Genomic DNA, 121,896 nt, shown 5'->3' on the forward strand with positions numbered 1-121,896 from the left:
AATGTGTGGGAGACTACCCAGAAGGTTTTAGAAACCAAACCAGGAAATGGCACATGTACCTCACCCTAGGTTCCATTGCCCAGACTCAATTACATGGCCTTAACCAGCTGCAAGGAGGCTGGAAAATGCAGCTTAGTTGTGTGTCCAGGAGGAAAAGAAAACGGGTTCAGTTTCACTCTGCTACATGATGCAAAAGTAAAAGCACCAGAGAGAGAGAACTAGGGAGAAAAGTTGGGGCCTTCATATGTGCATCTTACACAGTCACATTAAGGAAATGTCACACAATCACAGTGTGACACAGGCCAAAAGACTTTGTGAATATGAAAGCAATAGAAATAGATGTCTAACTACATTATTTAAAGTTAAAAGGATTGCCAACAAGAGAACCATAAATAATCCTATAACTTAAGAGATCTATCAACAAAGGGCCTTGTTATGGGTTGACTTGCATACTCCAAGAAAGACATGTTCAAACCCTGACATCCAGTACCTGTGAATGGGACCTTATTAGAAATAGGGTTTTTGCAGATATAATAAAGTTAAGGTGAGATTTTTAGAGTAGACGCCTTTCCTCCACAGAAGAAAAGACAGAGACACACCTGGAGAAGATGGCCATGTGATGAAAAAAGAAGAGATCGGAGTGATGTATCTATTAACCAGAGAATGACAAGGATTGCCAGCAAACACTAGAATCCAGAAAAGGCTGAAAGAATTCTCCCATACAGGTTTCAGCAAGAGCATGACCTTACCAACAACTTTCAGACTAATGGCCTCCAGAACTGTGAGACAACACATTTGTGTTGTTTTACATCACCCAGTTCGTGATACTCTCTCACAGCAACCCCAGGGCATGGACCCAGGCCCATTCTCACCTATACAGAGCTGAAGGTAAGTTGCCAGGAATAAATGCCAGGAAAGGCTGGGTGTGGCAGTTCATGCCTGTAATCCCAAGACTTTGGGAGGCCGAGACAGGTGGATCGCTTGAGCTCCACCTGCACCAGCCTGGGCAACATGGTGAAATGCCATCTCTACAAAAAATACAAAAATTAGCTGGGTATGGTGGCATGCTCCTGTCCCAACTACTCAGGAAGCTAAGGAGAAAGAATCACTTGGGCCTGGGAAGTTGAGGCTGCAGTGAGCCATGATCACACCACTGCACTCCAGCCTGGGTGACAGAGTGAGACCCTGTCTCAAAACAAAACAAAACAAAACAAAAACACGAAAGCCAGGAAAGCCCCTGGCCTGGATGGAGCAGGAGGTGATGTTGGTTAGAGTCTTGCAAAGGAGACATTCAATAAGGAAGAGGTGAAGTCATGGAGGGTTTGATGGTTAATTTTATGTGTCAGCTTGACTGGGCTAAGGGATACCCAGAGGCTGGTAACACTGGGTGTGTTTCTGGGCGTGTCTGTGAGGGTGTTTCCAGAAGAAAGAAGCATTTGAATCAGTGGACTGAGTCAAGAAGATCTGCCCTCACCAGTGTGGGTGGTTATCATCCAATTCACTGAGGGCTTGAATGGAACAAAAAGGCAGAGGAAAGAAGAATTTGCCCTCTCTGTTTGAGCTGGATTATCCATCTTCTCTTGTCCTTGGACATTGGCACTCCTGGTTCTTGGGCCTTTAGACACAGATGGGGATTTACACCACTGGCTCTTCCAGCTTTCAGGCCTTCAGATTTGGACTGGAACTACATGAGCTGCTTTTCTGGGTCTCCAACTTACATACAGTACATTGTGGGACTCCTCAGCCTCCATAATCACATGGACCAATTCCTTATAAGAAATCCCTCCCTACATATGTATCTATATCCTATTCATTGTGTTTCTTTGGATAACCCTGACTAACACAGAGGGATCTAAACTTGATCTCACCGGCAGTGTGGAACCACTGGGAGGCTCTTCCCCGCATGGACCTGGTATCTGCCATAGCTCACTCCCTTTCTCCCTGTTTCCATGTGACCAGGTCTTTAAGCCTTGACATTAAAGACTTAAAGAGACAAGAGTTGACTCCTTCTCCTCTGGCATTCAACAGCCAGCATTGCAAACTTTTAGAAAATAGAGGAGCCCCAGGGAAATCTAATAACAGCCCTACTTAAGAGCACTCGACAATTATTACCTCCAACTGTGAGAGAGGCTGAGTAATTAAAAAGGGTTCTTTATTTTGATTAAAAAGATTCCTTTTAGTGTTTCTGAATCTTTAGTGAAAGCCCAGAACTCTATTTTTAGCCACAAAACAAGATATGTGGCCAGGGGCAGAGGTGTAATTTAAAACATGGGATGAGCATTTGTAACCTGAAAAATGAGCACGCGCCCCCAGTGGCCCCCAGACTGAGCCCAATCCCACCCAATGGCTTTCAGGAGGCACAGCAGCATGGCAGCATCAACCCTGCCACATGGATTAATAGGAGGCCCAAATTAATTGGTTTTAATCACTATAAATTTCCTTCCCAATAAAATTTCAAGAATTTCCAATCATGCTGATTTATATGTGTAATTAGAAATCCATTCACAGATGTCACACTGCTAGGTGGTGGGGAGTATCAGCCCCGGCTTAACTCCAGCTTGAGGCCTGAGCAATGAAAAATGATGAAGAGAAACTTGGTAGGAAGCTGGGACAGGGAGCATGCCATGCCCCCTGGAAAGTGTCTGCCCCTAAGGTCACATGGGGGCTGCTTCCCGCCAAGCACAGATTTTGCCCTTATCTAGCCCCCAATCCCTCCCCTGCCCTTAGTCTAGATACGAGTAGATCAAAGGAGTTTTGCATGTACCAAACAGACAGGCTTGACTAAGATAAGAATGGTGAGTGACACTACACCACTTTACCCAGCCTCCCATCTGTCCAGAGTAGCAATGGACAGAACTATGGGATTCTAGAGCCACAGGAAGAGGGACACCACCCTGCCAACTTCCCACTTCCAACAGGCAGATTTGTTGCTTTCAAATTACCCACATCCCAGGTTATCTAATCCGGGGTGTCTGTAGACAAGATGACAGGACTTTCAACTCCTGCTTGCTTGCTTGCTTCGTCGGCTGCTATCCTCCCTCCGCAAATGACTCAGTGTTGCAGCAGGAAAAGAAAGGGCAGAAAAGTTTGCATTTCAGGCGTGAAAAGGATTTCAAATCAGCAAGCAAAGAAGTCCTCCTCTCCCTACAGTGATGAAGAGGAACAGGAAAGTCTATAGATGAACAAAGATACACCAAGAGTTTTATGTCAGGACTTTCACAGTATAAAGACTCTACAGGTGGAAAGGAGGAGAAGGAGACTGCGGAACTCTGGATGGAGGAGTCAGAGGAACAGCAGTTGTCATAGGTCATGTGGACTCAGGGCTCTAGAACTTGCAGGGAGAATCAGGCACAGAGTGAGGTCCCAGTGGAAAAGATTAATTCTAACCAATCAGGCAGCAAGGGCGAGAGAGCACTCAGTCTAGGGGACTGAGTGTCAGAAAGCAGGGAGAAACTGAAGTCAGGTGCACCACACAGGAAGTCTGGGCCCCAGCCAGGAGCGGGCAAAGCTCGGTCCTGAGCCAAGCACGTCTGAGCTGGGCTTCCCAGATGTCCTGTCTTGAACCTCACAGTTAGTGTCAGAAGGGAAGCAAAGGTGAGATTGCAGAATGCAGTCAGGACACCTGGGGTTGAGCCCAAGCTCAGTATCGTTGGCCCTGTGGCCTTGAATGAAGTCCCTGGCCTCATCTGTCTGCTGTAGCTCAGACTTCTCAGACGATGATAGCCCTCCCATCATCTCAAAACCATCACCAGTACAATGAACACTGCTTCATCTCAACATTACCGACTACAGAGATGGTCACTGAGACTCAGAGTGGCTATGTCACTTCTCAAGGTCACCTAGTTAGTAAAGAGAGGAGAAAGGAAGGATATAGACATTTATTGAATAGCTACTATGTGCCAGGTGCTTTTTGTGGATTATCTTCACTATAACCCTAAAAGAATCAAAAAAAAAATGAGGCTTGGATAAATTAAACATTAAATTGCTTGCTCAAAGCCACATGAGCATCAGAGGTGGAGCCAATACAGAGCTAAATGTGGAGTCACTTTGTCAGCTTAGCTCTGATTTTAGTGTCCAGGGAAAGGGGCTTGATGACGGGTTGGGTTTTTGAAAGTATAAGAAGAGTTGTATCATGATGCAGTCAGTACTCAAGGGAAGATGTGAGAGGCTGTTCAGTAGGCAGCTGGAGGTTGTTAGGCCCTAGGAAGGTATTGCAAGGTCAGAAAGTCAATAAGAAATACCCCACTTGTCCCGTCAATTTCTGAATTGACTGAGAAATAAGACGCAAGAGTCAGACAGAGGGAATCCAAAGTAACAGCTGTATTGATAAGGCTGTCTTGGGAAATATGGTTTGAGCTTCCCGATACTTGACTCCTGAGTTAGACACATAGCCTCCCCTCAACAGCAGCAGAGCCTGCCTCTAGAAATTCACCACATGGAGGAACAGGTTAGACTGCCCCATCAAGGAAGTAGCAGAGCCACAAGCTAGAGCAGCCCCACACACTGAGATCCTTTCCCCAATACTTCCCAAATGGTGAGTGTTGCTATTTTACGGCCCAGGTAGGAACTGTAGAACGGCTCCCCCTACAAAGTGGACAGCTCACTAACCAAAGGGAAGAGGGCCTAGGTAGCACTGAGGTCAAACGTGCTTAGACTAAACCCTGTCTGCTTTCCATGAAGATCTCCCAGCTTCTTCATGGGCTGCAGAAGCAACCACCCGGGCCTGGGCACAATAGCTCTGTAATACACCCCGCCCCCAACCCCACCTCAAACACATACAGACATACTTAGAATTATTTTCAATAGTGTTCTTATCCTCAAAAGTGATTGGTTGGTTTGCCCCCTCAGCCCGCCTCCCCTCGAAGAGAGAAGAAGATCATCTTTGCTCTAGCCTGATCCTTTAATGCGCCTAAAAGCTGTTGCTTCTGTCTAAAGCAGACCCAGGCCCTGAGCAGGGAATAGGTGGAGAGGTCTTAATGGGGATTAGAGTCTGCCCAGGCAATGACAGAACGGGGTCCTAAGAGGAGATTTTAGAGGTTGGGCAATTTTTAAGGGCTTAAATGTTTCATAATGCAGGCTCAGTTGCGTTTATGCATGTTAGGGCCTCAACAGCAATGCACCATCCAGGGCATAATGGATGTTGCAAGATTTGATTTTAGTAGTTTAAAAATATCCAAGTAGTCTGCAGGCTAATGGCCATTGGACAGACTCATTAGGATATCAATAATCATTCGGCATTCTGAAATCCTTTTAATGCTCTGGGACAGCAAGGAATGAAGTAAGGGAAGGGAAGAAGGTCACGGGGAACTTGTGGGGTCACTTAAACAAGTGAAAGCAGTGAATGAAACAGAGGCTTCCAAAGCCTGGGTGAGTTCTCTGCCACCACCCACAGCCTGGTTTAAACAGTAAGTCTGGTGGGGCCTCATTGTAACTGATCAGGGAAGAGATGTTGAGAGAGAAGCTTAAACAAAGCCTCCCACAGCCCCTTACAGACCAGCAGTTGAAATGAGTGCTGCCTAAATCTCACAACCCATTCTCCACAGTGTGGCTTATACATTCTCATCTCCTGGTCTTGGCTCACTACCTTACCTGGTACAGTAATTGCCTCCAAATAGATGACTTCTGCCTATCCTTCAGATTCCTACCTCTGCCTTCCCCAGATCCCCCGGCCACAGATCTTTCCTGTTGGTGGCCTTCTCCAGCCCACAACGTTATACCATTAACCGTGTCTTAGAGGCATCACCTCCTCTGAACTGTGAGCTTCTGGTGGGCAGCAGTACCTGCCACATACAGGTGCTCCGTTAGGCTTAAAATGACAGTTCTTATACTCTCTGTTGTTGCTTTGGCCACAGAAACTCTTTGCTTGTTGGGCAAGGCTTTCGCACATGTGCACAAATGACCATAGACACAAAGTATCACATGGACTCAGAGGGTTTACAGGCCTGCTAAAACTCACCATGGTTCCTAGATCCCTAGGGATGAAGCTCTGGATGGAGGAAGAAGACTTTTCAGCCTGGGTAGTTCATTGCAAAGCTCTTCCATTCAAACAGGAGACATAGAGATTTCTTATGTTCATCAGCCACAGACCCAAGGGGCAGGAAAATGTCATCAGTTTCTGATTTTGTATCTTTGGGGCCCAAAGAACCTTAGGAAGGAAGGAGCTCTGAATATCCTCAAAGATGGGATACTGAAACGTCAAAAATGCTTTTAAAGTCCTTTTGGAAAATGTCCCCTCTCCATGTAGCACTAAGGGGCAGGGGCCACCAAGGTCTAGTCTTGGTCAGAATGGAGCTGTCTCCACCCCTCTGCATCCTGTTCACTGCCACCCAGATGACAGCCTGGCTGGGGTCACAGCTCTCAGATGACCTGGACGGGCCATGGAGGAGCACAGGAGGGGGCGGGAGGTATTTTGGACATATTCTCTGGTCCAATAACCTTGCTGAGGACAGGACTGCTATGCTACTGAGCTTTGTCAGTTTGGCCCGCCATGGTGCCCAGTGCTTGCTGGGACATCACTGTGCTGGAAGAATGGCATCTAAGACACTAGCCTGACATCTTGTCACCACTTCAGACTGCCAGCCATTCTCCCTATTTCAACTCTACAACAACCTCACTAAGCTTGGACTAGATCTCAGAGTTTCCACTCTGCAGGTCAGGAAAATTGAGGCACTGAACAAGACAAAAGGCAGCCATGAATGAAACTTGAAATCTCCATTATTGCTGTAAGGGAAAATGTGAGAGACCTAGACTGCCTGATTTTCCCACTCTTATAAGCTTTGCTCCATTCCTCCCTTAGAACCAACCAACATTTCCTCCTTTAGAAGATAGTCCCTAGTGAGCTGTACCCAGCCCATCACCATTCATTCATTCACTCACTCTATATTTATTGAGCACCTTTCATGTCCTGCTCAACCCCTGTCTTCACAATGTCTGTGTGAGAGCTACAGTGTCTGTTTCCCATGTAAGCTTTGTTTCCATGGTTTCTAAAGGTAGCCTCCCCATCTTAGATTATGTATTTCCTGGTAAGTAGTCTCATCCCTAGGCACTTATTACTTCTATTTCTCATGAGACAAACTTTGAGCACCTACTGTGTTACCAAGATAAATAAGACAAAAGGCCTTCCCTTAAAGAACTCAGTCTGGGCCAGGCGCAGTGGCTCACACCTGTAATCCCAGCATTTTGGGAGGCCGAGGCGGGCGGATCACCTGAGGTCAGGAGTTCGAGACCAGCCTGGCCAACATGGTGAAACCCCATCTCTACTAAAAATACAAAAATTAGCCAGGTATAGTGGCAGGAACCTGTAATCCCAGCTATGCGGGAGGCTGAGACAGGAGAATCACTTGAACCAGGGAGGTGAAGGTTGCAGTAAGCCAAGATCTCGCCATTGCACACTAGCCTAGGTGACAAGGGTGAAACTCCATCTCAAAAAAAAAAAAAAAAAGAATTCAGTCTGAGGCCAGGTGCCATGGCTAATGCCTGTAATCCCAGCACTTACAGAGACTGAGACAGGAGGATTGCTTAAGGCCAGAAGTTTGAAACCAGTCTGGGCAATAAACAGAGACCCATGTCTCTACATAAAAATTTAAAAATTAGCCAACTGTGGTGGTGTGTGCCTGTAGTCCCAGCTATTCAGGAGGCTGAGCTGGGAGGATCACTTGAGCCCAGGAGTTAGAGGCTATAATGAGCCACAACGACATCACTGCCCTCCAGCCTGGGCAACAGAGCAAGATCCTGTTTCAAAAAAAAAAAAAAAAAAAAAAAAAAAAACCTCTCACAGTCTGGAGCAGTGTTGGAGACATGAGAGAGCCATGACGGGAAAGAGAATACCCCAGACAGGGGGTCTCAGGAAGGCTTCCCAGAGGAGGAGACACCTGGGCTGTATTGAAAGATAGACAATAATTTCCCAGTCATAAGGGAGGGGTTTCCCAGGCAGAGGGAGCAGTACAGGAGCAAGCCAGGAAGAAGAGAAGCACCATGACATTGGGGGACTACTGGCTGGAGCTTGGGTTTCTAGGCAGGGAGTGGTGAGAGCTGAGCTTGAGGCAGAAGGCAGGGGTCAAATACTTGATTTCAGGGATGGATACAGCAGTGCCCAAAACAGATAGTGCCTGCCCTCCCGGAACCTTCATCCTAGTAGGTAGAGAAAGTACATTAAAACACATACACTAATAAATACAAAATACATAATATGTTAGGTGGCAATGCATTTTGGCATTGTCAGTGGAGGAGACTTGCAGATGAGCATTTTTAATAGATTGCTATGGTGGCTGCACAGCAGTGGCCTTGAGGAAGACCCAGTGGAAACAGGGAACTCTATAGAGACTGTAGTCCAAGCAAGTGACAGTGTGGGTCAGAATGAAAAGAGTGGGATGAAGAGATTATTGGAGAGGTGAGAGGGTGGCAAATAACCATACACACTCTGAAACCAGAGCACCTGGTTCATGTCCCACTTCTGCCATTTCCTACCCATGTGGCTCTAGGCCTCAGCTTTCTTGTCTGAAAAACGGGGATTCTACTAATGGTCCCCACTTTGTAAGGGTGTTGTCCAGATTATAGGAGTCAAAGTCTTCAGGGAGCTTAGAGAAGTACCTGATGTACACCAAGCGCCCAATATATGTCAGCTATCACCATTACTTAGCTATGGAGTAAGCAAAACTTGATGAAAGCTTGATGGGAGCAGTGGAGCTGAGGGAGGAGCCCCCAGCCTCTGGCTAGTTGGAGAGACCTCAAGAGGAAGAGCAGGACATCTGGTGAAGATTTCAGGCAGGAAGTTGGACAACTGAGTCTGAGGAGAGGTCTGAGCTGGAGACAGTCATGTGGGGTATCATCAGTACACTATGCGGATTGACACATGGGAGTGGCTGAGATCCCTGGGAGAGTCATAGCATGAGAAGAGCAGGTGGTCAAATACGGAGAATTCCCCAACAGTTAAGGACCAGACAGAAGGAGAGAGATGCACCAAGGAACATGGCAATAGCAGTCCCAAACATTTAGGAAAAGCCTAGAGCATGTGAGACCAAGGATTCCAGGGTGGGGTCACCAGTCAGGCATCTGCAGGAGACAAACCATGAGGTCACAGGTCACTAAAATATCACTGACATGAAAGAGATGAGAACAGGTGTTTAGGAGAGGCATGCTTAGAGAGGGCTGGGAGCCACAGGAGGACAACCTAGGGAAGCAACAGTGGATCTCAAAGCTGCCTGTAGGCTGGTGGGGCTGGTTACTGCTGGGACTCTGCGCCTGACTGGGGTCTGAAAACCTGGGGCCAGAGCAGAACATCCACACAGAACCACACCAGGATCTTCCTCCATCCCCCATTTCCCCCACAAGCCACTCAGGCCCCTTCTCTTAATGAATGTCATCCAAATGTCTAAAGAATATCTGTTTGAAGAGGCACCAAACCAGATCTTTAAGGCAAAGGAAGGTTTCCAGGCAGAGATGGAGTCAATGGCATCCAGTGAAGAAAGGCCCCATATATTTGAACTGAAGAAGCTCATTGGCTTGACAGTGAGAGGAGGAGGTCACTGCAGAACTGAACCACGGCTGTGGGCAGGCAGAGCTGAGGAGAGTGCATGGTTCAGAAGTGGACAGAAGGTGGGGAGAGGAAGTAGGAAGTGTCGGATGGGAGGGAAGGGAAGAGATCAGGCAGGAACTGCAGAGTACTGGAGCTAAGGGAGAGACTTTTTGCTTTTGGGTGGGGGAGACTTGCACATGAGGTAGCACAGAATAGAAAACTGATGACAAGGAGGGAGTTGGGAGAACAGGTGAAGGAGAAAAGATGAGGCGAGGCCATAGTAGGGGGCTGGAATTGAGCAAGTCCAGGGACTCCTGGGAAGACCATGGGTCTCCATTATATAGAGGAAGAAACTCAGGCCTGGGAGAGTAAGTAACAGATCTGAATATTGGAAGGGTCCAGATCTTTGAAAGGCCAGTTCCTACTCCTGATCAGACTGTAGGGTTCAGCTCACACTTGACCATTCAATCATTCGATCATTCACTTATTTGTTCACTCAACAAACATTTTCTAGCCCTTCCAGTGTAACTTATATGAACCAGGCCCTCTTCTACGCACTTTGAATGTATTACTTCCCTTACTGTTCACAGTAACCCAGGAGGTAGGTATTATTATTACTTGACATTTTCAGATGAGGAAACTGCAGCACAGAAAAGTTGAGTAACTCACCTGAAGTTGCACAGCTCTTGAGTGGCAGAGCAGACCTTCAAAGCCAGTCTGTATGGCTCCAGAGCCTCTAGACTTAGCCAATATGTTGTTTTGCCTTTCCAGAAAAAAAAAAAAAAAGCCCTAGGAGCGAGGAAACCTGAGTTCTAGTCTTGCCTTTGCCATCTCCTCATTGGGGGTTCCTGGGCAAAATGCTTGGTTTGACCCCCTGTCTCAGTCTGTAAGAAGGGGGTGTATTGGATGATTTCTGTCATTCTTCCATTCAGAGAAAGAGCCCAGAGAACTCAGGGCCTGAAGGGTCTGGACACCTGTCCTCACTGAGCAGCTGAGATGGGAAGATGAAGACAGAACCAGCCGTCTCTAACCCCACACTCAGAAGGTGTTCCTTGAGTCTGGGAGGGTGGAGAGTGGGGATCTCTGCCTCCTTTTTTCCCAGTTGACACCCACACCTCTCTCTGAGCAGCTCCCACTGCAGGAAAACTAATAAGGCTGGCATTTTATGATCCCCCACCTTCGATGACAACAGGCAATTTGAAGAGTCAATAAAAGATGTGCTGTACCAAGGGTGTTTTATGGCTCATCACACCATAAAACCCCACAGCCATTTGACCAAGGTGCTGGAAAGGGGTTATAGAAGTGAATTCACCAGCCCTTTGTCCAATAGGGGCTTCCAAATTAAGGCATATGATTGATCAACTGCAGGGGGAAGGGGTAGGTGTGTGAAGGAGTCTTTCTGAGCATGTTGGATGTTGGACATAGGCTTGGAGAGCTCCCCAAAAGATGGCACTCTCTATGTATGATTACAAGGGCCCCTGAGAAACCCCAGAGATCCCCCCAACATCCTGTCCAAGGATGTTTAAAATCCCTTTCCCATGGGCCCAGCTTTCTGATCCTGAGACCTGTGGCCTAGGGCAGTAGCTGCCTTTTGGTCTGAAACTCGCTCCTAATGCCCTCCAACTGTGTGACCTTGAACAAATCTCCCATCTCACTGCACCTCAGCTTCCTTATCCTGTAAAACAGAGATAATGATGCCCACATGTTTGGCTTGTTGGGAGGGCCTGGTCCCAGGAAACTGCTCAAGACATTGGATGTGTCAGGAGAGTGGAGGTACAACTTCCCCTGAAAGAGAACTGAAGCCCTGACATCCATACCCAAGTGTCACCAATAGCTCTCAGGACATTTTTCTGAGAGCATCCATCTATCCATCATCCATCCAGTGATATACATGAGCACCTGCTCTGTGCCAGGCACTGTGCCAGGCCATGGTGATGAGCAAATACTAAGCCCCTGCCTACTGGAGTTTGCAGGCTAGTGAGCAAAAGGAGGTGATCCATGCAAAAGGTTGAGGGTGTATGGCTATAAAGAAAGATAAAGTGGAGTCAGGAGTAGCATGATGAGAACATGCTGCTTTCAAGGGACTTGCATGCTAATGACAAGGAAATGGACAATGAACCACAAGCAGATAAATTGTGTGTGTGTGTGTGTGTGTGTGTGTGTGTGTGTGTGTAAATAGGGTGCTAAGGCAGGGAATGATGGGAATGTTACTTAGAAATGACATTTAGGCAAGGACTGAAGATTGAGAAGGAGCCAGATGTGCAAATAGTCAAACAAGAGGTGTTCCAGGCAACAGCAAGTCCCTGAGGTGAGCGAGAGTTCTGCAGGTCCATGAAACTGCAGAGGAGCCCAAGTGGCTGGAGACGAAGAGGAAGGGCCTGAGCCAATGGCATAGAATTGGGAGGGAGTAGGTCCGCCTGCTGCGCAACAGAACATTGTGTTGCTCTCACCTGATCTTTGTGATTGTAGTAGTGTCCTGCTGCTGCTGCAACAAATCAACACAAACCTAGTGGCTTAAAACATCAAGAATGTATTTTCTCCCAGTTTAGATGTCAGAAGTCCCCTGTGAGTATTAAGGAGCTAATACCAAAGTGCTGGCTGGGCTGGTTCCTTCTAGGGGCACGGGGGAGAATCTCTTACAGCTTAGAGAGGCTGCCAGCATTCCTTGGCTCCTGCCAAACCACTCCAATTCCTGCTTCTATCATGGCATTGCCTTCTCAGACCTGAATTCTCTGCCCCCCTCTTAGAACCCTGTGATTGCATCAGGTCCATTCAGATAATCCAGAAAAACATCTTATCTCAAGACTCTTAACTTTATCATAGCTGCAAAATCTCTTTTGCCATAGAAGGCAATGTATTCACAGATACTGGAGATTTGGGCATGGACATCTCTGGGGGACCACTATTCCATCTGCTGCAGAGATGTCTTGTGGCCCACATGTGCCTGGCGGCCTGAGAAGAGCCTGCATGTTCCAGGGTCGCCTGCAGTAAAGTCACAGCTTTGTACTCCAACCCAGACCCACCTCTCTGACCAGGAAGTGTTACTTCCACCCTGATGTCAGGTCTTCTTCACTGGGGAGCAGGGAGTTCTCCTGCCTGGACCTGCTATTCCCCTTCGCCACCCACCTCCTACACCATACCAGCCTCAGCCATCTCCTTCCTCACGGCCTGCAGGAGAGGTTCACCCCTCCTTGGTACCTCACTGAGCCACACTGCCCCCCTACCACTCCTTGCCCACATCTTGCTTCCTCTGCTCAGCCTTCCTCACCAGGTACTCATTAGGCAATGAGGATGTGCAGTGGTAGGACCTGGGGACACAGGACTTCTGTCACAGTGGGAGGAGCAGTGAGTAACTGGAAAGTTTTTAGGGAAGGATGGGGGGATGCCGTGGAAGTTCAGAGGAGGGCCACATGACTGGGCCACTGGCTGGGGCATTTCAGGGGAAGGAGGCTGTTGAAGTGGTCTGGCAGGTGCCCGACTCCAGCCCTCAACCACCTCCCCCTGCTGGCCACACAGCCTGCACCCAATGAGATACCACCCTGTGCTCACTCTCAACCCAGGTCCATGTAGGTGTGCATTTTGAAGGAGGGCTCCCAAGCACCACTTTTCCACACAGGGCACAGTGCAGACCAGGTGCCCATACAACCTCAGCACTTGCCAGCTCAAAGTCAGAAAGGTCGGATGTAGAGAGGTGGTGGGCAAGGGGCCAGCCTGGTCCCTCCCTTGGCTTCCCTGGCTAATCTGACCCACCTCCTACCCCCTCATGTCCACATTGATTTTGTAATCACCAATACCCCCTTCTCATCCTACCTACGTAAGCCAGGGCCAGGAGGCCTAGGCAGCTGCTCCATCAGGCATTAGGCACAGGCATTAGCCATCCTTGTGGCTCCATGGGGAATGCTAATGCACCTGTTCTTTCTGGAAGCCAGTACCCCGGGCCCTCCCTACCACCTTTCCAGCTCCATTTCCACACCAGGCTCCTGCTGCCCACTCCCAAAGAGTGAATTTCCTGAACTGACGGGTCACTCCAACTCTCCTGCTCCCCACCTTGCAAAGGCTGGAACATGCATCCAGGCGGGCTACCCCAAATTCACCTGTGCATGGATCAGGACCAGTGGTGTGTAAATATTTAACAACCAGCTCCTAGGGGGAGAAGCCCTGAATTGGAGTGTTTGCCAATTTCCATGGTGTAAATACCCTCACTGTGGCCAATTTTAAGTTACCGATGGATTAAAGGGTTCCACGGAGCCAGCTCCAGCACACCCCCACAAAAACAGTGCTGAAGAGACCCACCTGCCCCAACATGGCTTCTCCACAGCCTGGCACTGTTCCTTCCATTACAGTGTCACTGAAGGCAGGGCTCTCTTCCAAGCCAGGGGGAGTGTTAAGGTATGGCCTTTTGAGTCAATCTGATCTGGGGTGAAATCCCAGCTGTGTCATTGAAATAAGGTGGATGGGTTTGGGGAAGTTGCTGAACATTGTCAGACCTCAGTTTCCTTACGGTTAAAATGAGGTCGATATCGTTTATGTCAGAAACATGAGGATTACATGAGATCCTGTATGTGAGGCACTTAGCACAGCACCAGTCAGAATCAGCACTCAATACACATAGCCAGCAGTGGGGACTGAGACCCAGACAGCATGCTTCTAAGATTTGAGGACCTTCAAGAAAATGCTGAAAGGGACCCTGCACCTGGCACAGTCCCTGGCCCCATCCACACTTCTTAAGAATTGGACTGGGATCGGTTCTTTGCCTTAAGGTTGGAAAAGTACTGCTATGTCTAATTTGCAAACACAAAAATATCAGCCCCATATGTAGACTGAGTCTTCTACATTTTATGATTTTTAGAGGCACAAAGAAGACCTCCTATCTCAAATAATACCTTTCACACCTGCTCAAAGACACCTAAAATTCCAGCATGGCAGCTTCATCCCAACACTGGGCTGTCATCATGCACTCCTTCCTTGGAGTGGGTGAGCATCAAGACGAAAGCATCGGATGAAAGAGACTAATGTCACCTGACGCGTGCCGGCCAAAGGAGGGCACTGAATATGAGGGACGGAGAAAGCTGAGCCCAGGAAGGAGGGGGCCTCTGGACCAACTTAATGGTGTCCTGGTTTCACTCAGTCAAACCCCGGTCTGGATGGAAGGGGATAGCAGCAGTTCCCCGTGCCTCTATTATTTGAGGAGCATTCAGTCTGGGGCAGTTGACAGCAAAGGCTCTGGAGGCAGTGACCTCCACAGCTGGAAGCCAGACCCAGAGCAGCAGGGCCTGTACAGAGGCCTTGGTTTGGGTCATCCCCAAGGCCCAGTGCTGCTGAAAGCTGAGAATAGAAAAGGTTTGTTTGAATTCCTAGACTCATATCATCACTTCAAAGATAACTTTTAGTAACATCGGTGGGGGAGGGGAGAGGCAGAAGAGCGGGTAGTAACTACTGAGAATAAAAGCACCACTTAGTAGTTTGGTTTGAAATAAATACCTTACCCAGACAATGCACGGGCCAGGCTAGGCCCAGGAAGTGATAAGGAGATGGGCCCCAGGTTAGAGAAAATACAAGACAAAAGGAGAGTGATGAGGGAGAATAGGAGGAGAGGGAGATGAAGAGGGAGAAAGAAGAGATGAAAATAAAAGAAAAACAGGGAGAGAGTAAAAAGGGTAGAAGAGACAGAAAAGGAAAAGGGAAGCAAGGAGGAAGAGAGGAGGACAGGGAGGAAGACAGTGAGGATGGAGGGGAGGAAAGAAGGAAGGAAGGGAAGAGGAGAGAAGAAGGAAGGGAGGGAGCAAGAGAGACAGGGAGGAAGGGAGAGAGGGAAGGAAGGAGAGAGGGAAGGAGGGAAAAATGAGAAAAGGAGAAAGGCAAGGAAGAGATAGAATAAAAGGAAGGAAAGAGGACAAAAAGAAGAGGTAGGAGAGGAGGAAGTGGAGAGTGTGGTGCCTCACAGATGAGGACAGAGAGCTTGGGGAGGGGCGAGGGGAAGGGCAGCAGAAGGGAGCAGTAGGAAGGGAGGAGAGAGGAGACAGAAGACCTTGAGAGTCTTACATCTTGATCAAGGCATGACTGATAACATTCCAGTGGACCATCTTTCAGGCCCCTTGTTTGATGACAAAGCTCATCCCCCCTCCACCATCCATTATCGGCTCTCCCTCCCTGAGGCAAGAGCATCAATAATGCTCCCTCTTCGAGATGCACGTCCCCCACGCTGAACGAGCGATGCAGGGCTGGCCATTGCTGGTGGGCATTCCCGGCCGCACATCATTACCACCCTCCAATCCTTCACCCCACCTGCCGGGCCGCTGACCACCCTCCTCTGATGTCCCCCTCCTGCAGCAAGCTTCTCTTCTGAGGGCGGGACCCCAACCCCCAGGCAGGCAGCCAGAGTCTCTGCCATTGCTGGTGAATGATCTCTGACAACTTGGTATCAGGGTTTCATTTTTAAAAATGATTGTTTAGTTTTGTTTTGCTTTAATTAAGAAGGAGATCGAACTTCCCCATTCTGGTTGGCTCTTCCAAGAGACCTAACAGTTTGAATTTGAATGCAAACATCTTCAAACATCTGTTGCTGTAATTTGGTTGGATTAACTGTCTAGTTTGCTGGGCCATCTGCTGTTCCCCCAAACCTCATCACTGCCTCTTCCCCAGGCCAGGCAGGATATCTCATCTCTGCAGGTAGAGAAAAGGTTTCAGAGATAATCCCAGTCAAAGCCACAAGTTTTCTTTCCATAAAACTTGGAAACAGACTGGCCATGACCCATGGGACGCTAAAGAAGGAGGGTTGTGTCTGAACAACTGGTAAGTTTACCCCTCAGGTCTGTGTGCTCTTAAAGGGACATTTCTTCTTAGACCAACTGAGCCTTCTTCTCCCAGGCCAGGGCTGTCATGCAAGGATGCTGGGATTACATCCTGCACAGCCCCACGGGCTCTATTCTATATGAAAGGTATTGCTGGGGTTGTGCAGTAAACCACCTGTGCAGCTGTATAGGGCAACCCTGTTCTCAGTCTCTGCCAGATCTTCCCTCCCTTTGCTTGGCATTCAAGCACCTTTCATGGTGCTTCTTCTAAAAGACAAAGTCACTGGCAGGAAAGTCAAGGAAAACCCAGATTTTCCTCTAGTCTCACCGTCCAGCTAGCGTGACAAGTGCCTCCACCCAAGAGAGGATCTCCCAGTTCCTACCTGGGCACACCAAATAACACACCCACTCTGCTACAGAGAAGCTCCTCCTAGGCTGAGCTGACATTCGGCAACCAGGCCCTGCCCTAGCTCTTCAAGGGTGGACAGAGGATTCTAGAGCTCCAGCCACCTGCAGACTCCTCAAGAGACTTCCAAATGCACCAGTGCAGAGGATCCTGGGATATGCTTCAGAGGCTTAGCTTGGGGACTGTGCACTCCCATGTGTGACCCCAAGGCTGGTTTCAGTGAAGCCAGGCAGAAACCATTGTCAGGTCATGCAGAATAGGGTGTGGCAGTAACACGAGCAGAAGACAGCAGGTATTAGGATCTCTGGATTTGTTCTTCCTCCACTGCCTCCCATGGAAACTGCCTTCTCTCACCCTCCCTCATTTGTCCCTTCAGCCAGATCAGCCTCCTCACGGTCCACCCTAGACTGGGTCCGCCCTCTGGCTCATGCCATTTTCTGACCCACCCGCCTCACTCCATCTCACTCAGCCCCGACATCCAGCTCCATCCTCCTTCTCCATGGCACCCCCAGAAACAATCCTCCAGTTTCAAACTCCCATGGCAGTTATCAATTCCACAAATGTGACAATTATTATCTACTTCCTCCTATTATTGAATTACTTGATGTCATCTGCACACACATGGTCATGCGGTATTTATGAACATGCATGGCTGAATGAATGAATCAATCAATCAATCTGATATCAATATTATAACTAAGGTCGCAGTGCCTTTGCAAAAACCATGTGCATATTCAACATATAGATATAAGACCTACAACCCTGAACACCTGTAACTGATTCCAAGGTGTGCAAGTGTTGGCAGATGCCACTGGGAGAGCAGTCCATTTCACTGGTAGCTGCGAACAAAGTCAGCCAGTTAGTAGAAACCTGTTTCTAATTGCTTGACATATAATAGATATACCTCCAAGCAGCTGAGACCACCGAATCCCATTCAAAGCCCTGCTTCCCGGCTTACACCTAAGCCTTTCATGTTTTATTAGAGCCCTGCACATTTCATTTCCTTTTATGTGGGGAAGAAAATGGACCCTTGGTTCTAGGAGGGGCATTCGCAGATGCACTTTTACTTATTGAAGGGCAGCTTTGTAGAAAGCAAACCGCCTGTCTCAGGTTTGTGGATTCAGGTTTAAGGAAGGTGGAGAAGACAGGGGTCACTTTCTCTCCCCCAGTATCATCCAGAAAGATGGAGATCTCAATCACACCCAGCCCAGGGTGAGACCCTGTGTGAACAGAGCCATGCAGCCCCTGCTCCCCAAGCTTGTACACTTAGCTGCTGCCCCAAGAGCAGATCAGCCCCCACAACACATCCCCAGTGTGGCCAGTGTCTCAGCAGAGTGGACAAACCAGCAAAAGCAGTCATAAATCAGGGCTCCCAGCACTCCCACACTCCATTTTCCCCTGCCTCTCCCAGCCTGGACATGGAGCCCACCCACAGCTCTGCTGGCAGAGGACCGGCAGCCTTGACCCCACCAGCCGGCAGTGACCTGGAATCCATCATCCTGCTCAAGCTCAGGCGTGTGCTGGGGCTATAAAGCACGCTTCGCCCCCCAGGAGCCCAAGAGTGTCAGGATTTCCAGCCTGCTCCTGTCCTTCTGCTCCAGTCAGAGGAGCAGGAGGGGCTTGTGCACCGCACTTGCCTGCTGTGTCCTCCCACCCCTGTTGGACTACAGCCTAGGCTCAGAAGAGACACCAGGCCCAGCTTTTGTCCTGCTCTCTAGACCACACCCCCAGCCACAACCACCAGCCAGGTTCCTGTCATGGCTGGACAGCTCCCCCTAAAACTGTGTGGAGAATTGCCTCTGCCAGGAAGCTTCTTCCATGCTCAAGCCTTTATGAGGCTTCAATTCTCACAGCAGAACAGCTGGGGCACCATAGCTCCTGCTGGGTGATTTTCAGGGGCCAGTTTCTGTAGCTGGGCCAGTCCCTGCAGCCTCCCACTCCTGCACCATGACAAGCGATGCCCTTGGTAAGCCTCATCACACTGGCAGCAGTGAAGCCGTTCAACCTTTATGAAACCATAGGTGTATGCAAGGTCTGCCTTTTTGCATATCATGGATGATCACTTTCAAGAGCTTCTGAAGCTCATACTTGGGTCTTCTGTATGGCACGTCACCTGCCCCAGTGACACAACTACTAAGTGGCCGAGGGGAAATATAAACCTCAGTGTCCAAAGCCCAAACTCCTTTCACATCACCACATTGCCTCCAATACCGGGGGACCTGAAAGGACCATGTATCAGCCCCAATCACCCTGACCAATCAGCTGGCTGGCTACTCCAGTACCACACTGGTACCTCCAGAAGCTACGAGCCTAGACTAAGTAAATGACTTTCTCAGTAGAGTAGGGTCATGTTTCCAGCAAGGGTAAATGAAGAACTGGGCTTGTCTACAAGAGCCTCCAAAAATAAAAACTGCAGCTGAAGCATCTTAGAGAAAGGGGACAAGGATAATGTGGAATTGGACCCAGATCAAGAACAGTGGCCCCACTTGTTCTGTGTCCAGACTGGGAGAAGCAGAAGAAAGCAGTGAGCTTTCCCTTCGCTGCAGCCAAAGCAGGCTTGCAGAAGACAAAGTCAACCCCTCATCTTTCTGCTGAAGGCCTTTCAGTGGATCCCCTGGCTCTCAGGATCAAGACCAACATCCTTGTACAGTCCATAAGGTCCTGAATAGCAAGGCCCTGCCCCCTCCAGCTTCCTCATATACATGGACCCTCACCCAGGGGACCCTAGCCCCACCCAGGGTCCTTTGGTTCCTCCCACATCATGCTCTGTCCTGTGTCTGGTTCCCACCTGCCCTCTGGCTCCTGGGTGACACCCTAACTTTTGCCTTCAGGTCACAGCTCTGTTACATGCCCCAGAGGGAAGCCTTCTCTGAGCCCCAGACAAAGGCTGGTTCTTCCTTCTGCACACTCTCATAGTGCTTCCTGCCTCTCCCTTGTAATGATCACCACCACTGTCATCTGACTTAATTGTTTGATGAGTTGGTTACAATCTACCTTCCTATAGACTGTAAGCTCCATGAGGGCAAGCACCATGACTGTTCCACTCATGGTATCCTCAGCAGTAGCATAGCTCCTGGAACGTGATAGGTGCTCGGAATCTGACTGTTGCATGAGCAAAGGAATCCAAGAATGCTTTATCAAAAAGTGAAGGTTTGGAAACTGATGCAATAATAGGGTGGGACAGACACTTCCTGGGAAACTGGAGGGTGGAGGAGGCATGCCATTGCTTTGGAAACATGAATCCTATGCTCAGAATGTCTGGTCCATCCCAACCCTGCCCTGACTCCAGGACCTGGTCCCACTCTGACTTGGAGGCTCAACCTTTGCTAGACTATGCACATTTCTACAGTTTGCAACCCTCTCATCTGCTGCAGCATTCTCATGTACCACACACCTCCATCCCATTCCCATGGAGGTAGGCATTATCAAATAGCCCTGTTTTTCAGATGAGAAAAAAAACAGGAAGGCCAACTGGCTAGCGTAGTGTAACATGTTATTAAAAGGCAAAGTCAAATATAAGCCTAGGACTTCTCCCCACACATCTGGCACAGATTTTCCACTAGCCCTCAACATGTGTATGACTTGGATAAAAGTGAGGTGAGGAGGAAGCAGAATCCCCGTTACTCAGCTGAGTGCTTTACCCCTCCCTCTGCTGACCCAGAGTGAAGCATGGAGCCTCCTTTGTCCAGAAAACAAAATACCTCTACAAAAGGGAGGTCGTGGGGAAAGAGAGTGATGTCTGTTTGCACCAGGAGGGGAGGAGCCTGGAGATTCCAACTAGTTTTAAGCAAATGTTCAACCAGTGCACCAGATGCAGCCTCGTGCCTCGTTCTCATCCTTTGGGATAACTTGGGGCCTCCATGCCAGGGGCCTCAGAGGTCCTGCAGGACAAACTGCTCACTTCTCCTGAGCCTTCCCCTCTGCAGATCCTTAGTGTAATATCTGCCACTCCACTATCTCAAATGCATGCCTCAATCCCTGCTCCATCTCCCAAAACATTGTTAAAATCCTCCATGCCCTGCTGTCTCCTCCCGTTTTCTTCATACTTGTGACTTAACACCTTCTTAATTTCTCTGCTATCCTCATAGTGCATATTTTGAGATAGAAGAAATATGTTTTATTGAAAAATGTTTGGTGGAATAAAGTATAAAACTTTGATTGTGCTGAAACTTAGATTGTGCTGAAATTGTCACCTCTAACGTCTATGCTGATAATTGTCAAGTTGTTATCTTCGTCAGTTCTATCCCATTATAACTCCAGATTCTGGATAAATACCCCTACCTGTCACATGGCAAAAAGCAGAGGACCCTGTAAAAGTTCCATTCTTTGTCTGTGGCCCCATCGTTCTTCAAGATACTTGGGCTTTAAAAATGCAAAGACCTCAAATCCACCTCCGTTACTTATTGGTGACTATCCTGAATTGAATCGTGTTCCCAAAGGTTTAGGTCCATGCAGAACCTCAGAATCTGACCTTATTTGGAAATAGGGTCTTTACAGATGTAATTTCTTTAAGATGAGGTCATACTGGATTTGGGTGTGTCCTAATCCACTGACTGGTGTCCTTATTAGAAATGGATAAATTTAGACATAGACACACAGAGAGAGAACACCATGTGACAGTGGAGACAGATTGGAATGACACATCTACAAGCCAAGGAATGCCAAGAATTGCCAGCAACTACCAGAAGCTGGAGGAGGCAAGGAAGGATCCTCCCTAGAGCTTTCAGAGGGAACGTGGCCCCATCAACACCTTGGTTTCAGATGCCTAGCCTCCCGAACTGCAAGAAAGCACATTTCTGTTGTTTTAAGGCACGGAGTTTATGACACTTTGTTCAGTAGCTGTAGGAAATGAACATAATGTCTATATCCTTTTTTTTTTTTTAAAGATTTCTTGGATTTTATCCATTATTTCCTCAATCATCATTGAGCCTCTACTATGGGCAAAGTAGAGGGCTAGGCCCGGGAGAGGCAAAGATGACTGAAGTCAGTAACTACAAATCAACATCCTCAAGAAGTTTAGCATTTAGTCATGACTAGAAGGTATGTATGGAAATGGATCAAGTACAAAGAAGTGTGTAATTAGGTCGTAAGGGAGATAAAGTACTTGGTAGGAGAGTTCAGAGGGTAGAGGGTGATGTCCTGGGAAGGAGGGAGATTTGGGGTGGATCTTTAAGGATGTAATTGATTTCGCTGAGTAAAGCTGAGAAGCACCTTCCATGTAACCACAGAAGCCTGGGAGCATGGGTCACATCTCAGGAGTGGCCAAACTGGCTGGGGTGGGAGGGAGTGGCAGATAAAGCCTGACAAATGGGCTGAACCTGCGTCATGAAACATTCGCATGCCAAGTTTAGGATTAGGGCTCGACCCTATAGGCTGAGCGTGGACAGGACACTGAAAGATTCTTGTTGTGAGGTGGCATGACGCAAACTGTGCTTACAGGGTAGTGACCAAGCAGCCATTTCTATTGATGCTTTGAAACCTCCTGTTGAAAGAACCCCTAGAAATGGCTATAGTCATTCATTAGAGACATTCCTCAGAGTGGCCAGGCACCAGTACACTGAACTGTTTATTTCCAGAAAATTCTTGCCCTGACTCCAAGGAAGTGAACAGGAACAAGTTGAGACAAAGACAGAACACTGTAAGTCCTAATGGTCTGGGATCCTACTGGAGATCAACCAGAAAGAAAAGAAAACAGTTCTGTGTCACTGTGGAAATAGGATTCCAGTGACAAAAAACCACAATTTGTACCTCACTTTTATCTAGCACATGGCTCCAGGGGAGCCTAGACCAGAGGCTTTGGAGAACTCTGTCCTTCCGAACACCAGGACAAATCCTGGGCAGCCCAGGGACCATCTCATTTGGCCCTGCACAAGTTCAGCACTGGTGTTTAACTTTTTTCCATTTTTTTTCTTCCTCCCTGTTATTTAAATGGTTTTAAACATGAAACTAGGCCAGGAAAAGGGGGTAGCATTGTTTTAATAATTAGCAATTATGATCGCTGCAATATTAATTGCATATTTCCATAGCAAACACTTCCCCAGAGGGCCAAGGGTGGTTAGAGACTGCCAGAGCCTAAAACTGGAATTCCTGAGAACAGAAAAAGGAGAAAAAGCAACTTCTTCCATTTAAGCAAATTACCATGGGGACTGCAAGGCCCCTCTAATTAGCCCAGCTCGCTGAAGCTCCTGCGCAGGCTGGTGTGGTCTCACTCAGTGCTACCAGGCCTGCCTGTGAAGGCCTTTGCTCCTTTCTTTCTCTTATTTTAGTCACTTGGGCAAGGGAGCAGCTTGTTTCCAGGGGGCAGCCAGGCTGGGCTGAGAGCCTGCACTCCAGAGCTCAGTGGCCCTGGCCCCCATGCTGGGGCCCAGGTTCATTTGTGCAAATCCTGGCCACAGGAGAAGGGCAAAATGGGACAGGACCGCAGGCAATTCTGTATGGTGGCACTCAGGGAGGGGGCTATGGCTGTAAAGGCCACCGGATCTGCCTCCCCAACTCTGTGACACAGATTGTGGGGTTCAGGGTGGAATTGGGGGGACAAAAAGCAGGAGAGGGAGGAAGGGAAGGGTAGGGGGACAAAGGGAAGGTAGCAGCAAAAAAGAAAGAAGAAGAGATGGAGGAAAGAGAGAGATGGGGCCCCTGAATTAGGGGGCAGGAGACAAGAAATGAGGGAGATGAGAGTGAGGACCCAGAAGAAAAAGCATTAGAGCCATTGGTGAAAAGTGAAGTCCTTTGCAGTCACCCCAGGAAGGACTTTGACAAGTGTAAGGCATTCCTACCACACTCCCCAGCTTCAGGGATGATAGCAGAGGCTCCTGCAAAAGTCCACCAACAATTAGGCTAAAGGGCGAGACCATGGCAGAGTCAACCAGCCTTTCCCACTCTCTGTCAGGGATTGTCGAGGTGGAAAGACAGTGTGCTCAGAGCCTGGACAGCACCTTGTGTTTGCAGATCCCATGTATGTCACATGCGACATTTCACTTCATCATCAGAACAACAATTAAGCAAGTATTACTATCTCCATTTAACAGGTGGGAAGACTAAGGAAGGCTGCCATAATCACATACTTAGAAATGTGCAGAGGCTGAGGCTTTTTCTGATACATTGCACCATTTCCCCCAGCTTCATCCTTCATCAGCCTCTGAGTCCCTCAAAGCAAACTTCCCAGCAGGAGCAAGCCCTGCCTGGCTGCCTCTGTATCTGGCACATCTCACAGGATTCGGAAGTCTTCTCCACACTGTTCCTAGTCTGTCGTGCCCAGGATATGCAGTCTCCATTTTAAAGTAACTTGCTAAGCAAAACTCCAAATTCACAAATACAGACATGTATTTGCCATACAGGCATGGCAATCATTCTCATTGTAAAAGGGTTCCCCCCAAGGTGCCTTTAAACGAGGGAGCTCCCCTGTGCATCGAAGCATTTGTTTACAGATCATTGACTCCTCGATGGAGAAGCTGGGAGGCTTGACAAAGAAACCTACAAACACAATGTCTCCAGCTGCTTTCAGTGGAAAAAGATAAACAATGAAAATAAAGCAGGAGTGCTTCAAGAGAAGGGAATCCAGCTGAGCAATGATCACCGTGACAATAATACTTTATGCACACGAGCACCTGTCATCCCTCAGCCCTCATCATGCCTCCTAACCTGTGGCTCAGTCCCCTTGTCAGGGCAGCAGTGATTCCATCACTTTTACATTGCAAAGCACTCCACAGCTGACTCTGCCCTGGCATCTTTAGTTTCACAGACTACTCCTGGTGATCTCTTTAGGAAGGGCAGAAATTATTATCCCAATGGACAGGTGAGGAAAATGAGGCTCTGAAGGTCTGAGTGCCTGGTCTGAGGTCACACAGCCTGTGCAAGTAGACTCTCAGCCTCTACCCCTCCCTTGGTGTCTCCGAGGCTGTTTTCATCACCTCCTATTCACCCTGTTGGAGAGGGTGGGATTCCCCTCTGGGGTTATGGGGGTGACCAAACACTTGATACCTGACACTGGAAGGATGAGATCAACAGCAGTGTATGAGTCAGATAGACTCACATTCCAGGGAAGAGCATCCAGCACACCACACAGGGCCATACGGGGTTGTTAAAGGAACAGAGTGAACAACCAGGGACACGGCAGGCAGCTTTGCAGTACCGAGAGGGTGAGGTGATCACTGATTCCCACAAGTAAATGCAGCTGGCTTGTCTGAACATTTCTGTGGCTAGCAGCAAACTGAAACCCAATGCTCAAGGATAAGAAAGAACTGGGCCTGGCCCCCTTGATGTGAAGACCTCTTTGGCTAGGTAGCCTTGTCCATGAGAGCAGAATTGGGAAGGGAACATGCCTCTAGGCCATTCAGGCCTTCCTGGTTTCCGCAGGTGTCAAGGCAGCTCATGACATCAGATCTCAATTTTAAGCCTTACCCCCTCAGCAGCTGATGAGAGTCAGCCTCCAGCAGTACCCCCAGAGAACTCACTTTTCAGCAACATGACCATAGACTTCCAAGAAACGGTACCACCCAATACCAAATCAGGTCCTGAAGGAGCCCAGGGCCAACTCCATTCCAGAGCAGCTTCTCCTCACTCCATGCCCGGGTGGGATGGGCTCTGCAAGCCCCCAGCCTACAACAAGCACTCCCCTCCCCACCTTCCCCGTTAACAAGTCTGGGAGGCTTTGCTCACTCTGTGTGTGTACAAACATTACCCGGTGTATTTTTTATCTTATTTATCCCTGGAAATCTATCTCAAAGCCGCCTTTGGAAACTCCTAAGTAGGATGTAATGCGTGGATTTCAGCCTCTGCTTGGTAGTTTGTGATGTAGTTATTCCCCAAGCCTTAGCATGCAGGAAGAAACAACCGAAGCAAAACCGTGTTTAAGCAAACAACAGCTTGTACGGGAGAGACAGGGAAGGAATGGGGAAGACAGGGAGGTCTGGAGAGGGGAAACCAAGTGCAGCCACTGTACCTGTCTCTTCCAAGAGTTTACTGAATGATTTCACACATCTCCAGTAGACATTCCACTCCCCAGCCCCTATCAGTTTTACTGACCATGGCCATGGAAGAGGAAGAAGACGACAGGATCCCTGGCATTACTGAGGAAGGGGAATGAGGTGGCCTCCATGACACAATATGGAAAAAATACTCTTAATGACATGTTTAAAGGATATTTCAATGTTTAAAATGAACATAAACCTTGACTCCACGATGATTATAATTACAAAAGGCAAGCATGAATAGGACAAAAATTAAATGACAAGCTAGAAAAATGAAAGCACGTAGTAAGTGGGACCATTTGATGTTTTTCCCTTTGATAAGTCCTTTATTATAATAATAATTGGAAAATTATAATACTCTCATGTAATTATTATTAGTTTTGGGGTGACTGGTAAAAGTCTGGAAAGAAGAAAGGATGTGGCATCATCTTCTGAGAACTAACCATCTAGATGAAAATACAATCAGAGGCATTTGAAAGGGACTTGAAGCCATCACACAAATATCTCCCAATGAAAAGGTGAAGGGAATGCTGGCTGGGCTTGAAATGAAGGAGAGGTCTGTAGACAGCAGTGGCTGCCTGAAGGAGGCAGTCCTGGACTCACTTGGAAATAGAAAGAAATTACCACACAGATTCTTGGTTAACTCCCCTTCTAACCAGGCTAAGTCTCCAGAGGTGTGTTGCTACCTAGTAGCTTTTCACCTTTTGTGGAAGACCAGAGCTCCCCCAAATCACTAAAGAGCCAGATCTTGCATCACAGGTTCAAAATTACCCCAGGACAGAAACTTGCAGGAGGACATGTGAAGGTAAGGAGGTCCAATCAGCCTCAACCGAAGACCTCCCAGAGGCTCTGGGAAGCTCCATGGAAAGGAATGTGACTCACATGCTCTCAACTGACCCCTGCCACTCAGTGCATTTCTCCAAAACATATCCACACCTTGTTCCCATGCATGGAGACTTCCAGAAAACCCAGTGCTGAGAATCTGGCAGAGATGTTGCCCATAGGAAACCCCCATGCCTTCTTCATCACTGCTTTCATGCCTCAAGTGGATGTCCAATTGGAGATAATAAATGTTTACTGGACTGAACTGGGAGGAAACAAGGACACAAGAGGATGAGACTAGGGTATGGAGTGTTTAGGGGTTGGGCAACTTAGCACAGATGTTGGACAGGTTGCACTGAACCTATGGCTCCAGCCCTTGAGGGTTTATTCAGGTTCTCCTAACCCTCAGTCCCAGCTGCCATGACATGACTCCCAACCAGCACTCCTGCCCAGTTACCTTCCCACCCCATGGTTACTATGTGTCAGCGCATGCTAGGGTTCCACATTGTATCTGCATGCCTGTCCACAATATCATTATTGCCACAGAGTGGGTCATTGTCATAATAAAGGTAGATATCTGACTGTGCATGGGCCAGAGAGTTCAACCAACCAGGGATCTCCATTTCCCATGTGTCCAGCCAACTAATCTCTCACCCAGGCAGGCAAGGAGAGAGATTGCAGCACAGGCTGGGATGCTGGGAAGCAGGGCCTGGTTCTTTGCTGTGGGAATAGAAGACACTGTGCTCAAGTCCACATCTTTGATGACAGCAACTTTGGGAAATGAGGGGCAGTTGGGGTGCCAGTTAATTTTACGCATCAGCTTGGCTGGGCCAGAGGATGTTCAGGTATCTCGTTAAACGTTTCTGGGTGTTTAGCTGGGCATGGTGGTTCATGCCTATAGTCCCAGCTACTTGGGAGGGTGAGGTGGGAGGATCGCTTGAGCCCAGGAGGTGGAGGTTGCAGTGAGCTGAGATCATGCCGCTGTACTCCATCCTGGATGACAAAGTGAGACCCTGTCTCCAAAAAAAAAAAAATCTGGGTGTGTCTGTGAAAGTGTTTTTGGACAAATTTATCATTTGAATCAGTGGACTACACTGAGCATACACTGAGCAGACTGCCCTCCCTGGCATGGGTGGGCACAAGCCCTTCCGACTCTCAGATCTTCAGATTCCCAGTGGAACTATATCACCAGCTTTCCTGGGATGTATGGCAGCTCATGGGATTTCTCAGCCTCCATAATCGATGTGAGCCAATTCTTCATATATATGTGTGTGTGTGTGTATATAACACACACACACGTGTTATATTACATATGTTTTATATATCAAGATTTATACATACATCATTTATACATACATCATGTTTTATATATCAAGTTTCATACACACACACGCACACACACATCATAATAGTTGGTTAGCCACAGGTAGACAGGCAGACCCTAACCCAAGTTGACACTTTAGCTACAGTAGTCAAAAGAGACAAAGGGAAGGCTTGGGAAGTGGAGGCTGGGGCCACTCCCTGAGCCCGTGCAACAAAGACTTTCATAGAGAGTCCCAACCATACTGGAAGTGAAGAGAGTTCTGGGAGGGTCCTGGGCAGGACTGGGTGCCACCTCTCCTCTTTACTAAGTCTGCTGCCAAGGCACATATCGGCATCATGGCCAAATCATCCATCCCATAGTATTTTCTGACAGGTTTGAAGAAACTGAATTCTTGGACTTGGAGTCTGAAGAAGTTTGAGTGGGGAATGGGAATATTTTATAGCAACCACCATATCAACCCCTTGCAATTTCCTTGCCTTGGTATAGCAAGATGCATTTACACAGCTCTCACAAGTTGGACCACTCAGTTCTCACCCACCTTGGTTGGATCTCTGTCCACTTCCCTTCCTGTCCTGTCATGATCTTCCTGACCCCCATACCAGTCACCAGATACCACCTATTTTTGTATTAAACCTGTTCCCACTTACAGAGCCAGGCTTACATGTCCTCATATTGATTCTTGCCAGTAATAGAATTCAGACAGCGCTTTTGAAGCTGAGCTGGCATGAGCTCATTTTCTGGTCTTATGGCAACTGCTGGGACTGCCTGCCTGGTTTTTGAGCCCATGCCCTGACCTCGGGAGTCTGTGTGCTCCCTGTTTTTTTTTGTTTTTTGGTTTTTTTTTATGGGTCTTGTCTCACACTGCCCCCAAACCTCTGTTCTATTTATCCCCCCTTTATGTCCACCTCCCCCAGTGCCCACCACCATCCCTGCTACTGAATCCCACCATTACCACATCACCCCCACAAAACCCTGCTATCTCTCATTGCTATGCGTTCCCCAGCCCCATCAGCCCTCCTGGGCTTCAGAGCACCCTGGCTGCGTCTTGCCTGCTGACTCCCAGGTCCTTGTCCCTCTGGCCCTCTCCAGTGGCCACTCCACCTGGCTCCCAGCCTTTTCTTGACACCCTCAGCTCCGACTCCCCATCCAGCCTGCGCACTCCACATAACCCTCCATCCAACATGGCACCCCTCTGCCAGCCCACTCCCCACTTCGCCTGTGACCTAGCAACTAGCACACCAGTCCCCACAGGGAGGGACCGGAGGGGTGAAAAAGAACCAGCAGAACAATGGGCTATTGACTACGAATTCCATTTCTCTTCCCACCTCTGGTTATTTAAACAGTTAGAAGACAGGCTTTGCTCACTATATGTATGCACACATATTGGCTACACGATCGCCTATCCTACTTATCCTCGGGAATTTGTTTCAAAGCCGCCTTTTGGAAACTCCTAAGTAGGATGTAATTCAGTGGATTTTATGTTCTGCTCACTGTCTGGCAAAGCAGTTTATTCCACAAACCCCTGACATACGGGGGAAAGAGCACGCATGAAAAATGGGGCCGCTCTTTGCCCAAACACCCTGACATTGTCTCCACCTAGGTTTGAGAAGAGACCTCCTTGCCTAGACAGGGTCTCTGTAAAGTTTCTTAATGTCTAAATTTTTACATTCTCAACTTCAATAACTTGGGTTGTTAGTATGAAAGAAGCAGTCTGCAAATGGCATTTAAAAGCAAATTGGATTTTCTTCCCCCAGCTGATACAGCCCTCGGTTCTGCTTGCCAGAGAACGCAGTTTACTTCTGTCTGAAGCAGCCATTTGTCATGTGTCAGAGGATCTGAAATAAAATTCCTTTGTGTACGACTGTCTAATAAAGAGGGTCTTAATGTTAATAATTCACCTCTAAATGCCGTTTACACACAGTTTCTCTCGCACCTTCAATCTAAGGTATTGAAGCTGAAAGGTGAATGAGGATTTTCTGAAGATCCTAAATATGTGTTCCGGAATAACATTTATATCAAACAGCGCCTTCTTTATATTCCAGGCCAGGGACTCTGCTTGTAGGTGTTAATGTGTATCAGGAAAGCCATCCGCTTTTGGGGGGGTCAGGGGGAAGAAGCTTAAATCCTTGGGACCCAGGAAGGGGGAGGGCAGGAGGATGGGTTTGCAACAGAGGAAGGAAGAGAACAGAAATGGAACAAAGCTGGGACATTCAACATTCAACAAACATGCCCAGAGGGACTTAACGTGCCACCTTTCTCTTTGGCAGTAGGGTCACAGGCACAGACCCAAAGGCTTTCTTGCCTTCAAGACCTTTCTGGAATGAGGGATGGCCCAAACTTACACATTAATTGACAAAGAGAGACATATTCACCTCCATAAACAAGCTTTATGAGCCACCTGCCCCAGCCCTCCCATCCCTAGCAGGTGAGGGATCCCCTTCTCTGACTCCTGCAGCCTCTCAGGCACATTTCTTTTAGGCTCTCATCACTGCCACGTGCGTGGGTCCCCATTGGACTGGGAGGTTCAAGGTCATGGACCAATCTCTTTATGTCTCTATCCTCAAGGTTCAGCACAGTGCTCATCACTTAGAGATCACCAAATGAGTAGGTGTTGAATAAATGAAAGGCCCAGTCCCTGCTACCAAGTTGCTCACAGTCTAGGGCAGGAGACAGAAGCAAATAGAGGGTCACAGTGCAGGCTGAGGATGCTGCAGAGAGAGGTGACCCCAAACCTCAGGCTTCCAGCAGCAAAGGCTCACTTCTTACTCACCTTCATGACCATCACAGGTTGGTCATCACCCTCTGCTCCATGACCTCTTCACTTCAGGACCAAGGTGGAAGCAGCATCCAGGAGCATGCCAAGTCCTGGGCGTGCAGGTCTTATGGCGTGGGGAAAAGAGAAACAGTAGAGCAACATGGAAGGGTCTCGAAGTGCCTGCTTCAAAGTGGCACATGTCTGGCCAAGCTCAGTGGCTCATGCCTGTAATCCCAGCACTTTGGGAACCCAAGGCAGGAAGATCCCTTCGGACCAGAAGTTCAAGACCAGCCTGGGCAACAGAGAGAGACCCTGTCTCTACAAAAAAAAAAAAAAAAAGTAATTAGCCAGGTGCAGTGGTGCATGCCTGTAGTCCCAGCTACTGGGGTAGCTGAGGTGCGAGGATCACTTGCACTTAGGAGGCCAAGGCTGCAGGGAACCATGATCACGACACTGCACTCTATCCTGGATGACACGGTGAGACCCTGTCTCTAAAAAAATTATAAATAAATAAATTAATTACAATTTTCAAAAAACAAAGTCGCACATGTCTCTTTCACCCACATTTCATTGTCTGAAACACGGCACATGGCCCAGCCTGCCATCAGGCAGCCAGGAAATCTCCATCAGGCTCAGGATGGCCTGGTCGGGAAAGGTAGCCAACACTGAGCCATGGTACAGACAACCACAAACACTGTGATAGCAGAACACCCCTGGGCTCTGTGATCAAGCCAGGAGTGCTGGAGCTGCTTCCAGCGATGCAGCACTTGAACTAAGCCAAGTATGAGTGGGATTCAGCCATTCCTGCTAGAGGTGGAAAAGACCAAAAGTGAGGCTTTGGGTGATGGCTGCCTGAGCTGGCTCCCACCCACAGGGAAGTGGCCCCAGAGGCCTTGTGGAAGCCTGTGCATTTCCCACATTTCCAGGGATGGAAGAAGAAGCAGCTGTAGTTGGAGATACCAGGAACTCTGCCCAAAGGCCAGTTCGATGCTGGGATGTCACCGGCTTCATCCCAACTAAGGATGTGCAGTCTCCAAGAGCACAGGCAAGGCCTTTGGATGCCCTCCTTGCCCCCTGACATAGTCCCCAGATTCTGAGAGGTTCAGAGCCCTCTCCCTGCAGATACGGGGGTTGGGAGAGGACAGCCATAAAGGAAGGCAGCAGAGACACAGACCCTCTGAGGGACCTGCCTGGGAGACTGTGCTCATTTTCCCAGGCAACCGCATCAGCCTGTGCTGGAGATGTCAGTAACGGAGGACACCTTCACAGCCCAGCCAAAGGGAAATGGCCAAAGCCATGCAGCTGCTGCCCACACTGTGTATGCATTGCCAGGAGACCCTGGAATCCACCTGACTGGACCAGAGGTGGGCACCCAACCAAGGGGCAGCCACACCTTGGGAGGGACAGTGACCTGTTAAGGCCTGGTGTTGGAGAGGGAAGCCGAGCCCTCTCATGATTTTCAATTAGAGACGAGTGACAGATGGGGCCAGTGAGGCAGAAGGTGGAGTCAACTCAGAACCACACTACCTTGGCGTGATAGGGAACACACATTATGAAGAAGGCTGTCGGGAGAAGGAGAGGGCTGGGCTGGAGGGCATCTGCAGAGAGAGAGAGAGAGAGAGAGATCCCTGACAGATTTCAATTCCAATCCAATCCAAAAGTGATTTGACAAACACCTTTTATTCCAAAATAAATCTCTACCCTCCACAACCAAAAAAGTCTAGCTCGAATATATCCACTATCTTCACCCACTGGGGATGCTGTAAGAGAATAGGGAGATTTATAAACAACAGAAATTTACTTCTTACAGTTCTGAAGGCTGGGAAGTCCAAGGTCAAGGTGCCGGCAGATTTAGAGTCTTGGGAGGGCTCATTCCTGGTTCCTACAGGGGCATTTTCTCCTGTGTCTTCCCATGGTGGAAAGGGCAAGGCAGCTCTCTGGGTTCTCTTTGTTAAGGGCACTAACCCCATTCATGAGGGCTCCACCCTTATGATCTCACCACCTCCCAAAGTCCCCACCTCCTAGTCCCATCACTTTGGAAGTTAGGATTCAACATATGAACACTTGGGGGGGCACAAATACTCACTCTGGCAACCACCAAATGAGCATCCTCTATGTGGGTGCCCCAGGAAGTGACACAGCATTGTAGACAAAGCCAAACCTAAGACGAAGTGCAAGCTGACTTGTGACACATCCAGAATGGTTGAAACCATGAGGGGAGAAACCTTTAAAAGAACAATAACTTTGAAATACACGCAAAATACAATGATACCCTTTATCATCTAAAGATACACAAGCTAGGAACTTTAAAGTGGTCATTAACTCTACGAAAAAGTAACAACTTCAATAATATCTTTATAGTATACTTGCAGACATGAAAAGCTGAGAACGAGAGTGATAATTTTTTTTTTTTTTTTTTTTTTGAGACGGAGTCTCGCTCTGTCACCCAGGCTGGAGTGCAGTGGCCGCATCTCGGCTCACTGCAAGCTCCACCTCCTGGGTTTACGCCATTCTCCTGCCTCAGCCTCCCAAGTACCTGGGACTACAGGCGCCCGCCACCTCGCCCGGCTAGTTTTTTGTATTTTTTAGTAGAGATGGGGTTTCACTGTGTTAGCCAGGATGGTCTCGATCTCCTGACCTCATGATCTGCCCGTCTCGGCCTCCCAAAGTGCTGGGATTACGGGCTTGAGCCATCGCGCCCGGCCGAGAGTGATAATTTTAACATAAATATTCTTTCTCCAATTATAATTTATTTTTTATTTTTCTGCTGTAATTAGGTCCATTTTTAGTTCCTGCTGTTGTCTATCTGTTTCAATCCTTGTTCATCAATCTTGGTGAAGGATTGTCTCTTGTAGTGGTCTTTAAAAAAGAAAAAAAGATTTTTCTTTTATGAATTAACTCCGCTTTTTGTTTTCTGTTCATTTGAGCTTTCATCTTTATTAATTCTTTCTCTTTATTGTCTTTGGTTTTATATTCTTGTTTTTTATCTAATTTCTTGTTGAAATCATAGGTTATTTATTTTCAGACTTGGTATTTTTCCAAATAATGAACTTAAAGCTTTACAATATCTTCTGAAGAATCATATTGCACATATTTTGATATATTGTGTTCTTGTGCTTGTTCTAATAATGTGTTATTTCCATTTTGATTAACCGTTTGATTCAGTAATTGTTGAGATAAATGTGTTATTTAAATTACAAGTCCAGAGATTTTGTTTTTGCCATTATTTGGTTGATGGTTTCACATTTTATTGCATTATGACTTGTGAATGTGGCATTTAAGTATCATGGTAATCTTTAGAAATGTTTTAATATTTTACAAAGGGATACCTGCACCTCCATGTTTATTGCAGCACTATTCACAATAGCAAAGATATGGAATCAACCTAAGTGGGCATCAACAGATGAATGGATTAAAAAATATATGCTATATATACAAAAGGAAATACTATTAGGCCATAAAAAAGAATGAAATCATGTCATTTGCAGCAACATGGATAGAACTGGAGGTCATTATATTTAGTGATACGAGCCAGGCTCAGAAAGACAAATGTTACATGTTCTCACTCATATGTGGAAGCTAAGAAAGTTGATCTCATGGAGGTAGAGACTAGAATGATAGATACCAGAGGCAAAGAAAGGTGAGGTGGGAATGGAGAGATGAACAGAGGTTGGCTAATGGGCTACCAAACACACAGTTAGACCGAAAGAATTAAATTCTAATATTCGATAGCAGAGTAGGCTGCCTCTAGTTAACAGCAATGTGTTGCATAATTCAAAATATAGCTAGAAGAGAGGACTTGAAATGTTCCCAACACATAGAAATGATAAATGCTTCAGATAATGGATATGCTAGAATCCTGACTTGATCATTACACATTCTACACATTTAATGTCACATGTACCCCATAAATATGTACAAATACTACGTATCAATGTAAAAAAGAAAAAATATATTAAATTTTATATGTGACCTAATATGTGGGCAACTATGTGAATGTTCTATGCGTGTTTGAAAGAAATTTGTATTCTCTATTTGTTCAGTATATATCATGCATTTTATATATCACCAGCCTTATTAATTATGTTATTTGCATCCCCTATACCCTTATTTGATTTTCTTGTTGGTTTGATCTGTTGAGAAGTAAGTTGAAGCATCTGACTATAATATTATATTTATCTATATTTCCCAGCAGTTCTATCAACTTTGCTTTCTATATATGTAAGTTTTCTGTTATACACGTAATGGCCCATAATTATCATATATTATCTTAACAGGGAGTTTCTTCATCAACATAAAATATTCCTCTTTATTTTATTTGCTAGTAATGTTACCATCCCTATTTTTATTTTATTAGCCTTCCCTGAAATATATCTTTACATTTTTCCTTTTGCTTTAAATTTTTCTATTTACATTATATGTATCTTGCTAGAAACCTGCATGAAACCGGATTTTTAAAAATCCAATTTGAAAGGAATGTGACTCATTCAAAAGTATTGTGATTGCTGATATGCTTAGAGTTACTCTAACAATGATGTGTGTGTATGTGTGTATGTCTCTATATGTATTCTATTTATTATGCTTTTTTATTTGATTTCTACCCATTTTTCTGCCTTTTGGTAATTCATTTGAGCTGTCTTCATTTGATTCAATTTTTTCTAATATTTTGAAAGTTATACCCTGGATTTCTATTTTCTGGTGTTTACCCTTAAAATTTTGTCAGCAATCCCTTGCATTTCTATAACAATATCTACAAATAATCAGTATCTATATTCAGCCTTAGATCAAACTAAGAACAAACTGACTGCCTATCCCTCCCTCGCTTCTTCACTGCCTCAGCCCTGCTATCCCCCATGACGGCATCTGAAATTTCTCTGGATGGTTTTCAGCTTTTAAACATTTTTACAATAAACAGCAAATCTTACTGGTTCCTTTTAACCTTATTATGTTTTCCTCCAGATTCAGTCTTTTCCTGTATTTGTTGTATGTAAGGTGCTCAATTATATAATGCCCATCTCAATTTTATCCAGATAAATTTAGGGAGAAAGTAATTGTGTATTTTTATTATGGAAGCATTGAGAGTTATTTGAAAGTGTTTTAAAAGTGATTTCATGAAGGAAAACACATTATTGTGCCGATATTATCATTTAGAAATGTTTGGCTTTGTTTAACAAAGAGCACACAAAATAGTAGTTTAAAAGTATAGAAATGTATTTTTCTCTCAGGTGAAAGACAGCTCAATGGCAATGAGCCCAAGGCTAGTGTGGTCTCTGCATGATGTTAGGAATTCAGGCTTTTTCTATCTTATTGCTTCACAGAACAGGGCTGCTTCTTCCAATGCTATCTCATGGTTCAATACGGCTGCCAGGACTCCAACCATCACATCTCTTTCCATGTGGAAGGAAAAAGAAGGGCATCCCACTCTTTAAAAGAGATTTCCCAGAACACAGTAATTCTATGTACATGTATAAGCTACTCTACCTGCAAAGGAGGCTAAAGAAACGAGAATTTTTTAACTGGGTAGCTATGTGCCCACATTAGAGCACATCATAATGAAATTTAAGAATAGCAGGAATCAATAGAAGACCCTAAAAGCTTCCAGAGTGTAGAAAAATATCATATTAAAAATAAAAGGTCAAATTCAAATGATTCAGAATCAGAATATCTATAGCAATACTGGAAGCTAATAGACAATGAAGCAATGCTTTCAAAGAAGGTAGAAAAACATTCTCCAATTTATAATTCTATAACCAACCAAACTGCCAAGAGTGAGAGTTTTTCATTTTCACAGGAAACTACCGAATGATACAGATCTCCAAAATAAGGAAGCAAACCAAGAAAAAGAAAGACATGTGACCCAAGAATCCCACCAAGAAAAGAGGTGAAGAAAAATCCCAGGATGATAGCTAATCGAATAGTTAACATTTTTGAACATATTCTAAAGAGATTTTCAGTTCTGTAGAAGAATTTAGGAATGGATTCACAATACACTAACAAGTATATAAACTATAAGCAAATGAAAACAAAAGTATCAATCCAGGAGGAAGAAAAAAGAATTATAATCATAGCACCCTACATGGCTTAGCTATGAATAATATTTATATGCTCATACTAATATAAACACCCAAATAGTGACTTTTATGAAAAACTGTGATACAGCTCTATTGGAGGATGGGGGAAGGATAGTTTGTGTGTTTAGTGAGAGAGCACATGGGTGTGTAAAAGAACTAAAATTTAATTATCTGTGGTTGAAAGTCAATCAATAACTCTTAAAACTGAGAAATCAAGAAATAGCTATATATGCAAGAAATGTAAAAAATAGAAGTAAATAGCAGATTAAATAGCTAAAAGAGTTGAGAGGGGTTGCTCTGGGGAGTGCAGATTTAGGACACAGAGAACAGGATAACAAACCACTCTCTTATGTTACCTAATAATATTTTTGTCTAAATAATTATAATAGTTTGTTAAACACCATAAATAAATATATTAATATTTTATATATCAGTATGTTAATATTTTTATATATCAATATGTTAATGTTTTAAAGGTATTAATGCCAGGCGATTTGGGATACTTTTTCCCTGCTGACAGGGGAGGAAATGGAGGAAGGCAGGCATCCTACACACTAGCCGAAGACAATAAGTCTTCCAAAGAAGAACTGGAAGGCTGGTAAATGTTCTGAACCCTTACTTGTCTGATATGGCTTCATTTTACCCTCACACTTGAATGATCATTTATGTTCAAAGCCATTTCCCCTCAGAGCTTTGAAAATATTGCTCCATTATTTTCTTATATCCAATTGTGCTGATGAGGAATATGATATCAATCCAATTCTTGTTCCTATGCATAGTGGGTTGGAGTGAGTCACCTAACAAGACACGTTCAAGTCCCAGTCCCAACCCCCAGCACTTGTGAGTGTGACCTTATTTGCAAGGAGGGTGTGTGCAGATATAATTAAGGATCTTGAGATGGGATATTTTAGGGTGGGCCCTAAATCCAAAGACTGGGGTCCTTATAAGAAGAGGAAAGAATGCAGAGACACAGAGAAGGCTATGTGGAGATGGAAGCAAAGAGTGGGATCATGGAGCTGCAGGCCAAGGAGTGCCAAAGGTTGACAGGAGCCACCCGAGCCAGGAGAGAGGCATGGAACGGGCTCTCCCTCACAGCCTCCAAGAGGAATCAGCCCTTCTACACTTCAGAACTCTGATAATTAAATTGCTGTTGTTTGAAGCCACCCAGTTTGTAATAATTTGTTACAGAAGCCCCAGTTGACCCTTGAACCACATGGGTTTGCACTGCACAGATCCACTTACAGGCAGGTCTCCTTCTGCCTCTGTCACCCCTGAGACAGCAAAGCCAACCCTTCCTCTTCCTCCTCCTCCTCAGCCTACTCAACATGATGCTCCACTTCCACTTAGTAAATAATAAATAGATTTCCTCTTCTTCATAATTTTTTTTCTGTTTTTTCTTTTCTTTTTTTTTAGAGACAGGGTGTTGCTCTGACCCCCAGGCTGGAGTGCAGTGCCACCATCAGAGTTCACTGCAGCCTCGAACTCCTGGCCTCAAGCTATCCTCCTGCCTCAGCCTCCCAAAATGCCAGGATTAGAGGCATGAGCCACCACACCTGGCCCTGTGATTTTCTTGATAACATGTTCTTTTCTCTGGCTTCCTTTATTGCAAGGATATAGTATACAACACATATGACATACCAAGTATCTGTTAATCAACTGTTTATGTTATTGGTGAGTCAACAGCAGGCTATTAGTAGTTAAGTTTCAGTGGAGTCAAAATTTACATGTGGATTTTTTACTATACAAAAGGTCAGCGCCCCTAACCCCCAAATTGTTCAAGGGTTAACTGCGCTATGTATGTAAGTTTTGGTTTTTTTGTTTTTGTTTTTTCTCTCTCTCACTCTCTCTCTCTCTCAGGAGACTTCTAGGACTTTTCCTTTATCTTTGTTGTCCTAAAAATCTCACTTACATGTCCATGCTTGTGTTTTGTTTTGTTCTGCCGGCTACGTGTGGGCCCTTTAAATCTGAGCACTGAAGTCTTTCTTTAGTTCTGGAAAATTCTTTTGCTAATTCTTTCAGTGTAACCTCCTCTCCATTATTTCTATTTTATCCCCCTGGTACTCCTTATTTAAATGTCGTCGGTGTTGACTAACTGTCCTTTTACTCTGTCTGTCATCTTACCTTCTGCATCATTCCTGGAGAAATTCGTGCCTTGACCTTTTGGCTACTCTCTCTTCATCTATGCTCATCCCGCAATTCAATCCACCAATTCTGAGGTTTTTGTTCAACTAGCAAAATTTCCATTTTCATAATCTCTAGCTAATTCTTTTTTTCTTTCTTTCTTTCTTTTTTTTTTTTTTTTTTGAGACAGATTCTCACTCTGTTGCCCAGGTTGGAGTGCAGTGGCATGATCTCAGCTCACTGCAACCTCCGCCTCCCAGGTTCAAGCGATTCTCCTGCCTCAGGCTTTTGAGTAGCTGGGATTATAGACACCCGCCACCCTCCCTACCAAATTTTTGTATTTTTAGTAGAGACGGAGTTTTACCGTGTTGGCCAGGCTGGTCTCGAACTTCTGACCTCAGGTGATCCACCCGCCTCGGCCTCCCAAAGTGCTGCGATTACAGGTGTAACTGCACCCAGTCACTAATTCTGATTGTATAGATCCAAACGCTTTCACATATTTTAGAGGAAATTGATTTTTCTTACCCTAAAGTCCTTTCTACTTGTGCTGTTCCCTCTGTCTCCTCAGAGTTAATTCCCTCACTCGTCATCTGGATGCCCCTGTGTTATGACATCAGCTCTCCCCAAACATTTGGCCATTCTTGATTCTGCCTTCCTCTCTGAGGCTGAGCACTGGCAATTCTGTTTGCTCACCCTGCTTGAAGGGAAAGGAAACAACTGTTGAGAGCAGAAGATGGGCATGGCCACACACCCCTGTCACCCGGGAGTGAAGGATCCTCATTCCTTCTAAAACAGGAAACCCCCTGTTTGATACCAAACCTATCACAGGCACCTACCCCCAGGCATCCACTCCTGTGGATACTACGTGGCCGACGGCAGAAGCAAGAAACTATGTAAGGGCCACTTTTTGCTCCTGCTGCAATACGCCAGCCAGTCACCTGTTCACTGTCCCAGTGACGTACTTCCCTGTCACCACCAGACCAGCCACCTCCACCTCGGGGCCCTCTCAGGGTCAGGCCCACTGCTGTTTCCTTGGTTAATCTGCTCCCACCATCTCCTTTCCATCTTCCCTCGTGCATTACAGCTCAGCTTATTATTCTTTTTTTTTTTTTTTTTTTTTTGAGATGGGGTCCACTCTGTCGCCCAGGCTAGAGTACAATGGTGCAATCTCAGCTCACTACAACCTCCACCTCCTGGGTTCAAGTGATTCTTGTGCCTCAGCCTCCAGAGTGGCTGAGATTACAGGCTCCCACCACCATGCCCCGCTAATTTTTGTATTTTTAGTAGAGACGGAGTTACACCATGTTGGACAGGCTGGTCTCGAACTCCTGACCTCATGTAATCCACCCGCCTCAGCCTCCCAAAGTGCTGGGATTACAGGCATGAGCCACCACACCCAGCCTCAGCTTATTATGCTTGAGCATGTATAAGAACTTTGCCGAAAGGCTTTTCTTTATGTCTATGTCTTTTTGGAGAGAGAGAGAGGTTGTTGGGTGTCCTCAGAATGCCATTGTCTCATACCTTCTGAAGGCCTTTCTATTTCTAATCAGTAGAAAAGTCCAGAACTATCTTCTGATTCTGATATTCACAGATATTAATTGAGCTCTTCCACAACGTCAGGCAATTTGTTAACTCTTCATGTGCATCATCTTATTGAATATGGCAACCCATACAGGTAGTAAAATTAATATGCACATTTAATAGAGGGGCGAACTAAGGCCAGGAGAGGTTACTTGTCTCTGATCACAGAAGAACTAGTGAGTAGTAGAGGTGGAATTTGAGTCTGGATGCGGCTAATTCCAGAATCCAAGCATTTGGGCCCTCTGCTTGTTAGCCTTCAATGATGTTGCTTATGCCATATCCTATTTCTTGGTATTGGTTTGTGCCTTTGTTAAAGAAGATTAGTGTAGAGTCATGGGTCTCACTGGGAGTGACTTTTTTCTTCCACAACATGTGACAATGTCTACAGACATATCTGGTTGTCACAACATGGGAGGAGGTATGCATGCTGCTGGCATCTAGAGAGCAGAGGCAGGGATGCTACTAGATATTCCATAACACACAAGTCAGTTGCCTGACAAAGAAGTAGTCAGCCTCAAATGTCAGTAATGCTAAGTGCCACCAGTAGATACCCCAGTGTAGACCATCTGAAACCTCTTCCAGCCTTGAAAGTTCATGGTGCTCTTCCAGAGTTTCCTGGTCAGCGACATCAGTGTTAAGTGCAGGAGGGTGGCTCCAGAAGACCCTCGCAGCCCAGGCTCGCCAATGTCTCAAGAGAATAGATTTCAAAGGTGATGGCTGTGAGCCACTCCCATGCCTGAGAGCTCCAGTGGTCCACCTTCTGCCCTGGGGACTCCAGCTTCATGGACTCCAGACTCCACACAAGCCTCAGCACTGTGTTCACGTTCACCATGTGGATCCCCATGAGGCAAGATGTGAAGACTGCAATCCAAACGCTGGGGTTCTCCCTTGCTGTTTTCTTTCTCTCCATTTTAAACAGGCAGCCAGACTCTGTTCAGCTTCTTAGTCTCAAGGATCTCTGCAGGATGGAAAGCAGAAAAGTCCCTCAACAGTCAGGGAGAGGTGAGCCAGATTTAAATGACAGTACCTAGGGGAGGCGGCCAGATCTTGGGGGCACACTGAAGTGTGGTGCACCTGCGGAGCCAGCCCCTAAGCCTGGGAAATCCAGCCCTGCCAAAGAAGTGCAGGGCCCCAAACAGGCCTCTGCAGCAGGGGGATCTGGGAATTCTCCCAGGCAACCCAATCAGCCTGGGGCCGGATTCAGTAGAGACACATTGCCCCAGACCAGAGGGCCTCTGGAGGGTCTTACGCAACTGTGTTCAGGGTGAGGGGCAGAAACTTAAAGCACTACTGTACCCTGCCTGAACTGCAGTCACAGGAAAAGAGGGAAGACGAAGACAGAAGCCTGCTAGCAGAACTGGGGGGCAGGGACCAAGCCTGGGCTCCTCTCCACCTTGTTATTGGACCAACCGTGGCCAGTGCCATTCCAGAGCCACCCTGGGACTGGCGTGAGGCATCTTCCAGCTGTTCTCTGACCTCTAGCTCCCATGGGCTTATCTGAAAATACCTGCCTGCCTTTCCCTTCCAGTTCCACTTGGGAAGCCTGATCTCATCCAGTGAATAAAACAGGAACAGAGGCGTGGGAGGTAGCGAAGGCACCCATGGGACGCTGTCCTGGTCCCAGCTTGCCTAGTCTCACGGTGGTGGTAGAGTGAACCAACCCGACTTTCTTCTCTATTCTCTGCCTGCTGACAGGAACAAAGGCCAGGAGGAAGAGGCCTTACAGCTAAAAGCTTCCCTTGGAGCCCATCTCAAATTCCCTGCAGGTGTGGGGAATCCTCACAGCCCGATTCCTGGTGGCCTCTCTCTGTGCAATGGCAAATGGAGAAATAAAATCTTAGTTTATCAGACCCTGGCTTTAGAACTCAAGTCCCATTTCTCTATGGACCCACAGGAATATTTTGGAGATCGTTAATCTTCATTTCTGATTGATTTTCTGTCAATATATCCCCCATCCCAACCTTTCCATCAAGTAGTTAATGAGCTGTAAACAAACACTTGGATGCACCCAGGGAGGGCTTTTCCAAGAAGCCTTTTGAACGGTGAACCAAGGTGGGGCAGTACAAACCACACCCTCTGGTTTGCTGTGGGTGCATTTGTACCTCTAGTTTTTCTCACACGGGGTTCCCCAGGACTGGTGAAGTGAGAAGGGTCCCCCACCTCCTGGAGGCAAAGCAAGTAACAATTACTCACCATAAAGGGGAGTGCACTGAATAAACCCCAAATCTCTCCCCTCTGCCTCCCGCTCCAAGTATAGCCGCTTCTCTGGGTCAAGGGCTCCGGAAGGTTCACCTGCACGGGAGGTGGCAGAACCCAGGAGCACCGTAGGTATCAGACCCCCTCCTGGCAGGGCTTAGATGGATAGAGCTGGGAAAAGTGTGAAGCCTGTATTCCCGTGACAGGAGAGGCCTGGGCCCACCCACATGGCACTGCATGGCCAGAGTGGCGCTGGAGCTTCCCGAGGGGCCTAAAGACTTAGAAGGTCCCAAAGATGACAGTAGTGGAGACTCCGTGCCGGAACCCACAATCCGGTCTGCGTCAGCCCTGGGAGTGTCATGCAAGACGCCTCACCGCGGGTCTCAGTTTCCCCATCCATCCTGCTTCCCTCCCAGTGTTAGAAGGATCCGGGGACACACGCTTGGGAAACGTCTAACGGTGTCACAGACGTCAGAGGGACCCCGCTGGCCTCCAGGATCACAGATCTGTCCTCCCCACCTGCCAAGGCCCAGGAGTTCCTCTGCAGCCCGCCTGAACGTTAACACGCAGGGAAAACTTCAAGGAAAACATACAGCTGATAAAAATTTAATGCTATATGTAACAAAGCAGAATGAATATTTAATCCGTGCTTTTATGTGAAACCACATAACCAGGCAGCCCCACGCGGTGCCCCTCCCCTCTCCCGCGCCCGGCAGCGAAGCAGTTAAGCGGCCGGCAACAAGCAGCTCCTAATAAACACTCGGCTAATTCTGTAGGAAAAGCACTAATTAGAAAAGCAATAATAATCGGTGTAATTGCTCTAAATTACCCTCCTAACAGAGAACGGCGCTCGGAGCCGGGAACGCAGCTGCCGCCGCCCAGCCCTGTGCGCCGCGCCGGCGGCCTTGCGCTCTGCTGACCCCTGGCGGCCGCCGCGCGCCGAACCCGCTGGACTGCGAGGAGCCGCCGCGCGAAACCCGACGCTCTGGCGCCCCCTGGTGCCCGCATGGCCGCACTGACTCGCGGACGGACGGGAGGCCTGAGGATTCAGGATGGCACCTTGGACTCTCCCCACGCCCCCCGGCCCTCTGTTTCTCCCCAGGGCTGCTAAGGAACCAACATCACACTGGCTGGCCCAAGGAGGAGAGGAGAGGGCCAAAACAGTAGTGGGATACGTGAACCTCTAAAGGGTTACCGGAATTCGGGATGCTGTGAACTTAGGGGATTGCTTTGGGCACGCGGTTGATGGAGGGAAAGAGGACCCTCCTCAAGTGTAGGAGGTCAGGATTTTAGGGAGATGACACATTCAAGGGAGAGGGCCAGGACAGACTGGGCAGGGCTGCTTTTGAGAGGCCTGAAATTAACAAGGACGCTGCGTCTTTCTGGTGGATTTGCAGACCACTGACAGGGTCGTTAACAAGAGCCTTTCATCCCTGTCTCAAACGCTACTGGGCTTGGCCTCGGTTTTCAGGGTAAGTTTGGGACCTCAGCTTGTGTGTGTCTCAGCCTTCCTTAGACCAAACCACAGTCATTGACTTGATCTCCCTGCTCAGCTGTCAGTCTTACACAGATACACACATATACACACACATGCAAACACAAACATATACATACATACACACATCTAACATATACATACATACACACATGCATACATATACACGCTTATACATATACATACACACATTTATACATATACATACATACACACATGCACATATACATACACACTTATACATACATACACACATTTATACACACACATATACACTTATATACACATATACATACACACATACTCATATGCATGCATACACTTATACACGTATACATACACACATTTATACACACATATGCATAGACATACATACACATATTCATACACTTATACACACATACACATATACATGCATACACATACATATACACACACACAGATATAAACACATATACATGTTTACAAACATGCACACACACACATCCATATACACATACTTGCATATACCTACACACATGCACACATATACACATATACATATATGCATACACACATGCACACATATACACACATGCTCGTATATATGCATACACATACATGTACACGTACGTACAGACATATACATGTGTACATAGATGCACATGCACACACCACACTGGGAACTGCTGAGGGGCAGGCCCCTCTTGGTGCCTGACGCCTGGAGTAGCTACTCACTAAATGCTGGATGAATCAATGCCCGGAAAAGGCTGGATGCCGACCTGGGGGAAACAGCACCTGGGGATAGGAAAGCAGGGCATAAAGCTGTGGCCAAAAGTACCAGCAAGAACCAGAGAGGGATCCACTGATGCCCTGCGGGACAGAGGACCCTGCTGGCTAGGAGGTCAGGAAAGACCCCTGGAGGAGGCAGGGTCTCCACTGGCCCCTGGAAGCTGACACTAGAGGCTTAGAATGAAGACCTGGAAGCTCGGAGGGTTTCTAGTACCCCCCAATCCCTCAGTAAGGGGAACAGGGAGGGGTGGCCACCAGCCCTCACGTAACCGTACCCCTTCCTGACACCAGGGCAAAATCCCACCCTCTTCTGTTTTAAAGCAAGCTGAGGGGGTGGTCAATGTAAAGAGGGTTGTCCCTCCTACCCACTGCACTGATGCCCTGGTGCTGCATTGATGCCCTGCCTGGGACCTGCACTGATGCCCTGGCACTGCACTGATGCCCGGGACCTGCAGACCTCCCAGATGCTCCTCATCTCCACCTGCCAATCACCAACCAGATAGAGTCCGCTGAGAGTCTTGCTCCTCCTGCCTCTGTCCCCAGGCCTGGGACCTGAGTACTTCAGTGCTGAAAAAAAGCCGACCAAGGAGTCCTGGCTGGAAACCAAGGCATGTGCTGTCCTGCCAACCCCCATGCAGCCTTCCCACAAGGCTGAAGCTTTTGCTAGAAAACACCCCACAAGGTAAGAGAATGGGCATTGATGACAGGAAATGGGCATTCCCCCCCTCCCCCAGAAAACCTTCCCTGACTTACCCATCATTATAGGACAACCTTGGAATCTATGGCATAACCTGAGAAATATGGCTTCTCTATCATATGATTGATCTAAATCAGTGGTTTCAGAGGGAGCCTCTTGCTGGCAGGTTCTATCCATGGGTCTTGGTGGGAAATGTGTGGATGAGGAGGGGACAAGGGCTTCTGGGTCCCATCCCTCCTTAAACAAGCAGCTCCACCTTCACCTCTACAGAGGCCATACGGCCTGGTGGACCACATGCCTAGGCTAGGAACCAGGCTACCTGGGTTCAATTCCTAGCCTTTTCACTGACACTGTGTGACCATGAGCAAGTTTCTTAACTCCTCTGTGCCTCATTTTCCTCATCTATAAAATTGGGATGTTAGTAGTAGTAACCTAACTCAAAGGATTGTTGGGAAAAGTAGTTGAATTAACACAGGTAAAGCACTGAATTAACACAGGCAAAGTAATTGAATTAACACAGATAAAGTGTCTGGCATACGGTAAACACTCAATAAATGTTAGCTATTAATATTATCTGGTTTATACAATGGAATTGAACATATGCTTGAAATAAGACCAAAAGATGTTTGAAAAAACCACTGCATTTCATGATCTCCAAGTTCCCTTCTGGTTCTAAAATTTAATAATTTTAAGGTGATATCTTTTAACTGTCACTTTTGCATCTCCAAACCTAGCACCTGCTGTTCTCTGCCAGATACACCATTTCCTACTCTCCACCTAGTGAACACTGACTTCTCCTTCCAGCCTCAGTTTAACAGCTGCCTCCTCCAGGAAACATTCTCTCCCTGCTCCAGGCAGAATCGGTCCAGTCTCTCCTTCCCACAGGTTCCTGGCACACTTTAAAAATATCACCGAGTCCCTAATACCTATGGTGTCCCACGCATCTGTTTCCTTTTCGCCCTTCTGCAGGACCCACGGACTCCTGGAGAGCCTACTCATGTCTACAGGCCCACGCCTGGCCTAGAACTGGCAATGTACTCAGCAGTTTTTTGTTTTTTGGGTTTTTTTCTTTGAGATGGAGTCCTGCTCTGTCACCCAGACTGGAGTGCAATGGCGTGATCTTGGCTCACTGCAACCTCCACCTCCCGGGTTCAAGCGATTCTCCTACCTCAGCCTCCTAAGTAGCTGGGACTACAGCCACGCACCACCACACCTGGCTAATGTTTTTGTATTTTTAGTAGAGACAGGTTTTCACATGTTAGCCAGGATGGTCTCAATCTCCTGACCTCGTGATCCACCAGCCTCGGCCTCCCAAAGTGCTGGGATTACAGGCATAAGCCACCACGCCCGGCCACTTTTCAGTTTTATATGAGGAAACTGAAGCACAGAGGTGTGAAACAAATGGCTGGAAACACTCACTGAGTCAGAGCTGGGAGGAGGAACCAGCCCTCTGGACCGCTAGACAGGCTCTGAGGCTTCTCTCAAGGGAAAGGGGCAGGGCAGGGAGGGTGTCACCGTCTCAATTCCAGGGCAGGCTTTGGCACAGCCAGGTGGGGCAGGTGGGGGCATCTCTATTAGGGCTGAGAAGGACTTAGATGAGGGACTGGCCCCACCACCAAACACAGAAGCAGTAGCATCGCCGATGGGGTCTGGGAACGCCATCTCATATCTGGACTATTGCTGTAGCTTCTAACTGGCCTCCCCGCTTGCCCCATGTCCCCGCCTCTACCCCTCCACCTGCCACATGGCAGCCACAATGACCTGGTGAAACTTGAGTCGAATCAGGTCCCTCCCTGCTCAAAACACTCACAGCCCATTTTATTCACCATTAAAGCCAAAGTCCTCTCAATGGCCTCCAAGGCCCCACATGCTTGAATCCAACCACAGCTTCTACATTTCTCCTCCTTGCTCATTCTGCTCCAGCCAGGCTGGTCCACTCAATAGACACCAAGCACAGTCCCATCTTGCACCGCTGCCCTTCCTTCTGCCTACAATGCCCTCCCGCAGACAGCCATGTGGCTCATTCACAGCTTTCAGATGGCTGCTCAAGTGCCCCTCCATGAGGCCTACCCTGACCACCCTATCTAAAAGAACAGCCCACGGTGCCCCACACAGAATGCCTTCACCTTACAAATAATACATCTATTTATTTATCTTTGTCTTCCCCACTGGACTAGAGGCTCCACAAAAGCAGGCAGTTTGCCTTTTGTTCCCTGATGCAGCCCCACATGTGAAATTGTACCCAGCATATAATGTGAGTTCAATAAATGCTAAGTTAATTAAACAGTTGTAAAGTCACAAAGAAATGAATTTCTAATGGTGGAATTTCAGGCAGCACATGCATTGTTGATGGACATGGCACAGTGTCAAGCACATGGTGGGTGCCTGAAACTATGGAGTGAGGGGCCTTCGTTGGCCTGCCTCCTCACTAGAAAAGCATGCTCTGTACGGCCACCATTCTGTTGTTGAATTGTTTGTTTGTTGGTTGATTTTCTGACTGTGTGTCTTGGGGGCACACCCTGCTTCCTCCACAGTGTAACGTTAGTGGAGATGCACACCATATACACCTTCCCTCTTTCCAATGGCCTCTCCTGACTTTAGGTCCCCGTCCCCAATTGTTTCTGGCCCAGCCACATGGAAAATTTAATTTCCAATTAATTAGCCCTGAATTTGGTGCCCCTTGTCAAGTTACAGGACTGCCCCTCTCCCAAGAGAGGGGTGCTCCCCGCCCACAGGTGGCCAACACTTGACACTGCCTCTGCCGGGAGGGAGACAAAAGCCCCCAGCCCTGCTATTGTCTCGGCTGGAGTTCACAGGCAGGCGGGCACAAAGGCCAGATGAATTCTTCATGACCCTCTGAAAGCAGGGTTCTTCCCTATCTTTGGCCACAGGTGAGCCCTTGAATCGGGGAGAAGGACATCTTCTCAAGCAACAAGTGTCCCACCCAACACGGATCCCAGCCTCCTTCCCCAGCCTGCTGCCCTGGTGCCGCCACCCCTGCAGTCCGCAGAAACCAGAAGCCCCGGGCCAGTTCAAGACAAGGGCGCCCGCACCGGCGCAACTCCCCTCCTTCCACGCCACAGCCCTGCTGCTGTGGCATGGCCCTGGCTCTCGGCGGGGCAGTCCCCTTCCCTGCTCCAGAAAGCGTCTCCAGGGCGAGATCTGCCCTGCTTGCCCTTGTTTTAATATAAGTGAAAGTCCTGGGGAGGAAGCTCTCCCCTGCCAGCGTCCACTCCATCCTCCAGGAGTCCCTCCCCGCGGGTCTCCGTCTTTCCTGCGGGTCCCGCTGTGCCGTGGCGCCCTCTGCTGGTGGATCCCATGCAGTGCGAGAGTGCTCACCGGGTCCTGGCGTCCTGAAAACCCATGTCCACTACCTTCAAGTCCCTTCCTCTCCCAAGAAGTCCTTAGAGGGAAGAGGAGGCAGTCCTCTGGCCAGGCCTCTTCTCCAGAGATAAGTAGAGGAGGGATGAAGAAAAAACGAGGCTGGGGGAGGGGCTGGGATTTGAGTTAATGAGCTATGTATTTTGCTTTCTCTATAATCCACGGTATTGGATGCAGCAGCCAATTTAACTTCGCCATGGGATAATTTGTCATGGGGTTGTTAGGCTGCAGAGGCTGGGGTGGGATGAGGGTGGGTGGGTAAGGCAGGGCCAGACAGAACCAGGGGCCATCCCAAGTGCTTCCTAGCAAACCTCCTGGGGTCGGGGGGTGCAGCATACTCTGTGCACCAGGGGACCAAGGAAAGGAGCGTGGAAAGTCAAGAATTCCTCAGGGGCAGAGCTAGGGTAGGACCAGAAAGGCGGGCAGGGAAGGACCCAACTCCAGCACAAAAGAGCCCTGCCGGGTGAAAGGGCGCCTCAGCTCTTCCCTGAGAACAGCAGTATGTCTGTGCAGCCTTCCAGAGCCTGGGACCCAGGGGCTTCCCACAGACTTGTTGGTTCTGTGTGACTCATGGATGGATGGCTGGATTGAATGACTAGATCCATGGATTCATGACTGAGCATCACTCAAATCTTCCACGCATCCTAGAATGTGACAGAACCAGGACATTCTGGCCTCATTTCTGTGTCCCTACTGTGTGCTTCCCTTAGAGTCAGAAATCAGGGAACCTCGAGTTGATGGTCCTTAGAAGGCAACTCATTTTACATAGAAATTGGGTGACCTTATATTCTGGTTTTCCCAGACAGCTGTCCCAGTTTCTGCCTTTGACCCAGGGCAATTAATAATTCCTTTCACTCACAAGATCATCCTGGTGTGGGCAATAAATATGGTCACCCCTCAGAAGAGGAAACTGAGGCTGGGATGCAGTCACTGCCCACAGCTAGCCTGTGGCCAATGCCCAAATCTCCTAACATACTCTGCTCTTCCTGCTAAGCTAAACCACTGCCAAACACCAAGGCCTGACGCTCAAGGCTACAGGATCAGACCCCACCTGTCCACTGGGACCTCCCTCTCCAGGAAGCCCTCCCTGACTAGGACAGCCTGCAGAGACCCATCCATATCTGAACTCTGCCATCAACACTTTCCATCCCAATCTGGTACACAGCACTAAACTCCTTTCTCCACCTTTCTCCACCAAAACGTGGCTCCACTTACAACGTGCCAGAGGGGAGCGTGGAAGAGGAGAATAGACAGGTAGCGGGAGCTGGAGGGCCAGGGTCTAGAATCAGTCACTGCACATTTGTCCCCTGGGCACCTGAAACATCAGTGGCCTGAAGGCCCAACTAGAAGGTGGGGAGCCTCACATCTGAATGCGAGTGGAATTAAAATGTTGATTTGGCCATTTGCCTCCCATTGTCCTGGTCAGAAAGGCAGACCAGGGCCTCTCTACCAAGAGCCTGGTAGATTTTCTGATGGCCTATGACCTTGATTTGATTCCATCCCACCTCTGTGGGCTGCAGACGCAGTCTCTGGCCCCTCTGTTGTCTGGCCAGCCCGCTTTTCTAACTGCAGTCCCTCTTGGGATGCAGCATTATGCACCAGTTGGGTAGTAGATTCTCTCTCCCCTCATATCCTCTCAGGAGGCATGAAATCTCCCTCCTCCACGGCCCCAGCCTTCCCATTTCTGAATGGACCACTCCACTCCCCCTGTCAGAGCTATCAGAACCCTGCCTCTTGCCGGCCAAATGGCCAGTCACTGTCCACTCCCTGGAATGTAGCACCACCTAGTGGCAGCCTGCAGCCTGACAGTGCCGCAAGTGAAATTTCAGCGCCGCGAGTCTTTGCTGATTATCAACCATACACAGGCATTATGCCAGGCCTTCACAGGTGGGCAGGAAAGCACAAAGACAAACAAGCAAAACCTTGAGATGTGCTCCCTGCACTGGAAAGCACTTGCCTTCCAGTGGGGAACTGAGCCTAACACGGTGCAAACAGAAGCAGTATAGCATGAGGCTTGTGGGTACGGACTTCTGAGTCAGATCATCTAAGGTTCAAATCCTAACTCTGGCACTTACTAGCTGTGCTACTCCATGTACATTATTTAACCTCTGTAAGCCCTAGATTTCTCTTTTGTAACATAGGATTAATAAAGATGCCTGTCTCAAAGGGATGTTGTAAAGAACTGAAGTATTAGAACATTCAGCAGAGTGCTTGGTAGAGGGTAAGTGACATTAAGATGGATGCTATTGTTGAAATGATAAAATGATTAATTCAGGCTTAGTCTTGTAAGAATTCAGGAAAAGGGTGGCCAGGCACAGTGGCTCACGCCTGTAATCCCAGCACTTTGGGAGGCCGAGAGGGGCGGATCGCGAGGTCAGGAGATAAAGACCATCCTGGTCAACATGGTGAAACCTGATCTCTACTAAAAATACAAAATTTAGCTGGGCATGGTGGCGGGTGCCTGTAATCCCAGCTACTTGGGAGGCTGAGGCAGGAGAATCGCTTGAACCTGGGAGGCGGAGGCTGCAGTGAACCAAGATCGTGCCACTGCATTCCAGTCTGGTGACAGAGAGATACTCTGTCACAAAAAAAAAGAATTCAGGAAAAGGTTAACCCCCCAACTATGAATTGGAATTATGACAAAGTAATGGAAGAAGTAAGAACTGAGTAGGGCTCTGCATAAAATGTAGGTTCTGTGACCAGGACCAAGGCCTCATCTGTAACTGGAGATAACACAAAGTGCTTAAAGGTAGGGACCTCAGGTAATTCTCCAGGTAACATCTTTCAGTGATAAACATGCACTGAGCACCTACAATGTGTCAGGCTTTGGAGATTCAGAGATGAAAAGATACAGTTGCTGATCTCAACATCACAATCTGGCTCATATCACAGACAGAAGAGGTGGTTGGCTTCTGATCCCCACCCCAATCCCTGCACCAAACCCAGAAGGTGAGGGTGAGGCCATCTGTGAGCACTGTGTCCTTGGCAGGCAGAACCTCCAGGATCTCAACCCCTAAAAAGGGCCAACTGTTCTGGGGAGATGAGATGGCAGATCATGATCAGGGTCACGGGCCCAATCACTCCTCTCAGGCTGCTCCTCTGCAAGGCCTCCTCCAGCCGTACTCCTTCCCTTCTGGCTCTGGTCCACCATCAGGAGTGTCCGGAATGTAAGGATCATGAGAGCAGGGAGCCAGCCCATCTTGTTCACCAGTGGGGCCAGTACAGCATTCAGTGCCTGGGATATAATAATGTCCAAAAATGTTTGCTGAATGGATAAATGAATTAATTAAAGTTTTAAGAAAGTAATTCATCGTGGGACCCTTCTTCTTATTCCTAGTAACAGCACACAGGGGGCCTTTCAAAACTATCCTAGTCCTCAGAATCTCCATCTAGAGACCAGAAAGTGAGGCACACTCAGGAGCTGCACTTCATCGTTAGTTCTGCCAACTGCATATTTTTAATATGTCCTACTAATTACTTAATCTGTGTTCTTTTTGTCTCCCAAGTTAGATGATAAGTTCCTTAATAGCAGGAACTTTCCTTTATTTGCTGAATTTACAGTTAATAGATTTGCCATCATGGATGTGGCATTCCTGGATTCCATGCTAAACTTATTTTTCAGATGCCTTCAGGCATGAAAATCTTGTGTCAGAAGAGAATCAAGTTGATTGTTCTTTGAATTAGAGTCCTTTCTGCTGATTTCCTGGCCTCCTAATAAAATCATGGGCCAAGTTAAGACTGCAAAAGACCTGGAAATTTTAGACTGATAAGCAGAAACTAACAACATAAAGTGAAAGACTGAATTTATGTTCAGAACATCAACAGTACAGGTGCAATGTGGTAGAGAAGACATTACTTTTCATGGGGAAAAGATCAGCATGTTTTATTGTTCAATAAAATGAAGACACAAATGTAGAATTTCAGGAAAAAAAAAAACAAAATAATATTTAAAATTCCTTATTATAAATTCAAGAACTGAGAGCTAAAATAACCCAAATTAGGAATTTAATGAATGTGTGTAACAACTGATTAGAAAAGGGTGAAAAAAAAATTAGTAAAAGATAACAATGGTCAAAAAATAAAATGAATTATGGAGAGATAAAGGAGATGAAAACACATAAGCATATAAGAGAAATAAGGAATACAATAAGAAAGTCAAACATACATGCAATTCTAATCTCAGAGAAAAAACAATGAAACAGAAGCAATCTTTGAAGGGAAAATGGTTGAGACTTGTTCAAACTCAATACAAGAATTAAAACCAGATGGTTAATTGGTAAAAAAAAAAAAAAAAAAAAAAAAAAAAAACATAAACATAAATAAAATAAGAAGCAGCTAAAAGGAAAAGGGAAATTATCTTTTATCTTTTAAAAACCTCCTAACAAAAAAATTGGAAGCCAGAGACTATTGGAAGATATCTCTAAGTACTGAAAGAAAATAACTGCTGATCTGGAATTCTATACCCAGCAAAAATATTCTTCAAGAATGAAAGTGAAATAAACATATATTCAAACGTAGAAAAACTAGAGAAACTCATCAAAGCAGACCAACACTAAGGACAATACTAAAAAGTGTTCTTTAGGCAGAAAGAAAATTATTCCAGGTAGAAACTCAGGAATGAAGAGCAATGAAAAATAACATATATAAACAAACATAAATTATATAAAACAAAAATAATGATGTTTATACTTAACAAATAGAAATGAAATAGATAACAACATATGTCAGAAGGAGAATACATTAAGTGTTCAAAGGTTCTTATATAAAAATGCCGAGCCGGGTGCAGTGGCTCACACCTGTGATCCTAGTACTTTGGGAGGCCGAAGCAGGTGGATTACCTGAGGTCAGGAGTTTGAGACCAGCCTGGCCAATGTGGCGAAACCCCATCTACTAAAAATACAAAAATCAGCCGGGCGTGGTAGCAGGCACCTGTAATCCCAGCTACTCGGGAGACTAAGGCAGGAGAATCGCTTGAACACAGGAGGCGGAGGTTGCAGTGAGCCAAGATCATGCCACTGCACTCTAGCCTGAGCGACAGAGCAAAACTCCATCTCAAAAAAGGAAAAAAAGAATTTCAAGGGTTTGTAAAGGGTTTCTTTTTGATTATTCAGTATAGTACAAATAAATACATACATCTGAGGAAACTACCTACGTTTTGGGGGGAAAGCATCTGAGAGGATTAAGATGAAGAGTGCCTGATTCCACCAGCTAGACTGAAAAATATATATATATATATTTATATACATACAAAATATGTATATTTTATATATTTTTTAACATATATAAATCCTGGGATTTATATACTCTGGGACTTATAAATCCTGGGATTTATATCCTGGGACTACAGGCACCGCCACCACGCCCAGATAATTTTTTGTATTTTTAGTAGAGACGGGTTTTCACCATGTTAACCAGGATTCTCTCGATCTCCTGACCTCGTGATCCACCCATCTCAGCCTCCCAAAGTGCTGGGATTACAGGTATGAGCCACCGCGCCCAGCCTGAAAAATATATTTTATTGGACATTTGGGTAGAGCATTTAGAAGGACCTTGCCTCAGTAGTGGGGAATAATTAGCCCTAAACTAAAAAATGTTCTAGTCCTGCCTAATAAATCTTAAAAGCAAGACCCAAAGAGTCAATCTGTTTCCAACTAGTTCACCTGCATCACAAAATAAAGAATATTTATAGACATGCAAACCATCCATCACATAAAATGTAAAATTCACATGTGTGATATCCAGTCAAAGATTACCAGGCATGCAAAGAAGCAGAAAAATGCAACCTCTAAAGATAAGAAAAGCCAATAAATTAAAACTAACCCCAAAATGCCATAGATGTTAAGACTAGCAAACAAGTCCACTAAAACGGTTATTATAACTATATTACAGATGTTCACACACTTTAATAGAGACATGGAAGATATTTTAAAAGAGCTAAATTGAACTTCCAGAGATTAAAACAATATCTGGTTTTCCAGAAATTAATACAATATCTGAGATGAAAAATGCACTGAATGGGATTAATGGCAGATTAGACTTTACAAAAGAAAGGATAAGTAAACTTGAAAATATGGCAATAGTAACTATCTGAAATGAAACATACAGAAAAAAAGAATCCAAAAGAAGTTGTAAGAAAATTAGTGAGATATGAGACAATTTCAAGCAATTTAATATTTATGAAATTGCATTTCCAAAGTAGGGAGGAGGGCAGAAAAAAATTGTTGTAGACATAATGGCCAAACTTTTTCAAATTTAATGAAAACCACAAACATACAGAACAAGAATTTCAGAAAGCTACAGCACAAGAAATATAAATAAAATCATATCAAGGCACATCATAATAGTATTATTCAAAACTAACGCCAAAGAAAATCTTAAAAATAGACAAGGTGGGGAAATGAACAAAGGAACAAATAAAGGATAACAGCTTGGCACAGTGGCTCATGCCTGTTATCCCAGCATTTGGGGAGGCTGAGGTGGGTGGATCCATTGAGCTCAGGAGTTCGAGACCAGCCTGGGCAACACAGTAAAACTCTGTCTCTATAAGAAATGCAAAGATTAGTTGTGCATGATGGCACATGCCTATAGTTCCAGCTACTTGGGAGGCTGAAGTTGGAGGATAACCTGAGCCTGGGGACGTTGAGGCTGCAGTGAACTATGATTACACCACTGCACTCCAGCCTGGACAACAGAGTAAGACCCTCTCTCAAAAAAAATAAAATAAATAGAAATAAATAAACAAATGAAGAATAACAGAAGATTTCTCACTGAAAACAATGGAAATGAGAAGATAGTACCCACAATACTTTAAAAATACTTTTAAAAAATGTGTTAACCTATAATTCTATACCCAGCAAAAATACCTCACAAAAAATTGACCTATTTGACATTTATAGAACATTCCACCTAACAACAACAGAATAAACATTTTTTTCAAATGCCCATGACCATATTCTGGGCCATAAAATATGTGTAATAAATTTCAAAGGATATAAGTCATAGGGTGTATGTTCTCTGACAACAAAAGAATTTAGTTATCAAGGACAGAAATATCTCTGAAATATCCACAAGAAGCCCATTTCTAAACAAATGTGATTCAAATAAGAAATCTAAAAGGAAATTTGAACGGAATCAAAGTGAAAATAATATATATCAAAAGTTTTAATACACAGTTAACGCAGTACCTAGAAGGAAATTTATAATACTAACTGCGTATTTAAGAGAACACTCTCAAATAAATGACTTCAGCTTTCATATTAAGAAACTAGAAAAAGAAGATGAAAGTAAGCCTAGAGTGAGCAGAAGGAAAAACAGAGATCAGAACAGAAACAGAAAAAAAAAAATAGAGAAAGTTAATTAAACAAAAAGCAGGTTCTATGGGAAAAACAACAAAGTTAATAAACCTCTAGCTAAGCTGATCAAGAAAAAAAGAAGGAAAACACACATTAACATTATCAGAAATAAGAGAGGTGACATTACTATAGATTCTGCAGATATTAAAAGGATAACAAAGAAATGTTATTAGCAACTTTATGCCAATAAATTTGACAACTTACATGAAATGTATAAATTCCTTGAAAGATATAATTCCCAAAGCTCACTCAAAAAGAAATAGCCTGAATATCTACTAAAGAATTAAATATGCTTAACTCTCCCTTCTCCCACAAAAAACAACCTCCAAACCCAGAGAGTTTCACTGGTGAATTCTACCAATAATTTTTATTTAAGAAAAAAAATAGTATTAATTGTAGCCAATTGAAAGTTAAAGAAAAAAGGATACTTTCAAACTTCTTCTATGAAGTCATTTCCCTGATACCAAAACCAGACAAGAAAAAAAAAAAATAAAACTACAGAGATAGGGAAACTACAAACTGATATCCTTCCTGAACATACATGTAAAAATTCTAAACAAAAAATTGGCAAATCAAGCAATATATATTATAAAAGATAATACTTAATAACCAAGTGGGGTTTACATAAGGAAACCAAGGTTGGCTTAGCATTCAATAATCAATGTAACTCACCAAACTGAAAAAGAAAAATCATTTAATCATCTCAATAGTCACAGGAAAAACATTTGACAAAACTCAACATCCATTCCCACTTTAAAAAAAAGAACCTCAGAAAACTATGAAATTAATGAAACTTCTTCAATAAAAAGCATCTACAAAAACTTACTGCTGGAAGTCCTAGCCAGAGCAGTCAGGCAAGAGAAAGAAATAAATGGCATCCAAACAGAAAAAGAAGTCAAACTTATGTCTCTTCACTGGCAATATAATTCTATGCCTAGGCAACCCTGAAGACTCTACCAGAAGGCTCCTAGAACTGAAAAACAACTTCAGTAAAGTTTCAGGATACAAAATCAATGTACAAAAATCAGTAGCATTTCTGTATATCATTAATGTTCCAGCTGAGAGCCAAATCAAGAAGGCAACCCCATTTTCTTTTTTTCTTTTTTTCTTTTTTTTTTTTTTATTATTATACTTTAAGTTCTAGGGTACATGTGCATAACGTGCAGGTTTGTTACATATGTATACTTGTGCCATGTTGGCATGCTGCACCCATCAACTCGTCAGCACCCATCAACTCGTCATTTACATCAGGTATAACTCCCAATGCAATCCCTCCCCCCTCCCCCCTCCCCATGATAGGCCCCGGTGTATGATGTTCCCCTTCCCGAGTCCAAGTGATCTCATTGTTCAGTTCCCACCTATGAGTGAGAACATGCGGTGTTTGGTTTTCTGTTCTTGCAATAGTTTGCTGAGAATGATGGTTTCCAGCTGCATCCATGTCCCTACAAAGTACACGAACTCATCCTTTTTTATGGCTGCATAGTATTCCATGGTGTATATGTGCCACATTTTCTTAATCTAGTCTGTCACTGATGGACATTTGGGTTGATTCCAAGTCTTTGCTATTGTGAATAGTGCCGCAGTAAACATATGTGTGCATGTGTCTTTATAGCAGCATGATTTATAATCCTTTGGGTATATACCCAGTAATGGGATGGCTGGGTCATATGGTACTTCTAGTTCTAGATCCTTGAGGAATCGCCACACTGTTTTCCATAATGGGCAACCCCATTTTCAATAGCTGCAAAAAACAAAACAAAACAAAACCAAAAAAACCCTAGAAATATCTCAAACCAAGGAAGTCAAAGATCTCTACAAAGAGAACTACAAAACACTGCTGAAAGAAATAACAGATGACACCAACAAATAAAAAAATTCTATGCTCATGGATTGGAAGAATTAATATTGTTAAAATGGCCATACTACATATAGCAATCTACAGATTCAACGTTATTCCTACCAAACTACCAACATCATTTTTCACATAATTAGAAAAAGCTATTTTAAAATTAATATGGAACTGAAAAAGCGCCCAAATAGCCAAAGTAATCCTAAGCAAAAAGAACAAAGCTGGAGGCATCACATTACCCAACTTCAAACTATACAATAAGGCTTCAGTAACCAAAACAGCATGGTACTGGTGCAGAAACAGACATATAGACCAATGAAACAGAATAGAAATCCAGAAATAAAGCCACACACCTATAGACATCTGATCTTCAACAAAGTTAACAGCAATAAGCAATGAGAAAAGGGCTCCCTATTCAACAAATGGTGCTGGGATAGCTGGCTAGCCGTATGCAGAAAAAAACTGGACCCCTACCTTTCACCACATACAAAAATTAACTCAAGATGGATTAAAGATTTAAATGTAAAACCTCAAACTATAAGAATCCTAGAAGAAAACCTAGGAAAAAAAACCTAGGAAACACATATACCATCAAAATATTATTCTAAAGAAAGGAGTATAGATAAATATACTGTGATTTGGTTGTAAAATAGAATATTGACCAGCGGTGAAATCAAACATAGCTACACTTACCAGAATGGATCAAATCAGTCACAGAAGAATGTATACAATATGATGCCACCTAAATACATTTCAAAAACATTCAAAACTAAATAATGTATTGTTTTTGATAGATACACATGTGATAAGTTTTTAATAAAAGGACACAGTAAACATACAATTTAGGATGCTGGAGCCTCCGGAGGTGGCAGAGGGATTTGGAAGAGATAACATGGGAGTTTTCAAGGTTATTACAATGGAAATTTAGTAATTATTTTGAACTAAATAATAAAAACATACAATACATATAAAAACAATTTATTAAGCTTGATGCACAGTAGATATATATTCATTTTATTTTTATCTTTTATATCTTTTACATGTGCACGTGTGTAACATTCTTTAAAATGTATTTAAAATTCAATAACTCTTTAAAATTTACTGAAAGCCTGATAGTATATCCTTTTTTTGACCCAGAGAAAAAGTACAATGAATGGAGCCATGAAAAGAAAGGCCTTTCCTCCAGGATCGCCATGAACTTCACACAAACTCACAGCATCCTGCACAGACAGCTCAACCAAGACACAGAACTCACGACCACTGCAGCCAGGAGACCCACTCATGCTGGGACTCGAGGGAGGACCAAGGAATCCTTGCTCCTTTTTGTCTTTCTGGGGAACCTGGTAGCTGTCTGTCCTCCTCTGAACATCTCAGAATATTTGTCCAGGTTAGAAATTTCCCTACAATTCTGTCTCTGACCAGGATACTATGTGATAGGGTCTGTTTCTCATTCAACACATTTTTGTGCGCACCTATCATGTGCCAGGCTGTGGGCTAACTGCTTGGGTTACCATAGTGAAATGTGACAAACGGGGTCTTACCCTTAGATGCCCAGAGCCTAAGAGGGCTACCGACAAGTAAATGGGAAAATACAATGGAGAGTGTCAAATGCAATGAGCATGTGAGTTCCATGTACCAGGGAGGAAGATGGGGGAAGGTTCCCAAACTCAGAGTGACCATTAGGGATGCTCGCCAGAGGAAGGGGCAACTAAGCTGGGAAGACAAAGGGCTCTGTAATACCATCCTCCCAGCTTCAACCTGACTTACATTCAGTAACATGTCATGGACCTGTCACTCGATGATCAAGCCTTCCATGGCTTCTATTGTATATTCAGCCTCCAACACCCACTGGGATGCTGAGCCCCATTGCTTTACATTCTGCTGTGGGAATTGGGGCCTTTCTTTTTGTTATCCCAAAGCAGCTGCCTTCCAGCCTCAGGCAGGATGGTACAGGGAGCACCCCTATTGAGGAGGTGGCCTCAGCTTCCTGCCCTGCTCTGCCCTAGGCCCAAGGCAGTTGGTCTCATCCTATGGGTCCACTGCACATGGAGGGTGGAAGGAACTGGAAAGCAGGACTCTCACCATTCCCCCTGGACTCCACCCACCAGAAGCATGCTGAGCTAAATGCAGGCTCTTAACCCCAGGCAGCCCAAGCTGGGGTGTCAAAGGAGGAGGCAGGGAGGCTGGGGAAGGTGGGAGTGTTTATCTGCAGTGGCACTTCCAGTGGAAAGACTGGATCCAAATCCGTCTAGCTGTGTAGTCTTAGGCAAATCACATCACCTAGTTGGGCCTAACTGTCCTTATCTGTGAATTGGACTTAGACAGGACCTGCCTCTCCAGATGGAAGTAGGGTGAAGGAGTTGATTTGAGGGAAGCCTTCTGAGATGTACAAAGCTCTGCCTTTATTCTCAAGTCTGGCCAGGATACCTTAGCTCTTCTAACCCCAGTTAAGGCAGAATTTCCTCCCCCCAACCCAAGGTCACTCTTGCCACACCCTCTACTCAGACCAGACCAGGGCTAACTTGGTTCCTGACTCTCAACTCCCACGCAGCCTCCTGAGGGGGCTCAGAAGCCAAGTGCAGAGTGAACGAGGAGGACGGATGTGACCTGCCAGGGTTTCCCTTCCAGATTTGGACCAGAACCATTCTCCATCTCTTGGCAGCGAAGGCAGCTGCACCCAGATTCCAAAAACTCCTTCCAGAGCCTTTCCTAGGGCTTGTCCAGACAAAAAGTCAGCCCTGTTTTCCAATTGCCCAAAGGTGCTATGCACCCCACCACCAGCAGGTGGCGCCTAGGAATTGGCCACCGCCTGCGTCTCCACTCCGTGGCTCCCAACAAAACTCTTACCTCCTAAGTGCAGAGGCTGAAGCAGGAAGGACCTCGACGGAGATCATCCAAGCCAGCCTCCTTAAAGTTTTGAAACTCACAGGCTCCTTTGAGAAACCGATGAAAACTACTGACCCTCTCCCTGGAAGAATGCCCCAGCACATCCGCTCACTATAGTCACACAGATTCAGAACACCCTTGGACCCCCTAGACACACCGCCCAAGGACGCCCTAGGACTCCTTGTAATCCCGCCCAGGAAGCCTGCCCCATCAGCTATCCCCTCAAGGTCTAGAGAATAAATCAGGCCCAGCACCTCCGCTCCCTGCGGGCAGCCCACGCCTGTGTTTATCCTGGTGATACCAGTCAACAGCTTCAGCAAAGGAGGCAGAAAGAAAGTCAAGGTCATCTTGTGGGAAGACAGGGGTTTATAAAAGTTGTTGGGGGTGGGTACTTCGCGACTTGGAGGATTATGAACTGACTGATTGTCTAGGAGCCTCAAGCCTGGAATTTAAAAAAAAAAAAAAAAAAATCATGCTGGGGGCAGTGGCTCACGCCTATAATCCCAGCACTTTGGTAGGCCAAGGCAGGAGGATCACTTGAGGTCAGGAGTTCGAGACCAGCCTGGCCAACCCCATCTCTACTAAAAATACAAAAATTAGACTGGCATGGTGGCGTGTGCCTGTACTTCCAGCACCTCGGGAGGCTGAGGCAGGAGAATTGCTTGAACCCAGGAGGCAGAGGCTGCAGTGAGCCGAGATTGCACCACTGCACTCCAGCCTGGGCAACAGGGTGAAACCCTGTCTTAAAAAAAAAAAGAAAGAAAGAAAAAGAAAAAGAAAGAAAAGAAAGAAATCAATAACTAATGCTCTTTTTCTCAAAAGGAATCATGGCCCTACTACATCAGGGTGGGAGGGTGGCATGGGAGAGGGAGGGAGCAGGGGGAGGCACGACTTAGGACGCAGGAGAGACTGCCCCCTTCTCTGTGCCCTGTGGGCTGCTCTGGAGGTCTCAGGGAACCCATGCACTTCACACAACAGGTCACAAGGCATTGATTTCTGGGGTGGCTGAATTACTCCTAACAAGACTGTAAACTAACAGTCCAGGAGAAGAAATAAAGGGCACAAATTAAATGCTGAGAGAGTCATGGACTGACAGAAATGAAGGAGGACCAGCAGAAACAGAGGTCTTCAGTTACCTTGCCCACGTTCTCCCTGAACCTTCCATGTCAGGCAGCCTGGTCCAGGCCTGGGCTCGTCAGCTGTTGTGCCCTGAATGCTGCTGTGGGACAGGCTCTAGGGGGATTCGGGGTGTGCTGATGAAGATCGCATCCTTGTCCTTCAAGAGCTCCCAACTAAGCAGTCAAGCCAGACACTACGTAAATAACTGCCATGTGAGCCGCACTGAGGAAAGGAGCTATTCCACCTGGAGTGGTCAGTGAAGTCATCACAGAGGGATGGGACATGGGGAAATGGGGTCCCCAAGGTTGGTAGGTGAGATGACATAAGCAGTGGCACAGAAGGCAGCAGGCACGAGCTGGAGGCAGCAACACAGCACGTGGGCCACTTCCACATCACCCTCACCCTAGGGTATCTTCCTGCCATCAAACTTCAATTTCATTGCGATCCACATCTTCCATTCTACCCACTTCCCCCAGCCACCAATATTTCTCACAAACGTGGAAGCCCTCTATTCTAGAACACCAGAGGAGAAGGGAGCACTCCCACATTACACTCATTCCATAAATGCTTTATGTGCATTTCCCATGTGCCAGGCACTATTCAATGCCCTGTCTGAGGCTCAAGAGACACAGCAGTGAAAAGGAAAAAAATGCCTTGCCCTCATTTGTCCTGGCAAAGAGCTTCACAGGGTTAGATCTCTGTGCCCAAACCCCTCCCAGGCTCCCACTCTCCTCATTTTTTTATCTTCCACTGTATCTCTTGGAAATGGACCCAGAGACCCAAGAGTGGTTCTGCTAACACAGAAGACGATGGGGCTGTCAGCCTCTCTAGGTCTCTAACCGTTTGGTTAATGCCACTGATAAAGGTAGGAACTAGGTCTTGTTTTAAATATTGATCATAAATATTCCGAACTCCAAATACTAAAGCCACGAAGGTTCTTATTTTCACTGTAAGTAACAAAACCCCAACTCAAACTAGCTTCAGCACAAGTGAAAATTGTTTATAAGAAACTAAGTGCAGTCACTTTGGGAGGCCAAGGTGGGCGGATCACCTGAGGTCGGGAGTTCAAGACCATCCTGACCAATGGTAAAACCCCATCTCTATTAAAAATACAAACAATTAGCCAGGTGTGGTTGTGGGCGCCTGTAATCCCAGCTACTTGGGAGACAGGCAGGATAATCACTTCAACCTGGGAGGCTGTGGTTGCACAGTGAGCTGAGATCCCACCACTGCACTCCAGCCTGGGTGAGACAAAGCAATACTCTGTGTCAAAACGGAAAACAAACAAACAAAAAACAAAAACAACTTAAGTGTAAGGATGAACTGGGGCTCAGAAACAACTGGAACTGGGGTCCACTGTCCCTGCATCGTTCACGCTCTACACGGCTCCGTTCCTTCAGTCTTTCTCTGTCTTTAGACGCCTTCTCCAGGACATGTGGAAAAAAATGTGAATAAGGCGAACATCTCTCTTAGTCCCCACTCCGAAGTCCAGGAAAGAGACAGATGGGTCCAACCTGGGCCAAGTTGCTCACCCCTGGGTCTATCAGTTGTCAACTGAGATAACGATGAGACAACAGTTCCTAACACAGCCTTATGGATGGAGTTGAGGAGAAATAATTCTGTGCAGATGATGTTCAATATGGGCTCTTGGTGATCTAGTCCGACCTCTCCATTTTCAGGGGAAATGGAGGTACAAATAGGGATGACGCCTTGTCCAGTGAATTAATAACTAAACTCAAGGAATTCTGGAGTGCTTTGCAGGATCATCCATCAATCAGATTTCCAATGAACTGAGTGGATGCATGCTCAACTCACACTCATAAATGGCAAATCATTCGTATGATACACTTACATGGGATGATTTAACTTACACGAGGATGACTTTCCTTTTCCCAAAGCCACAGACTGATGCTGCCTCAACCTTGCACAGCCAGAGAATGAGGAGTTCTTGGTGAAGACATTCTCGGGATAAGCCAAGATTCCCATGAAACGTCTAAATGGTTGCCATTTAAACTTCTCCTGACTGAACCTCTTTCTAAGTTAATTGTACACAGCTCTGTCTTTTTTAAGAGCAGGCACTCAACAGAGTTAAGGCTTTTCTCAACATTTCAGGGTCGTTCATGTATTCCTTGGTTGTTCACTAGATGACAGGCACTGTTCTAGCAAGAATAACAACAGTGGCCAAGACAGACATGGTCACTGTCTTACAAGTGAGGAAAATCACTCTAATAAATATACCCATAATTCGTCATAGTTGGGACACAGGCAAGAAGGAATATAACATTATGACACTCTGGAGGTATATAAGAGGGGATCTGAAAGAGAGAAAAGGAGACAAGAAAGGTTTATTTGAGGAAGCGATGTTAGGTTAAGACTAGAGGAGGGTAGGAGGAAGTCAGTGGAGAAGATGGAAAGGAACAGAGCTTCAGGCAGAGAGAACAGCCATTGTGAAGGTGGGAGGTAGGCAAGAAGAGATGTGGCTAAGGGAAGCCAGTATGGCTGGAGCAGGGCCACGTGAACAGTGGCCATTGGTTTGGACTGAATGCACAGGTCCCCTCAAGGCTACTGCAGGGGTCAGGCACCGATGGGCAGATCTGCCTGTCAAACTCAAGACAGACACCAGCTACTCATAGAATGCTCTGCAGTGTGGGTGCTTAGGGATGGCTCACCTGGGTTGAGTGCCATATTCTGTCAGGTTCCTGCTTTTCAGAGCTGCCACACAACTACAGGATGATAAACTTGGAAAGCTCCAAAGAAATCATCTAGAGCAGGAGTTATGATCCTGGTTGCACCATAGAATCACTTGGGACGCTTAGAAAAATACCTGTACTCAGACCCTACCCCAGATCAATTAAATATCCAGACAAGGGATTATGGTGTGGGTGTTTTGTAAAGCTCCTAGGTGATTCTAATAAGTAGACAGGGTCGAGAATCGCTATCCTAGTGCAATCCTCCTTTTTTCACAAATTAAAGAACAGAAGCCCCTCTACACAATTATTAATTTTAGAAATGTGCCCATGTTCACATTATACACAATAGAGAGTGAAGAAGGAATAGAAGTCATAGAAATCTCATGTTTAAAATATGGTAATACTAAGGGGAACGTGGAGCCCACTCCCTCTTGCTTCATTCAAAAAAGCAGTGTTAAAAAGGCTTATTTATGAGTTTTATTATAGGAAGAAAACAGTATTATGGACAGCCACATGCAAGAGAATAAAGTTGGACCCCCTTCCTTACACCACACACAAAAATTAACTCATAATGGATCAAAGACTTAAATGTAAGCTAAATTTTTTTTTTTAAATCCCAACTCTTAGAAGAATACATAGGAGTAAATTTTCATGACCTTGAGTTAAGCACAACCTTCCTAGATACCACATCAAAAGCCCAAACCACAAAAGAAAAAACAGATGAAATGCACTGCATTAAAATTAAAAGTTCTGTGATACAAACAATACCATCAAGAAAGTGAAAATACCCACAGAATAAGTGAAAATATTTGCAAATCATATTATCTGATAAGGAGCTTATATCCAGAATATAAAAAGAACTCTTTCAACTCCATAATGAAAAGATAAATAACCTAATTTAAAAATGGGCAAATAATCTGAATAGCCATTTCTTCAAAGAAGATCTATAAATGGCCAGTGAGCACAGGGAAGGATGCCTGACATCATTAGCTATTAAGGAAATGGAAATCAAAACTACAGCAGCATACCACTTCACACCCACTAGGGTGGTTATAATAAAAAAGACAGAGAATGTGGTGAGGTGTGGAGAAATTGGAACCTTTGTATATGTTGGTGAGAGTGTAGCCACTTTGGAAAACAATCTATCAGTTCCTCAAAATGTCAAACATGGAGTTACTGTATGACCCAGCCATTCCACTCTTAAGTGTATACCCAAGTACATATGCCCACATAAAATTCTGTACACCAGTGGTCCCCAGCCTTTCTAGCACCAGGGACCAGTTTCATGGAAGACAATTTTTCCACAGACTGGGGGAGGGGGATGGTTTCAAGATGATTCAAGCACTTTACATTTATTTTGTACTTTATTTCTATTATTATTACATTGTAATATACAATGAAATAATTATACAACTCACCATGATGTAGAATTAGTGGGAGCCCTGAGCTTGTTTTCCTGCAACTAGACAGTCCTCTCTGGGGGTGATGGGAGACAGTGACAGATCATCAGGCATTAGATTCTTATAAGGAGTGTGTAGCTTAGATCCTTCGCATGTGCAGTCCACAACAGGGTTCGTGCTCCTATGACAGTCTAATGCCTCTGCTGATCTAACAGGAGGTGAAGCTCAGGAGGTAACGCAAGCAATGGGGAGCAGCTATCAATACACATGAAGCTTCACTCAATACCCACCACTCACCTCCTACTGGGCAGCCTGGTTCCTAACAGGCCATGGACAGCTATTCCTGCTATAGACGAATGTTGGGGACCCCTGCTGTATATTAATGTTCATATCAACAGCATTCATAAGAGCAAAAAAATAAACAACCCAAATGTTCATCAACTGATAAATGGATAAACAAAATGTAGCATATGCGTGCAATGGAATATCATTCACCATAAAAAGGAAGTCTTGATATATACTACAACATAAATGAATCTTGAAAACATTATGCTAAGTGAAAGAAGCCAAAAGACCACACATAGAATGATTTCATTTATATGAAATGTCCAGAAAAGGCAAATCTATAGAGACAGAAAGTAGATTAGCAGTTACCTAGGGCAGGGAGGGTGGAGGGAGATGGGGAGTGGTCACTACACTAGTGCCCACGCTAGTGGATACAGGGTTTTAGGATGATGAAAATGTTCTAAAATTAATTGTGCTGAAAATTGTACAACTCTTGTGGACACACTAAAAACCATTGAATTGTACAGTGTAAATGAGTGAATTGTATGGTCTGTGAATTGTATCCCAATAAAGATGTTTTTAAAAAACAGTATTAGCCAGATGTGGTGGCACTCACCTATAATCACAGAGCTTTGGGAGGCCGAGATAGGAGGATCACTTGAGGCCAGGGTTTTGAGATCAGCCTGGGCAACACTGTGAGATCTCATCTCTACAAAAACACTTTTTAAATTAGCTGGATGTGGTGGTGTGCTCCTGTAGTCCTAGCTATTCAGGAGGCTGAGGCAGGAGGATTACTTGAGTCCTAGAGGTCAAGACTGCAGTGAGCTATGATTGCACCACTGTACTCCAGCCCGGGTAACACAGCAAGACCCTGTCTCTAGCAAAACAAAACAAAAACAGTGTTATCTCTTACTTCCTTATTCAGATGGAATTGGGCCATTGGTCTCTTATGTTTTATGGTTTCCATTCTTTTCCTTCTTTTCACATTTCAATCCCACTCATCTATCTGGATTTGTTTCTTCTCTGCTCAGGCTCCCTCTCCTCCCTCTCTCTCTTTCTTCTCTCTCCCTCTCTCCCTCCCTCCTCAAGAAAAGAATTGCAGGATATTCTCAGAAGCATTGTCTTTGCAGATTTGCTCATGCAGAGAACTGATATGTCACCAAGCTAGTGGCTTTCCAGTGAGTCAATGAGCAACGATTGAGCTTCAGGGCTTCCTCCTGGTCAAAACTGAGTTAGGCCAGGGTGCAGTAGCCAAGGTGGGAGGATCACTTGAGCTCAAGAGTTCAAGGCCAGCCTGGACAACATAGCAAGACCCTCTCTCTACAAAAAATCAAAAAAATAGCCAGGCATGGTGGCACACGCCTGTGGTCCCAGCTATTTGGGAGGCTGAAGTGGGAGGATCACTTGAGCCCAGGAGGCTGCAGTGAGCATGATTGCACCACTGCACTCCCAACCTGAGTGATAGCAAGACCCTGTCTCAAAAAATAAAATTAAAAAATTAAAACTATGAGTTACCCAAGTATATTGTGCACAACACTTAGATTTTGTCTTCAAAGAAAATAAAAGGGGCAAAGGCCTTATTCCTGAGGCATTTAGAGCCTATGGCCATATTGATTCCCTGGGAAGTGGAACGGTTTAGGAAGAAGACTTTTCTGAAATATTGTCTTACCTAAGTACCCTATCCCCTAAACAGGGTCAACTAAAGTTAAGGCAAATGATGACAAGAAGAAGCCACCCAATGGAAGCAGGGGGACTGCGTTTCCCAAGTGCGACAGATGCCATTTTCCAAAAACCGCCGCAGCAACGTTTCTGATCCCACATGGATTTCCTGATTATTGGACAATCCTCTTAAGAAAGGTGGAGTCTAATTCCCTTCCCCTTGAGTATCCTGCTCAGTCCCCTTGAGGATTTCTTCTAAGGAATAAAATCTAGTGGAAGTGATGCTGTGGTTTCTGATGTGAGGTTAGAAAAAGTGATACAGCTTCTATCTGGTTCTCTCTCTCTCTCTCTCTCTCTCTCTCTCTCTCTCTCTCAGTCTCTCACATACTCTCTCTCTCCCTCCCTCCCCTTGGGACCCAGCCTCCTTGCTATGAGGAAGCTCAGGACTCATGGAGAGGCCATGCACATGTATTCCAACAAGTTCCCCAGCTAAAGTCTCATACCACAGCTGACATTAATTTCCAGGCATGTGACTGAGAGAGTGCAAGAGCCTTCATGTGACTTCAGTCCCCAGCCTCTATGCCCACCCCAGCTGACAACAAGTGAAACAGAGCCATGTTATCCCTGCCAGGCCCTTCCCCAGCTGTGGATTCCTGAGGAGTTAGTTACATGTTGCTGCATAACAAGTTACCCCACAACCAACTGGCTCGAGATATTTATTTTCTCATAGCCTCTTTGCTAACCTAGTGTTTCAGGACTGTCTGCACGGCTCAGCTGGGTCCTCTGTGTCAGCGTCCTTCACAGGTAGTAATCAAGACGTTGGCTGGAGCTTTCATTGCCTCAAGGTGGGAAGGCGACGCTTCCAAGCTCACTCAGGTGGTTGCTGGCAGGGTTCATTTCCTTGAGGCCTGCGGAATTATGGCTTTCAGCTCCTTGCCATGTGGGTCTCCCCAACATGATGGCTTACTTCACACAAGCCAAGAAGGCAGTAGAGTGAAAATGATAGCAACACTAAAGTTTCAGTCTTTTATAAGCTAATCACGGAAGCAACATCCCATCTCTGTTGCCATATTCTATTCATTGGAATCAAGTCACGACATCTATCTCATGCTCCAGAGGAAGGGATTATCCAAGGGTGAGAATCCCAGGAGCCATATCAGAAACTGCCTCTGCACTGAGAAAAATGAATGTTTTGCTTATTTTAATTGACTAGGTTTTGGGATACTTTGTTATGCAGTGTAAGATAATGGGAAAACACCAAAACACAGAGAGGAAGAATTAGGTAAGAAAACTGTACTTGTTGAAATATTTACTTTATTCCAGGATCATTTCACAGATGGCAGAACTAAGGCTTAGAGAGGTGACTTGCCAAAGCTATTAGTGGTAGAATGAGGATGAAAACCAATCCTGTTAGACTTCATAGTCCATGACCTTCTCACATTTCCACTCTACTTCTGTCCTTTGAAGAAAAACAAAATCCCAAACCATTTCAATATTAAATGGTGTTTTACCAATGACCTTTCTTTAATCCTCAAATTTAACCAGCAGAGACTATTTCTGGGTACACTCCCCACCCGCACCTCTTCAACTCCTAGTTACAAAGGACTTTCATCTTCATGCAAATTCTGTATTTTATGAAGCTGGCAAGACCAGTCCACCATGCTTAGCTACATTTTTTTCCATAAAAACAAGCTTTCTGGAATACTATTGCTTGCCATAGTGAGGACATAGATTCCAGGAAGTTGGTTTCAAATGCTAAAAAAAGAACATGAGGCAGACATCTGCTTGAGTAGAGAATGTAAAACCCAACTGCTCCTGCTGCTAGTGTCTCTAGGCCGCCAGCCCCGCCCCTGCAAGGGTGGTTCTGGCTAAACACATTAAAAACTTCTTTCAAATTGATTCAAGGATACAGGATAGAAGGGAGGCTGACTTTTTACTGCAAATCTTTTTGTACAGAATTTCAAAACATATTATGTGCTCGCTAATTATCTTTAAAATTCTGCTTAGAGCCAGGTGCAGTGGCTCATGCCTATAATCCCAACACTTTGGGAGGCTAAGGCAAGGCAGATCACTTGAGGTCGGGAGTTCAAGACTAGCCTGGCTAAAATGGTGAAACCCCGTTTCTACTAAAAATACAAAACAAACAATTAGCCAGGCATGGCGGCATGTGCCTGTAATCCCAGCTATTTGGGAGACCGAGGCAGGAGAATCACTTGAACCCAGGGGGCAGAGGTTGCAGTGAGCTGAGATCATGCCATTGCACTCCAGCCTAGGCAACAAGAGCAAAATTCCATCTCAAAAAAAAAAAAAAGTTCTGCTTAGAGACTAATCTTGGTTGACAGATTTCTATCAAGGGAAACTGAGGCATTTTTCAAGATGGATTCGATAGTCCTAGTATCTTCTCTGGTGCTGATTCTGTGCTGTTCTAAGCATCCAAGATGAGCTTAAGCCTAGGCACCCAGCAGGGACAGAAAGGGCAGAGAGGTGGTCTTTGCAGGGGCACCCTGCCTGCTTGCTGGGGAGACAAGTAAGGTTATTCCAGAAGCAGCAGATTACTCAAAGTCAAACCTTAGATGCTCATGGACTGAGTGATATTCTAAAAGATGGACCAGAACAGAAGATGACCACACTCTTCTGCAGTCTATAGTGGTAATGGTGGTAATAATAATGTGAATTACTATTTATTAATTAGGGTGCTTACTTAGTCCATTAACATTTAATTTAATTGTTGATAGGATTGGAGCTAAGTCTATCTTTTCATTACCTATCATCTGTTTATCTCTTCTCAGTTTTTGTTCCCCTGTTCCTCCTTTCCTTCCATCTTTGGACTATTGCAGTATGTTCTAGAATTACATTTTAATGCATCTATTGACTTCTTAGCTAGAACCATTTGCATTATTTTTTGGAGGTTACACTAGGAATTACAGTGTGCATCCTTAATCTTTCACAGAGTTGACACTGTGTCCCTTCCCATAAAATGTGGATGCTTTACAACTGTACAGTTCCATTTATCCCTCACCCCACCCCACTCACAGGACTCCCTATGCTGTAACTGCCATTTATATTATATCCACATATTCTGTAGCCTGCAAGAAACACTATGCTTTCTTTTTCAAATAGTCATATGTGTGTAGGTATGTATGTATTTGTGAGAGGGTCTCATTCTGTCACTCAGGCTGGAATACAGTGGCATGATCAAAGCTCACTGCAGCCTCAACCTCCTAGGCTCAGGTGATCCTCCCACCTCAGCCTCCTGAGTTGCTGGGTCCACAGGCATGTGCCACCACACCTGGCTAATATTTGTATTTTTTGTAGAGATGACGTTTCACCATGTTGCCCAGGCTGGTCTCAAATTCCTGGGCTCAAGCAATCCACCTGCCTCAGCCTCCCAAAGTGCTGGGATTACAGGTGTGAGCCACCGTGCCTAGCCAAAATAGTCATATGTATTCCAAGGAAATTGAAATTAAAAAATAATATTATGGCCAGGTACAGTGGCTCACACCTGTAATCCCAGCACTTTGGGAGGTTGAGACAGGGAGATCACTTGAGGTCAGGAGTTTGAGAGCAGCCTGGCCAATATGGCAAAACCCCATCTCTACTAAAAATACAAAAATTTGCTGGGTGTGGTGGCGCACACCTATAGTCCAAGCTACTCAAGAGGCTGAAGCAGGAGGATCACTTAAGCCTGGGAAGTGGAGGTTGTAGTGAGCCAAGAGTGTCCCACTGCACTCCAGCCTGGGCAACAGAAGAGAAACCCTGTCTCAAATAATAATGATGATGATGATGATGATAATAATAATAATAATAATAATAATATATTTACCCAGATATTTACCATTACTGATGCTCCTTATTCTTTCCCAGAGGTCCAAGTTTCTCTCTTACATAATTTCCTTTCAGCTTAAAGAATGTCCTTTGCTTTGCTTCCAGTGCAGGTCTGTTGGAAATGTGAAAAATAAATAAATGTCTATTTTTTTTTTTAAGAATATGTTTGCTGGGTACAGAATTTTGAGTTGACGGGTTTTTTTTTTCTTCTTTCAGACCTTTAAAGATGGTGTTCCAATATTTTTTGGCCTCCATGTTTTCTTATGAGAAATCTGTGGATGTTAAAATTATTGTTCCCCAGAATATCATGTGTTGTTTTCTCTGGATGCTTCCAAATTTTTTCTTTATCTTTGATTTTCTATGGTTTCACTCTAATGTATCTAGATGTGGTTTTCTTTGCACTTATCCTACTTGAGGTTTACCACATTTTTTGAATCTATACATTTATATCTTTCACCAGATTTGGAAAATTTTCAGCCACTATTTCTCTAAGTATTTTTTCTACCCCATTCTTTCTCTCCTCCTGCTCTGAGACTCTTAGTACACATATATGTGTCCTACAGCTCCTGGCAGTTTTGTTCATTTTTTTAACATTTTTTTCTCTTTCTTCTTCAGATTAGATAATTTTCACTGATGTACCTTTCCATTCACTGATTCTTTTTGGGGGTTGGGGGGTGGGGGACATCTCCATTCTGCTATTAGGTCCACACCGTTATGAACTCTATAAATTTTTTTAGTTCAAATGTGCTATTTTTCAGCTCTAGAAAATTCATGTGGCTCTTGTTTATATTTCCTGTTTCTCTGTTGAGTTTTCCTATCTTTTCAATCATATGTATACATTTTCCATTACCTCATTGAGCATGCATATAATAGTGGCTTCAAAGTTCTTATGTGATCATTCTAGCAGGGTATCTTACAATTGACCTCCATTGATTGTCTTTTTACTTAAGAAAAGTCATATTTTTTTGGTTCTTTGAATGTCAAAGTTATTTTGGATTGCACCATAAACTGTGAATTTTATATCATGGAGATTCTAAACTCTATTATATTCTTCCAAAGAATGCTAATGCTATTGTTTTAGAAGACAATTAACTTGATAGACTCAAATTTCAGTTGAATTGCCTTAAGTAGATAGCAATTCAAATCTCAGTTCAGTTCCATTAGTCTTTGCTACAAGCACATGTATGGTACAAGGGTTAAAAATTCCCTCAATTTGGATATCTGAGTTCATGCACAGAACTTAGAGTTGCTCTTTTTGGCTCTCTTCTTTCTGGGATTATCCTTGCACGTTCCAGCGGTTGTGGCTACCCCAGGCTCTGTCCTCTAACATTTCAGGCCAGAAAAGTGATAGATTTTCTATCAGAGTTTTAGTCACTCCATACAATGCCATAGCAAGCAGTTTTCAGCCTGAAGCCATTAGAACAGAAAATTCACCATGTGCCAGTCTGTTTTTCCAAGTCTCAACTCCCTTCCAAATTCTCCCTGATTTTTCTCACTCTGCAGAGGCTTCAAGTCATTGCTTTTTGTATTTTTTCCAGAATTTATTGTTATTATTTATAGGATTACAAGTTTATCAGGAGCTCATTCCACCAGATCAGAAATGGAACCAGCTACTATTTTTTAAACCTCCTCCATGTACCCATTTATGCCTCTCTTTTCAAGTTTTTTTTTCACTTTTAAATGTTTTCTTTTATAAAAGTAAAGTATACTCAGATAAGAAAAAATCATATAGTACAGAGTAGAACAGAGAATAAAAATTAGTCTTTCAATCCTCTTCAGACACCTCCCCCAACTCCAGCTCCACTCCCCATCAGTAAGTATATGTATATTGAATTCTTCTACACTAAATACATTATACTATAATAAATGTGATTTTTAATTTTTGTTAATTTCCAAATCATTACAAATAAAATGATTTTATTTCCTTTCATTGGCTATATAGCATTTTATTACATGTATGTGTCATAATATTTATGTGCCACAATGTATTTAATGTGATCCCTTCTAACTGACATTTTAGTATTTCTCCATTTTTCACTGTTACGAATCATGCTGCAGCAAACATTCTTGCACATATATTTTTACACATTTGACAGAGTATATAAAATCCTAAAAACGACATTGCCTGCACAAAGAATAAGTATATTTTAAATTTAGATTTCAACTTTTAAAATAATGCTTTTGACCTAAAGCATTCTGACTTTCGAAAGCAGTGTTTTGCCTAAATGCTGTAAGGTACAAGACAAAGAGAACTACACAAACATTGTGTCTTCATTAGTAAATTTGTTTCCTATAGGGATACTGTTAGATTCTGAAACTGTTTTATATATAGACTAGGGTTGAACAAATAAGTAAATATATTACAGAAATAAAATCAAGTTTCTCACTATTGGACAAAGAAGTTACAAATAAGCAAAGGCAGAAAACTGTACTGAACCCTGTTGCATTGAATTAGTGTTAGAGATATCAGCACAAACTAATTTATGATTATCACAATAAAGATTAGATAGATAGATAGATTCATATTTCTATCTCTGTCTACTGAAAGGACTTAGAAACAGTGACATCCCAATAGCAATGTGCACATCTAATAGCAAGATTTTGGTTTCTAAATACCATTTCCCAGTAAAAGGAATCAGGGCTCCTTGGAGAAATGGTTGAACCAGAGTTGGAGTAAGAAAACTACAAGATGAACTAAGAGTATCCTGTGGTACCAGAAAGAAAGAAAGTGTTCAAAAAAAATTATGGGGTCATGTCAAAGGACACAAGCCACTCTAAAAAGGCTCCCAATACCAAAGAATGAAATAAATGAGTGATAGAGCAAGACCCTGCCTGTAAAAAAATAATAATAATTCCAACTAATAAATGTAGAACAAATGAGAAAAATAGAAGATCGCCATTAGAACATCACAATTACAATTACTGTAAGTAGAAGCTGGCTCCACCTCTGAATTAATGGTAACATTAACAGGTGAAAGTTTAAGAAAAAAAACAGGACGTATATTCAAAATATCTTCCTGAAAATACTTATTAGTTACTGTAGTGAGACATGTTAACAAATTCTTTGATACGTCTCCCTTGGAGGTAGACCTTAATTTCTCTCTCCTTGAGTATGGGCTGGGACATAGTGACTCTCTTCTAACAGAGTGTTAAGGAGAGGAAAATATTAACTTTGTCATGGATAAAGCTGACGGATACCACCTAAATCGAGTGATCAAAGTTAACATCACCATAGTAAGACCTAGTGACACCACACAACCCCTGATGCCATGCACTGAGAAGGACACATCACCTCTGTGGTCTTCCTCCCAAAATTCTATCACCTCACTCTAACCAGCAGAAACCATCAGACAAATCCAAATTGAGGGACATTCTACAAAATATCAGAAAAGGACTTCTAAAAAGTGTTGAGTTCACAAAAGAAAATTCTGGGGAACTAGGCTGGGCACGGTGGCTCACGCCTGTAATCCCAGCACTTTGGAAGGCCGAGGCGGGTGGATCACGAGGTCAGGAGATCAAGACCATCCTGGCTAACACGGTGAAACCCTGTCTCTACTAAAAAAAATACAAAAAATTAGCCGGGCATGGTGGTGCCTGTAGTCCCAGCTACTCAAGAGGCTGAGGCAGGAGAATGGCATGAATCTGGGAGATGGAACTTGCAGTGAGCCGAAATCGGGCCACTGCACTACAGCCTGGGTGACAGAGCAAGACTCTGTCTCAAAAAAATAAATAAATAAAAAGAAAATTCTGGGGAACTGTCACAGTTTGGAGGTGATTAAAGTAAGCATAGAGATTAACATAACATGGTAATCTGGATTGGATCCTGGAACAGAAAGGGACATATGTCGAAAAAGTGGGAAAATCTAAATGAAGTCTGTAGTTTTGTTAATAATATGGTCCCAATGTTAATACTCTCTTAGTTTTTATCATTGTACCATAGTGATATAAAATGTTAGCATTAGGAGAAGCTGGATGAAGAGCACACCGAACCTCTCTAAACTTTCTCAGCAACTCTTCTATACATTTAGATTATTTCAAAATAAAATATGTTTTAACACCTGATCTTAGCCAAAAGGCTGAGAAGCAATTTTTTTTTTTTTTTTTTTTTTTTTCTTGAGAGAGTGTCTCGCTCTGTCACCCAGGCTGGAGTGCAATGGCATGATCCTGGCTCACTGCAACCTCCACCTCCTGGGTTTGAGCAATTCTTGTGCCTCAGCCTCCCAAATGACTGGGACAGGCATGCACCACACCCAGCTAATTTTTTTGCATTTTTAGTAGAGATGGGGTTTCGCCATATTGGCCAGATGGTCTCCAACTCCTGGCCTCAAGTGATCTGCCCACCTTGGCCTCCCAAAGTTCTGGGATTACAGGCATGAGTCGCCACACCTGGCCAAATAAAAGGTGTTTTAAAATAGTTGCTCCAGTCTGTAGTCCCACCAAGGACTACATATGAGATAAGAATAAGACTACATATGAGATAAGAATCTCCTCACATCCTCCCCAACATTGAGAATTATTAGACTTTCAATATTTGCCAATTTGATGGGTAAAATGGGATCTGGCTATTTTGAGTCCTAATTCATTCATTGAGAGAGAACCTGAGCATCTTTTCATGTGCACTTCATCCATTTACATTGCTTTTTCTGTGAGATGCCTATTCAATGTTATTCCTGTTTCTACAGCATCCCTACATAAGTACTATTATTCCCATGTTACAGCTAAGAAAACTGAGGCTCAGTATGGTTGAAAAACTAGCCTCAAACCTCCCCACTAATAAGTAAAGGAGTGAGCTTGAACCCAGATCTATCCAGCTCCAAAGTCCACACCCTGTCCAATACCTAGGGTAAGTTGGGACTTTGCCTCATCTTCCTGCTGTTTCCTGAGATAAAGAGTAATCAAATGACAGAGGCTTCTTCGTCTGATGCAGTTATTTTAATTTACGATGAGGAAAGAGGCTGAAAGGAGTGACTAGAGTTACCCAAAGTCACACAGGGGCAAGAAGAAGACTAGAACCCAAGTCTACTGGCTCCCAGCCCAGTGCTCTTTCCACCAAACCATGTGGCCTTCCATGGTGCAGGCCAGGGCGGTCATGTGTCTGTCTTTACGTGCTCAGTGGTGGAAATTCTTAGATATAATATTCCTAAACTCCTAAAGCCTACGCAGGCACCCAATAGGATTGAAGTAAATCATAAAGGTTGTTTTTATGTTGTTTTGCTGCAGTAAAAGATCTATTTTAGCTCAAGCATTGGATACAAAGTTCTAACAAAGGTCTTCAATAAACCTTGAATGTATGTGAATATGGATGTTACAGCCTCCCTCACTCCCTGGTCACATGACACCTTCCTTCTAAAGATTAGAATTCAAGGTCACCTGATTTGGAGAATTTCCATCTCCAATTTGCTGGCAGTTGCCATGACCATCCTTGGCAATTTTTGTTTGTAGCTCCGTGTTGAGAACGGCTTTTGTATATTTCTCTGGGTTGAATGTGGTGTACCTTCCCTTTACAATATGAAACTCCTCAAGCATCAAATCAGTTATTCTACTCCAAAAAGCTTAATATAAAGCTCTCAACATCGACATGTTGGTGTGTCCAAGTCACATAAACCAAGCATAATAACAGCTGCCATTTATTGCACATTTAATACACACCAGACACTCCGTTCAGTACGTTATGAGCAATTAGTCACTTAGTCCTCCCAAACACGTCATCAGCTCCATTTTACAGATGAGATGTCGAGCACAGAGAGGTACAGTAGTTTGCCCAAGGTTACACAGCTAGCAATTGGAGGAGCAAGGAATTGAACCTGGGGAGTCTAGCTTCAGAGCCCACACTCTTAACTACTATGCTTGGTCTATGGGAGCCCCATTACAAGAATATTTTGAATTATCAAAAATGAAAGTCATAAAATATTAGAGGAAGAATATTTAGCCAATTCTTTCTGAAGCAGCACAACCTAGAGCCCTGCTTCCCAAACATTGTCATCCTCCAGCCACCTCTTTGATTTCGGCCATGGCTGACATAACCTGCACTCTTAGTCACTTAATATCTTTTAAATCGACTCCATTGTTTTTGCTCAAGTAAATTATTTAAAAAGGAAAATGACCTCATGTCACTATTGTAAATGGAAAAGTAACATCATTTACTTTAAGTAAATGGTAACCTAAAAATAAATACCATAGACACAAAACAAAACAAAACAATGTCAATAAATTACACTTAGATCTACTGCCTATCAAAGGCTCAGAGCCTGAATAAGCTCTGTTCTCTCTTTACCAAGACAGGGGAGTTTTAACAAGTTGTAGAGAGGTATTTGTGATAAACCAGCATCAAAAGGTAATCAGAAGAGTTGCAAGAAAACTGGAAAAAGGAATAAAGGGTTCTCTGGAGCTTAGATTAGGGGACAGAAACCCCAAAGAAACAGTGGCCTAAAGAAAATAGAAACTTACTTCTATCTCACACAGAAGACAAAAAGTAGGTGGACCAGCGCTGCTGAGACACCCATAGCGTCATGATGAAGTGGCTTTTATCTTGGAGTTCCATCAGGTGTGGTTCACAAGGTCATTTCAAGGCCCAAGATTGCTCCTCCAGCACCAGCCATCTCATCTGCTTTTCAGAGAGCAGCAAAAAGAAAAGGAGAAGAAAAAGGAACATCCTTTCTTTCTAAGAACACTTCCTCACTGTTGCTTACATCCCCATAGGCTAGAACTTAGTCACAGCCAGGGAGACTAGGAAATGTACCCTTTATGTTGGGTAGCCAAGTGCCTCACTTAAAAAAAAAAAAAACCCAAAAAACAAAAAACAAAAAAACAGCAAACAAAATTTTATTACTAGAGAAGAAAGGGGAGGTGGATGAACGATAGCAATCTCTGTGGTTTCATGATTCCCCACTGTGCCTGTGTGCCTCCAGGAGTCACCTTAGGGGGTCCATGTAAGTCCAGCCCAAGCCTGGACTTTGAATAGACACCTCCGCCTGCCTCTGAAGTCCGCCTGAAGCCCATGTCTCCTCTGTACTGTGTTTCTTCTGAGCTTGGGAAAACACTTCTCTCTCCCACCACGGTTGCTATTACAGGGTTTTGTTATTAGGCCCCTTAAGGGCTGTCCTGCCCTCTGAGTCCATCTCTGCAGCCTCCTTGAACCAGATGGGCTGTGGCATGGCTCTGCACTGCTAAGGAGGGTAGAGCACTGCGCAGGGAATCAGTGAGACTCAGCTTGGCTTTCCGGCTCTGCCCCTCACCAGCTGTGCTGACCATCGTCAACCCAAGCTCTGAGTCTCTTGTTCATTGAGCCTGATGCTGCAACGCCAGACACGCAGGTCCTGGCCACAAGCTGGAAGAATCCGTAGCCCCAGATCCAGTTCTAGCTGGAATAACTCTGTTCCAATGCTCAAGGAGCTTCACATCTTAAAGGAAGGTATGCCACATTCAATACAAAGACATACAAAAACCACGCTCAGCACAGAGGTACAGACAAAAATTGCCAAGGATGGTGTTGGCAACTGCCTGCAAATTGGAGATGGAAACTCTCCTATATCAGGTGACCTTGAATTCTAATCTGAAGAGGCAGGATGTAACATGACCAGTGGAGGGAGGGAGTTACGGGGCACAGTCAATGACCAGCCATCCAGGTGGGGTTGCCATCCACCTGGATCACCGAGAGGAGGGGTGCCACCCCAGTGTGGGGCTAGGATCGTAGGCTGCAGAGCAGGAGGTAGCCTGGGGCTCAAAACTCAGTGGTTCCACCATTTCAAAACCAAAGACACGTTTTAGTATGCGCCATCTCAGGAGACTTCTGTTTTAAGAGCTGCTTGCCAACTAAATTGTACAAAATTAAGAATTCATGCATGTGTCCTGTATTTTTCACCTAAAAATATGTATCTCCCGGCCAGAGGCTCTCATGAGCAAAGCATTTGCGCTGACAGATGCTCAACCCTGGCTGTCCTGCTCAGGCTCATGCTGGAGAAAAACCCGGCACTTAGGTGGGGTTTTTCACTGGCAAAAATAGCTGGTGACCCAGCCCCACTCTTGGTGCCTCTTACCATCTTTGTTGGTCTCCAACCTCCTCCCAATTTGACAAGCACTCATCTTCCCAACTCCCCAATCTCCCATTTACTGGTAAGAAAACTGGGGCTCAGAAGAGGAAGTGGCTTGACCAAGGCCACACAGCTGTGGGTGGAGAGATGGAGGCAAGACTGTGTCAAGAGTCTCCTGATGGGTGGCCTCCATCCTGCCTCCTCCTACACACTCCCCACTGCTCAACTCCAGCCCTCCAATCCACAGTGTGGGAGCCAGCTTGGCACCATTGTGGGGAGGAAAAGAATAACTCACAAAGGAAGATGTTTAGAATCGTCCACACCCATGGATATAAGGCAGAAAGGATGACAGGATCAGAAGGCCAAGGCCATGCCAAAATGCCATTGGTCCCATAAATTAGGCAGCCAGACATGCCGGACTAGCTATATAATGAGCTGCCACACTGACGGTGTGTCTGAAGGCTGTGGTCTTTATGATGGGGCCCATCACTTGAATCTGGCGAGTTGTGTGATCTTCCACAGGTGATAAGTAAAGTATTACTTTCCCCAAACACCATCTCAATCAAGCTCAGGAATAGCTCACCCAGAAGCCGTTGTGACATATCACACTTCATAGAAGCATAAACTGCAATACGTTTTTATTTCCAGTCCCTATTGAAATCACTGACCCCCTCGCATAATTGTCCAAGGAGAGACCATCAGAGAAGCCAGGTGTTGGCTCAATTTCCTTAATAGCTGAGTGATCTTGAGCACACCACTGCTCTCAGGGTCCTCAGGTGAAAGGTGGTCACATAGTCCCTGTATTGGCTTGCTAAGAGCTGCTGTAACAAAATACCACAAACTGGGGGCTTAGGCAACAGAAATGTATTTTCTGGAGGCTGGAAGTTTAAGATCAAGGTGTTGGCAGAGTTAGTTCCTTCTGAGGGCGGTGAGGCAGAATCTGTTCCAGGCCTCCTTCCCAGCCTCTGGAGGTTTGCTGGTCATCTTTGGAGTTCCTTGGCTGATAGAGGCATCACCCCAATCTCTGCCTTCATCTTCACATGGCCTTTCTCTCTGTCTCTCTCTCTCTTTCTTTCTCTCTCTCCCTCTCTCTCTCTCTCTCTCTCTCTGTGTGTGTGTGTGTGTGTATGGGTCCAAATTCTTCCTTTTTTATAAGAACACCATTCATGGCCAGGCGCGGTGGCTCACACCTGTAATCCCAGCACTTTGGGAGGCCGAGGCAGGCGGATCATGAGGTCAGGAGATCAAGACCATCCTGGCTAACATGGTGAAACCCCATCTCTACTAAAAAATACAAAAATATTAGCCGGGCGTGGTGGTAAGCACCTGTAGTCCCAGCTACTTGGGAGGCTGAGGCAGGAGAATGGCGTGAACCCAGGAGGTGGAGCTTGCAGTAAGCCGAGATCATGCGACTGCACTCCAGCCTGGGTGACAGAGTGAGACTCCGTCTCAAAAAAAAAAAAAAAAAAAGAACACCATTCATATTGGCTTAGGGCTCACCTTAGTGATCTCATCTTAACCATATTCCATCTGCAATGACCCCATTTCCAAGTAAGATCCCATTCAGAGGTACTGAGGGTTAGGATTTCAACATATGAATTTTGGGAGGACACAATTTAACCCACAGCAATTCCCTGTATTCATCCCAGCATGGCCTGCATCTCGAGTATCACAGAAGGCCATGTGTGTGAACACTCTTGGGGAAGATAAGAGGACAAGATGGAAGGGCAGGTGTGAGCTCCCCAGAATCTGGACCACTGAGACGTGGCTGTAACACCCCCAAGAGGCAGGAGCATGGAGGTATGAGAGGCTCACGACTCTTCTGGAGAGCTCTGAGGAGATCCCATGCAGCCAGATTATCTAGGTTTCCTTGAAATGCTTGATGTAAGATAAACCCCGGAAAGAGTTTTCACAGAGGCAGGGCCTCTGAGCTGCTCTGCACCAGTTGGAGGGGTTTGGGTTTCTTTCCTGTCCTATCTAAGGGTTTGCTGCAATCAACAGCAGATTTGCTTTCAATGACACTTGCTTGGTTATCTGGGTAGAGAAACCAGTCTGAGTAAATTATTTTAGCATCAATCCTGTCCATTTCAATTCCAATGTGGTTTGGGATGAGTGGACAGCAGGTTGCCATTTCCTGCTGCCCAGTATCAATATGACCTGGTCACTCTGTGCCAAGCAGCCCAGTTCTGGATAGGATGAGGATCTCAAGCCCCCTGAGCTGCCCCTGCTCACCTTCCTGGACTCATGGACCACCTTCTCCCCTGCCCATGCACCCTCCATTCTATGGCAGAGAGAGTCGGAGTAACTTGCCCAAGGTCGTGCAGTCAAGTGGCAAAGCCAGCATCTAGACCCAGCCAATCTGGCTCCTAAACACCATGTTTTCTTACATCAGGCTGAAGCTGGCCACTACCCAGACCAAAAGGCTCAGCTGTATGATGTGGTGTGAAGGGCAGGACTCTGGAAGAGAGGCTCAGCCTGGAGGAAGGGCAGAATTTTCCACCATTGTACTTCAGAGTTTTCCAACTTAGTGCCTTGAAGAAGGGGCACCAGAGCTGAGGAGAAAAGATTTCACCCTAGGACAGGAGAGCCATTTGGAATGGAAGAAATCCTTCATGCTCCCCAATGGTGAGGAGGCCCAAGTAGCCTTTTTCATTAATGGACTGGCTTTATTAGAAAACATATCAAACAGATAAACATCAAAGATAAACATCTACCCACAACCCGGCTTTATCAAATTGAACATTAAGCCACATTTGCTTCAGATTTTCACTTCTAAGAAACTGAACAACAGATCGAGTTGATCCCTGCATATCGTTCCTGCCATCATTCCCCTTCTCCCCAGGGAAAATAAAGAACCTCTTAGGAATTTGGTCTTTATCATTCCTGTGCAGATTTTTATAGTTTTAATACATATTTATGTATCCACACACATTTTATAGTACTAATTTGCATGTCTTAAAACATTATACAAATAGTCTCATACTAGACATTCCTTCTGCAACTTGTCTTTTCCACTCAACATGATGTCTTTGAGATGTATCTATGTTGATGCCTGTGACTGTAGTTCATTCATTTTAACTGCTATATGGATAAAGCACAAGTTTTACATTTATTTTCTGGTTGTTTCCAATTTTTTATGTCACAAATGATCCTGCAAGAATATTTTTGCACCAACAAGGCTCCTCACACTCCTCTGCAACACAGACCTAGAAGTGTGACGCCCGGGTCATGGGGCAGGAACATCTTCAACTCTCTGGATATTGCCAAACTTCTTCCAAAAGTGGTTCTTCCAATGACACTCCCAGCTGGGTACCTTTGATCTCAGCACATCCTTGTCTACACTTGGTATTATCAGACTTTTAAAAAATGTTTACTGGCTGGCGTGGTGGTTCATTCCTGTAATCCTAGCACTTTGGGAGGCTGAGGCGAGCAGATTGCCTGAGGTCAGGAGTTCAAGACCAGCCTGGCCAACATGGTGAAACCTTGTCTCTACTAAAAACATAAAAATTAGCCAGCCTTGGTGGTACGCACCTGTAATGCCAGCTACTCGGGAGGCTAAGGCAGGAGAATCACTGGAACCCGGGAGGTGGAGGTTGCAGTCAGCTGAGATGACACCACTGCACTCCAGGCTGGGCAACAGAGCCAGACTCTGTCTGAAAAAAAAAAAAAATTTTTTTACCATGCTAATGGGTATGAAATGGTATGTTTCTGGGATTTTAATTTGCACTTTGCCTAATTAGCAGTAAGGTTGAGCACTTTTCCACGGCTTGATTTGAATGGCTTATGTCTTTAGGTATCTCCCTGCATGAGATCCAAGGGGAAGTGCAAAATAGCTGGAAGTGGAATCTTTGTCCCAGCCCTCCATAGCTCCTGAAACTCTCCTAAGCCCTGGGTAAGAAATTCAGTGGCTTGAATAGCCTGGGGGAGTTGCTCTTGTGGAGGCTGAAGAGACAGAGTTAACAAAGGAGAAGGGGCCAGTTCCATCCCACCCATCCACCCACCCACCCACCGACTGGAGTCCCACACAGCACCAAGGAAGCAGGTTCAGTGTCAGAAGTCCACCCAGAGTAGGTTGGGGAACAAAGTGGGGTGAAGGAGAGCAGAAGGGATGTGTAGGTGCCTTTTCTGACAAGCTCGACTGGGCAGGAAAGTAGAAGGACAAGGAGTTGAGGGAGGTTTTCTTTCGCCATGGGGGAGGCAGAGCATCTTGATCAAGGAGCGAGGGGGAGTCAAGACATGAGAGAGGGGGCAGTTGACCATGGGAGCAAGGCTCAGGGTGTCACAGCAGGAAGGCAGAAGGAAAGGCAATGAGAGAAGGCCAGCTGGGAGGCCCGGCACGTGCTGCCATCTGATGGCTGTTGAGCACAGCGCTTGGTCCTCAGGTGCCCGTGAGGGGAAGGCACACAGGAGAGTTGAGGAAAATGAGGAAGGCTTGAAATAGTCATGGAGAGTGAGCGGGGAGTGGGGGAAGGGTTGTTCAAGAAACCCAATAAGACTGCCAGGCTCTGTCCCCAGGCACCACTTTTTGAATGCCTCTTTTAATCCCTTTTTCCAAACCCTGAAATCATAACTGTTCATTGATGGTGCAGGGAGGTCCCTCAGTGAGGATGCCTTGAAGTAAAAGATCATTGGAATCAGCTGGAAATCCCAGTGACAGTGAAGAGGGAAGACTCATCTCCCCCAGAGCCAGAGGCCACCTCTGAGCAAGAGACAGTGGGGACAGTGCCCCCGGAGTGAGGGGGGTGTTTCTGAGCGTGGCAAAGGCTCTGTGGAAAACACCATAATTCCAGAGTGGAGAAGTCAGAGAATAACATAGCCAACGGTGATGGGCTTGGCTTGCTCTTTCAGTGATTTATTTTCTGTTTATTTTATAAACAAACATTTTATCATAGTCTATTTTTCCATAGACGATGTATTTATATAATAATATGGCAGAATGAAAAAAGGCAAGTGACATTTTTGTTAACTATTAGCACAAACCTCTTGCTTTTTCATGATTGCTTAAGAAAATTAATCTTGGCCTCAATATTTTTCATTACCTCCCCTTTATAGGCTCATGTATCCCCTAATGGCTGTCTCTTCTTGAGGTCGGGATTGCCCAGAGACACACAGGATTACGATGTTAAAAATAAAAATAGCTGCAGCCTTGTATCTGCACAGTGCCCTGCACTTTCTAAGCCATGTCTCCAGCCTCAGCTAATGTGGGCTTCACAACAGACTCCTGCTCCACAAGGTGGGCAAGACAGGGTGGTATTTTTAAATTTTTTTCTTTTTAACCCTCCTTTAACAGGTGGGGAGGCTAGGGGCTGGGGAGAAGTGATTTGCAAAGACTACCCAGCTAGGGAAAGGTAGTTTCAGCTGGAATTCATCATGGCTGGCTCCCAGTGCAGGGCTCAGAGAGTCAAGGGTTAGGATCCGAGGGCAGGAAGCTGGGGCATTGGGGGTCGGGCAGTGCAGGCAGGACCCCAGGGAGCGAGCTTGCTCCAGGACACACCAGCAGCTCCTTGGGCGCTCTCCTAGCATCAGGCATTGCTAATGGCCATGACTGGGTAGGAGCAGAAAGCCTCCCCAACCTCCAGAGACAGTGGCCCCTCTCGGAACGGAAAGCTGCGGAAAGTACCATGGCTGCCAGGAGAACCAGGGGCCCTCGAAGCTCGGCTCATCGCTTAGACATGCTCCAGGCAAAGAGCCAAAGCAAAGAATAGTGGGACCCCCACCCCCCAGAAGCCAGTCCCCTGCCCCCCAGACCTGTTCTAGTGACTCATTCCTCCCCAGGGAGTGGTCTTTGGAGGAAACGGCCACAGAGTGCCTGGGAGAAGTTTTGCAGGGACAAACCTCAGGAAGGTCCCTGGTCTCCAGGAAGGAAAAACAAAGCAAGGATTAAAGTCACAACGGTTGGCAACAGCAACAATCTCCAGGGCACGTGGGTACCTGGTGAGGGACGTGCAGGAAGTACGATGAGGGGGAAGATGGTGTTTGCTTGGCTGGAATGCGGGAGCCCATTTTTCCTCTGGCCTGTGGCAGGGACAAGTGCCGGGGGGGGCCTGCCTGCAACCCAAGAACAAGATCACGCAACCAACTGGCTGGAGTGATGAACCCGTCACATCCCTACCTGTGAGTACCCATGGATAAGATAACTCAGATTTTGCTTGCTCCAGGCTAAAATTTTTAAGGACTTATATTTTAGACTTCTCACTCAAAGAAAAGACTGAGGCCTGGTTCTCTTCTGTATTGAATCCCATCTTTGCAGAAAGTCACACATAGGGGAATGACACAAATGGAAACAATACAGACATTCACTCATACACTCTCATTGCCAGGGCCCACCAAACCTCATCCCAAACCCTCAAGGTTTTATCCAAACACACATTTTGGGCCATATGTGATGGTTCATGCCTGTAATCCCTGCATTCTGGGATGCTGAGGCAGGAGGATCGCTGGAGGCCAGGAGTTTGAGACTAGCCTGGGCAACATAGCAAGACTCCATCTCTTAAAAAAAATTTTTTTTTTAATTAGCTGGGCATGGAGGTGTGTGCCTTGTAGTCCCAGGTGCTCGGGAGACTGAGGAGGGAGGATCACTTGAGCCCAGGAGATTAAGGCTACAGTAAGCTGTGATCGCACTGCTGCACTCCAGCCTGGGTAACAGAGCAAGAGTCTGTGTCTAAAAATAACAAAGTAAAATTAAAATAGGCCAGGCAAGGCGGCTCACATCTATAGTCCCAGCACATTGGGAGGCCAAAGGGAGTGGATTGCTTGGGTCCAGGAGTTCAAGACCAGCCTGGACAACATGGCAAAACTCTGTCTCTACAAAACATACAAAAATTAGCTGGGCATGCTGACATGCGCTTGTGGTCCCAGCTACTCAGCAGACTGAGGTGGGAGGATCCTTTGAGTCCAGGAGGCAGAGATTGCAGTGAGCTGAGATCGTGCCACTTGCACTCCAGTCCAGGCAACAGAGTGAGACTCTGTCTCAAAAAAAAAAAAAAAGGCCGGGTACGGTGGCTCATGGTGGCTTACACCTGTAATGCCAGCACTTTGGGAGGCCGAGGGGAGATTAAGACCATCCTGGCTAACATGGTGAAACCCCGTTTCTACTAAAAATACAAAAAAATTAGCCAGGCATGGTGGCGGGTGCCTGCAGTCCCAGCTACTCGGGAGGCTGAGGCAGGAGAATGGCATGAACCCGGAAGGGGGAGCTTGCAGTAAGCCGAGATCGCGCCACTGCCCTCCAGCCTGGGCAACAGAGTGAGACTCCATCCCCCTGCCCTCAAAAAAAGAAAGAAAAAATTAAAATAAACACACATTTTACTCTCTCAGCACTGGCACAGTTAGGAAAAAAGAATGAACACTGGCAGTGTGGAGTCCCAGAGAAGCCACCCCCGTGGCCTGCTTCTGGCTGGAGAAGAGAGTCATAAGTTGGGGTCACAGAGCACTGTGGCCGGAATGTAAGGCTCTGTCCTGCTTTACTGGGGCAAGATAACATTAGTGGACACCTGACGACAGGTATTTGCACAAGACCAGAAATGCATTCATCTCTCCCTTTGTCCCTACATTTGTTCATTTTGCCATTCTACAGGCATATGCCAATTGCCCACAGGAGCCCGACACTGTGCTGGCCACAGAGAGTTGCCAGTTACTGCTGCAGGCTCCAAAGGGCCCTCTTTTGCCCAATCCCCCCTGCAGGTATGTGTCGGATATACCTACATGCTGAGCACCATGCCAGGATGAGGAATCCAGAGACAAGGGACACATGGCTCCATCATCAAGGAGATGCCTGTAGTGGGCTAACAATCTCCATCCTTCCAGAATAGGTTGAGTTTTTGGAAATAGTACAGGTTTTCTTGACATTCATTCATTCATTCATTCATTATGTATTTCTTGAGAACCAGCGCTACTGTAAGCATGGGAATACAAAGTGGACACAACAGACATGGTCCCTGCCCTACTGTAAGCATGGGAATACAAAGTGGACACAACAGACATGGTCCCTGCCCTACTGTAAGCATGGGAATACAAAGTGGACACGACAGACATGGTCCCTGCCCTCAGGTAGCTTACGCTGGTGGTGGGGAGACAGATGATACAACACAAGCTCACCACAGTCAGCTTATTTGCTCCAAGTAAGCAAATAGAGAAAAACATACAGAGGCAGTTTCTCATGATGCTTGCTAGGAAGACAATACGAAGAATCCGGGATGTACAACCATTGCTGAGTGAGGGAGTAACATCACTCCGGGGAGGGAGTTTGGGGTTAAAAACAGGTAAGTAAGGATCTCAGAGGCCAGGGAACAATTCATGAATCTGAAGCAGCCCGGGAAGCCACCCCCAAAGAAGCATTCTGGAGTATTCTTGGAGTAAATGTAGGGGCATCTAAGGGACTTGGAAGTGTTTGACACTCATCCTGGACAAAATGTGGAATTAATGGATTCTAAGGTATCACCTAAAGTTATTTAACTTTATATCTAAACTAGGTTTTTAAAGTAGTCTTAATTTTAGGTGTGTGCATGTCTTTTCTCTCTAATTAGTTGAAAATTCCTTTAATACAAAAACCAGATGTATCTTTCCTTCTTTCTCTCCTCCCCACAGCCTCACTCAAGTCCAGAAATCTGCTCATTCTTTCCCCATGTTCAGGCATTCATTCATTGTTTTAATCCACAAGCGCATGCCAATTACCTGCAGGTGCCTGATGCTGCACATGGCTCCAGAGCACAGATTCAGAGAGTAATAGAACACATCCTTGCCCCCACGTGGCTCGAGAGGCCAGGGGAAACAGGCTAGCATAACTACAGCTGTGACAATATGATGCACAACTGGCCCCAGGGCTGTCCCAGTCATGGAGCTTTGTTTTGGGACACACGTGGGCATGTCCCCGCCCCAGCGCTAGGACACTGGAGCAGTGACCTCTCCCTCACTTCCTTCAGGTCTCTGCCCCAATGCCCCTTTGCCATAGGGGCCTTCCCTGACCGCTCCCCTTCGCTCCCTCTCCCTTTACCCTGCCCTGTGTTTCTCCACGGTGCCATCACCTCCTGACAGCGCATTTCTTTACTGTCTTTGCAGTTCTGTGAAGCAGAGATCTTGTGCTTGGCACAGATGGTGCTCAGGAAATATTGAAGGAAGGAAGGAAGGAAGGAAGGAAGGAAGGAAGGAAGGAAGGAAGGAAGGAAGGAAGGAAGGAAGGAAGGAAGGAGGGAGGGAGGGAGGGAGGGAGGGAGGGAGGGAGGGAGGGAAAGAGAGTGAAGAAAGGGAGGAAGATACTGTGAGTCACCAACCCTGAGCAATCTGAAAAGAGCCTCCCTGGGCTGAGAAAACAGGAACAAGCAGTTTAGGCAAAAGGAACCAAAGTTAAGGAGGCTGGAAGAAACCACAGTGCAAAATGCTAAGAATTTGGAGCAGAGAGGCAGGAGGTGAGGCCAGAGAGGTGGGTGGGGACATCTTCTGAAGGGGCTTGAGACCAGCAAAGGTGTCCTTGGGCTGTAGGAATGATCTAGAGCAGTAAAGCCGAGGACCGGGAAGAAGGCGTGCTGGAACAGAGAGAGATGGAGACTGAACAGAGGCTTGCTGGCAAGGGCCTACTTGATCTAGCAGCTTTCAGACAGTGCCAGCAGAGCAGGGAGGTAAGAGAGTCCCCAAGCAGAGGATACAGCCGGGGTAGTGTCTGGGGGGCTTCGTGGAGGAGGTAGGTGAGCCTTGTGCAGCCCATACCAGAAGGAAAGCAGGCTTGGCATTCAGGTGGGCCCTTGGTGCACCTCAATCAGCAGGACAGTGGGAAAAGGGAGAGAGCGCGTAAGGTCCCAGAGGCAAGCTCTCTGAAGCCGGGCACCTGCTCCTCCCATCTCTGCGTTCCAGATAAACATGCTCTTCCACCCCCACCATGGACTTATGCTAATAATCGAGCCAGGAAATTCCTGCTTAGACAGGACCCCACCTTCCAGGGCTTTACAACCAGACCTTCCTCTCATTACCTATCCCCCACCCTGGCTCCCACACCTCCTGAATTGGCCTTGAGTGGTCTCCGCCCATCCCCACCCCTGCCATGCCTGTTGCTATCTCAAGGCCAGGAGGCGTCCCAGACACAACTCAGCCCCCACCTCTCTTTAGCCTTGGAGGAACACTGGGGTTTGCTCTCTCCGGGCTCAGCAAGGCCTGGGGGAGAAGAAGGTGTGGGGGCTGGGTTTACCCCCATCTTTTTGTAGCCTTCTGGGCTGTTCTGCCCTGTCCATCCCTCCTTTTCTACCCCCACAAAGGAGAGGAGGGCAAAATTCACCCCAGGGCAGGGGTCTCTCCCTCAGGACTCCTGCCAAGAAGTAGACACCTGGAGAAAGGGCACAACCTGTCCAGAAATGAGGAAGCCCGTGGAAGCCACCCCACCCCACTTAGAGGGCCAAGGAAGACACATTATTCTTATATAGCACTGCTCCTTACAGCTCTAAAGTCACTTTCTGGTGCAAAAACATAAAAATGTATTATGTATGACTTGGTATCACATTTGATATATTTAGATAGTTTTTCAGAAAAGCAAACCAATAACACCTCACTGAGAGACAAGAAATTCCCTTTCCCCCAAATTTCCAAGTTATTTTCATAGCCTTCCCAGCTCTCCTTTGGAGAGAGGAGAGGCAGAGACCCCCCTGCTCCCCAGGAGCCGGGCTCTGGGGAGAGGCTGTGCAGCAGCTCTTCTGGTGCAGACACACCCGGCCCTCGGTGGGATGTCAAATTGATTAACTTCATCATGGTCGTGAGCTCCCTAATGTTTTTCTTTGAAATGTCTCGGCTCTAAACGATCGTGACCCAAGGCAATTACAGTTACTTCCATTTTTTTTAATGAAGTCTGATTTAATAGTCGGAATGGTTAATGGCCTCGTCTGTCACACATAATAAAACAGAGCCTAATTGTATTTTAAAAAGGCCCTTTTGGTATGAACAGAAGCAACAACTTGATTGAATTGTGAGATAGGGCTTTGCTGTGTACTAAGATGTCTTCCCAAGGGCGCCAGACACTCTCTTCCTGGGTCGCCATCTCCCCCTCCCGCCCACTCCCCACATGGTTCCTTTTACTAAAGGAATTTCATAACTCTCCCAAGCAGTCATGACCCATGGCTGTCTGCAGCCTCCTTGCAAAACCCCATCGAGGGCTCCCAGGACTTCACATACCCTCCCATAATTATAGCCCTCCAGGCCCTCCCACAGAAGCAAATGGCCTGACACCCATTTTACACTTGGGAAAATGGAGGCTGGCTGGCTAGACTTGCTGAGAGCCCCAGGGCAGGGAGTCAGTGCCTCAGTGGACCCTGTTGCCAGCTGGCACTCCCCACCCGGCCAGATGGCCTGCATGCCCTCCTCCACTGTGGCAGAATGAGGCCCATGAGCCAGGCCAGGCATCATGCAAACTATCCTCTCAGAATCACTGTGGTCAAACCCTGAATCCAAAACCCATGGAGAAACTGAGGCTGAGAGAAGTAATTTCGGAGCCCAAAGCTTCCTCCAAGGGACCTGAGTTTCAAGTTTGGGTCACTGAGCGAATAACAAACTTATCTTCCATAAAACACAAAAACAGGTTCCTCCCAATGCCCCCCGCCCCTGCTGCAGGAGCACCTGGGAAACCCCACAGAAGTCTGGCAGGGACTCCCCATTTTCCACCCTCGCCTGGCCTGACCACTGGAGTGTTCCAGCAGTCCCTGAGCAAGCCCAGCATGGAGCTGTGGGTGAGGTTTACCAGTTAGCCAAGGCCTGAGGGTCTGCTGCAGTGCAGGTTAACACCACACTGAATGACAGTGGCTCTCCCTGGGAGTGAGGGGCAGTGAAAAGAGCATGGGACTTGGTGTCATAAGGCCACGGGTTGGTTAGCCACCAACCAGCCATGTGACCTTGGGTGGGTGTTCCCCTCTCAGAGGGCCAGCTTCCCATCTGTAAACCTGTCCTGGCCTTTCCCCTCATTGGGCCTTTTTGAGGGTCACTGAATATAAACACTGCAGAAATTGAAATATCACACCATGACATTTCCAGCACCCTCAGCTGTGTGGTCACCTCACACATGCCCTGACTTCAGTGGGAGGCTTGCTGAGGACGAGCGAGGGGCCAGGTGGGCTCATAGAGCCAGACTGAAGCAAGGCTAGACTCCTGTGGGAGAAGCACCCAGATCAAGGGGATGGCTCAGCCCTGCCAAGGCCTGTACCCTGCAATCTTGGGAAATGAGGCCCGTCTGGACCTCCCACTCTTCATCATAAAGCCTCTTTTAAGTGCTGATGCCCAAATGAGGGGGAGTAAGGAGTATATGGGCTCCTGTCCAGTGTCTATGGCCGGAGGGACAGGTGGCTGGGAGAGGCATCCAGGCAGGACTGCTGAGGTTCTCCTGCACTTGGCTGGGCAACAGTCCTGAAGGCCAGAGCCAGAACTGGCAGACAGTCTCTAGGGGCAGGGTCCACAGCTGTGCAGTTCTGTCTGGCTTCTCTAGTAAGGGGAAGGGGGGTCATGAGGATGGAAGCCTTCTAGCCTCTGGGCAGGAAGGTACAGGGAATTAATGGGTTCCAGTCAGACAGACCAGGTTCCAGCTTGCCCAGCTTCCAAAATAGGTGATTTGGACCTTATGCCCATCACGAATGGGTAGGCAGCAATTAGGACTTGGAGGATATGAGCAGACCACACAGGACCATCCTTACCCAAACATCAGAAACTCTTACTGGCCCAGGAACAACCTCTCTCTCTTTCTCTCTCTCTCTCTCTCTCTCTCTGTGTGTGTGTGTGTGTGTGTGTGTGTGTGTGTGTCTCCAGTTTAATTCAATCTGAAAAGGTCAAAAGGACAAACAAAAGCAGATACCTGAAATGTCAGGGGCAGAGGCTCTGCTGGCAAGACAAAATAAGTCCTTTCAAAAAGAAATTCTGGTGACTCTTTGTCGCCAGAAGTTCCAGCTGGACACAGGGACACGTTATCCTCAGGGACATGAGCAAGGACACGTGTAGTCCTGACTGCCCCTGGCAGCCGTCTTGTCACTATAAGAAACGAATCCAAGGATGACTCTAGCACGTCCCTTGCTTCCCTTCTTCCCCAGCTCAGGCTCCTTTAAATACACCCTCAGTTTCCTGGGCCCTCACTTTCCCTGCTCTGCCCCTCTCAAAGCCCCAGTGCTGACTGAACTGAGTCGATCCTCCTTGTACCTGCACAGAGGCAGAGGGAAGACAGCTGGAGAAAGGCGCACAGTGGGCTGTATCAGTCAGCATGGACCATGCCACGTAACAACCAACCCCAGTCTCAGTGCCCGGCTGCTTCAAAGGTGCATCTTTCACTTGTAGAATGTGCTCACTGCACACTGGCTATGGTTTTGCTGCTCATCGTCTTCACTCCAGTCTCTAGGATATGAAGCAGCTCCCCCTGGGATATGGCCAGTTGGGCAGGGGTTAAAGAACATGGTGAAGACATGCTGTTTCATAAAGCTTCCACTTAGACGTGACACACATCACTTCCATCCACATTTTGCTGATCAATGCAAATCTTATGCTCAAGCCTGATGTCATCAGAGAAGGAAAATATAGTTCTACTCCAGAGAGGACTGGTGAATTTTTTTGCAGAATAATAACAGTCTAGCAAACAAGCATACTGTCTTGCCTAAAAGGCGTGACCACTCACGTCAAATGGGCTCTTGATGCCTTCAGGAACTCTCCTCCATTTGCCCAGTCCACTCAATTCCCAGATTCCTTGACCCCTACTTTATGCCTTCTCCACTTATCCCAAATGCCCAGCACCTCCTTCCTCATTTTCACTCTAGCTAATTAATGACTCGCTTTCGTACGTCCCTGAGGAGGTAGAAGCAACCACAAGACAGCTTTCACTCACCTTGGCCACCAAGTCTACTTGCTCAGCTGCGCCTGAGTGCATGCCCTCGGCCTGCTCTCCTTTCACTGTGCTTGAAGGCTCCACGCTGCTCTCAAAGGCCCTTCCATGTATGCACTCAAGTCATCTCCTATCACCTGCTCACTGTCATCACCCCAACATCCTGACATCCTCCGTTTTCCCTTCTCCTTAGGATTGAGCATGCTGCCTCATCCCTCATCTTTAAAAACTCTTGCTTGACCAACCTCCTTCTCCAGCTGCCACCCATTTCTCTGCTCCTGTTTACAGAAAATGCCCCCTTCGAAAATCTCTGTGCTCTATCCCAAATTCCTCAGTTTCTATTCTCTCGGCTTATTCCATTCAGGGATTTTGTCCACCACCCATAGAAACTGGTCTTGTCTAGTCACCAATGATCTCCACGTTGTTAATCTAATAGTTAGTTCTTACCTTTCTCATCCACCAGCAGCATTTAGACACAGACAAATCCCATCTTCCTGAAACTTGGTCACAAGGATGGCACTGAGACCCTTTGTTCCCCTCGTATTTTGCTGGTCATTCCATTCAGTCTCCTTACTAGTTTCGATTCATCTTTCTAATCCTTAAACTTGGGAGAATCCAGGAATCTACACTCTTTTCTCCCATGCTCAGGTCCTGGGTGTGTGGCACATCAATCACACAACATTGAACACCCCTGCATCCTACAAACTTAGGTTTCAAGCCCCAGAATTCAGATTTGCATCTTCAGTTGCCTAATCAACAGCTCCTCCTGGACAAAGGTTTAAAAACAACCAAAACTCAACTCTTGATTTTAACCCACAAAACTACTACTCCCCTACTGCCCTCCAGTCTTCTGCCTCAGTTATTAGAAGCTCCATTCTTCAAGTCATTCCGGTCCAAAACCTTGAGTTTTCAATTAATCCAATTCATCAGCAAACTGTTTGCCCCACCTTCAAAATATATCCCAAATCTGACCATTTCTGCTACTACCCTGGTCCATCATCTTTCACCTGGCCTATTATTTTCCCCTGTTGGCCTTTTGCTTTATTTTTCTTTCTTTTAGAGATGAGGTCTTGCTGTGTTGCCCGTGTTGGATTCAACCTCCTGGGCTAAAGCAATCCTCCTGCCTCAGCTTCCCAAGTAGCAGAGATTACAAGTACATGCTACCACACCCAGCTTGGACTATTGCAAGCGCCATTCAACTAAGCTTCCTGGTGTTGCACGTGCCCTCTTCCAGAAGGGAGTGATTCTTTAAGACACAGTCAATCCAGGCATTCCTCTTCTCAAAATCCTCCAATGGCTTCAGTACATCCAGCATCCTCACCATGGCCTCCACAGCCTGTGTGAGCTGGCCCACTGCTCCCACCTCCCCATCTTCAGCTCCCAGCACACCTCACTTGCAGCAACCCAGCCATGCTGACATCCCCAACTCACCAAGCCACTCCGCCCTCTGCCGTGGTGCTTGCTTTTCCTTCAGCCTGGAAGGTTCTTCTCCCAGACACTCATGTGGCTTGCTTCCACTGGTCCCTGCCTGAATGTCATTTTATCAGAGAGGTCCTCTCTGACCATTCTATGTAAAAGAGACTCCTTAGTTCCTGTCACTTTCTACTCCTTGCCCAGCTTGATTTTTTTTTACATAATTTATCACCATGTGCACTTGTTTTGTCTGTCTCTCCAAAATAGAAAGTAAATGGCAAGAGAAGTGATTTTGGTTGTTCATTGATATGACTCCAGCCCCTAGAGCAGTGCCTGACATGAAGTATTCACCGAATAAATATTCATTGAATGAACAAATGAATGGAGGATAGTGGAGCACAGAGACAGGAGTAACTCCTTTGCAATACGGGGCCTGGGCTACTTTGGGGCTTCTATTTGTAAGACATTATTATTCCTCACTATTTAGGCTATTGTAATATTTTTTTTTACAGTTTCCATATTTCTCCTAAAATTTTCTATATCTTTATCAATTAATTCATTATTCCTTTTTTTTTTTTTTTTTTTGAGACAGAGTCTTGCTCTGTTGCCCAGGCTGGTGTGCAGTGGTATGATCTTGGCTCGCTGCAACCTCTGCCTCCCAGGCTCAAGCAATTCTTGTGCCTCAGCCTCTCAAATAGCTGGGATTACAGATGTGCACCACCACGCTTAGCTAATTTTTGTATTTTTAGTAGAGACAGGGTTTCGCCATGTTGACCAGGCTGGTTTTGAACTCCTGGCCTCGTGTGACCAGCCAGCCTTGGCCTCCAAAAGTACTGGGATTACAGGGATGAGCCACTGTGCCTGGCCAATTCCTACTGATTCTTCAAAATACTTGTCAAATTTGTTTTAAAGTTCTTGTCTGATAATCCCAACATATGCAATATGTGTGTGTCTGCTTCTGTTGCCTGATGTGTGTTTTGTTTTTTACTGTGGGTCACGTCTTCCACTTTTGTTTTTTGGGTTTTTTTTCTTTTTTTCCATTTCTTGTCATTTTAGATGGTACATTGGCCATTATGGAGGATTTACTGTAGAAACTCTAGGATCTCTTATCTTCTTCTGAAGAGGATGATGCTAACAACCTTTTAAATTACTAGCAGATCATCTAGAATCTGAGACGGCTTGATTTTAATTCTATTGTGGTGAGTCTATTTCAGCTTGGTCCTTAGTCTTAGTGTGAATTGCTGAGTCCTGAGATGTGTCCTTACTCTGAAGGTGTGGACTCTCTGAAGTTTCAATGAAAGTCTGAGATCCTTACTAAGCTCCTCTAATTTGAAAGGACTTAAATTGCCCTGGGAAGCTGAAATCTCTGCTCAGCGCTTCCAGCCTGGTAGCTATTGCTTTTCCCCTGGGAATCTTGGAGTTTTGACCCCCACCTACAGAGTTAAGGAGTCAGGCAAGGATTTAAAAGGAGTTTATACAGAGATTATGGGACTCCCTGCTCTATGACTTCTCTCCTCCTCAGTTTCCAGCCTCTCTAGAAGCCTCAGAACAGTAGGACTGCCACTTTCTACTTGAGTTCTATTCGCTGTGTATTGTAGGGACTAGTGAGTACCCTCAGGAAGAAAAGGTAAAAAACACCCACCGTGGTTCCTTTTTCTCAAGATTTGAATCTCCTCCAGCATATGTCTGCTTTGGGTCACTCTCCCATGCCTCCGGAGTTTATACAATAATTATTATCAGCAGAAGAGTTAGTCTGACTCAAGATACTCTGTGATTACTTAGCTGGAGGTTCACTCTTCTGGTTTTAGAGACTATCTATAATCTGACAACTCCCAAATTTATATCTACAGCCCCATTGTCTCCCTGATATCTAGACTTGTATATTCAACAGCTTCTGGAATGTCAAATAGGCATTTCAAACCATATGTACACAGAAGGAACTTCTCAATTATTTCTCTCACATTACTCCACCTACAGCCTTTGTCATCCCAATAACTTGTACCTCCATCCTTCACAACAAACTGGAAGACATGCTTGACTCCTCCTTTTCTTCACATTCAACCAATCAGCAAATTCTTAAACGCACATCCAGAATGAAATGATACAACTGAGATTTGCATACAAATAAAATGGCAGGGGGAAATAGGTGGAGTATAAATAAAATAGGTGGTGTGTAAAGATCAGCCGTGAGCTGAAAATTGTTGCAGCTGGGTGATGGGTATATGGTTGTGTGATTCTATTCTCTATTTTTATGTTTAAAGTTATGAATATCTCAAACCACTTCTCATCCTGGTCTACATCACTACCATCTTGCCTGGATTGTTGCAAAAGCCTCATAACTAGGCACATAGCTTCTGTCCTTGTCCCATATAGGTTATTCTCAATCCAGCAGCTAGAACAAAGCAGTCATTTTAAAATTAAGTCATACTGGCTGTGTGTGGTGGCTCATGCCTGTAGTCCCAGCATTTTGGGAGGCCAAGGCAGGTAGATCATTTGAGCCCAGGAGTTCGTGACCAGCCTGGCCAACATGATGAAACCCCGTCTTTACTAAAAACACAAAAATCAGTTGGGCATGGTGGTGCATGCCTGTAATCCCAGCTACGTGGGAGGCTGAGGCACAAGAAAAGCTTGAACCCGGGAGGGAGAGATTGTAGTGAACCGAGATCATGCCACTGCACTCCAGTCTGGGCAATAGAGCGAGACTCCGTCTCAAAAATAAATAAAATAAAATTAAGTCACATTATGTCACTCTCAGCTCAAAACTCATTAAAGGCTTTCCAGCTTATTAGGAAAGCAAAGAACTTCGAATAGTCTACAAGGCTCACGGTTACCTTTCTGTCTTTATTTTACTTACTTCCCTACCCTCTTGTTCATAATTATTTTGTAGAATGTCCCCAGATTTGATGTTTTGTCATGATTAGAACCAGGTTCTGTATTTTGACAGAAAACTCACCTAAGTGATTGATGTGTATCTTCCCAGTACTTCGCATCAGGAGGCACATGCTATCTACTTGTCCCATTACTGGTGATGTTAAACTTGATCACTTCGTTAAGGAGCCTTCCACCATGTCTCTCCACTGTACAGATGTCACTTTCTCCCTTTGCAATTGATGAATAATCAGTGCAAATATCCCAATCACCAAATAACTTTCACCCAAGAGTTTTAGTGTCCATTGATCCTTGTGATCCTTGACTGAATCAGTTATTACTATGGTAGCTACATTATGGTGACTTTTTTCCACATTTACTGGTTGGTATTATCTGTAAGGACATGATCTCTTCTCACCAAGTAGGAACTATTCTAATGGCTGAGGTTAGCGTCAATAAAGTCAGAGAGATAGTGAGTCCAGATCATGAGCACCTTCTGGACCATGCTAAGGGACTCTGGCTTCATTGTAAGCACAATAAGAAAGCAGTGAAGGTACTGAACATGGGAGAAACATGATTACCTTTTGAAAAGATCAAATTTTCTTACCATTTTTCAGCTCTCAGACTGAGAGTTAATTTTTTTTTTTTTTTTTTTGAGACAGGGTCTTCACTCTGTCTCCCAGGCTGGAGTGCAGTGGTGTGATCTCAGCTCACTGCAACCTGCAACCCCCGTCTCTCAGGCTGAAGTGATCCTTCCAATCTAGCCTCCCGAGTAGCTGGGACCACAGGTACACGCCACCATGCCCAGCTAATTTTTGTATTTATTGTCGAGATGGGGTTTCACCATGTTGCCCAGTCTGATCTCAAACTCCTGTGTTGCCCCAGCAGGTCTCAAACACCTGGGCCCAAGCAATCCACTGGCCTTGGCCTCTCAAAGTGCTAAGATTACAGTCATGAGTCACAATGCCTGGCCTAGAAGAGTTAAATAAGTTTGATAATATATTGAGTTAATCAGGATATGTGGCAAGAAGGCATTCTTATTCATAACTAGTGACAGTATACACTGATACAAATTTAGGTGTCCTGTGCTACCTGGCACATTGGCTACATCTATAAGACCACCTAGGTATGTCAGTGAGCTTTGCTCTGCTCAAAGTATTTCTGACTTCTCTTTTAAAAACTATTACCAGAATTAACTTACGAACCACAAAGAAAAGCAGTCTCATTGCTTCATTTCTACCTTTATTCTTTATTACCAACACCAAACAGCACCTCAGATGGTAGTCAACTAAGTAATTCCTGTTTCCTGCAGCGGACCTAGTGAAAAACCAACGGTGCCTAAGGCGGAGCTGAAGGAAGAATTCTCAGCAGCAGTTCTCAGCAGCAGATCTCAGAAACAAGGCTGTCCTCCTCGGGCATATCTAGGGAGACGGAGGTTAAAGGGATGGAGACATTCTGTGCTGCTACGGAAAGAGGCAGTCCCTGTACTTGGGGCTCAGACAGTAAACACTCCAGTTTCTCTAGTTTCTTCTTCCCCCCCCTTCCTTTATTCAGTTCCTTGAGGCATATGGCAGATGCCAGCTGGTGGTAAAGGAAAGACAGTTTTCCAGGCCACAGCAAGCAGGGTGAGGGGTGGGGATGGCATTCTATATCCCCCCAATCTGGAACTGGAACCAGGTAGAGGTGGGGATAATCTGCAGGGGGACTGCGAAGTAGACTAGCCAGTGTAGATGAGTGCACTCATGCAGAGTGGCTTACCTCCCCCACCCCACCTCCTTCCTAGTGAGCTAAGGAGGACTTGGAACCAGAAAGACAATGAAGCACTCAGGTCTGTGCCAGGTCTTCCAGACTCCTCTTCCCTCCAGGTCAGAGCTCAAGAACCGGGCAGTGATTCCAATCTTATAAGAGCTTTGTTGGATGACAGCCAATGTTGAGCCTTGTCTGTCTGTAATTCTCTTTTAAATCTTCTGAGGTTTCCCCATTACTAAGCCCCCGCCCCCGACCCTCTCTTTGCCTGAAGATTAAGCTTTCAGGGAGATGTTATTTTTTTCCCACTATGTACCTGTTACTTGGATGGAGATTTCTTTTTAATTCTCCAACCAGAAAGAACTACTCATTTCCTTTTGACTCATGGCCTGAGACACACTTTGGATACAGAGTGGGGTGGACTAACTGAGGAACCTTTTAAAGAGAAGATGCAGTATCATTTAAATGCAGAATAGACTTCTAGCCCATTTGCCAAAAGCCATCCCAAAGAGGGCTGATATGGTCTGTTAAATGCTGTAATTATAGAGTTGAAACACGTACTCTTTCAGACATGAAAGAGTCAGAGGGCTTCTGCCATCCTGCCTGCCTAGACGAGCTGATCTGAGTACAATCACAGAGGAGCACTGGAAGATACCACAGCCCAGGTAGCCGGCCTGGGAAATGGTTTCTCAGACTGGAAAGAAGTCATCTGACCCAGGAATACTAAGAACCAAGTGAATTCCAAATTGTACACATGTGAGAAGAAACTAAGTGGTGACTAACCAAGTCATTTCCCTGTCCCAAAACCTCCTGAGCCTTCTCCTTGCCCCCCTCCCACCTCTTCCCTACCACTTACCTCTCTCCCTCCTCGCACTGCACACTCACTATCCCCACTGTGCCTCTGTTCAGGCTATGCTGTCAAAGTCAAATGCTACCCACCCTCCCTGCCCACCTTAATTGCCCCCACTGGAACCCTGCAGCAGTTTATGTTACAGACTGGGCTTTCAATCACCTGATTCCTCACAGCCTTATAATTGGCATTAGTGGCACCTGTGACAGCAAATCAAGGTCTTCCCAATACAGAGTATTTTTTTCCTACAGTTCCCACAAGGTTAGGCACAACATTGGTGCTTAAAAAGACTGATTGACCAACTAACATTTGACTTGGACATATAAATAAAGCCCGGGCATGGTGGCTCATGCCTGTAATCCCAACATTTTGGGAGGCCAAGGCAGGAGGATCACTTGAGCCCAGGAGTTTGAGATTAGGCTGGGCAACACAGAAAGATCCTGTCTCTGTTAAAAAAGAAAAAAGGAAATGTAAATAAAATAGCCCCATGCATCAGCAACAGTCACCACAACTGAACTGTCACACTTTTTGCACCATCTTCTGAATTCAGCATTGTCTTTCTTACACTGTGGGATGCAAATCATGGTATTCTTATGCCAAAACAACTCCTGTGCCTGTCTTGTACTCTGAAGACAGTAATTACTGGCCTTGAAGTTTTCTGTTGGCATGAGTACTATGATCCCTGAAGGAGTGGAATGCAGTAGCTACAGTTTCAACTGACACACATCTGACTCTATCCCCCAAGCCCCAAATGTGCAATAAAGAAGGTAAAAAATAAGCTGTCCACTGGGCTTCCAGGAACAGCGTGGAAACCTCAGATCTTATGGCCTGCCACACTGGAAGGCCTATGCTGATTTGAAAGAAGCTATCTCTAAAATCCACAGCAATGCTTCAGTGCTCCTAAGGGGCCACTTTACTTTTATAAGCTGGGTTGGGTGAATTGGTCCTCAACCTGCATCTCCTCCAGGCCACATCCTCACTCCAAACATACACATATTCCAAAGCTCATCAGAACCTTTGATCACAAAACAGACCATGATAGCAGCTGATCAAGATGGAACCCTATGAAAGGCAAAAAGAGCAGGGTGGAGGAAACATACCATGCATTTCAAGGAAAACAACTTAAAAATTAATGAGCTCTCAGGAAAAGACGGCATCACAAGAAAATCAATCAACCTAGATCTTCTGAGCACCTGTCAGTCGATCAAGAAGCATTTATTGCATGCCTACCATATATAAAGCACTGCTGGAAACGTTGAAGCAGACACAGAGACGCAGCATATATAAAAAGCAAATGTTTGGGGAAAAGTGATTTTAGCCTCTGATCTCAAGGGGCTTGTATTAGTCCGTTCTCGCACTGCTATAAAGAAATACCTGAGACTGGGTAATTTATAAAGGAAAGAGGTTTAATTGACTCACAGTTCCACCTGGCTGGTGACAGTTTGGCTGTGTCCCCACCCAAATCTCATCTTGAATTGTAGCTCCCTTAATTCCCACATGTTGTGGGAGGGACCCGGTGAGAGGTAATTGAATCATGGGGATGGGTGTTTCCCGTGCTGTTCTCATAATAGTGAATAAGTCTCATGAGATTTGATGGTTTTATAAAGGGGGGGTCCCCTACACAAGGTCTCTCTTGCCTGATGCCACGTAAGATATGTCTTGCTTCCCCTTCACCTTCTGCCATAATGGTGAGGCCTCCCCAGCCATGTAAAACTATGAGTCAATGAAACCTCTTTCTTTTATAAATTACCCAGTCTCAGGTATCTCTTTATTAGCCACGTGAGAACAGACTAATACAGCTGGGGAGGCCTCAGGAAACTTAATTATGGCAGAAGGGGAAGCAGGCACCTTCCTCACAAGGTGGCAGGAGAGAGTGTGAGCGTGTGAAAGTACAGGAAAAACTACCATTGATAAAACCATCAGATCCTGTGAGAATTGACTATCACGAGAACAACATGGGAGAACCACCCCCATAATACAATTACTTCCCTCCCTCAACACATAGGGATTACAATTCAAGATGAGATTTGGGTGGGGACGGAGACCCAAACCGTATCAGAGGTCATAACCTAAGTGGTGGTAATCAAATCTAAAGCACATTTTGTAGCACACACACTCGCTATTCCAAGGTTTCTTTCGTGAGTGTCCGTGTCACTGTCTTCCCAGGACCCCCAAAGGAGCCTTGTGCATGTATCTCATGAACATCCAAGTACCACTTGCTGTGGCAAGCAGGCGTAACTTTCAACAGGGGTGGTTAAGGAAGACTTTGCAGAGAGGATGGAATTTAAACTGGGTTCTGGCCAGGCACGGTGACGCACACCTGTAATCCCAGCAGTTTGGGAGACCAAGGCAGGTGGACCACCTGAGGTCAGGAGTTCAAGACCAGCCTGGCCAACATGGTGAAACCCCGTCTCTACCAAAAATACAAAAATTAGCCAGTGTAGTGGCGGGCACCTGCAATCCCAGCTACTCGGGAAGCTGAGGTAGAAGAATTGCTTGAACCCAGGAGGCAGAGGTTGCAGTGAGCCAAGATTGCGCCATTGCACTCTTGCCATTGCCTGGGTGATGAGAGTAAAACTTGGTCTCAAAAATAACTAAATAATAAAAATAAATAATAAATAAAATAAGCTGGGTCCTTATTTTATTTTTAGACAGGATCTCACTCTGTCATCCAGGCTTGAGTGCAGTAGCACAATCACAGCTCACTGAAGCCTCGACTTCCTGGACTCAAGCAATCCTCCCACCTCAGCCTCTCAAGTAGCTAGGACTACAGTTGCCTGCCACCATGCCCAGCTAATTTTTTTTTTTTTTAGACGGAGTCTTGCACTGTCACCCAGGCTGGAATGCAGTGGTGTGATCTTGGCTCACTGCAACCTCCGCCTCCCGGTTTCATGGGATTCTCCTGCCTCAGCCTCCCAAGTAACTGGGATTACAGGCGCCTGCCACCATACCCGGCTAACTTTTTGCATTTTTAGTAGAGACGGGGTTTCACTATGTTGGCCAGACTGGTCTCAAACTCCTGATCTCATGATCCACCTGCCTCGGCCTCCCAAAGTGCTGGGATTACAGGCGTGAGCCACTGCACCTGGCCCCACCCTTTTTTGTTTGTTTGTTTTGAGAGATGGGGTCTTGCTATGTTCATCAGGCTGGAAACCTGGGTGTTGATACATTTGGAAGCGCAGAGCAAAAGCCAGATTGATTTCCAAGGCAGAACGGAGCTCAGAATTTAAAAAGAAAGTTAGACATAGATAGGCCTAATTGTAATATGATGAATGCTCTCTTACCAGTATAAACAAATTACAAAGGGAGTGATGAGAAGGGGCAATGCAGTTTGGGGAGGGAAGGAAAAGTCTGTGGTGGAGGTGATAACCTGAACTTGGCTTTGAGGAATAAACAGTTTAATATCAGGGCATCAAGAGAAGGATATTCAAGGTACTTAGGATGAGAATAGGCAAAGGCACTGAAGCCAGAAAGAGACTTGGGGCAAGAATGTCTCTGTTGGGTCAAGACTTTGACAATGTTAAAGATTCAATTTTCTTCATATATGCCCCCCTGCTGTCTTTCCAATAAAGGTAAGCCCTGAAGCCTGACAGCCACAGGAAAGGAGAGGGTGTGTACTAGAGTAACAGCACAGTCGCTACTCAGCTGTGACCCTCAGGGCCTGCCTTTTATTATTTTGATTATTCTTTGGCATCTCTAGGAAGATGACAAGTAGTCTTCAAAGTCAAGCTTTACTGAGAATGAAAAGGGAGTTCTATATTCTAAGAGCTCCATTCACATACTAAAAGCAAAGCTTGGACAATTGAACATGAGTTTTACTCTAAGCCATGGATAAGAGAAACTCATAATATGATGTGAGAAGAGTCTCTTCATTAGGTAGGAAGTGGAATGACTCCCAGGGCAGGGAGAGAAAGATTCAGAAAGGAAGAGGAGATAGTAAAGAGAGAGAGAGAGATTGAGATTACAATTGCCCCGTTGGGAAATAAACAGAAACTGAGGGATGGGTATGCGAGTCTTAGAGCAGCAGGGTTAGTCAACTACTTTCCTGGCATAGCCTGGGGAAGACTGCAAGCCACTCAGAAAAGTCTACTCATGACTTAGAGGCTTACCCAGTATGGCACAGGAGCACTAGCTCAGCATTAGTGGAAGGAGGTGTCTAGTCAGTCTGAGAAAATGTTGGCTTCCCAAAGCTTGAGCAAGATATTCAGTACATCCCAAAGTTTCAACATCATCCCTTCCCACCCACTCCAAAGCCCAGCAGATTAATAGTCCCATAGTTGGGAGATGGAAGCTATTTAAGGTAGAGACCTTGAGACCAAAGGCAATGGCAGAGTTGTGGTCAGCAGAAGGGCATGACAGCATGTTAATAAAAGTCAGGGACTCACTTACATTAACCAGTAGATTCAGTGACATCCAACAAAGATGGCAGGATGAGCACCAGCAGGATTGTCAAGCACCTCAGCACATGCATTAGAGAAACTGTTTCCTATGTCACCTGGAGATGACTGTTCTCCTCACCCACTAGATGCCATCATGAGGAAGATAGGAAGAACCTTTGAAAACCTGAGCATTTATCCAAAGAGATGGTTTTAAGCCTGAGATAGGCGATTTGAATCGAAAGAGAATGTTATCTTTGATTGGCAAGTTTAAGGCCATCCACCTCTTCCCACACCCTCCCAAAACCAGATGGGATGCATGAGAAATTGATGTGAAATGAAGGAACTGTAACTTATGTATGATCCGAGTTGTAATGTGTGGGAGCTGGGAAGAGAGAAGAACATTGATAGAAAATCTGAAAGCTCACAGGGAATGTGGTCTAAAGCAGAGGTTTAAGTCCTGGCTGATAATCACTTTGGGTTTTCTGAAAATGCAGATCCCAATGCTCTAATTTCAGACCTGCTATATCAGAATCCCATAATTGAGACCAGGGAATCTGCATTTTAGAAGCTCTCCTTGTGACTACAATTTGGAAACCACTTATTTAACCACCAGTACAAAAACTGGCCTTGAATAAGACAGTACTTCCTCCAAGTCTGAGTACAGCACCCAGGGGCAATTGCAGCAAATGGAGGGGTGATTCAGTAAGGAGGGAGTGAAACTGAAAATCAACATGGTTTGTGTGAACTGGTCTCGACACACTTGGCTGTGAATAGCAGGGATAGAAAGTAGTTATGGGGGTTGCAAGGACGTTGTCTCAATTTTCCTGTTTCCTGTTGTCTTAACAGAGGAGGATTTACTGAGCCCATGTAGGTGCCAGAGTTTAAATTTTCAGAGGAGGAATAATTGACATACATATGAGTTCTAGAGAAGCCTTGCAGACTTACCCAGGGCTCAGAGCACACGGCTTAGTCCCGACATAAGAGACCATTTTTCCTCTGCCATTTGGCTAAGAAGCTGAGGAAAAACTGGCAGTGAGGGAGGTTGAGAATGAAAGTTCTGGAGAGTCACCTAAGAGATGGTAAAGACATACCTCATGTCTTGGCTTCTAGAGCCCGGAGATAAGATCAGCTTCCCTTGAAAATGTTAGCTCCCATGCCACATTTAGTCAAGACAACAGTAACAAAAGGCTTTCTTCAGGGATGCAGTGGAAATGAGTTTGAGATAAAAAGGAATTTATTTATTTGCACCTATGTATTGTTCAGAAGTTTTAGGTCTTATGAAAAAAAGTTCTTTATAAATTATACACAATTGGGTAGCTTTAAAAAATACCAAAATATACAGTGGTCACCCTAAAACTAACACTTTTGGATAATACACTTATAAATTGGAAAATGAGAAAAGATAGAGTCTAACTGCCTAAACAACTTATTAAAAACATTAACAAGTAATAACATATTTTAATGTAATACTGCTGATTAATTTGTCACATTTAATACATGTCCAATATATTTTCTATGTACTGTGAAAGTTTTTGGGAAAATAAAGTAACTTGGGTTGCAGAAACTGCAACTTTTCACAAAGATTACCCAGAAAATACTTTTGCCTAGGCACTGCCTGTCCAACTTCAGACTGGCACCACCCTTGCTATTGATCTTTGTAACCAAGGACAATTATCTCAAAACAATTATGCAACCCTCATTTTTCTTTGAACTCTTTGTCTTCCTTTACTTCCCTGAATACACACATAGTTTATCACGACATGGGTCTTTTTTTTTTTTTTTTTTTTTTTTTGAGACGGAGTTTTGCACTGTTGCCTGGGCTGGAGTGCAGTGGCACATCTTGGCTCACTGCAACCTCCACCTCCCAGGTTCAAGTGAGTCTCCTGCCTCAGTCTCCCAAGTAGCTGGGATTACAGGCAACCACCACCACACCCATCTAATTTTTTGTATTTTTAGTAGAGAGGAGGTTCCACTATGTTGGCCAGGCTGGGTCTCTAACTCCTGACCTCATGATCGGCTTGCCTCAGCCTCCCAAAGCACTGGGATTACAGGCGTGAGCCACCGCATACAGCCCATGACATGCGTATTTCTACTGCAATGCTATATTCCCAAATAGAGTTTTCTTTTAGAGAGCCTCTCTGTGTTGACATAAATGGTGTTCAGCAGTAGGACCTGAAGTAGGACACATTTCAGAGGGAATTGGTGATCTCAGAACCAGTATGCAGTACTCACAGGAGCCCTTTGGGCTCTCTACTTACATAGCTTATCTGTTCTGCCCTGGTGAGTCATCTCTCAGGCGGAGGCTCCCACTTTTGGCAGAGGCGTTTTGACTTGACTTTGGAGTCGTCTTGGTTCTAAGACCACTTTCATAGAGGACTTTACATCCCTCCTGGCATGACAAAAGACTTTTTGTCTTTCCTGGCAAGTCCTTTTTGATATAAAGACAAGTGTCCCTCTGGTTTGAGTACTCTGGATTTAAAAAAAAAAAAAAATTGTTTTAGAGACAGCGTCTCACCATGCTGCTGAGGCTGGTCTTGAACTCGTGGGCACAAGAGATCATCCTGCCTCGGCCTCCCAAAGTGCTGGGATTACAGGCGTTGGCCACCACGCCTGGCTGAGTACTCTGGATTCTGAGGCATGCCTTTTCTGGTGAATTTACTTTGGGTTCTTCTGTGTTATTTATTTATTTTTTAATCTGCATGACTGGGTTAAAACTTTTGGGAACACTGATTTTGGTTTTGTTTTGGTAACATGCACCTGTAAATGATTTGGCTCTTTTCCCATTTCTGAGCATCTCCCAGAAGTGAAAATAAACATTCTAAATTTTGGGTACAGGATGGCTCGTTAAAAGTCACTAGGGCACTTGCCACCAACTAAAACACAAGTCCAAACACCTGACTTCTCTGTCAGGATTTATAGAATTTTCTTTGCTCTTAAGAGATTGAGAAGAAACAAAATGGAAATTCTCAAACATTAAGGCATGCCCGCTTTTCTGGGACTTCAGATCAGCTATGTGGCTTTTCTCATGCATGTTTTTGGATCAATGACCATTATAGAGATTAAACTCCCCAAGCTTGTTTATTCTTAGTACCCAGAGACTACAGCTATAGAGTTGACATGTAGAATCTTCTAAGTTCTCTGTTTTGTTTTTATTTTCTGCCTACTTTAAATCTGCTGAAGTTTCTGCAGGTGTTGAGATAAAACTCATTCCTTACAGCATTCCAGCCAAGACCAAAAAAAGAAAAAAAAAGGTCTTAAAGGGCCTTCAAATTAATGGCTTTACAAATTACAACAGCTCCAAGTATCCCTTTTAATGTAAATTCAGGTTTTCTTAATAACTGCTTAGGGTGATGGAACAGTTAATTAAAGGATTAATAGCCTAGAAGAACTAGATAAATATTTATAAAAATTAGGCTCTCAACCAGTTCAAAATCTTGAGCTCAGGGCAATAATACAAGGTATCTCTGGTCTAGCATAAAAATTGTTTGCCTGCTGGCCGGGCGCGGTGGCTCAAGCCTGTAATCCCAGCACTTTGGGAGGCCGAGACGGGCGGGTGACGAGGTCAGGAGACCATCCTGGCTAACACAGTGAAACCCCGTCTCTACTAAAAAATACAAAAAAACTAGCCGGGCGAGGTGGCGGGCACCTGTAGTCCCAGCTACTCGGGAGGCTGAGGCAGGAGAATGGCGTAAGCCCAGGAGGCGGAGCTTCCAGTGAGCTGAGATCTGGCCACTGCACTCCAGCCTGGGCGACAAAGCGAGACTCCGTCTCCAAAAAAAAAAAAAAAAAAATTGTTTGCCTGCTATGCAAAGGCCAAAAAAACCAAAACAAAACCCCCCATCCACAACTGCTAAAACGCTTCCCTGCCCGCACTGACTAGTCAAAAAAACCAGAATGGCAAATAAAAAATTCATTACTAAAAATTCAAGGCCACTTGGAGATTGTTTTTTCTTATACAATTCAGCTAGTCCTAGCTAAAAATGTAAGCATTTAAATATTTAACATTAAACTCATTTGAAACTGAAAAAAGGGAAAAAAGGGGTTGGGGAGGTGGGATGAGAGGTTTTTAAAAAATCCAAACTGCTATTTACTGAAACTTTTGGTTCACAGCCATCATAAGATTACCTATTCTATAAGTCGACCCAGTTGAGCAGGTCCCATTTTCTCAGAAATACAATTTGAATCCAATAACTGTCTTTTATAAACCAGCAAGTCTGTATTACTATCGTATGACTAAAATTCTAAAATAAAAGCTATGTTTGTGTATGTGTATGTTTAGGTGTGTTTACACATATGTACATATATTATGTTGTATGTTGTGTCTACATAGTAAAATCTGGTATAGTTGGCCACAAATCCAAGGAATTCTATTCATGTTGGCTCAGATAAATGAGGGCTAATATAAAATATATAGTAATTAACACAAATGCCTTTTAGTTCATATAACTTAAGTAAACATTTGATAAGCTGGTTTTAAAATAATTGGTAAACCAAAAATAAGTGTCTTTAAAATTTTTGCCTGAATTAATATACTACTCAGTTTTATATTTGTCTCTGTTAGACATTTTAAGGTCATAAAACTATAAACTCAACTTAAAAACAGAATGATCTTTGTGTAACTGTAAGTTGGACTAATTTAGTATTACTGATTTAATGAAAACAGCTGTATCCTCTGAGTTACTGGCAAAATACCCATGTATTTCATTTTTATGGTTCTTAATTGAACACATGATATTCACAGGTAATAAAAATGGTTAACAGGAAAATCACTTGAAATGATTAGTTATGTCTAGTATCTCAGTTTTTATAAGTAATCTAAGAATAACTGTTAAAAATGAATTGGATGGGTATACATGGGATAAGCAAGGGTGAGACACGGTGGTATGTATCTATAGTTCCAGATACTCAGGAAACGGAGGCAGAGGATTGAGTTTGAGGATGGAGTGTGTACAATTGTGCCTGTGAATAGTCACTGAACTCCAGCCTAAGTAATACAGCAAGACCTTGTCTCTAAAAAACAAACCAAAACAATGTTTTTAAAAATAGGATGTTAATGAACTTTTCATGTATTTGAAATCTTATAAATTAATATTCATTAAATGGATCATTTCCAAATAAAATAAAAACCAATACATAAATTGTTGAAAATATTAGTTTGTTCTTGGCTTCCTAAATTATAGAAAGACTAAATATATTTGGGTCTATTAATACACAAAGTTATAAGGAAACATGTTTCTAAAAATTATAAAATGGTTCTCATCTATAAAATGCTGATATAACAGTTCAAAATTTTGCTTCCTAGGTTTTCACTAAAAATTAAGGTTAATAAGAGTTAAAATTGGAAAATAAAGAATTCCATATATAAAGTGTACTAAAAAAGATACGTTTTGATGAAAAAAGTTATAAGGTATAAAAATTGTTTTTTATTGGGAAAAAATAGTTGTTTAAATTCAGAGTTTATTAGAGGTTGTTTCAAATATGGAAACAAGATAGAAAGGAACCACTAAATAGGAGAAGAAGAGAAATATGAAGGAAGTTAATGGGTGTGAGAATGTACCTTTGGTAAGGAAGGTTACAAAGTTAACAGAATAATTCTGTATGAGTCTTGCACAGTAAATTTTTGTCCTAAAGCAGGATGACCAGTTGTTTAAGGGGAAGTATAAAACAAAGCAGAACGTTTAAGCATGTCACTGAAGGTCTGTGCAGGTCACGAAAGGTTCATGAAGGACATATTTATGAAAGGAGTTTTGTGTGTAATTAAGTTGGCTATAGGTTAGAATGCAATCATAAGATATTGAGCTTACATATATATTTACACATATGTATACATACAATAACACAGTATATTCTATACATATGCTATGTATTTGTATATACACTATAGTGTAAATGCTATACATGCACATTATATATATACACACACACACACACACACACACACACACACAAATACTAAAAATTCGGTCCCCAATGTTAGAACAAGGTTCTTTTTAAGGATCTGGTCTTAATAAGATTGAAAGAGGTTTTAATTTTTTTTTTTTTTTGAGACGGAGTCTTGCACTGTTACACAGGCTGGAGTGCAGCGCCATTCTTTAGGCTCAACCTCCCAAGTAGCTGGGACTACAGGCGCCTGCCACCACGCCGGGCTAATTTTCTGTACTTTTAGTAGAGACAGGGTTTCACCGTGTTAGCCAGGATGGTCTTGATCTCCTGACCTCGTGATCCGCCCGCTTTGGCCTCCCAAAGTGCTGGGATTACAGGGTGAGCCACTGCGCCTGGCCGAGTTTTTAATTTTTAATTCTAAAATCAGCCATCTTCTAAACCGTAGTTTTAATTTCTGCCATATTTCCTTCTGAGATCCGTTTAATTTCCCCTGGATTCAGGTTAGAAAGGCTGTCTTTTTTCATTTAAAATGGTCATTTCATTTCTTGAGGTAGAGTTTTCTTCTTGAAGATCTTGATTTATATCTTACAAGTTCAACCTTTGCTGTATCTTGCTGCACCTTATTTGCAAGTCACACATCATTGCCTTCAGCTTTTTCTCCCCTTAAGAAGGTACATCTTTTTGTTTGGCGGGGGTGATAACTCAACTTTTTCATTAGCTCCTGTAACCTTTTTTTCCTCTGGTTCTAACTCTTGCTGTTACGAATTGATACTGAAATGTTCTGTAGAAGGCCTAGAAAAGCAATGTTTTCCTCCCGTACAACTTGATTCTGAGTTCTTGGCTCTTCTTGTTGTTTGAATCGTTCCACGCAACCAGGACATTTCTCGTAATATTTCCAAGAGCCATGTATTCTACTCCACATACTAGCTTTCTTTACATTCCTCTATAATAAGGCACACACTCATAACCTTGGAAATACTCTTCCTGTGTCTGATTAAATTCAAGTACCTTTTCATCAGATTCAACTTTCAGAATATCCAAATAGGCTTCCCGTAAGGAAAGGCAGTCACACTGCAAGAGGTTTTTCTTTACCATTTTGGTAACTGGCCTAAGAAAGATTTTATGTTCTATCAAGATAAATTCTTGTGTTTCAGTTTTGTTTTTTTTTTTTGCTTAGGAAAAATGAAGCTTTGAAAAGATGAAGGTTTTTAAATGTATGTAATTTTCTGTACTGCTTCTGGTCTTTTGATTATTGTTTTTGTTAAATATTTTACAGTGACCTGTGATTCTGTTTTGAACCCTTTGACATCTTTGACAGCCTTCTCTAGGATCAAGTTCTAAATTAGGTGTTTTTGACTTAAAATTACCTTTGGAGTTTTCCCCTCGGGCCTCTGGAAAGCCTCAGAGTATGTGTATGCCATCTGGTAGAGAAGTTAGCTAATTAGGCTTGTTTGATGTATTAAATTGTATGAAAAGCATTGTCTAATGATGTAATACTAGACACAGTTACATTTACGAGTATGTTATTGATATGAGTATTCCAAAATTGTATAATGCCGTTAGAAATGTCATCAGTCATAATTCTGATTATGCTGCTTGCCACAAAAATAACCAAAACTACTTGTCTATTGTTGGTTATGGTAAACTCTCATCAGATTTTTAATCATGGTTATTCTAAGTTTTTGTCATTCCCAGTTACTGCTTTTTCTCTAAAAGTATTTGCAATAAGATTCATGAAAAAGATGCTAGCACATTTTAAATACAGGTTACTAATAACTTTAATGCCAATGGACTAAATATTTTTTCAGAACTTGAATGGGTCCATGTAACTACTAATTAAGATCAACCACAACAAAAAAGTTACATGAGACTGAGTAACTGAAGATGTTTGTAACTTTTATGTGAAGCATTATTGGTTTTTTACTTAAATGTTTTGTTTTTCATATTAAAGGAAATTATCTCATGGTATCTATAGTTTACAGCAATTTGGAATACTTTTGTGAACAAAGGTGGAAATATTTGCTTTTCCTTTCTTCTTGATTCCTCCAGTTTGGAAACTGAGTATTCATTTGTTTTTGTTTTTGAGACAGAGTCTTGCTCTGTTGTCCTGGCTGGAGTGCAATGGCACGATGTTGGCTCAATGCAACTTCTGCCTCCAGGGTTCAAGCAATTCTCCTGCCTCAGCCTCCCAAGTAGCTGGGACTACAGGCATGCACCACCACGCCCAGCTAATTTTTGTATTTTTTAGTAGATACGGTGGCTGGGCGGGGAGGTTTCACCATGTTGGCCAGGCTGGTTTCAAACTCCTGACCTCAGGTGATCCACCCATCTTGGCCTCCCAAAGAGCTGGGATTACAGGCATGAGCCACTGTGCCCAGCCTATTTCTGAGTATTCTTAAGGCAATATGATTTGCTTAAGTTAAATAAAAATCTGCTCTCATTATAACAGAATACAATTGGAAACACTGGTTGTATTACCAAGACTTTGACTGAAATGTCGTATTTGAGAATCTGTAGATGCCTGGCTTCAATGTTCTCAGCATTACACTGAATTAAAAACTGTCATCTCCTGGCAGGCCCAGGAACCTTAAAACTATAGGTAAAATCTAAGTCTACCTTGATTTAGCTTCCTAGCCTCAAGGAGGTTTTTAAATCTGAGATTACTGTGACCATACTACTATTCTTGCAGACAAAATCTGATAAATTTTACAAATCTGTTTTATTCTGAATATCTTTGGTAAAAATCTGGATAATTTTATGTTTCTGAAGGAAGCTATATGTACCTGTTATTAGATCGCAGCTCTGTACTCTGTTTTGAAACTCCTGTTATCCACCTGCAGACCGGATTTGCTCCTGAACCCTCCTAATTTCCTTCAACATTTGGCTATAACTCTCTAAGAAAAAAAAAACAAACAAACTACTCCCATGCTCTGAGGCCTATAAGCTAAGATGTGATGAATTTTTAAAGGAGCAAGTCTCATGGTAATGTATGGGTCACACAAAAGTTCACCACACCAACCAATGCCACAGCTAGAGACATTCAAACTGCAAACCAGGACAAAAAGTTGATGATTTCAGGCTGTAGACATTTTCCCCAAGACATCATAGCAAGAATTGTATTATAATTTGATTTATTCAATTGGTTGCCTTTAAGCCTAGATTCAGGGCTCAAAACCATTATGCAAACTGGGATTGTTACATTACTATTAATTTTACTTTGTATATTTCCTTTTTAAACTTTTTATCTGTTATTTGTCAAATTTTTTGCAGAAAGAAGTACAATTCCTAACAGATAATGCTAGAGCCGAGCACTCTGAGGGGACAACGAGGGACTAAGGAAAAAAATTTAAAAACTTAATAATAGACTCCAGGTGGACTTAGCCTGAGTGCCACTCCCTTCAAACCTCCCTGCACTCAAAGGTGGCTAAAAGGGTTTTAACACTGACTTTTAGTTGCCAATCACTCCTGCCAATGCAGGATGCAGGACCAGACCAATAATCTGGGAAAGGTCTATTCTGTCAGCAAGGGACAACCAAAGCCTAACTACAAGATGACTGATCATAGATACTTTTGGAAAAATACATTGATCAAGAGAGGGAAAGGTGAAAGCTATTAGAATCAAAACGGAGTCATGTTTCCAAAAGCCCTGACAAATGGAGCCAGGAAAGTCCATGAAAAGAGGGTTCTTACACACTACCTCAAAGACCCAGAAGAAACCATGCCAGCTTGCACGAACACTATTCCCAACCTTACACAGAAAATACTTTTGCGACACCTGCCTAGAAGCTCATTGTCCAATCCCAAACCGGCAGCATCCTTGTTATTAATCCTTGTAGCCAAGAACTATTATTTCAAGAGAATTACATAATCTTTATCTGTCCTTTAAAAACCTGTCTTCCTTTACCTTCCCGAATACACACAGTTTACTACAGCATGCATACTGACTTCACAATGCCCTATTCCCAAATTAACATCATTTTCTTTTAGAAAGCCTCTGTTATTTAGGTTGACAGTTATTACACCTGAAAACTAAATGCTAGCTGATCAATAAAATTCTTTGGTTCTACTGTATACTTTTATTTGGGGACATCTGCTTCCAAACACACTAATTACAGTACACTCACTTTTTAATATAGACAGTATACATTTTTTAAAATCACACAAAAAGTATGTCTAAAATTTTTATATTTAATTTCAAACACCAAACTTAAATAGACCAATAACACAGATCTTCTGTGGTCCACAAATCATGGTAAAAAACTTTGTTTTCATATGCCCATTATGGCTTGCTGACTGGCTTACTGCATTTTAGATTTTCCTTATGATTTTAGTAGCTTTCTCTAATGGAATGTGCTGAGTGAAGCTTCAAACATTTTCCATTGAACATACACAGATATCAAAATAAAGACTGGAAAAAATATACACCAAACAGTCATTTTCTCTGGTTGTTGGAATCTGGGTGATTTTTTAAAGTCCCATCCACTGTGCTGCCAGTAAAAGACCACAAAATATTTTTGTGTATTTACAGGAACGTGATAATCAAAAGTTGTTGTGGGACCATTCAAGATGAGTGCAGGGAAGGGAAGCCCATTTAAACATATATTCAAGGAAAAATAAATTAAGTTACCTGAACATTTGGGTAGAAATATTGAACACTGCTATGGTCTGTCTCCCAAACTGTCCCTCAAATGCATCATGAGATTTTATCTTCATTGTGGTGGTGGTTGAGAGCTGGGGCCTAGTGGGAGATGTTTGGTTCACAGAGGCAGATACCTCATGAATGGCTTGGTGCTGCTCTTGCAATGAGTTCTCACTCTCTCAAGACTAGATTAGTCCCCATGAGTGGGCTGTTAAAAAGAGACTTGTTTGGTTGTTGTTAAAAAGTGGGTCGTTTGCACTTCTGCTTCCCCTTTGCCCTTCTCCATCAAGCTATGAACCAGCAGCAAAGCCCTTGCCAGAAGCCAGGGTCATGCCCTTGAACTTCCCAGCCTGTAGAACTGTGAGCTTTTTTCATAAGTGACCCTGCCTCAGATATCCTGTTACAGTAACACAAAACAGACTAAGGCACACAAAAGCTGAGGACTGATGTCTACTCCACTTTCAAGGGCTACCAAACACAGCCACATCACCAAAGAGAAGCTCACTTCCTGACCTCCTTAGAAGCAGAAACTTGACTCTCCGGGCAAGATAACTGTTGTTTTTTAAAAATTTCAGCGTCAAAGTTAAAACATACCATGATCAGTCAACCAAATTACTGCTAAACCAGTACTGGGAAGCTTCCTAAAGCACTCTAAGCTTCTAACAGCCAGCATGAAGTAAAGCAGATAGCATCTTTGCATTTAAGAAGTCAAAGAAAGGTTTTGGAAATGGCATTAACATAAATGTTCACATTAAGAGAAAAAGGTTTCCCTGAATTGAATGATTCTTTCTACTTTCTAGTGCTGGACAGGATAGGCTCAGACTTAAGAGTGTTAACTTCCAGTCATGTGATAATGGCCAGGAGCAACCACAATGCTTAACCTTTAGATAGAAAACACATTCCTTTGCTTTTGTCTTCCTTATGTATGTTAGATTAGGCTTCTATTCAATCCTCTATGAGTTAAAACATTTAGAACCAAATAGGCCATTTTATTAAGACCCAGCTTGAGCACTCTTCAGCTTCTCCACATTTTCCATTATTTGCTGGCAAACTAGTACAGTAACCTGTTAAATACAAAGCAAGGGTGTGGTAGATTGACTGCATTTAAGGCTCCAATTCTTCACCCTTCCTGTGTTCTCTCCCTTGGTCTAATAACTCTGTAGTGCCTTCTCACACTGGGTTTAGCCATGTGGCTTGTTTCTGGTGAATGCTGGTTAGCATGAAGCATGCAGACATGAAAGGGAATTATGGGATTGGGCTTGGTTGTTATTGCCTTCTACAACCTCCACAAACACATGCTTGTTTAATGGAGGATAGGAGGCACATGGAAAAATGCCAAGTCCTTCCAGTTGAGGCCAATTCCCTCATGAACGAGGAAAGACTACAACTGCTCCAGAGACACCTAACCAAAATCACTTATCTAATTCATAAACTCTTTATTGCTGCACACCACTGGGTTTTTGTGGTTGCTACAAGTTACTTTTGTGGCAACAATTGCTCCAGTATGTTTTATGTGTTATTTCTGAATTTGACATCTTATTTGAAAACTTTCTTAGAGAAAGATTTGTTAATTAGCAGAGTAACCTTCGCCTGGTATTCTGTAGACTGTGCAGATTCAGTCATCCAATATTGAGTACCCACTTTGAGCTGAATGATCTCTCAAGTGCTCTCACTTAATTATCATAACTACCCTGAAAACTAACTTCCTCATTTTAGGAAACTGGAGGAAATGAAGAACTTTAAGGCAGACTGATGAAAAGATTTATCTAAAGTCACATAAATTGGCACAGTCAGGGTCCAAACCCCAGGCCTCTGATTCTGAGTCAAATTGCATTTTCCATTACATCGGAAATGACCAAGGATTAAAATTAGCAGAATGTTATTCTGTCCAGCCATTAAAATCCAAAAAACTTTTGTTCTAAGTAGGCAATGGAGTTTTCATTCCATTATCCAAGATAACTGACTATATAGAACTGTTTGCTTCAAGCACTCCATCCTTAGTATTCTTGTTAAAAATGGCCTTTAAGATATTGCTATTCCCAGTCGAGAAATACCCAGACAACTAAAGAGACTAAAGTCATGTAAATCATCCATTTCCCAGTTTAATCTTGAAGTGAAATTTATGTTCAATATCCCTCTCCAGCCAGTCACTATGTAAATTTTGAATTAAGACATTATTACTTGGTGGCAATATTGGTTAGAAAAAAAGTACATCCACCTTTACAATGGTCACATAACAAATGTGGAAAGAGTGGCTATAAAAAAATAACGCACCCACCTTCAATCAAATGCAATCTTTTAAAGAATACAAACAAGCCAGATTCTCAGATATCTCTCCCTTTTGCAATTTTGATTCTGAAAAAAATATTTAAAGGAATCAATTAGGTATTCTAAAAGAAGGCAGTTTTCTAGGGGTTTCTTTAATTATGGGGGTTAGGTGTAGAGAGATAAAAACAGGAAGCAGTGCATAGGTAGTATGAAGTAGACATTTTGGCAAATAAAAATTGCACCATATGACATGTCACACAGAAATTGTTAGACTTCGAATCCTAAAATTTAGTTTACTAAATGTAGCTTTTTATGTCTTATATATTTTACCAACAAATAATTATGTTAAATTTAAGCATCTGAATCCTGAAACGATAAAGAACAGGAAAATAATGACTAAGCTAATAACTATACCTTTGGAGTATAAAATTTTGTCAGTGGTTTTCATTTTAGAATTAAAAATTTGAATTTCCCTTTGCCTACAAGTGTTAAGGAACTTGCAGCAGCAAATTCCCCCATTAACAACTTCAAAGCATAGCAAGAATCCACAGTGGTTTACAGGCCACTAATTCTTTCATAGATGAAAGCATTCAATTATCTCTATAAAATTCAATTCCTTAGAATATGTGTTTGTGATTGACGATACACATTTTTAAATGTGGTGATAACACAGGCTATTATTCATGATTTAAAAGTTGAAACTTTGATTTAACATGATTTAAAAGAAGTAACTTGTGGTTCTTGGGTAAAACACACACTGATATGTTTTTTTCAATATAAAAGAGCAACCTAGACATTCCTATAAAACATTTTTATTCCAGGTGGTAAGCTAGGCTTAAATTTTCACTTTTCAGCCAAGCGCGATGGTTCACGTCTGTCATTCCAGCACTTTGGAAGGCCGAGGCAGGCAAATTACCTGAGGTCAGGAGTTCAAGACCAGCCTGGCAAATATGGTGAAACCCCGTCTCCACTAAACATACAAAAAGTAGCCAAGGCATGGTGGTGTGCACCTGTAATCCTGGCTACTCAGGAGGCTAAGGCAGGAGAATCACTTGAACCTGGGAGGAGGAGGCTGCAGTGAGCCAAGATTGCGCCATTACACCCCAGTCTGGGCAACAGAGCAAGACTCCGTCTCAAAAAAAAAAAAAAAAAAAAATCATTTTTCCCACAGCAGCACATTTTTAAACAGCAAACCATTTAGAAGTGAGTCATCATTTGTATTAAAACCTTATTTACATGGTACTTATATTTTAAGTAGTTTGATCAGATACTGCCACAATATAGTTTAGAGATAAGGCCTCTCATGAAGGAAAACTTTACAAGATTTAAAATCAGAGCAAATGAATTTCTTAAGTTCATGATATGTACTCTCAATGGAGAATCGCTGTTGGGCAGTGGTTAAGGCCTCTGATTTACTAATTATCAGAAAAATCCACATACACACAAAACTCTGCTAAAATTCCAATGGCTTCTCTAGATGAATAATCTTTGGCTGTGAGCAAAAAAGTTAACTACGTTTCACTTAATACACATATACACACACACACACATACAGACACACACACACACTAGGGTGTATATGCAGCAACTTCCTCATCCTCATTCCACTTGTAGCCCATTCTTGGCTGGGTTATGGCTTGTAATCTCAGAACCACTGCCCCCAAAATGACTGCTCAGTAGCACAATCTCACTGTAAACTATGGAACCCAAACTATATGGCTATCCTTGGCTTTTAACTCCAAGCTATCTAGACCTTGTGATTGTATGTGGGCTTCATAGCAGAACCTACCCAGCTTGTGGTTATCGATTTTCTGCTCACCATGTAAGCAGTAGCTCAATAATACTGTCCAGTTTTCATGCATATCCAGACACACAGGTGAGAGTTCTGTTCCAAGATCTCCTTTTGACCTTCTTCAAAGGTCTCCATCTCTCCAAATCGAATGTATTCTTCAACCCGGGGCTTAAACTGTACTCTGCCCATCTTCTTCCTGGACCAAACTGTTCAGAAGTTAACTTCTTTTTCTTGTCATCACATCTCCTTCCTAAACTACTTTAGAACTTAAGTAATTTTATTTTCACGTAACACTTAGAAAGGTGCAGAGGCAGCCAACAAAACTATTGAAGACAGACTGTAAAAACTGGCAAATCTCCATCTCAAATTCCATTTATTCTATAACCAATAAAGTCATGCAGCTTGGACTGGGGCACAGTAATACATTCTGTTCTCATGTAGCTTCCTAAAGAGCTTGCTTAGTTTATTGTTCATTTATCACTGAACCTGTCATCTGCTATGTCTGATTCAACGTTCTTGCCTTTCATTAATGTGATTTTAAGAATTACTGCATGTCTCACTATGGCAAAATAGCATGACATTTGTTTTACAAAATCAGTTAAACCAATTCTACAAATATTTCCATACCCATTTATAGCAGCAGAAGATAATTTTTATGTGCAAATTAGCTTTTTGGGTTTTTCTATTCCTATATTTGTAAACTTGTAATTTTTAGGTTGGGCTTACTGTATATTTTGATGAAAAGGGTGACTCTGTCAAAGGGGAAGCTAGATAACTGTACGTTGCAAACATGTTCATGAACACATTCTTCATCCAAACTTAGACAAACCTGGAGCTTACAATAATTGCATTGGATGACATCAGTTTGATACTGATATGCCTGCTTCCTGCACTAAGAGGCTTTCAATCTATTTTCAAGAGGGAAAAAATATGCCAAGTGGGGAGACAGCCCAAACACAGACCTTAATACTTCTCTCATACTCTTCAGCCACTTGATGAACATGTGGAATTATGGATGCTAGGGCCATTAGAAAAATCTCCTGATACAGATCAGTGTCACTACTTCAAGCTAAGCAGTGGCAGGCAATGCAAGGGTGAGGTGACAATGTAGAAGGATCTCCTCTAGTCATCCCTCAGTGTTGTTGTTCAATGTTGGGAGGTCCCTTTTAGATTGTTTATATAGTGGCAGGTGGTAGCAATTATAGTAAATCTTCTTGGGTTTCCTCGTAATAAAAAAGTGTTGATAAAACTCTACCAGTCCCAGGGCTATCCAATGCCATGCGGAATAGTGTATTTTAGCATTTGAGGTCCCTTTTTGTTGCATACTAAAGCATGTTTAAAATGGTTTGCAGAAAACAGTCTGCTAACCAGAAAAATACTGATTCATCCACAGAACTGAATTCTTGCAAGGCACAGAGGAAGAGTGGCTGACCTAAATATTTCTCATTTTTAAAATTATTTCATATGATTATATGAGATTATATCTTATCTAGTATTTTTCAATGGAGCCTTAAAAATGTTATTTTGTTAAAAATATATTTTAGCAAATTTCAACTCTGAAGATGTTTTTGTTTACAGCATAGATCTTATGTATTAGAGCACTAATGTGGCATAGGCAAACTCTAAAATAAATAAAAATGTATAAATAGCACTGTGCAGTGTGTGGTGTGTGCCTGTTATGGGGCAATATTAAGTAGTATAAATTTATCTGCCAGGGGGATAGGATAATCTTTTACATAACACCAAATTAAAAAAACAAAAACATGCACTCTTAAATAGTGTATTTTAGCATTTGAGGTCCCTTTTTGTTGCATACTAAAGCATGTTTAAAATGGTTTGCAGAAAACAGTCTGCTAACCAGAAAAATACTGATTCATCCACAGAACTGAATTCTTGCAAGGCACAGAGGAAGAGTGGCTGACCTAAATATTTCTCATTTTTAAAATTATTTCATATGATTATATGAGATTATATCTTATCTAGTATTTTTCAATGGAGCCTTAAAAATGTTATTTTGTTAAAAATATATTTTAGCAAATTTCAACTCTGAAGATGTTTTTGTTTACAGCATAGATCTTATGTATTAGAGCACTAATGTGGCATAGGCAAACTCTAAAATAAATAAAAATGTATAAATAGCACTGTGCAGTGTGTGGTGTGTGCCTGTTATGGGGCAATATTAAGTAGTATAAATTTATCTGCCAGGGGGATAGGATAATCTTTTACATAACACCAAATTAAAAA

General features: G+C 44.6%; 1 long non-coding RNA gene across 6 annotated transcripts; it reads right to left on the minus strand.

Annotated features, from left to right (window-relative positions):
* Positions 1–51,408: 51,408 nt before the first annotated feature.
* LOC103879725 lies at positions 51,409–121,422 on the minus strand. Of its 6 annotated transcripts, none has more exons than XR_004180070.1 (6): positions 119,650–121,422; positions 117,871–117,947; positions 107,329–107,539; positions 78,407–78,563; positions 71,970–72,071; positions 51,409–52,129 (listed from the first exon to the last, which is right to left on the minus strand). It is a non-coding gene; the product is annotated as an uncharacterized LOC103879725 (long non-coding RNA). The 6 variants fall into 6 exon arrangements; XR_004180069.1 differs by lacking the exon at positions 51,409–52,129 and adding an exon at positions 67,892–69,593 and having other exon boundaries at positions 119,680–121,422; XR_001897385.3 differs by lacking the exon at positions 51,409–52,129 and adding an exon at positions 67,892–69,593.
* Between the last annotated feature and the right edge of the window lie 474 nt (positions 121,423–121,896).

The sequence above is a fragment of the Papio anubis genome, chromosome 19 (assembly GCF_008728515.1).
Source record: "Papio anubis isolate 15944 chromosome 19, Panubis1.0, whole genome shotgun sequence".
Classification (NCBI taxonomy): Eukaryota; Metazoa; Chordata; class Mammalia; order Primates; family Cercopithecidae; genus Papio; species Papio anubis.